The sequence below is a fragment of the Gossypium hirsutum genome, chromosome A05 (genome assembly GCF_007990345.1).
Source record: "Gossypium hirsutum isolate 1008001.06 chromosome A05, Gossypium_hirsutum_v2.1, whole genome shotgun sequence".
NCBI lineage: Eukaryota > Viridiplantae > Streptophyta > Magnoliopsida > Malvales > Malvaceae > Gossypium > Gossypium hirsutum.
Genome location: NC_053428.1, coordinates 93,095,144 through 93,239,322, shown reverse-complemented (window position 1 = coordinate 93,239,322; position 144,179 = coordinate 93,095,144).

Below are 144,179 nucleotides of genomic sequence, written 5' to 3'. Positions count from 1 at the left end.
GAAAATCATCTATTTTCATATCTGCTATTTTCTTTAGCAGTTGTATGGATTCTTCATCTCTTGTTTTCTGGACTACTTCAGTGTCATCAGCTACTATTCTTTTTCCATTGGTGGATAATTTGTATGTTTGTTGATGAAGTACATGTTGACCTGTTGACATTAAATCAATTCCGGCTTGGATTTGAAAGTATTTTGGATTATTGTAACACTTGTCAATGGTTTTTGTCAAGTGTTTTTTATCTTCTTTGACTGCTGATAAATAAGGACTATCAATTTTTCTTTGAATAATCCAAATTTGATATGGTTGATAAAATCGCTCTTTTTCAGCAATGCCAATAAGACTACTTATTTGGATATAAAAATAGTAATAAAAATCATCTTGATATACCAAAAGTGATAATATAGCTTTTATAATAGCAGGAAAATTTTTTAATAAGTGAAAAGAAAAGTTTTGTACTACAATTTCTCTAACAAAACCCTATTCAATACTGTTTATATCAAATGGTTCATGATCTAATCTGAATTTTATAGTAGGAATTTCTTCTCCTATTTCATTTAGAAAAACATATGCTTGTAAAAAATATTCAGAAAAGACTTTTTTATATTGAACCTGTTGGTTGCAGATAATCTTATTGATTTTTTCAAAAATTTCTGCTGGTAGTATTTTCTTAGCTTTATTATATAAACATATTCTAAACATTTTATTCATAATGGGACTATTTGTTCCTTTATGCATAAAATATTGGAATATATCAATAAGATTATTTATCTCATTGATATTTGTATACTCTATTTCGAGTTCTTCCCAATCTCTGTATAAAACAGCTTTTAATAATAAATCATGTGCTTCGTTTTCTTTAGTTGTTTTTCAACTAAAATTGCGAAACTTTGTAAGAGCTCGTCTAAAATTTCTCTTTGTTCTAAAATATGGGTTTTCCATATTTCATTAATGTATTTATAAATTTCACTTGGTAAACCTGGATTATAAAAATCTTTTATCTTTGGAATTTGTTGTTGTTTCAACAAATTTTCAGCTCCTTTTATAACTTCAGAATAACTAGCTTGATATGCTAAATGAGTTATTTTTGTACAATGACTATAACTTAATTTATTTTTTACTTGTTTAGCAGCTTTAGTCTGTAAACAATGTAAAGATATTCTTTCTTTTGCAAAATTAATTCTATTTCCTATAGAATCTATATTTTCTTTTGCTATGCCTGATTCTTTGCTATGTTTATCTAAATAAGACACATATTTTTTTATACATATCTCATCCCATGGTGGGGGTAATTTATGAAGTATTGGTTTTTCCAAATTCTATATTTCATTTTTAATTTTTGATATTCATGAAGAAATTTTTAGAAAATTCTTCTAAATATCTTATATCACATAATTAATTTTGACAAAGTATAACTGGCTATACTATCTTGATCTTTTTTATCAAAATAACCACAAAATTCTGTTTTTAGAATATTTGTTAATCCTTTTAAAAGATCTTTAGGAGTACTTATTTGATTAATAAGTTGTCCTTTTTGGACTTTTCCTACTTCTGATTCTTCCCATCGTCTTAAGAATTGTAAAACATCTCCTTGAAAAGTTCCTACAAAATAATTTGGAGTACCTATTTGATTAATAAGTTGTCCTTTTTGGACTTTTCCTACTTCTGATTCTTCCCATCGTCTTAAGAATTGTAAAACATCTCCTTGAAAAGTTCCTACAAAATAAATTAAAAATTTTTCTTTCGACCAAGTACCGTTGTTGTTTACAACGATTGTCATTGACTGTGCCCAATCGTCTATGGTTTTTTCATAATCTAATATTGAAATATTAGTCAAGTCTAAATATATTCCACCTTGAGCCACATTTCTTTTATTTAAATCATCTATCCTATATGGTATAGGTATAGTTTGACTTGGTTGTTGATTAGAAGATTCTCCTGTATATTCGGTTTTAACTTCATTAGTTGCTAAAAAATTAATAATAAAATAATTGAGTTATTTGAACCCAATAAATCTACCACAGAGATACAACCAAAATTACTACATCTAAAAGATTTGTCAATACCAAAAGATTGGATGATTGATAGAATAAGTGGTGCAAGTACTTCAAAACCTGTAAGTACTATAGAATATATGTCATCTGGAGATAGACTATATTTTAAAAATAATGCTATAACAAATACAAATGATAATTTAGTTTTACCTTCTAATTCTCAAATAGAAGAAGAAGAAGATAATATTAGTACAAATTCAACAACACCAATAGGTTTGAAAACAGTTCAAATACCTATTTTCCCCACTGAACCCAGTAGAAATTCTAGAAATACTAGAATTATTAACTTCTGATAAAATTTCTTTAGATTTGTTGTTCAAATCTAATTCTTTGATATCTCCCATATGATTTACTTTCTCTTCTATATTACTAACTTTATTATATATTTTATTATAATATATAGAGGTTATATCCATTAAACTATTAAATCCTTTACTAAGGGCCAAAACATTATTTTCTTGTTTAGAATCTATATGCATAATATGATTGCAGGTTTTATCTTTATATAAACAATCTGTTTCTTCCATGTTATTTATCTTTGGTACCTAAAATCGTCTGTTATATTATTTTGTCTTATAACACAAAGGCCTAACGTCTCTCAGGATTTATTTCCTTTTCATAACAAATTTCTAAATCTTGTTCTTCAAGACTTTTAATCATTTTTTAGCACTTTTTCCTTTATTAGGACAGTTTGGTGCTATATGGCCTTTTTCATCGCATATAAAACATTTACATATCTGTTTTTTAGATTTTTTAGAAGTTTTCTTCTAACAAATTTTTTCTTTTCTTATTATTATTACCAGATATTTTTATTTCCTGGTTTCCATCTAATAAATTTATATTTTCTATTTTTCTTTCTATGTTTTTTTATAATATTAGGACGTATTGTTTTACATCCAAATTCCCATTCATTTTCTAGAATTTTTGTACAATGACTATAACTTAATTTATTTTTACTTGTTTAGCAGCTTTAGTCTGTAAACAATGTAAAGTTATTCTTTCTTTGCAAAATTAATTCTATTTCCTATAGAATCTATATTTTCTTTTGCTATGCCTGATTCTTTGCTATGTTTATCTAAATAAGACACATATTTTTATATATATCTCATCTCATGGTGGGGGTAATTTATGAAAGTATTGGTTTTTCCAAAATTCTGTATTTTCATTTTTTAATTTTTGATATTCATGAAGAAATTTTTTAGAAAATTCTTCTAAATATCTTATATCACATAATTTAATTTTTGACAAAGTATAACTGGCTATACTATCTTGATCTTTTTTATCAAAATAACCACAAAATTCTGTTTTTAGAATATTTGTTAATCCTTTTAAAAGATCTTTAGGAGTACCTATTTGATTAATAAGTTGTCCTTTTTGGACTTTTCCTACTTCTGATTCTTCCCATCGTCTTAAGAATTGTAAAACATCTCCTTGAAAAGTTCCTACAAAATAAATTAAAAATTTTTCTTTTGACCAAGTACCGTTGTTGTTTACAACGATTGTCATTGACTGTGCCCAATCGTCTATGGTTTTTTCATAATCTGATATTGAAATATTAGTCAAGTCTAAATATATTCCACCTTGAGCCACATTTCTTTTATTTAAATCATCTATCTTATGTGGCATAGGTATAGTTTGACTTGGTTGTTGATTAGAAGATTCTCCTATATATTCGGTTTTAACTTCATTAGTTGCTATATTTTTGATTTGATTACCAAAAATTCTAGTTGTATTTTCAACTGTCTCAAAGTCTTTATTTAAAGCTCTCAGATAATCATCTTTTTGAATATCTGATTCTAGTTTTCTTTTACCATAGGGATCTATTTGATTAGTATCCATTGGTTCGGGGACTTCTATATTTTCATCCTCATCTGTTGAAGTATTTTCTTCATCAGATTTATAACTAGTTACTTTTAAATCTTCTTGATTATTAGAATTACTAGAACTACTACTTTCTGTAGTATCATAATTTAACATATAATGATAATTAAACTGAGTATATAGATCTTTATGTTTTTCATAAAGTTCTTCTATTAATTTTAAGTATTCTATTCTTTCATTTTTATCTGTACTTTTAGTAAATCTGACTTTCCAATGTTCTATTAATTCTTTATAAGATTGAAAATCATATTTTTGTTGTGGCCCTTAGTAAAGGATTTAATAGTTTAATGGATATAACCTCTATATATTATAATAAAATATATAATAAAGTTAGTAATATAGAAGAAAAAGTAAATCATATGGGAGATATCAAAGAATTAGATTTGAACAACAAATCTAAAGAAATTTTATCAGAAGTTAATAATAAATTAGAACAGGTTATTAATAATAATAATATAGAATCAAAATGGATTTAGGTCCTTTGTATTATGGGAATAGTAATATAATTTTAACTTTATCTGATGAAAAAGAAACTTCTTCAGAAGAGTCATCTTCTACTATTAATAGAAATAAAAAATCTGAAAAAGAGAGAAGAAAAAATATTACTCAACAAAAATATGATTTTCAATCTTATAAAGAATTAATAGAACATTGGAAAGTCAGATTTACTAAAAGTATAAATTAAAATGAAAGAATAGAATACTTAAAATTAATAGAAGACTTTATGAAAAACATAAAGATCTATTTACTCAGTTTAATTATCATTATATGTTAAATTATGATACTACAGAAAGTAGTAGTTCTAGTAATTCTAATAATCAAGAAGATTTAAAAGTAACTAGTTATAAATCTGATAAAGAAAATACTTCAGCAGATGAGGATGAAAATATAGAAGTCCCCGAACCAATGGATACTGATCAAATAGATCCCTATGGTAAAAGAAAACTAGAATCAGATATTCAAAAAGATGATTATCTGAGGCTTTAAAAAATTTTCCTGCTATTATAAAAGTTATATATCACTTTTGGTATATCAAGATGATTTTTATTACTATTTTTATATCCAAATAAGTAGTCTTATTGGCATTGCTGAAAAAGAGAGATTTTATCAACCATATCAAATTTGGATTATTCAAAGAAAGATTGATAGTCCTTATTTATCAGTAGTCAAAGAAGATAAAAAACACTTGACAAAAACCATTGACAAGTGTTACAATAATCCAAAATACTTTCAAGTCCTAGCGGAATTGATTTAATGTCAACAGGTCAACTTGTACTTCATCAACAAACATACAAATTATCCACCGATGGAAAAAGAATAGTAGTTGATGACACTGGAGTAGTCCAGAAAACAAGAGATGAAGAATCCATACAACTGCTAAAGGAAGTAGCAGATATGGAAATAGATGATTTTCCGTTAGAAATAATCGAGGAAATCAAGAACACGTGGGAGACTTGAAATTCACCAAGACTATCATCAGAATCTCTACATCTGGACGAAATAGAAACGTGGAACCTTGACAATATCCAAGAAGGATAAAGACAAGATAAAGACCACGTGGAGAGTCAAGAAGAATTTCAAGCAGATTTTCAAGATTGGCAGTAAATAAAAATTCAAGGCATCCATGTACGGACAAAAGATATGACAAGACAACTGACAATATACGTGGAGGCAACAATAAATTCATCCTTATCAGAAACACTATTCGGGATTGAAGAAAAATTAAATAGAGCTTTGAAAATTTTGCTATAAATAGCAATGTAAGAAGCCTAAACAAGGGCATCGAAAAATAGCTTAGAAATCTTTTCTTTTACTTTCAGTATTCTCTCTTTGTAAACACTCTCTCTTTGTAAAAACCTTCCTTTTACTTTTAATAAAATAACTATCTTCCGCACTTTTTATACTTTGTAATTGGTATCAGAGGCCCCTGGAGTAACGATTCTTGGAGGAATTCATATCATAATATCCATTGTAAGTTTTTACCTTTAATTTACAATCCAGTTAATTCTGTGGCTACTTGTCTTAAAACCCATATATCTGTTATTTTGTTTTACTTTTTCCTTTTTTAAGTCTAAGTGAGAGACGTTAGGCCTTTGTGTGATAAGACAAAATAATATAACAGACGGTTTTAGGTACCAAAGATAAATAACATGGAAGAAACAGATTGTTTATATAAAGATAAAACCTGCAATCATATTATGCATATAGACTCTAAATAAGAAAATAATATTTCGGCCCTTAGTAAAGGATTTAATAGTTTAATGGATATAACCTCTATATATTATAATAAAATATATAATAAAGTTAGCAATATAGAAGAAAAAGTAAATCATATAGGAGATATCAAAGAATTAGATTTGAACAATAAATCTAAATAAAATTTATCAGAAGTTAATAATAAATTAGAACAGGTTATTAATAATAATAATATAGAATCATAAATGGATTTAGGTCCTTTGTATTATGGGAATAGTAATATAATTTTAACTTTATTTGATGAAGAAGAAACTTCTTCAGAAGAGTCATCTTCTACTATTAATAGAAATAAAAAATTTGAAAAACAGAGAAGAAAAAATATTACTCAACAAAATTATGATTTTCAATCTTATAAAGAATTAATAGAACATTGGAAAGTTAGATTTACTAAAAGTACAGATAAAAATGAAAGAATAGAATACAGATCAAGATAGTATAGCCAGTTATACTTTGTCAAAAATTAAATTATGTGATATAAGATATTTAGAAGAATTTTCTAAAAAATTTCTTCATGAATATCAAAAAATAAAAAGTGAAAATATAGAATTTTGGAAAAACCAATACTTTCATAAATTACCCCCACCATGGGATGAGATATGTATAAAAAAATATGTGTCTTATTTAGATAAACATAGCAAAGAATCATGCATAGCAAAAGAAAATATAGATTCTATAGGAAATAGATTAATTTTACTAAAGAAAGTGATAGATTAATTTTAGAAACAGATGCATCACAAAATTATTGGGGATGTTTTCTTGAAATGCATGGAGACATATTATTAGGAAATAATTTTATATATCATCATTTACCATTTTCTATAGATAAAAATTTAGTAATATTATCAACAGAAAAAACTTCTGTAGAAATACTTTTAGTAGAAAATCATAAATTTGTATGTGATAAAGGTTTTAGACCAATAAGAAAAGAACAAATTAAACAACTAGAAACAAATCATTGGTTGTTTAAAATTCTAGAAAATAATTTTAGTGAAGAACCATTAAAATTATGGGAAAATAGTCCAAGATATTGTGAAATAAAATTAAAAAATCCTAATAAAATTATTAGAATTAAACCTATGATCTATATTAAACAAGATATAGATGAATTTGATATACAAATCAAAGAATTATTAGAAAAAGGATTAATAGAAAAAACTAATAGTCCACACTCAAGTCCAGCCTTTATGGTAAGAAACCATGCTGAGATAAAAAGAGGAAAAGCTAGAATGGTAATCAATTATAAAAGATTAAACCAAAATACTATTTTTGATGGATACTTTATTCCATGAAAAGATGTTTTGATTAATCAAGCTAAACAAGCAAAATACTTTAGTAAGTTTGATTGTAAATCAGGATTTTGGCAAATAATGCTAACTGATGAATCTAAACCATTAACAGCCTTTAGTGCACCTAATGCTCATTATCAATGGAGAGTAATGCCATTTGGGTTATGTAATGCACCTCAAATCTTCCAAAGATAGATGGATTCTATATTTAATAAATACAAAAAATTTTGTGTAGTTTATATAGATGATATTTTAATATTTTCAGAAACTCTAGAAAAAACATAGAAAACATTTAAATATTATCTCTCAAGAATTTATAAAACATGGAATTATTTTGAGTCCTAAGAAAATAGAATTAGAAAAAACAGAAATAGAATTTTTAGGATTAAATTTATCTACTGATGTTCTTAAACTACAAGATCATATTATAGTAAAAATAAAATAATTTCCTGAAGAAATTAAAGATAAAAAACAACTTCAACAATTTTTAGGAATAGTTAATTATGGAAGAAACTTCTTCCCTAGCTTATCTCAAAAAATAGGTGACTTATATGAAAAATTAAAAAAGGATAAAACTTTTAACTGGTCTAAAAAAGACTCAGAAATTATTAAAAATGTAAAATCAGAAATAAATTATACCCAAAGGTCTATTTATCAAAACAAGGTGATAGATTAATTTTAGAAACAGATGCATCACAAAATTATTGGGGATGTATTTTAAAGGCTAAAACTGCAAAAAATGAAGAACTAATATGTGGATATAGATCTGGAATGATGATATATGAAATTATTTCCTAATAATATGTCTCCATGCATTTCAGGAAAACACAATATTTTAGGAATTACAAATCTTACATTATTTATGTAAATCGGTATATTTCTAGCCTTAAATTGGATTATGGTTTCTTTACCATCTATTCCTATGGCTCTAATTGGATTTTTCATTAATTCCCATTTTTCTACAGGAATGGCATTTTCTCTACAGCTACTTGTGGTAGCTCCTGTATCTAATAGAGCATGCAAAGAATATGTTTTATATTCTCTAAATTGAAATGTAATTTCAATATATGTATAATATTTCCTAGGTTGGAAATTTGAAAATGTAATAATATCATTTTTTCCCATTTTCATTTGTTGAATAATAGTAGTAGCTTGTATTTCTTCCATTCTAGTATTTCTAGAATTTCTATTGGGTTCAGTGGGGAAAATAGGTATTTGAACTGTTTTCATACCTATTGGTGTTGTTGAATTTGTACTAATATTATCTTCTTCTTCTTCTATTGGAGAATTAGAAGGTAAAACTAAATTATCATTTGTATTTGTTATAGCATTATTTTTAAAATATAGTCTATCTCGAGATGACATATATTCTATAGTACTTACAGGTTTTGAAGTACTTGCACCACTTATTGTGACAGCCCTAATGTGACCCTAGTTGGGAAGTGGTTTCGGGACCACTAAACCGAGTCATAAAAATAATTAACCGTCATAGTTGATGCTCATTATATGTACATATGCATGTGTGAAAATTTCATGTTTGAATTTTGTTAATTGTAAGTGAATTTTATCAAATAGGACTTATGTGAGAAAATTTAGAAATGTGCTAGGCAAATGTGAAGTGGCCTATTAATGCATATTGTGAAAATGATGGGTTTGCATGTCAATTTACCCAAATTAAAGCATAGTGGCCGGCCATGCTATGAGTGGAAACATGTCACAAACATGTTATGTTAGTGATGTATGTTAGGAACAATAAAATAAGGAGTATGGGTAATAAAGAAATGGAAAAAGGAAAGAATGTGTGTGATTGTTTCTCCTCCTCCCCATTGCCCTGAATGTAAGAAAGAAAACAAAAAAAAAGTGTCCATCTTTTTCATTTCTCTTGGCTGAATGTTCTAAGGAAGAAAGAAAACAAGTTGTGTTCATTGGTTCTTCTTGGCCGAATTGAGAGGAGGAAGGAAGGAGTGAAACAATCGATCATCTTAGGTCGATATTAAGGTAAGGAAGTGGATACTAGTTCTTGAAATCCTAGTTGATTTTGAGTGAGATATCAAGTTATTGTTGGTAACCCATGTTGAAATTGTGATTTTGGAATAAGTAAGGTTTTCGGCTATAGAGATTAATAAGGGTGATGGTTGTGTTTCATGCTAAATCTAGATGAACAATGGTAGTTGCTTACATCTTGATGATTATGAGTTCCTTTCCTGGTTCTACCTTAGATCCATGAAGTATATTTTTATTTGGTGTTGTTGGAAGTATCGGGCATGGTATATCCATAAGTGTGATTTATGCTTATTGCATGGTAGGTAAGATTTATGTTTTGGATATATGTTTATATTTGGTTATAATCAAATTTGTGATTCGGCTCTTGCACACATATATATATATATATGATTGCACATGATGTATTGGTATGACCTATATATTATCTCAAGGTATATATTTACACATGATGGTGCTTCGGTTATGGAGTAAATGATGGATGCGTATTGAGTTATAATATGTAATGCATTAGTTAGTAAAATGTATGCCATTTATGTGTGGTATTAAGTATATAATCGGCCTCAACATAGACATGCATATTCGGCCATAGGAAGAAGATTGGTGTTGCATGTATTCGGTTAGAGGCAAGCATATTGATGCTTTTGTCTTGGCTTAGAAAATTCGGCCAAGGGGGAATATTAGCTAAAATGTTGAGTTTGATTCATGATTCCATATATATATGTGACTCTAATGCCTAAAGTATATATGGGCTAAGTACCTTGAGGTTTTCTTTTGATGTTCGAATGAATTGTATTAAATTGCTTGATGTGATTAAAAATGCATATGACCATTGTGTAGTTGAGCTAGAAGGTGGCCATATGACCAATCAAACTCCTTGTCATATTCGGCCATAAGCTAGCATAATGAGACTTTAATAAGTTAAATTTGTTTGAATTAGCTCAAGAGCTTAGAGGACCACAGTTGGATAAGGGAAAGGAAAAAGTTGTCGAATAGCCATCGAAATCGTTCGACGACATCCGAGGTAAGTTTTTGAGTAATAGAACTTAGATTATGATTTGATTAGATAATGTTTTAAGCAAATCAAAATCATGCTCTTTGTATGTGGCTATTGAGCCGAAATTGCAAGTGTGATAAGTGTCTTGTGATTGAGCTTTGGTAATGAAAATGAAATACGGATGTGTCATGATTTATTGATATATGTGCTTGGTTATTCGAATGATATCTGGGCTAAGTCCCGAAGGCTTTTGTGCTAAGTGACTATATCTGGACTAAGATCCGAAGGCATTTGTGCGAGTTACTAATTCCGGGCTAAGCCCGAAGGCATTGGTGCGAGTTACTAAATCCGGGTTAAGTCCCGAAGGCATTTGTGCGAGTTACTATAACCGGGCTATGTCCCAAAGGCATTTGAGCGAGTAGCTATATCCGGTTAAATTCCGAAGGTATGTGATTCGGGAATGAGCGATCTTGCTGTAAAAATTTCAGTTAATACGCTTGTAAAATCCCAACAATGAGGTATGTTTCGTATGTGCATTGGAATAGTTGATTCCCTTCGAATAATATTCGCTTAGTTGAGTAATGAGCTTCCGGTATTTGGCTAAGATAATCCCTTATGTATGAATATAGGGGTTGGAATGTGAAGTAGGAATGATTTGAGAATATGTATATATGGGATTATCCGTTTAGTTATATGAATGCTATACTTCAGTTGTGCTTAAATTCTTTGCTCAAGACTTACTAAGCATTTAATGCTTACTCCGTTTCTTTAATCCTCTGTTTTATAGATTTTGGTTCGTCAGCTATCGGACTCGGGAATTTTGAAGTCGAAGTCACCCACACTATCAAAGCCCCTTTCGGTATACTTTTGGTTGAACTTTGAAATGGCATGTATAGGACTACCCTTTTTGTTATTGGTCATGTACCCTTCGGTTTTGTGTAAATTTGGATAGCCATGCGAAAATGGCTTAAATAACTTTGATCATAGCATTATAATCGTTTTGTATGTTGTTCGTCGAGAGGTATGGAAATGTTGGTAACGGTTAGCCATGGGAATGGTCATTCAGGATCACTTTTGGTATATGTATGACAAACTCTAGTTGATCCATGGAGGATCATGAAATAGGTAAAGTTTACCTTAAAAATAGATGCTGGCAGCAGCAGTGATGTGGATGTGAAAAATCACTAAAAATATTAGGAATGGAATTAAATAGTGAATAAATTATGTAATCGAACCTTGATGAATCTATTTTTATAGGAAAGTAACGAAACGTTCATATGAACAGTATATTATGAGATGTTAAAGTTTTCGTGAGACAGGGCCAGAACGGTTTCTGGATCCCCTGATCTGAATTTGGAAATTCTCTATAAATTAACCAGAGACAATTAGAATTCATACCATATATGTATAGATTCCTTTTTGAGTCTAGTTTCATTAGTAACAAATGGCATAAGTATTGAAGCCCTGTACAAGGAGTTATCTAAGTCGCAATGCAAGAAGGTCAGTGTAGTCGAACCCTGCAACAGGGGATACTTTAACTAATAAACTGTACCAATTGGCCTGACCAAAAATTCTAGAAAAAAATCTGTAAATGGAAATATGAGTCTAGTTTCAGGGAAAAATTATGAAACTGATTTTCTAGTTTTGGAACTTAAGATATGATTTTTAAGGTGATAGTGGCGCAGTTAGCCAACTGCCTGGAAAAATTTAAAATGGACTGTGCAAATAAGTGATTTAAGTCTGCGAACCCCTTGTGTCTGACTCCGGCGACGGTCTCGGGTACGGGGTGTTACAATTTTATTGGTATCAGAGCTACGGTTTAGTCGATTCTAGGACTACCGTAATGCATTTGGGGCTAGCTATACATGCCATTTTATGTGATTATTTGATAGTGTGGTGATTTCTGACATTTGCAAATGTGTTTATTTATAGTAATGGATCCCGATCCCGAACGAGCGGTAGCTGATGATCCTGAGAGTGTAGCGCCTGCTCCCGCACAAGGGACAGCGCCGGCGGACTCTCAACCTAATGCTAGTAACCCGAATGATGAAGCTAGACAAGCTTTCTATAGCGTGATGAATGATTGGTTCAACCAATACATTCGAACTAATACGGCTATTCCACAACCTCCATTCCCGACAAATACCACCCCCGCACCTACAATACCTCCGGTAACTGACCAAATAAGGTCAAATAAGCCCCCAGTTGACAGAATCCGAAAACACGGGGCTACTGAATTTAAAGCTACTGACAACGATGATGCCGAGCAAGCAGAATTTTGGTTGGACAACACTATCCGGGTACTCGATGAGCTATCTTGCACACCCGATGAGTGCCTAAAGTGTACCATCTCCTTGCTACGTGATTCTGCCTACTATTGGTGGAACACGTTGACTTCTTTCGTGCCCAGAGAGCAAGTAACTTGGGAGTTCTTCCAAACCGAGTTTCGAAAGAAGTATATCAGTCAGAGATTCATTGACCAAAAACGAAAGGAATTTCTTGAACTCAAACAAGGTTCCATGTCGGTTACCGACTATGAACGAAAATTTGTGAGGCTTAGCCGATACGCACGAGAATGCATTTCTTCAGAGGTCGTGATGTGTAAACGTTTCGAGGATGGACTGAATGATGATATAAAGCTGTGTGTTGGCATTTTAGAAATCCGAGAATTTGTGGTACTCGTCGAGCGAGCTTGCAAAGCTGAGGAGCTCAGTATGGAGAAAAGAAAAGCTGATATGGGAGCAAAGGAGTTTCATAAGAGGTCTTCGGGGAGGCCCTTTCAACAGTCATCGAAGAAATTTAGAGATGATTTAGGCCGATCTAGAAACACTTCGGGCTTTTCTAGACGAGATCGCGATCGACCCCCTGTGAGTGCACGAGTCACTTCGGTCGCCAGTGTTGGAACTGATCGTCGAGACAGAGCGGAGTGCCAGTATTGTGGTAAATGGCATTCGGGGAGTTGTAGATTCCATGACCGCTCCTGTTACAAGTGCGGGTCAGTTGACCACTTTATTAAAGATTGCCCGAGGTTGTCTGAACAGAATGTAAATCAGAGTGGGAAACCGGGTGCTACCACTGCTCGAGGTAGACCATCTAGAAATACGGGCAATGCTAGTGGTGGTCAGAGAGGATCTAGAGATACAACGACCAGATCTGAGGCTCGTGCTCCTGCTAGGGCTTATGCTATACGCACACGCGAGGATGCTTCCTCGCCAGATGTTATTACCGGTACTTTTACTCTCTTTGATACTAATGTGATTGCTTTGATTGACCCTGGTTCTACTCATTCTTATATATGCGAAACCTTAGCATCCAGTAAGACTTTACCTATTGAGTCTACTGAGTTCGTAATTCGGGTGTCAAATCCCTTGGGTCGTTACGTGCTTGTCGACAAAGTGTGTAAGAAATGTCCCTAGTAATTCGAGGTTCCTGTTTTCCGGCGGACTTGATGCTTTTGCCGTTTGATGAATTTGATGTTATTCTTGGTTTGGATTAGTTGACCGTGCATGATGCGGTTGTGAATTGCAAAAGCAAGACTATTGATTTGAGGTGCGCAAATAACAAGATAATCCGAGTTGAGTCCACTGCCTTGAGTGGATTGCCAACAATAATATCCTCGATGTTAGCTCAAAAATATGTAAGAAAGGGGTGCGAAGCGTACCTTGCGTATGTACTTGATGACAAGGAGTTAGAAAAGAAACTCGAATCTGTGCCGGTGGTTTGTGAATACCTGGATGTTTTTCCCAAAGAATTACCGGGTTTACCACCTGTTCGGGAGGTAGATTTTGGTATTGAGCTTGTACCTGGGACTACGCCGATTTCGATAGCTCCGTATCGTATGGCACCAACCGAGTTAAAAGAGTTGAAAGATCAGTTGCAAGAATTGACGGATAGAGGTTTTGCTCGACCAAGTTTCTCTCCTTAGGGTGCACCAGTATTGTTTGTGAAAAAGAAGGACGGAACCATGAGGTTGTGCATCGACTATCGTCAGCTAAATAGAGTGACAATAAAGAATAAATATCCGTTACCACGTATTGACGATTTGTTTGATCAACTAAAGGGAGCCTCGGTGTTTTCAAAGATAGATTTGAGATCGGGTTATTACCAGTTGCGAATTCGAGATTCGGATATACCCAAAACTGCTTTCAGAACGAGATAGGGTCACTACGAGTTCTTAGTGATGTCGTTTGGGCTCACTAATGCCCCTGCGGTATTTATGGATTTGATGAATCGGATCTTCAGACAGTATTTGGACCGGTTCGTAGTCGTGTTCATTGATGACATCTTGGTCTATTCAAGAGATGAGACTGAACATGCTGAGCACCTGAGGTTAGAGTTGCAAATTTTACGGGATAAGCAGCTATATGCTAAGTTCAGTAAGTGTGAGTTTTGGTTAAGAGAGGTTAGCTTCTTGGGTCATGTGGTATCCGCATCGGGTATTCGAGTGGACCGGAGCAAAGTTTCAGCCATACTTAACTGGAAGCCTCCGAGAAATATTACTGAGGTTCGGAGCTTTTTGGGACTTGCCGGCTACTACCGACGGTTTGTAAAAGGCTTCTCGATGACAGCCACACCAATGACGAAGCTACTTCAAAAAGATGTTAAGTTCGAATGGACGGAAAAATGTCAGAAAAGTTTTGATCAACTGAAAACCTATTTGATTGAAGCTCCAATTCTAGTGCAGCCCGAATCAGGCAAAGAGTTTGTCATTTATAGTGATGCATCCCTACTTGGGTTGGGTTGCGTATTGATGCAAGAAGGTCGAGTTGTGGCCTATGCGTCGAGACAATTGAAGCCACACGAGAAAAATTACCCGACCCATGATCTCGAACTAGCTGCCATCGTATTCGCTTTGAAAATATGGCGACATTTTTTATTTGGTGAGAAGTGCCATGTATATTCGGATCACAAAAGTCTCAAATATTTGATGACTCAAAGAGACTTGAATCTGCGACAAAGGCGTTGACTTGAGTTGTTGAAAGATTACGAGCTTGTCATTGATTATCACCCGGGAAAAGCTAATGTGGTTACGGACACCTTAAGTCGCAAATCACTTTTTGCTTTACGAGCGATGAATGTACACTTGTCTGTTCTATCCGACAATGTGTTAGTGGCAGAATTAAAGGCCAAACCGTTGTTGATTCATCAAATTCAGGAAGCTCAGAAAGTTGATGATGAATTGGTTGCAAAACGGGCTGAATGTGTTCCGAATGTGGAATCAGAGTTTCAAATTGATGATGACGATTGTTTGAGGTTCAGAAATCGGTTGTGTGTTCCAAGAAATTCAGAACTCATTTCGATGATTCTGAACGAAGCTCATTGTAGCCGAATGTCGATTCACCGGGGGAGTACGAAAATGTACAATGATCTGAGACGTCAGTTTTGGTGGCATGGTATGAAACGAGACATTTCTGATTTTTTTTCGAAGTGTTTAATATGTCAGCAAGTGAAGGCGGAACATCAAGTGCCTACGGGTTTACTTCAGCCGATCATGATACCTAAATGGAAATGGGATCGAGTCACGATGGATTTTGTATCTGGGTTGCCAGTGTCGGCAAGTAAGAAGGATACGATTTGGGTTGTTGTCGATAGACTGACTAAGTCGGCTCATTTTATCCCCGTACGTACGGATTTTTCATTGGATAAACTAGCTGAATTGTATGTTTCTCAGATTGTGAGATTACACAGGGTACCGATTTCTATTGTGTCGGATAGAGATCCGAGATTCACCTCACGATTTTGGAAGAAACTGCAAGAAGCTTTAGGCACCAAGTTGCAGTTTAGCACCGCTTTTCACCCCCAAACCGATGGTCAATCCGAGCGGATAATTCAAATACTCAAGGATATGTTGAGATGCTGCATCCTTGAGTTTAGTGGTTCATGGGAACGGTATTTACCTTTGATTGAATTCGCTTACAACAATAGTTTTCAGTCAAGTATTAAGATGGCACCTTACGAGGCTTTGTACGGTCGAAAATGCCGTACGCCATTGTTTTGGACCGAGCTCGGTGAAAGGAAAATTTTCGGGGTGGATTTGATTAAAGATGCTGAACAGAAAGTAAGAATAATTCGTGAGAGTCTGAAGGCAGCATCAGATCGTCAGAAGTCGTACGTGGATTTAAAACGAAGAGATATTGAGTATCAGGTGGGAGACAAAGTGGTTCTTAAGGTTTCACCTTGGAAAAAGATACTCAGATTTGGCCGTAAGGGCAAACTGAGTCCGAGGTTCATCAGGCCATATGAGATATCCGAACGAGTCGGTCCAGTTGCGTATCGTTTGATTTTGCCCCCTGAACTTGAAAAGATTCACGACGTCTTTCATGTTTCGATGCTTCGACGTTATAGATCTGATCCATCGCACATAATTAATCCATCAGAGGTTGACATTCAACCCGATATGAGTTATGAAGAAGAACCGATTCGTATCCTGGCTCGTGAAGTGAAAGAGTTACGAAACAAAAGGATTCCGTTAGTAAAAGTGTTATGGCTCAAGCACGGAATCGAAGAAGCTACTTGGGAAACCGAGAACTCTATGAAAGAACGATACCCAAACCTATTTACCGGTAAGTTTTTCGGGGACGAAAATTTCTTAAGTGGGGGAGAGTTCTGACAGCCCTAATGTGACCCTAGTCGGGAAGTGGTTTTGGGACCACTAAACCGAGTCATAAAAATAATTAACCGTCATAGTTGATGCTCATTATATGTACATATGCATGAGTGAAAATTTCATGTTTGAATTTTGTTAATTGTAAGTGAATTTTATCAAATAGGACTTATGTGAGAAAATTTAGAAATGTGCTAGGCAAATGTGAAGTGGCCTATTAATGCATATTGTGAAAATGATGGGTTTGCATGTCAATTTACCCAAATTAAAGCATAGTGGCCGGCCATGCTATGAGTGGAAACATGTCACAAACATGTTATGTTAGTGATGTATGTTAGGAACAATAAAATAAGGAGTATGGGTAATAAAGAAATGGAAAAAGGAAAGAATGTGTGTGATTGTTTCTCCTCCTCCCCATTGCCCTGAATGTAAGAAAGAAAACAAAAAAAAAAGTGTCCATCTTTTTTCATTTATCTTGGCCGAATGTTCTAAGGAAGAAAGAAAACAAGTTGTGTTCTTTGGTTCTTCTTGGCCGAATTGAGAGGAGGAAGGAAGGAGTGAAGCAATCGGTCATCTTAGGTCGATATTAAGGTAAGGAAGTTGATACTAGTTCTTGAAATCCTAATTGATTTTGAGTGAGATATCAAGTTATTGTTGGTAACCCATGTTGAAATTGTGATTTTGGAATAAGTAAGGTTTTCGGCTATAGAGATTAATAAGGGTGATGGTTGTGTTTCATGCTAAATCTAGATGAACAATGGTAGTTGCTTACATCTTGATGATTATGAGTTCCTTTCTTGGTTCTACCTTAGATCCATGAAGTATATTTTTATTTGGTGTTGTTGGAAGTATCGGGCATGGTATATCCATAAGTGTGATTTATGCTTATTGCATGGTAGGTAAGATTTATGTTTTGGATATATGTTTATATTTGGTTATAATCAAATTTGTGATTCGGCTCTTGCACATATATATATATGATTGCACATGATGTATTGGTATGACCTATATATTATCTCAAGGTATATATTTACACATGATGGTGCTTCGGTTATGGAGTAAATGATGGATGCGTATTGAGTTATAATATGTAATGCATTAGTTAGTAAAATGTATGCCATTTATGTGTGGTATTAAGTATATAATCGGCCTCAACATAGACATGCATATTCGGCCATAGGAAGAAGATTGGTGTTGCATGTATTCGGTTAGAGGCAAGCATATTGATGCTTTTGTCTTGGCTTAGAAAATTCGGCCAAGGGGGAATATTAGCTAAAATGTTGAGTTTGATTCATGATTCCATATATATGTGACTCTAATGCCTAAAGTATATATGGGCTAAGTACCTTGAGGTTTTCTTTTGATGTTCGAATGAATTGTATTAAATTGCTTGATGTGATTAAAAATGCATATGACCATTGTGTAGTTGAGCTAGAAGGTGGCCATATGACCAATCAAACTCCTTGTCATATTCGGCCATAAGCTAGCATAATGAGACTTTAATAAGTTAAATTTGTTTGAATTAGCTCAAGAGCTTAGAGGACCACAGTTGGATAAGGGAAAGGAAAAAGTTGTCGAATAGCCATCAAAATCGTTCGACGACATCCGAGGTAAGTTTTTGAGTAATAGAACTTAGATTATGATTTGATTAGATCATGTTTTAAGCAAATCAAAATCATGCTCTTTGTATGTGGCTATTGAGCCGAAATTGCAAGTGTGATAAGTGTCTTGTGATTGAGCTTTGGTAATGAAAATGAAATACGGATGTGTCATGATTTATTGATATATGTGCTTGGTTATTCGAATGATATCCGGGCTAAGTCCCGAAGGCTTTTGTGCTAAGTGACTATATCCGGACTAAGATCCGAAGGCATTTGTGCGAGTTACTAATTCCGGGCTAAGCCCGAAGGCATTGGTACGAGTTACTAAATCCGGGTTAAGTCCCGAAGGCATTTGTGCGAGTTACTATAACCGGGCTATGTCCCGAAGGCATTTGAGCGAGTAGCTATATCCGGTTAAATTCCGAAGGTATGTGATTCGGGAATGAGCGATCTTGCTGTAAAACTTTCAGTTAATACGCTTGTAAAATCCCAACAATGAGGTATGTTTCATATGTGCATTGGAATAGTTGATTCCCTTCGAATAATATTCGCTTAGTCGAGTAATGAGCTTCCGGTATTTGGCTAAGATGATCCCTTATGTATGAATATAGGGGTTGGAATGTGAAGTAGGAATGATTTGAGAATATGTATATATGGGATTATCCGTTTAGTTATATGAATGCTATACTTCAGTTGTGCTTAAATTCTTTGCTCAAGACTTACTAAGCATTTAATGCTTACTCCGTTTCTTTAATCCTCTGTTTTATAGATTTTGGTTCGTCAGCTATCGGACTCGGGAATTTTGAAGTCGAAGTCACCCACACTATCAAAGCCCCTTTCGGTATACTTTTGGTTGAACTTTGAAATGGCATGTATAGGACTACCCTTTTTGTTATTGGTCATGTACCCTTCGGTTTTGTGTAAATTTGGATAGCCATGCGAAAATGGCTTAAATATACTTTGATCATAGCATTATAATCGTTTTGTATGTTGTTCGTCGAGAGGTATGGAAATGTTGGTAACGGTTAGCCATGGGAATGGTCATTCAGGATCACTTTTGGTATATGTATGACAAACTGTAGTTGATCCATGGAGGATCATGAAATAGGTAAAGTTTACCTTAAAAATAGATGCTGGCAGCAGCAGTGATGTGGATGTGAAAAATCACTAAAAATAGTAGGAATGGAATTAAATAGTGAATAAATTATGTAATCGAACCTTGATGAATCTATTTTAATAGGAAAGTAACGAAACGTTCATATGAACAGTATATTATGAGATGTTAAAGTTTTCGTGAGACAGGGCCAGAACGGTTTCTGGATCCCCTGATCTGACTTTGGAAATTCTCTATAAATTAACCAGAGACAATTAGAAGTCATACCATATATGTATAGATTCATTTTTGAGTCTAGTTTCATTAGTAACAAATGGCATAAGTATTGAAACCCTGTACAAGGAGTTATCTAAGTCGCAATGCAAGAAGGTCAGTGTAGTCGAACCCTGCAACAGGGGATACTTTAACTAATAAACTGTACTAATTGCCTAGACCAAAAATTCTAGAAAAAAATCTGTAAATGGAAATATGAGTCTAGTTTCAGGGAAAAATTACGAAACTGATTTTTGAGTTTTGGAACTCAAGATATGATTTTTAAGGTGACAGTGACGCAGTTAGCCAACTGCCTGGAAAAATTTAAAATGGACTGTGCAAATAAGTGATTTAAGTCTGCGAACCCCTCGTGTCTGACTCCGACGACGGTCTCGGGTACGGGGTGTTACACTTATTCTCTCAATCATCCAATCTTTTGGTATTGACAGATCTTTTAGATGTAGTAATTTTGGTTGTATCTCTGTGGTAAATTTATTGGGTTCAAATAACTCAATTATTTTATTATTAATTTCTTTAATTTCTACTTCTGCCGTGTTGGTATATTCATTAATAGAAGTCCAACTTATTGTTAGATCTTCTGCTAAATCATTAATTTCAAAATTTTTTGTCTGAATTCTTAAACATAAACACTCTTCTATTAGAGGATCTGTAATGGATATAAAATAGTTTGGTTTAACCTTAAATCCTATTACACCAGTTATTAAAATATCATCTATATAAACTACACAAAATTTTTTGTATTTATTAAATATAGAATCCGTCCATCTTTGGAAGATTTGAGGTGCATTACATAACCCAAATGGCATTACTCTCCATTGATAATGAGCATTAGGTGCACTAAAGGCTGTTAATGGTTTAGATTCATCAGTTAGCATTATTTGCCAAAATCCTGATTTACAATCAAACTTACTAAAGTATTTTGCTTGTTTAGCTTGATTAATCAAAACATCTTTTCGTGGAATAAAGTATCCATCAAAAATAGTATTTTGGTTTAATCTTTTATAATTGATTACCATTCTAGCTTTTCCTCTTTTTTATCTCAGCATGGTTTCTTACCATAAAGACTAGACTTGAGTGTGGACTATTAGTTTTTTCTATTAATCCTTTTTCTAATAATTCTTTGTTTTGTATATCAAATTCATCTATATCTTGTTTAGTATAGATCATAGGTTTAATTCTAATAATTTTATTAGGATTTTTTAATTTTATTTCACAATATCTTGGACTATTTTCCCATAATTTTAATGGTTCTTCACTAAAATTATTTTCTAGAATTTTAAACAACCAATGATTTGTTTCTAGTTGTTTAATTTGTTTTTTCTTACTGGTCTAAAACCTTTATCACATACAAATTTATGATTTTCTACTAAAGGTATTTCTACAGAAGTTTTTTCTGTTGATAATATTACTAAATTTTTAAAGGACAACTTATTAATCAAATAGGTACTCCTAAAGATCTTTTAAAAGGATTAACAAATATTCTAAAAACAAAATTTTGTGGTTATTTTGATAAAAAAGATCAAGATAGTATAGCTAGTTATACTTTGTCAAAAATTAAATTATGTGATATAAGATATTTAGAAGAATTTTCTAAAAAATTTCTTCATGAATATCAAAAATTAAAAAATGAAAATACAGAATTTTGGAAAAACCAATACTTTCAAAAATTACCCCCACCATGGGATGAGATATGTATAAAAAAATATGTGTCTTATTTAGATAAACATAGCAAAGAATCAGGCATAGCAAAAGAAAATATAGATTCTATAGGAAATAGAATTAATTTTGCAAAAGAAAGAATAACTTTACATTGTTTACAGACTAAAGCTGCTAAACAAGTAAAAAATAAATTAAGTTATAGTCATTGTACAAAAATTCTAGAAAATGAATGGGAATTTGGATGTAAAACAATACGTCCTAATATTTATAAAAAACATAGAAAGAAAAATAGAAAATATAAATTTATTAGATGGAAACCAGGAAATAAAAAAATATACTAGTAATAATAATAAGAAAAAGAAAAAATTTGTAAAAAAATAATTATGGGTTATAATTTATATGCTTAAAATGCTTAATAAGTCTATTTTTGAAATAAACAAACAGAACATTATCCAAATCTTGTACGAAGAGATGATTAATTTTTAGTGTAGAGGGATTGGAACTATCGGACAACGAAACAAGGGTGATTTTAAAGAGTGAAATATACGTATTGGATGGACCAAAAATTCTGAAAATTTTATGGTAAGAAGATAAGTAAGTTTAGTTTCTGGGAAAATTTACGGATCTTAATTTGGAGTTCCGTAGCTCTGGATATAAATAATTTAGTAACTATGACTCGAGAAAACAGCATGACCAGAAAATAAGTAGAAGTGAAATTATGATTATATTTCCATGGAATCATGTTGATAATTTGCTTATTATTTTCACATGGACTTACTAAGCTTTAAGCTTACTCCCACCTTTCCATTTCTTTAGTGTTGACAGGTTAGCTCGGGGTTGGAGATTGTCGAAGGCAACCTCACACTATCAAGCTACCTTCTTTGGAGTATTTATGAATCTTAATGTCTTCAAGTGAGTGGCATGTATAGGGACTTAGTTTTATTATAGATGCTGTTATGATTAGCCATATGTATTGGCTTATATTGATTCATTGTGTATAGCCATGAGATGTGGCTTGTAATGCTTGTGGCTTGTAAGCCTAATTATCCATGATAAGTTCTAATGCTTGTGATGCGATGATGTGTTTATGCTTGTGGGATATGTATGGTTGGTACTATGACATATATGCATGATGGGTGCTTCTTGACCAATCGAAATGGTCATAGCCACGTGGTAAATGTATAATATGGAAATAAGTTGATAATGTTTGAACATGAATACTTGATGTTGATTGAAGCTACTTGATAAATTGATGGTTATGGAAGTTTGGTAAAAATGGTCATCACATGATAAGGTCAATAAATATAGAATTGTTGTGTCTAGATTTGATATTATATGAGTACATGTAATAAGTGAATGATAGCATGTTAAAGTTAAGATTATACCTTAGTGAAGTATGTGAAATCATTAAAATGATGCAATGATGTATATCTTTGATGTGTGTAAAGATGTAAGGGATTAATGGTAACAAAAGGCTTGGAAAATAGCCTAAGTACTAGTCACACGGGTAGAGACACGGCCATGTGTCTCAACCGTGTGGAGGACATGGCCTAGCACACAGGCGTGTGGCCTGGCCGTGTGGCTAAATTTGTTTTACTGATGTCATAAATAGAGAGTTACACGGCTTGAGGACACGGGCATGTTGAAGACACATGGGCGTGTCCCTGTGTCCACACGGGCATGTGACCCTGTTTCAAGAAAATTTTTCTAATTTTCCCCAAAACTTTCTAAAGCTCTCGATTTAGTTCGAAACTGCCTTTAATGCATATTTATAGCCTCGGTAGCTCGTGTAAGGGACATTATGCATGTGATTGAATGCTTTTAATTTAAATGAAATTTTATGGTTTGATTTTGCATGTTTGTGAATGTTTAAGTCCAGTAACACCTTGTACCCTGTCCTGGCATTGGATACAGGTAAGGGGTGTTACATAATATGCCATGAATGACATTGAGCTTGTATGTATTTAAATTACAAACCATATGTGAAAATGATAGTATGGAAAGCTTGTATGCATGACATTGTTATTGTAAAATAAAAAGTATGCAACGCATACACCGATTATTGGAACGACAGAAATGTGCAAGTGTACACAATCGTATCAAGTAATAAAGTGACAAGTATGTTGAGTTATCGTGCCCACAAGGACCGTTCAAGAGAATATTTATGAAATGTAAAATTAAACAATTTGGTGAGGAAAAATATGTTGATTTGAAAGAGGTGATATAAAAACTAAAAGTTAACTAAGAAAATAAAATTCCAAATGCACAATTTTGAAAAATAGGTTTAATCAATATGACATAAATGTGTTAGATCAATTTTATTCTTTGACTCGGAATTATTAAAAACTACGTTCTTGTTGTTATGAATAAATTCATGGCAATCTTGTATTTTGTTAAAATACAAGCTTATTAAATTAATCAATGTTTCAAAACATATTCCTATGCTAGATTAATCAATCAATTTTGATAAGCAGGTATAAGGCAAAGTGGATTAAATATATTCTTATATTAAAATTACAACAATCTTATAAGTTATGCAAGGAGATTACATTGTTTAATATATATGCTAAATTTAACCCTCAACAACTTAGAAGATTAAACATACACCTATTAAATTCGGTGCCATTTAATTATAATTTCAATCCGATTAACAAGTAATTCATTTGTTACCTTAAAATTTATAATGCAAGTGTAACATAGTCATGATTTTATTTAATTGAACAAAGTACCAAGGCCTATAACAACAAAAACATGATTTTAACAAATTAAGCGGACAAAATGCAATTAATCTAACACAAACAAGATTTAAGTCATTTTAATTAAATTAGGAACATCAACGTAACAAGTATTCATATTTATGATAATGAAATAAACTAAAAAAGATAAAGAGAAGGGAAATAGAAAACAAATCCTGATGATTTTCTGAAGCTAAACTAGTGCACTCCTCTTATTCTCTGCTTGTTTTGCTGCTCCAAGGAGCATGCTAGCTCTTTCTCAAGAGGGAAAATAAACAAAGGGAAGAAAAACACAAAATGGGAAGATAGGAGAGTGAAAGAGAGAAGTGGAGTAGAGATGAATGAATGATTAAAGGTGTGTTGAATTAGGAAGTGAATGGCGCTATTTATTGACAAACCGTAATTTATACATATTTTTACCCCATGCTTAATGCATTTTATGGATGGTTTTTCCTTAGAATTGGTGAATTCAATGCTCCTAATGCCTTAATTTCATGTTTTATACTTAGGTGAGCATAGGAGAGCGAAAGGAACGAGAAACGAGCCAAAAATAGAGAAAATGGGCCAAAGTACGAAATCAACATAGCCTAGACCTCCTCACACGGGTAGACCATATGGCTGTGTCAATTTACCAGAATTGAAGCACGACTCACACGGGCGTGTCCCTGCCGAGCCCAAGTTGAGTCCAATTCGAAAAAGGCTAATTTTGATTGTTCCTAGGCATTCCAAAGCCTATAAATACACCCTAGAGGAAGAGGAAAGGGGACACAGAGAGAATGAGGCAGGGAATTGCTCAAGGGAGGCCGATTGATCCATCTCAAAAGCCGGATTCAATATCAAGACTGAAGATCTCCCCTCAATTTCCCCTCAGGAGTTTTGGGTTTTCTTTATGTTTTGTATTCGTTATTCTTCTGAGATGTTTTCCTTTGTAGTTATGAACTAAATCCCCTAAATACCTAAGGGGGATGAAACCTAAGACGAATCTTGTTATTATTTTCTGAATTGTATGATAAATATTTAACTTGTTCTTAATTATGTGTTCTTAATTCTTGTTTTGATATCCCATGATACTGATTCAAGATAAGCTCTTATTCAGAGTAGGAATAGACCCTGTCTAAGAGTACATTTGTCAGAATTAAGCGGAGTTGATTGCGCGCCTAGAGATAGGGTGACAAGATTTTGCCGGATTAGGGTGAAACCTAATAAGAGGATCCATAGATCGAGTTAATGCAACCCTAGGGTGTTAATTAGAGAAAAGTCTCAATTATTCAATCTAGGGATTAGACGTTATTAGTCTTGAATAGGGATAATAACATAACTTAGGGATCTCTACAGAACAAGTTAAATGAATAAATCGTCCGATTCGGAGCCAGAATAACAAGTAAAGTCTAGGTGGATTTTTCCTTAGGTATTGTCTTAATTCAATCGTTTTCCAAAAGTAATCCCCCAATTCTACTTTCTGCGAATTCTTAGTTTAGATAATTAGTTAGTTAAAACAAAACCCCCTATTTTTAGACTAGATAATAAAAAGACAGTCATTACTAGTACTTTTAATTCCTTTGGGTTCGGCAATCCGGTCTTGCTAAAACTATACTACTGTTCTTTAGGTACACTTGCCTACATCGTGATAATAGTTAGTTTCAAGAACGATTAATTATAAGTATTTAAAACCTGTCACACGAAAATTGCGATCAAGTTTTTGACGCCATTGCCGGGGAACTAAGATATTAGGAACACTCAATTTTTATTACTTTAGCCATTTATTTTTCTTGCAAATTAATTTAATTTAATTTTTTATTATTTATTAATTTACTTTTTATTTCTCTTGGCAAGTTTTTTATAGTTTATGACTAGAAGAAACCCGTCAGGACCACTACTCTTGGACGAAGAAATCGATCGCACAGTTCACAGAAACCAAAGAGAAATAAGGCGAAGCTTAAGATACACAGAGAACGAGCAAGAGGACGATACTCAACTACCTCCTGCAATTGTGGTTAATCAAAATCCTGCTCCACGCACTATGTATGATTATGCTAAACCTTTTTTAACAGGAACTGAATCGAGCATAGTTAGACCTGCTGTAGCTACAAATACTATTGAAATAAAACCTAACACTATTCAAATGACACAACAATTTGTTCAGTTTGATGGTTTGTAGGATGAAGATCCCAACGCTCACTTAGCAAACTTTTTGGAACTATGCGATACATTTAAAATTAATGGTGTTTCTGATGATGCCATTCGTCTTCAGTTATTCCCTTTTTCATTGAGGAACAAAGCTAAACAGTGGTTGATCTCGTTACCATGAGGGTCAATTACTACTTGGGAACATATAACCAAAAAAAATTTACTAAAATATTTTTCGCCGGCTAAAACGGCTAAATTATGTAATGATATCTCTTCGTTTGTGCAGATGGACTTAGAAACTCTTTACGATGCATGAGAGAGATACAAGGACTTACTGAGAAGGTGCCCTCTGTGACAGCCCAAAGTTGACCCTAGTCGGGAAGTGGTTTCGGGACCGCTAAACCGAGTCACCGAAATGTTTGAATGTGATACTTATTGTCTAGAATATGTAATTATGAATGTGTGAAAATTTCAAGCTTCAATTTGGTTGATTTCATGTGAATTTAGTCAATAGGACTTATGTGAGAAAATTCTAAAATGTGATAGGTCAATGTGTGAGGACCTATTAGTGCATGTGGACAAAGGGGGGACTTGCATGCCAAATTCCCCCCCTACTAGTAGTGGCCGGCCATGACAAGCATGGTAGACCAAGTTTGATGGCCAAGACATGTCATAGACATGTTTTGTTGGTGCATCATGGGTGGAAAAAAATAAAATAATAGGCATGGAAATTAAATAATGAAAAGGAGTATGATGAATACACAAAAAAAAAGTGTGTAGTTGATTCTTTTCCCCCCCCATTGCCGTGAGCTAAAGAAAAGAGAGGAGAAGATCTTTGTTCATCCTTTTCTCACCTTCATTTAGCCTAAATTAGAAAGAAAAACAAAGAAAAAATTTCTCATCCTTTGGTTCATCCTTGGCCAAAAATTTTAAGGAAGAAAGAAGAAGAAAGGTGAAGAGATTCGGCCATGCATGTAGCTAGGCTAAGGTATGTTTGATGATGTTCCATGAGATGCATGCATGTTTTAGTTGTTAGCTTGAGTTCTACCTAGCCCATGGTCTAAATCTTGCTATGTGATGGAAATGGCACTTGACCATGGATGCATCATTCTTGGTTGGTGTTTGATGTTGTGGTGATGAGGCATGAGGATGAGTTAAGATTCGGCCTAGGTGGAGGTTGTGTTAATGCCATTGCATGCAAAATATGAAGCTTGTTAATGATGCATGTGATGATGGCTTGATGATTCTTGAACCTCCTTTTTAGCATTTTTGTGTGAGCACATATGTGCATTGGTTGCTAAATGGAGAAGAATCGGCTAGCAAGATGTGTGCTAAGGCCGAATGTAACTTTGCATGTTAATGAGCAATGCATGTGTTAAATTGATGAAAAGGGGGAGGATGCTTTACTAGTGTGTATATGTGTGTATTAAGTGTTGAAATCGACCCCAAAAATAGACATGCATATTCGGCCAAGGGGAAAGAAATTAGCTAATATGTTGTGTTGATGCATGATTTTTGCATGTATGAGACTTTAATGTCTAATGTATAAATATGGGCTAAGTGCCTTGTGTTCATCTTTTTGATGCCTAAATGATGAAATCAATTTATTTGTTTAATTAAGCTCAAGAGCAAAGGGAAATAAATCCGATAAAGGGAAGGAAAAAGTGGTTGAATAGCTAGCGGAATCGTTCGACAACACCCGAGGTAAGTTCTTGAGTAAGAGAGCTTAAATTACGATGTGATTAAATCATGCTCTATGTGAGGCTATTGAGCCGAATGTGCAAGGACGATATGTGCCTTGTGTTTGAGTTTCGCAAATGAAAATGAAATATGAATGTGCCATGAATTATTGTTAGATGTGCATGATTAATTGAATGCTGTCCGGGCTAAGTCCCGAAGGCTTTGTCCTAAGTGAATATATCCGGACTAAGATCCGAAGGCCTTTGTGCGAGATACAAATTCCGGGTTAAGCCCCGAAGGCCTTTGTGCGAGATACTAAATCCGGGTTAAGTCCCGAAGGCATTCGTGCGAGTTATTAAATCCGGGTTATGTCCCAAAGGCATTGTGTGAGTTACTAAAACCGGGCTATGTCCCGAAGGCATTTGAACGAGGAGCTATATCCGGTTAAATCCCGAAGGTACGTGATTTGGTAATGAATGAGCTTGCTGTAAAATTCCAGCGAATACTCGAAAAACATCCCAATATGGGGATATGTTACGTATGTGTTGAATTTAATCGAGCCCTTACAAATAAATGTTCGCTCAGTTGATAAACGAGCTACCGGCCTTCGGCTAAGTTAGTCTATTGTGTATGTACATAAGGGTTGTTAATGTTGTGAAGCAAGTTTGATATCGGTAAATTGCGTATTGTGAAATATTCCGTTTAGCTAATTGTGTGTTATTCTTTGTTTATGCTGGAATTCCTTGCTCAAAACTTACTAAGCATAAATTGCTTACTCGTTACACTGCTCCTCTGTTTTATAGATTTTTGGTTCTCCAGCTATCGGACTCGGGATCTTGAAGTCGAAGTCGCCCACACTATCAAAGGCTCTTTTGGGTACTATTTTGGTTGAATTTTGATATGGCATGTATAGGACTACCCATTGTTGTTTTCAAGTACTTTATGAAATGTATAAGTGTACAGCCATGCGAAAATGGCTTGTAGAAGTGGAGTATGGCATTAGACCATTCGTGTTTATGAATGTATAGATGGTTTCATGATGTAACTATAGTTGGAATGGAAGTGTTGAGCAAATGATCAGCCATTGGAATGGCTAAATATGATCATATGTGGGCATATGTATGACAAGGCCCTAGTTGGTCCATGAAACCCCGAAAATAGGTAAGGTTTACTTTGAAAACAGAGGCTGAGAGCAGCAGTGGTGTGGATTGGAAAAATCACAAGAATTCGTAGGAGTGGAATTAAATAGTGAATAAATTATGTAATCGAACCTTGATGAATCCACTTTCATATGAAAGTAACGAAACAATCATATGAACAGTACAGTAAGAGATATTCGGGTTCTTGTGGAACAGGGCCAGAACAGTTTCTGGATTCCCTGTTCCGACTTTGGAAATTCACTATAAATTGACCAGAGATAATTAGGGGTCATACCATATATGTATGGATTCCTATCTGAGTCTAGTTTCCATAGAAACAAACGGCATCAGTATTGAAGCTCTGTGAAGAGAGATATCCAAGTCGTAATGGGAAAAGGTCAGTGTAGTCGACCCCTGTAACATGGGAGACTTTAACTAATAAACTGTACTAATTGGCCCGACCAAAAATTCTAGAAAAAAATACATAGGTGGGGACATGAGTCTAGTTCCAGGGAAAAATCACAAAACTGATTTTCGAGTTGTGAAACTCAAGATATGATTTTTGAAGCGACTAGTACTCAGACTGGGCAGTGTCTGGAAAAATTTTTCAAAGTTTGTTAACATCTCGTGTCCGACTCCGGTGTCGGTCTCGGGTTCGGGGTGTTACAAATAAATTGGTATCAGAGCCACGGTTTAGTCGATTCTAGGACTACCGTAATGTGTTGGGTCTAGCTATACATGCCATTTTATGTGATTACTTGATAGTGTGGTGATTTCTGACAATTGTAAATGTGTTTATAGTAATGGATCCCGATCGTGACCGAGAGGTAGCTGATGATCTTGAGAGTGTAGCGCCTGCTCCCGCACAAGGGACAGTGCCGGCAGACTCTCAACCTAATGCTAGTAATCCGAATGATGAAGCTAGACAAGCATTCTATAGCGTGATGAATGATTGGTTCAACCAATACATTCGAACTAATATGGCTGTTCCACAACCTCCATTCCCGACAAATACTACCCCGCACCTACAATACCACCGGTAACGGACCAAATAAGGTCAAATAAGCCCCCAGTTGACAGAATCTGAAAACATGGGGCTACTGAATTTAAGGCTATGGATAGCGATGATGCCGAGCAAGCTGAATTTTGGCTGGACAACACTATCCGGGTACTCGATGAGCTATCTTGTACACCCGATGAATGCCTAAAGTGTGCTATCTCCTTGCTACGTGATTCTGCCTACTATTGGTGGAGTACTCTGACTTCTGTTGTGCCCCGAGAGCAAGTAACTTGGGAGTTTTTCCAAACTGAGTTTCGGAAAAAGTATATCAGTCAGAGATTTGTTGATCAAAAATGGAAGGAATTTCTTGAGCTTAAGCAAGGCTCCATGTCGGTTACTGATTACGAGCGAAAATTTGTTAGACTTAGCAAATACGCTCGGGAATGTGTTTCGTCTGAAGCTATTATGTGTAAACGCTTCGAGGATGGGCTGAATGAAGATATAAAAATGTTCGTTGGCGTTCTTGAAATACGAGAGTTCGTGGTACTTGTTGAACGAGCTTGTAAAGCCGAAGAGCTTAGAAAAGAAAAGCAAAGAGTTGATGAGGGAACTGGAGAGTTTCGTAAAAGATCCTCGGGAAGGTCTCTTCAACAGACATCGAAGAGATTTCGAGATGATGCGGGCCAGTTTAGAGGCACTTCGGGCCTTTTTAGACGAGATCGTGATCGACCCCCTGTGGGTATACGAGGCACTTCGGTCGCCAGTGTTGGGAATGAACGTCGAGATAGAACGAAATGTCGATATTGCGGTAAATGGCATTCGGGGAGTTGTAGATTCCCTGACCGCTCCTGTTACAAGTGCGGATCAGTTGACCACTTCATTAAAGATTCCCCGAGGTTGTTTGAACAGAATGAAAATCAGAGTGGGAAACCGGGTGCTACCACTGCTCGAGGTAGACCATCTGGAAATACGGGCAATGCTAGTGGTGGTCAGAGAGGATCTAGAGATGATATAACCAGATCCGAAGCTCGTGCGCCTGCTAGAGCTTATGCTATACGTGCCCGCGAGGATGCTTCTTCGCCTGATGTTATTACCGGTACATTCACTCTCTTTGATACTAATGTAATTGCTTTGATTGACCCCGGTTCTACTCATTCTTACATATGTGAAACCTTAGCATCCAGTAAGACTTTACCTATTGAGTCTACTGAGTTCGTAATTCGGGTGTCAAATCCCTTGGATCATTACGTGCTTGTCGACAAAGTGTGTAAGAAATGTCCCCTGGAAATTCGAGGTTCCTGTTTTCCGGCGGACTTGATGCTTTTGCCGTTTGATGAATTTGATGTTATCCTTGGTTTGGATTGGTTGACCGCGCATGATGCGATTGTGAATTGCAAGAGCAAGACTATTGATTTGAGGTGCGCAAATAACGAAGTAGTCCGAATTGAGTCTGCGGACTTGGAGGGGATGCCAGCTGTAATATCAGCAATGTTGGCACAGAAATATGTAAGAAAAGGGTGCGAAGCATACCTTGCGTATGTACTTGATGACAAAGAATTAGAAAAGAAACCCGAATCTGTGCCGGTGGTTTGTGAATACCCGGATGTTTTTCCTGAAGAATTACCGGGTTTACCACCTGTTCGGGAGGTAGAGTTTGGTATTGAGCTTGTACCTGGGACTACGCCGATTTCGATAGCTCCGTATCGTATGGCACCAACCGAGTTAAAGGAGTTGAAAGCTCAGTTGCAAGAACTGACGGATAGAGGTTTCGCTCGACCAAGTTTCTCACCTTGGGGTGCACCAGTATTGTTCGTGAAAAAGAAGGACGGAACCATGAGGTTGTGCATTGACTATCGTCAGCTGAATAAAGTGACGATAAAGAACAAATATCCGTTGCCGCGCATCGATGATTTGTTCGACCAACTGAAGGGAGCCTCAGTGTTCTCAAAAATAGATTTGAGATCGGGCTATTATCAGTTGCGAATTCGAGATTCAGATATTCCTAAAACTGCCTTCAGAACGAGATATGGTCACTACGAATTCTTAGTGATGCCGTTTGGGCTCACTAATGCCCTTGCAGTATTTATGGATTTGATGAATCGGATCTTCAGACCGTATTTGGATCGGTTCGTAGTTGTGTTCATTGATGACATTTTGGTCTATTCAAGAGATGAGACCGAACATGCTGAGCATCTGAGGCTAGTGCTGCAAATTTTGCGGGATAAGCAGTTATATGCTAAGTTCAGTAAGTGTGAGTTCTGGTTAAGAGAGGTTAGCTTCTTGGGTCATGTGGTATCCGCGTCGGGTATTCGAGTTGACCCGAACAAAATTTCAGCCATACTTGACTGGAAACCTCCGAGAAATATTACTGAAGTTCGGAGCTTTTTGGGGCTCGCCGGTTATTACCGACGATTTGTGAAAGGTTTCTCGATGATAGCCACACCAATGACGAAGCTACTTCAAAAGGATGTTAAGTTCGAGTGGACGGAGAAATGTCAGAAAAGTTTCGACCAACTGAAAACTCATTTGACTAAAGCTCCAATTTTGGTGCAACCCGAATCAGGTAAAGAGTTTGTCATTTATAGTGACGCATCCCTACTTGGGTTGGGTTGCGTATTGATGCAAGAAGGTCGAGTCGTGGCCTATGCGTCGAGACAATTGAAGCCACACGAGAGGAATTATCCGACCCATGATCTCGAACTAGCTGCCATCGTGTTTGCTTTAAAAATATGGCGACATTATCTGTTTGGTGAGAAGTGCCATGTATTTTCGGATCACAAAAGTCTCAAATATTTGATGACTCAACGAGACTTGAATCTGCGACAAAGACGTTGGCTTGAGTTGTTGAAAGATTACGAGCTTGTCATTGATTACCACCCGGGAAAGGCTAACGTGGTTGCGGACGCCTTAAGCCGGAAGTCATTGTTTGCTTTACGAGCGATGAACGTGCATTTGTCTATTCTACCAGACAATGTGTTAGTAGCTGAATTAAAAGCTAAACCATTATTGACTCACCAAATTCGTGAAGCTCAGAAAGTCGATGATGAATTGGTTGCAAAACGGGCTAAGTGTTTTCCGAACGAGGAATCGGAGTTTCAAATTGATGATGATGATTGTGTGAGGTTCAGAAATCGTTTGTGTGTTCCAAGGAATTCGGAACTCATTTCGATGATTCTGAACGAAGCCCATTGTAGCCGAATGTCAATTCACCCGGGGAGTACGAAAATGTACAACGATTTGAAACGTCAATTTTGGTGGCATGGTATGAAACGGGACATCTCCAACTTTGTTTCGAGATGTTTAATATGTCAACAAGTGAAAGCGGAACATCAAGTGCCTTCAGGATTACTCCAGCCGATCATGATACCCGAGTGGAAATGGGATCGAGTCACAATGGACTTTGTGTCCGGACTGCCCTTGTCAGCAAGTAAGAAGGATGCTATATGGGTTGTTGTTGATAGACTGACTAAGTCGGCTCATTTCATCCCCGTACGTACGGATTTTTCATTGGATAAACTAGCTGAATTGTACGTTTATCAAATTGTGAGATTACACGGGGTACCTGTTTCTATCGTGTCGGATAGAGATCCGAGATTCACCTCACGATTTTGGAAGAAATTGCAAGAAGCTCTGGGTACCAAGCTGCATTTTAGCACTGCTTTTCACCCCCAAACCGATGGTCAATCCGAGCGGATAATTCAGATACTTGAGGATATGTTGAGATGTTGCATCCTCGAGTTCAGTAGTTCATGGGAACGGTATTTACCTTTGATTGAATTCGCTTACAACAATAGTTTTCAATCAAGTATTAAGATGGCACCTTACGAGGCTTTGTACGGTCATAAATGCCGTACACCATTGTTTTGGACCGAGCTCGGTGAAAGTAAAATTTTCGGAGTTGATTTGATTAAAGATGCTGAACAGAAAGTAAAGGTAATCCGTGAAAGTCTGAAGGTAGCCACGGATCGTCAGAAGTTGTACGCAGATTTGAAACGAAAAGACATCGAGTATCAGGTGGGAGACAAAGTGTTCCTTAAGGTTTCACCTTGGAAAAAGATACTCAGGTTCGGCCGTAAGGGCAAGTTGAGCCCAAGATTCATTGGGCCGTACGAAATCTCCGAACGAGTTGGTCCGGTTGCGTATAGATTGATTTTGCCCCCGGAGCTTGAAAAGATTCATGACGTCTTTCATGTTTCGATGCTTCGACGCTATCGATCTGATCCATCGCATATAATTATCCCATCAGAGGTTGAAATTCAAGTCGACATGAGCTATGAAGAAGAACCGATGCGTATCCTAGCTCGTGAAGTGAAGGAGTTGCGAAACAAAAGAGTTCCGCTAGTAAAGGTGTTATGGCTCAAACACGGGATCGAGGAAGCTACTTGGGAGACCGAGAGCTCGATGAAAGAACGATACCCAAACCTATTTACCGGTAAGATTTTCGGGGACGAAAATTTCTTAAGTGGGGGAGAGTTGTGACAGCCCAAAGTTGACCCTAGTCAGGAAGTGGTTTCGGGACCGCTAAACCGAGTCACTGAAATGTTTGAATGTGATACTTATTGTCTAGAATATGTAATTATGAATGTGTGAAAATTTCAAGCTTCAATTTGGTTGATTCCATGTGAATTTAGTCAATAGGACTTATGTGAGAAAATTCTAAAATGTGATAGATCAATGTGTGAGGACCTATTAGTGCATGTGGACAAAGGGGGGACTTGCATGCCAAATTCCCCCCTACTAGTAGTGGCCGGCCATGACAAGCATGGTAGACCAAGTTTGATGGCCAAGACATGTCATAGACTGTTTTGTTGGTGCATCATGGGTGGAAAAAAATAAAATAATAGGCATGGAAATTAAATAATGAAAAGGAGTATGATGAATACACAAAAAAAAAAGTGTGTAGTTGATTCTTTTCCCCCCCCATTGCCGTGAGCTAAAGAAAAGAGAGGAGAAGATCTTTGTTCATCCTTTTCTCACCTTCATTTAGCCTAAATTAGAAAGAAAAACAAAGAAAAAAATTTCTCATCCTTTGGTTCATCCTTGGCCAAAAATTTTAAGGAGGAAAGAAGAAGAAAGGTGAAGAGATTCGGCCAAGCATGTAGCTAGGCTAAGGTATGTTTGATGATGTTCCATGAGATGCATGCATGTTTTAGTTGTTTGCTTGAGTTCTACCTAGCCCATGGTCTAAATCTTGCTATGTGATGGAAATGGCACTTGACCATGGATGCATCATTCTTGGTTGGTGTTTGATGTTGTGGTGATGAGGCATGAGGATGAGTTAAGATTCGGCCTAGGTGGAGGTTGTGTTAATGCCATTGCATGCAAAATATGAAGCTTGTTAATGATGCATGTGATGATGGCTTGATGATTCTTGAACCTCCTTTTTAGCATTTTTGTGTGAGCACATATGTGCATTGGTTGCTAAATGGAGAAGAATCGGCTAGCAAGATGTGTGCTAAGGCCGAATGTAACTTTGCATGTTAATGAGCAATGCATGTGTTAAATTGATGAAAAGGGGGAGGATGCTTTACTAGTGTGTATATGTGTGTATTAAGTGTTGAAATCGACCCCAAAAATAGACATGCATATTCGGCCAAGGGGAAAGAAATTAGCTAATATGTTGTGTTGATGCATGATTTTTGCATGTATGAGACTTTAATGTCTAATGTATAAATACGGGCTAAGTGCCTTGTGTTCATCTTTTTGATGCCTAAATGATGAAATCAATTTATTTGTTTAATTAAGCTCAAGAGCAAAGGGGAAATAAATCCGATAAAGGGAAGGAAAAAGTGGTTGAATAGCTAGCGGAATCGTTCGACAACACCCGAGGTAAGTTCTTGAGTAAGAGAGCTTAAATTACGATGTGATTAAATCATGCTCTATGTGAGGCTATTGAGCCGAATGTGCAAGGACGATATGTGCCTTGTGTTTGAGTTTCGCAAATGAAAATGAAATATGAATGTGCCATGAATTATTGTTAGATGTGCATGATTAATTGAATGCTGTCCGGGCTAAGTCCCGAAGGCTTTGTGCTAAGTGAATATATCCGGACTAAGATCCGAAGGCCTTTGTGCGAGATACAAATTCCGGGTTAAGCCCCGAAGGCCTTTGTGCGAGATACTAAATCCGGGTTAAGTCCCGAAGGCATTCGTGCGAGTTATTAAATCCGGGTTATGTCCCGAAGGCATTGTGTGAGTTACTAAAACCGGGCTATGTCCCGAAGGCATTTGAACGAGGAGCTATATCCGGTGAAATCCCGAAGGTACGTGATTTGGTAATGAATGAGCTTGCTGTAAAATTCCAGCGAATACTCGAAAAACATCCCAATATGGGAATATGTTACGCATGTGTTGAATTTAATCGAGCCCTTACAAATAAATGTTCGCTCAGTTGATAAACGAGCTACCGGCCTTCGGCTAAGTTAGTCTATTGTGTATGTACATAAGGGTTGTTAATGTTGTGAAGCAAGTTTGATATCGGTAAATTGCGTATTGTGAAATATTCCGTTTAGCTAATTGTGTGTTATTCTTTGTTTATGCTGGAATTCCTTGCTCAAAACTTACTAAGCATAAATTGCTTACTCGTTACACTGCTCCTCTGTTTTATAGATTTTTGGTTCTCCAGCTATCGGACTCGGGATCTTGAAGTCGAAGTCGCCCACACTATCAAAGGCTCTTTTGGGTACTATTTTGGTTGAATTTTGATATGGCATGTATAGGACTACCCATTGTTGTTTTCGAGTACTTTATGAAATGTATAAGTGTACAGCCATGCGAAAATTGCTTGTAGAAGTGGAGTATGGCATTAGACCATTCGTGTTTATGAATGTATAGATGGTTTCATGATGTAACTATAGTTGGAATGGAAGTGTTGAGCAAATGATCAGCCATTGGAATGGCTAAGTATGATCATATGTGGGCATATGTATGACAAGGCCCTAGTTGGTCCATGAAACCCCGAAAATAGGTAAGGTTTACTTTGAAAACAGAGGCTGACAGCAGCAGTGGTGTGGATTGGAAAAATCACAAGAATTCGTAGGAGTGGAATTAAATAGTGAATAAATTATGTAATCGAACCTTGATGAATCTACTTTCATATGAAAGTAACGAAACAATCATATGAACAGTACAGTAAGAGATATTCGGGTTCTTGTGGAACAGGGCCAGAACAGTTTCTGGATTCCCTGTTCCGACTTTGGAAATTCACTATAAATTGACCAGAGATAATTAGGGGTCATACCATATATGTATGGATTCCTATCTGAGTCTAGTTTCCATAGAAACAAACGGCATCAGTATTGAAGCTCTGTGCAGAGAGATATCCAAGTCGTAATGGAAAAAGGTCAGTGTAGTCGACCCCTGTAACATGGGAGATTTTGACTAATAAACTGTACTAATTGGCCCGACCAAAAATTCTAGAAAAAAATACATAGGTGGGGACATGAGTCTAGTTTCAGGGAAAATCACAAAACTGATTTTCGAGTTGTGAAACTCAAGATATGATTTTGAAGCGACTAGTACTCAGACTGGGCAGTGTCTGGAAAAATTTTTCAAAGTTTGTTAACATCTCGTGTCCAACTCCGGTGTCGGTCTCGGGTTCGGGGTGTTACACCCTCACCATGGGTTACCGCTTCGGCTTCAGGTTCAAACATTCCATAATGGTCTGATTCCTTCGACTCGACAAATGGTTGACGTAGCTGCTGGCGGAACCATCAATAATAAAACACCTGAAGATGCTTATGAGTTTATAGAGGAGATGTCACTAAATAACTATCAGTGGCAAGTCATGAGGACAAAGCCAACAAAAACAGTCGGTGTTTATAACGTCGATTCGGTCACCATGCTCTCTAATCAGGTAGAACTCTTGAATAAAAAAATTGATGGTTTTCTTAGTTCTTCACAGGTTCACCCAGTAATGAAGTGGGAAGCAAGTGGAGGTGGATCAAGCAATTCAGAATACCAACCCTATGGCCACAACATTGATAATGAGCAGTTAAATTACATGAGTAATAATTCTCGATCTCAAAACAATCCATATAGTAACACTTACAATGCAGGTTGGAGAAACCACCCAAATTTCTCATGGGGAGGCCAAGGAAATCAGAGACCACCTCTAGGCTACCAACAACCACCATACCAACAGGAAAAGAAGCCGAACCTTAAAAAGATGCTCTCAAAGTTTATATCGGTGTCAGAAACTTGTTTCTAAAACACCGAGACAACTTAAAAATCAACAAGCGTCGATCTAAGGGCTTGAAACTCAGATAGGCCAGCTGTCCAAACTGATTTCGGAAAGACCACTAGGAAGTTTACTTAGTAACACCAAATCAAAAGAGCATGTAAAAGCAGTTACACTAAGGAGTGGGAAAGTGTTAGCAGAATCTGAAAAGAAGCTAACACAAGAAGCCGTGGTAAGCTAAATGGGGGAAGAAAAACCCAAAAATAGTGACAAACCAGTGCCGAAGGTATATAAACCACTAGTTCCAAACCCAGCAAAATTGGAAAAAGATCGCATTGATGCACAATTCGGTAAGTTTCTTGAACTTTTTAAGCAATTACATATCAACTTACCTTTTGTTGAAGCCATCTCACAGATGTCTACATACGCAAAATTTTTGAAGGAGCTTCTAACAAATAAAAGGAAGTTCGAGGACTTATCTATAGTAGAACTCAACGAGGAGTGCTCAGCCATACTTCAAAATAAGCTGCCAACCAAACAGAAAGATCCAGGAAGTTTTACTATCCCTTGCTTAATTGGTAGTCTGAATGTTGAGAAAGCACTAGCTGATTTAGGCGCTAGCATTAATTCGATGCCATATAAAATGTTCAAAAACTTGGTCTTGGGGAACCTAAACCTACTAGGATGAGTATTCAATTAGCCGATAGATCTGTTAAATATCCTAGGGGTATTATAGAGGACGTACTTGTGAAAGTAGATAAATTCATATTTCCAGTTGACTTTGTTGTGCTTGACATGGATGAAGATGTGGAAGTGCCCTTAATTTTAAGGTGCCTATTTTTAGCCACTACTAGGGCTGTAATCGATGTGGGTGACGGTAAATTGGTACTTAGAGTAGGTGACGAGGAGATTATCTTTAAAATTTATGGTGCTATGAGGTTTTCTAGGGAACAGGATGATTCATGTTATTTTATTGACTCTATTAATCATGCTACTCAAGACTGTTTTCAGGAAATTGCACAGAAGGAGACGACGGAATTGTATCTAGCTCAAGAAGAGGAGACAGATGATGAACCTAATGAGCATTCTTCAAGACAAGTAGAATATGAGGGCATTAAGATAAATGATGAACTTAAGCAAAAACCCTCTATTGAGGAGCCTCCCAAACTGGAACTTAAACAATTACCAAACCACTTGAAATACGCATTCCTTGGAAATAATTCTACATTACCAGTTATTATTGCTTCTAACTTCCAACCAAAGGAGAAAGAGGAATTAATCCAAGTATTAAAAGAACATAAAAAGGCCATAGCTTGGAAAATTTTTGACATTAAAGGAATCAGCCCTTCTTCTTTCACCCATAAAATTTTCATGGAAGATGAATACAAACTGTGTGTGCAAGCTCAAAGACGACTGAACCCCAACATGAAGAAAGTTGTTAAAGCTGAGGTAATTAAACTTCTAGATACTGGAATTACTTATCCTATTTCTGACAGTTCTTGGGTAAGTCCAGTGCAGGTTGTCCCTAAGAAAGGGGGGATGACGGTTGTGACCAACGAGAAGAATGAATTAATCCCAACAAGGACAGTCACAGGATGGAGAGTTTGCATTAACTACAGGAAACTGAATGATGACACAAGAAAAGATCACTTCCCCTTTCCATTCATTGACCAAATGTTGGAAAGATTATCCGGGCACATGTACTACTGCTTTCTAGACGGACTCTCTAGTTATTTCCAAATCCCAATAGCTCCTGAAGATCAAGAAAAGATGACATTCAGATGCCCATATGGTACATTCGCTTATCGTAGAATGCCTTTTGGATTATGTAATGCTCCTACCACTTTTCAGTGCTGTATGATGGCCATCTTTGACGAATTCGTGAAAGATATCATGGAAGTATTTATGGATGATTTCTCAGTATTCGGTAACTATTTCCATCTCTGCCTTAAAAATTTAAAACAAGTTTTAATAGGATGTGAAGAAACGAACCTTATCCTTAACTGGGAGAAATGTCACTTCATGGTTCAAGAAGGTATTGTATTAGGGCATAAAATTTCTAGTAAAGGGATTGAAGTGGACAAATCTAAAATAGAAACAATAGAAAAATTACCCTTCCTAGTTTGGTTAAGGCTATTAGAAGCTTTTTCGGACATGCTGGTTTTTATATAAGATTTATTAAGGATTTTTCTAAAATAGCTAAGCCTTTGACTAAATTGCTAGAAAAAGATATACCTTTTAATTTCAATCAGGAGTGTTTAGAAGCATTTAATACTTTAAAGGATAAATTAATTAATGCTCCAATCATAATTGCACCTGATTGGAACTTACCATTTGAATTAATGTGTGATGCGAGTGATTTTGCAGTAGGTGTAGTATTGGGACAGCGAAGAGACAAGCATTTTCAACCTACCTAGTATGCTAGCAAAACTTTGACAGCTGCACAAGAGAATTATACTACTGCGGAAAAAGAAAAAATTGCTAGCTGTGGTTTTTGCATTTGATAAATTTCGATCATATCTCATATTATCTAAAATTGTTGTTTACACTGACCATTCCGCCCTTCGCTACCTTTTAACTAAAACTGATGCAAAACCTCGACTCATTCGATGTATTCTCCTATTGCAGGAATTTGGCTTGGAAATTCAGGATAAGAAAAGAGCTAAAAATCTTGCAGCTGATCATCTATCCAGGCTTGATAACTCCAATACCAAAGAACTAGATGAAGTTGAAATAAATGATTCATTTCCTGAAGAATAATTTTTCGCTATATCTAACTCTGAGGTACTTTAGTTTGCAGACATCGCAAATTTTTTAGCCGCTAACATTATCCCAAAAGGGTTAACACACCAGCAAAAGAAGCGATTCTTTAATGATGTGAAAAGATACTTTTGGGACGACCCCTTTCTTTTTCGCAGATGTGCAAATCAAGTCATTAGAAGATGCATTACAAGATCAGAAACATCAAAAAATATTGGAACATTTCCACTCAGGGCCAACTGGAGGACACTATAGTGGAACTAAGACCGCACATAAAATACTTGAATCAGGTTTTTACTGGCCCTCATTATTCAAAGATGCTAATAGGTACATTACTTCATGTGAAAAATGCCAACGGATAGTTAACATATCTAAACGTAATGAAATGCCTCAAAACTAGATGCTTTCATGTGAAATATTTGACGTTTGGGGTATCGATTTCATGGGTCCATTCCCCAGTTCATTTGGGAATAACTACATCTTAATAGCAGTTGATTATATGTCCAAATGGGTGGAAGCCCAAGCTCTACCTACTAATGATGCTAGAGTGGTAGTACGTTTCCTTAAGAAACTCTTCTCGAGATTCGGAACGCCTAGAGCAATTATCAGTGATAGAAGCACTCATTTTTGTAATACCCAATTTGAAAAAGCTATTAAGAAATACGGTGTTCATCATAGAATAGCCACCCCATACCATCCTCAAACTAATGGACAAGTTGAAGTGGCAAACTGAGAAATCAAATAGATCCTTGAAAAACAGTAGAATCAAACAGAAAAGATTGGGCAATGAAAGTAGATGATGCCTTATGGGCTTACAGAACTGCTTTTAAGACCCCCATAGGGACATCACCTTACAGACTTGTTTATGGAAAAAGTTGTCATCTACCATTTGAACTAGAGCATAAAACTTTTTGGGCTATTAAATTTCTAAACCTTGATCCTGAACTTGCAGGAAAAAACAGGTTGATGTAGCTGAACCAACTTGATGAGTGGCGAGCCAATGCATACGACAACTCACGCCTATACAAGGAAGCAGCAAAGCGGCAACATGACACTCGTTTAAAGCAACAAAAACAATTTGAAGTTGGAGATCTTGTCCTCCTATACAACTCAAGACTCAAATTTTTTCCTGGGAAACTTAAATCACGATGGTCAGGACCTTTCATAATTCAATCTGTTCTGCCATATGGCACAATAGAGGTAAGTCACCCATCATACGGTACTTTTAAAGTAAATAGGCATCGTCTCAAACTTTATAACGATGAGAATTTTAAAGACGATGGAGAGGAGCTACGACTCCACAAACCGCCCTGAATAAGCCAACAAGGTAACAGTTGAGCTTAGACTATAAGCAAGCGCTTCTCAGGAGGCAACCCGAGTACTAATGGTTTTAAATTATTTAAATTTAAATTTTTAAACATCTAGGTCACTAACAGAGTCTTTGAAGCACAGGTTCCCAACTCCACACGGCCTATCACACAGCCCTGCTTAAGGCCGTGTGACCAACACGGATGGAAACACGACTGTGCGATATGGCCGTGCTTAAGGCCGTGTGACCAACACGGACAGAAACACGACCGTGCGATACGGCCGTGTGAAAATAGGGTAAAAGTTATCTTTCCCAACACGGAATGTAATAAGTGGCCACGAGTATGCTACCTGGCTATGGTCAAATCTGCCAAATGCGCACGCCCGTGTCTACCACCCGTGGACAACATTGTCAAAATAACACGGGCATTCGCAGAGCTACATGACTGTGGGAAAAGCGAATCACATCACACACAATCGTGTAACATGATCATATAGCCACACGGCCTAGACACACAGGTGAGCCCGAAGGCCGTGTGACGATATCTCACTTCGCTTCAAACACGGGCTGGACACGATCAACACAAGCGTGCTAACCGGCCGTGCCACTTGAAGAATTAGATTATCTATCTTATTTTATTTTTCTTTTATTAATTCTTGAAGATTCTTTTATTTTTAAACACGGCTTTCCTTTATGATTACTATCAAATTATTCCCCCAATCTTCCTTTTGTCTGTCAGAATCATGTTTGTCTTCCAGCTTTATTTCCAACAACTCACTCTCGCTATTCCAGGAATATCATCCATTTTTAACTCAGGAAGTTTCACTTTTCTCCCTATCTTATTTCTATATTCTTATATCTATCTTTGTACATCGAGGGCAATGTAAATCTTAAAGTGTGGGGGGTATTTATTTTACTATCAGAAAAATCCCTGAATGACTGCCTTGTTCTCTTGAAAAGCTCTCATATCATATTTAAGATAAATTTTGATTGATATATCTTGAATTAAAACATAGGAATTTATGCATTGATTGTTTAAACTTTAAGACATTAGAGAATCAAGCATGATAAGTTGATTTTTAAGAATTTAAAATTTTAGGTTGTTTTCCCCAAAGTTTAGGTATTACTTTGAGTTGGAATTCACAAGTTTTAAACATCAAAAAGCCATAATTTTTGTGAGATTTTTGAGCCTTTTGAGCATCTATTAATTCTTTCATGCTCACTTTTATTATTGCTTTGAGTGCGTCAGTAATTGAAACTGTTATTCTAGAACTTGCTTGATTATGCATGTCAAGACCACACTTTTTGATTTGATATGTCAAAATGAGAAAGGCATTTAGGATTAACCCACTCATGCCATGAAAAGCCTACCTCTACGATTAACCCATAGTAAACACCGTTGAGATAACAAGCCATTTCTTGTATTACCCTTAATATTAACCCTTAACCCATTATTGTTGAAATCCCCTAAATTAATTTGATCCCCATTTTTGTCGAGATTGGAATTGAGATAATTGCTTAGCTATGTTTTATTCTACTTTGTAATTTAACTTGTTCTTAAAAAAAATGTATACATCTTAGTAGTAGTAATCTTCTGAGCCAAAGAAGTTAAATTCCATATTCTGAGAAAAGCTCTGTTGTACGCAATTGATGACTAGCTATTTTTCTAGTTAGGCAATTTTTCAATTCAATCTCGATTCTAACCTTTTCTTTCAGCTTGTGACCGCACCCCCTAACCAAGCCGCGTTATAACCTTCTAAAGACCTTTTGATTGATGTTTCATCTCAATTTATAAGTGGTGGAGATTTGATTTTCATGCAAGCCTATGGTAATGACTTTTCATTATTGACTATTGAGTGCTTCATTTATTATCCTTAAACACCTCGAGTGATTTGAGTGAATCTTTAGTAAGGATGTGAAACTCTGTGATATTCTGAATCAAAGGTAATTACTTAGATGAGGAGAGACACCTACGTTTTCAGGATAAAATGCTCAACTTGGAATGTTTGAAAATTTGATGCTCTTTTAGTTGAATTCTCAATGTATGATTACTTGTGGACTATTTCAAGATATTATCGATAGAAATTATAAGTTGAGAAAGATTTATTTTGATTATGAGTTGAGGATTTTACTTGAGGACAAGAAAATGCTTAAGAGTGGGGGTATTTGATAAACTGTAATTTATACATATTTTTACCCCATGGTTAACATATTTGATGGATGATTTTTCCTTAAAATTGGTGAATTCGATGCTCCTAATGCCTTAATTTCAAGTTTTATACTTAGGTGAGCATAGGAGAGCGAAAGGAACGAGAAACGAGCCAAAAACGGATAAAATGGGCCAAAGTATGAAATCAACATGGCCTAGACCTCCTCACACGGGCAGACCACACGGCCGTGTCAATCTGGCAGAATCGAAGCACGACAAACACGGGCGTGTCCCTGCCAAGCCCAAGTTGAGTCCAATACGAAAAAGGCTAATTTTGAGGGTTCCTAGGCATTCCAAAGCCTATAAATACACCCTAAAGGAAGAGGAAAGGGGACACAGAGAGAAGGAGGCAAGGAATTGCTCAAGGGAGGCCGATTGATCCATCTCAGAAGTCGGATTCATCATCAAGACTAAAAATCTCCCCTCAATTTCCCCTCAGGAGTTTTGGGTTTTCTTTATGTTTTGTATTCGTTATTCTTCTGAGATGTTTTCCTTTTTAGTTATGAACTAAATCCCCTAAGTACCTAAGGGGGATGAAACCTAAGACGAATCTTGTTATTGTTTTCTGAATTGTATGATAAATATTTAACTTGTTCTTAATTATGTGTTCTTAATTCTTGTTTTGATATCCTAGGATACTGATTCGAGATAAGCTCTTATTCAGAGGAGGAATAGACCCTATCTAAGAGTACATTTGTCATAATGAAGTGGAGTTGATTGCGCGCCTAGAGATAGGGTGACAAGATTTTACCGGATTAGGGTGGAACCTAATAAGGGGATCCATAGATCGAGTTAATGCAACCCTAGGGTGTTAATTAGAGAAAGTCTCAATTATTCAATCTAGGGATTAGACGTTATTAATCTTGAATAGGGATAATAACATAACTTAGGGATCTCTACGAAACAAATTAAGTGAATAAATCGTCCGATTCGGAGCTAGAATAACAAGTAAAATCTAGGTGGATTTTTCCTTAGGTATTGTCTTAATTCAATCGTTTTCCAAAAGTAATCCCCCAATTCTACTTTCTGCGAATTCTTAGTTTAGATAATTAGTTAGTTAAAACAAAAACCCCTATCTTTAGGCTAGATAATAAAAAGACAGTCATTACTAGTACTTTTAGTTCCTTTGGGTTCGACAATCTGGTCTTGCTAAAACTATACTACTGTTCGATAGGTACACTTGCCTACATCGTGATAATAGTTAGTTTCAAGAACGATTAATTATGAGTATTTAAAACCTATCACACAAAAATTGCAATCATTTATATTTTAACTTGACAGCTCAAATTAGCTAAAAATAGCATGAAATATCCCTTCACATGGCTGACCACATTAGGTGGGTGGAGTGTGTAACATCTTGATTTTTGGCTTAGTCGGAATAGTGGTTTCAGAACCACAAATTTGGCGAGGAAAATTTTATTTTTATTATATTTTTATGGTCTACGATTTCACGGGATGAATTCGTGAAAATTTCGTTAAAAAATTTCGACGTTTGGGCACTTAATTTGGTCAAAAGGACTAAATTGTAAAAAGTGCAAAAGTTGAGTTTTACATGTTAGAAGTGTTTAATTGTTATGAGTTTTTAAATCAAAGGCCCTTAAATGGTAATTAGACCATTTTGAAGTTTTTGGACAAAAATTGGACATGGATGGAATTTTTTTGAAAGTTTAGTAGTAAGGGCATTTTGGTCATTTGTATATTAAATGAAATAAAATGGGAAAAATAACACAAAATGGTCATCTTCTCCATGTGAAGGCCGAAATTAGCATGGGGGAAGCCATGGCTAGGGTTTTCAAGCTTTCCAAGCTCAATAGTAAGTCCGTTCTAGCCCCGTTTTTCAAGTTCTTTACGTTTTTGGAATCCCGGTAACTTGATTAAGCTTATGCTAGCAATAATTCAACCTAGGGTTCGTATTTGGAAAAATAACCATAGGTGAAATTTTTGTATTTTGGTGTTTTATGACAGAATATGAGGTTTTAAATTATGTTAGACAACTTGTGCTACTCGGTTTTAAGTGAAAACGAGTAAAAGGGCTTAATCGGTAAAAATACCTAATAGTCATAAGTGCATGTTAGAGTGAGAATTTGATGTTGTCATAGAACGGAAAAATGATCAGCATGTCATAAAACATAAGAATAAGGGATGAAGTTTAATTCCCAAGCCTAGGGGAAAAAGTGTAATTATGAAAAAGTTTAGGGGCAAAATGGAAATTTTGCCAAAGTTCGTATTAAAGGCTGTTTTGATGAATGTATGTATTAAATAAATTAATTTGGTATTATAGATCAAGAGAAATGAGATTCAAGTCGTGATCAAGGGAAAAACAAAGTTTACAAGGAATAGGCCCGATTGCTAATATTTTGTATCGAGGTAAGTTCGTATGATAATAATAATGCAATGTTATGTTTGAATTATATTTCTTAATATTATTGCATATATTGTATGATTTAATATATTGGAAAAGTTGATGGAATGGTGTTTATGATGTGGAAATATGACATGAAAGAATGTTACATGAAGTGCAAGAAAATGATGATACATGACAAGTGATATATGAAATATGTGATTTATGTTATGTAAATTCTTAAAAGCTGATTTTCTATTTGAGTTGTGTCTTATTATACTATGAATGGACAATTGGTACTATGGATAGTGAGATCGACATTTCGAGTAAGTTCGTATATAAATAATCTATCAATTCTTTTTATGTTAATATATTTTGATATCATATGGAATATGGCTGCCTATCAAATGATTATTTGATGTAAATTATGAATTTAAAGTGATTACGGACAATTTAGTAAAATGTTGAAAAGTGAGGAATTTCCCAGTTGAACCTTCGGAATAGAAACGATACCAATGAGCTATTGTGAGGTCACGTGTGTAGTACTAAGTGCAGGCTACTACGTGTACCAGATAATTGGTCGCATGTGTAGTACTAAGTGCAGGCTACTATGCATACCTGATAACTTTGATCACGTGTGTAGTACTAAGTCCAGGCTACTACGTGTATCAGATGGTTAGGTCACGTGTGTAGTACTAAGTGCAGGCTACTACGTGTACCAGATAATTGGTCGCATGTGTAGTACTAAGTGCAGGCTACTATGCGTACCAGATAGCTTCGGCTACAAGTGTGGAAATGAGAAAATGTGTAGGCACTTGTGTATCTGTTATTATTCCGATGAGTTCAACGGGAAATAGATTAAGTGAAAATAAATGTGAAAGTGATTATGTGATGAACAAGTGCAAGTATATGTTTATTTGAATTTATGAGCAATATGCTCGATATTTGAGCGAACCTCGGTAAAATGGAAGGGATTAAGTGAAATTGTGCAAAAGTGAATTTTAGTAGTAAAACAGTGTTGGACAGCAACAGTGCATGAATTTGAAAATTTACCAATAATTGTGTAAGTTGAATTAAATTTCAAATAAAATATGTAATTAAATTTTATTGAGTCTATTTTCACATAAAAGAAACAGGGGAAGCAAAAGAGTTCCATATTATGTGATATTTGAATTCTTGTGAGACAGTGTCTGAATGAATTCGAGATCCCCTATTCTGACTTGGAAAAATTGTTAAAAATTATAGAAAAATAATTTTGGGGTATAATTTATATGCTTAGAATCTTGGATGAGTCTACTTTTAATAAAAACAAACGAGAACATCATATGAGCTTTTTACTATGAGATAAATAAATTTTAGTGAAGAAAGGTCGAAGCTGTTAAACAGCAAAACATGGGAGATTTTGAATAATAAACTGTACTTATTGGCTAGACTAAAAATTCTGAAAATTTTATTGTGGAAATATATATGAGTTTAGTTTTTGGGAAAATTTACGTATCTTAATTTGGAGTTTCGTAACTCTAAATATAAATGATTTAGTGACTATTACTCAAGAAAACAACTTAACCAGAACATGTGTAAATGTACAAATGAGTTAGTTTTATTGTGGGAAGCATGTTAGTAAATTGCTTATTATTATTTCATGTGAGCTTACTAAGCATAAAGCTTACCCCCCTCCTTTCCATTTCTTTTAGTGTTGTCAGGTTAGCTCAGGGTTGGAGACCGTCGGAGGCAGCATCACACTATCAAGCCAACACCTTGACAGTATAAACACATATGCTAGATTTATCAAGTGAGTGGCATGTATAAGGACCTAATTTTATAACATGTGCTATTATTATTTGGCCAAATATATTGGTCTTTAGTGAGCTAATTATTTTGACTTATAAATCTAGCTATTTATGTTATGTTTGATATTGGTGATGTGCATATGCTTGGTTGTCATGCATGGTTGGTAATAAGTTGTTTAAGTTGTTTAATTGATGAATTAAGTTTAGTAACACGTCGTGCTTGATTCCGGTGATGGTCTCGGGTACGGGGGCGTTACAGAGTGTTCGAATGAACTTACTATTTTTAGCTTGTGGTTAGAAATTAATTGCATGAAAGGGGATGGGTTTGAATGACATTTAAGTAGAGTTTAAGGGCTATTTTGTAAGTGCTAAAATCAACCAAATTTAGCTGATTTGGGTAGCAAGTAGGGACGGTTTGGGCTGCTCTGGTGGGCTTGTCCATCCTTCCTATTCATTTGCTCAGTTCAGGCATCATTTATCTGCTTCAAGTTGTCCACTATTCTTGATAAAAATTAATTTAGATAAACTGATTTGAGGAAGTCCTAGAGCATTAATATAAGTCCTCCATGGCTGTTTATTTTCTCATTTAAGACTAAACTGCAATCCCTAAGTTTGCCTTCATAAGTTGAGTTTAGCAATTTCTCTCCACTAATGTAGTCAGCATAAAAATCTAAATTAGTAGTTCTTTTAAATAGGTTGTAAGTTGACTTGGCTAGGGGTAGGCAAAAGATAGATAAATTTAATATAAAAATGCTAGATTCAGCTTGTAACCCCTCAAATCAGGCCTAGACATTATGACCCATTCTAAGCAATTACATGGGCCATAGATATGGCGAAAACATTAGTTGAAGTGAATTCGTTCATCTTTAAAAACATGTGTTATTATTTCTCTTAAAAAATGATAAGTTTAATTTCAAAAAATTTGGTAGAAATTCTTTGTCATTAGTTGGAAAACAACTTAGTGATCTTTAAATTCAAATTTGATTAAAACAAGTTTGCGAAAACAACGTTTATTTAATTGTTCAAAAATTTATTTATTAGCAAAAAGTCCAATTTAATCAATCCATAAGAATAATCCATGCATAATGATCAATGTTAAAAATCCCATGCCATAGTACCATAATTTAATATAAAAAGTCCCAAATAGCAATAAAGTCCATAAACATCCAAATCATAAATAAAATGTGCATCCGAGTTCTAACTGTGAGGATTATCTAAAACATACAAGTAAAGTGGGTGAGCTTTAAAGGGCCTAGTGTGAGATCAACACAAATATATATTCACATAAATATCAAAATATAAATCTCAGCATATTGATCATCATAACTTTCATAAATTTTAACACTATTACTTATGCATGAACTTATCAATACATATTTTAAAAATGATGCACATTTGAAAAAATTTTCTACCTATCTCTGCTACACACCAATTTCGAGTTCCACAGAAGTCGTCCATCTGAAACACCATTTCTGGACAAGCCACCACTGATTTGTAAACTGTCACTAATAACATTTTGTGGATGAGCCACCACATATGTAGATATATTGCCACTGAAACACCTTGTGGACAAGCCACCACTAATTTGCAGATAAACTGCCACATACTTCCACCTTTCACAAAACCCACCCCATGCGTGTGATATGAAACTTTCAGTTTTTAATACATATGAATCACTTTAACACTTAGGCATGTGAACATGCTCACATGCTCACATATCACTTAATAATCACTTTTAATCACTTTCACATTAGATCATAGATCTAAATATTAACATACACATATATAGATATCACATATTTAAATCATCAAACGTATCATATAAGCCATGCATCACATACCATAAGGATGAGATCTACACATACAACTTTGTCAAAGCTATAATCACATCATACATCATACGTTTCATAGACTTACTCGGTTAGAGTCACTTACTTGGGTTCCCCTTGATGAGTTTTTCAAATCCTATTTGAATACTTAGTGGACTCATGATTAATTCTAATTAATTTATTTAACATAATAAAAGCAGACACATCACACACAACTAACAGTGTTGAACCCACACCTTTTTCGTAGATCCAATGCCACAATCCTCTAGTAGTGATTTCAGTTGGATTTAAACCCAAAGATGTATCTAAACACACAAATAATTTCCATTGGTTAGGATCTACTATAAGTGTTATACCTAATAAAAATCAATCATTTAAGTCTCACCGATAAACTTACCCTTGATCTAACACTCGAATCCAACACCTTTGCCCCTAACGTTAGTGATTTCCCAGGTTGTTTTTGTTTGGTCTTTCAAAGAACATAGGGACAAGGGTGTTAACACATGAAGGACATATATATATACTTAGTACCTTTTGATTTAAGAGAAAAATAGAGAGAAGGAAATGATACCAAAACTACTCATGTACTTACTCTACTCGATTAACATGACGAGATCGGTGATTTGACTTAGGGAAGGAACGAAAAACCTTTTTGATCTACAAGAATCATTTGATTGGTTAGTCTAAAATAAAAAGTAAGGAATTCAAGTAGGAGAGTGAAGTAGGTTTTCTCACTAGAGGAGACGAAATAGATCTAAAAGAAAAGAAGAAGAAAACTCAACCACTGACGGAGACGGCGACAGTGGCGACTGTAACACCCTAACCCGTATTCATTGCCGGAATAGGGTTACGAGGCATTACCAAACATCACAACATAAAACATACATTTTCTCATACACATCAATCAAATATAATCTCAATGTCCCTTATAAGGCTCTACAAGACCTTAAAACATACTTAGAAGTGGTTCGGGACTAAACCGATAATATTTGAAAATTTTTAGAAACTTAGAAAATTTTCAAACATATAAGGGTCACACGCCCATGTGAACCAAAAACGCCCGTGTCACAAGCGGTGTGAAAATAGAGCATACAGACTGACTTGTACCACACAGCAGGAGATATGCCCGTGTGCCTTGGCTGTGGTCAGAACTGACTTGGGTCACATGGCTAACCACACGCCCATGTGTCTAGCCCGTGTAACCTTTGAAATGGCTACACACACCCATGTGCCAAGGCTGTGTGCTTCACACAGCCATCAGTCACGCTCGTGTGTCTAGCCCGTGCTCGAGATAGACTTTAAATTGTAAGACTACCCCAAGGGACAAACAACCGTGTAACATGACCGTATGTCGCACATGGCTAAGACACACGCTTGTGTCTTTGCCCGTGTGGACAAAAATAGGCCATTTGCAAAGCCAATTTGCCACCCTAATCTCAAATACACAAAGCAACCAAAAAATAGCATCATTTTAATAAGTCTTTAAACAGCCGAAATATGCCATTTCATCAAACCAAAACTATCACAATTTATCTAAATCCAAAAGCATTAACACATCAATTAATAACTAACCAAGATAACCAACACATAATCACATCAAATAAGCCAACATACAAGGCATCATATACATCACATATATATAGCACTTACCAACCGCAATTTACACTAACTTTCAAACCAGATCTCATGTCTAATATCATAGCTCAAAATACATCAAAATGACACTAGCTATACATGCCATATATGCAAGCTTTAAAAGTACCAACAAAAGATAGATAGTGTGACGATGTTTCCTGACGATACCCGAGTCTGAGCTAGCTTTGATTATCTATAAAACATAGAAAATAATACACAGTAAGCTTCATAGCTTAGTAAGTTTGTAGATAAGCAATTCAATTCATAAAATAATATAATTCAACCATTTTCACATTACTGTATCATCCTTACAAAAATACAAACCTTTTTCATGTGTCAAACATGATTAAATATCATTTCCTTAAACTTTCTCAGTGTAGTACTTGAATAGGTTCCGTACATACCCGCATTATCTCGTACTAACCTCTATTTCAACCATAGGATTCCTTTATCTGTTGAGCCATTAGTGATAGAGATCAAATATTCAAGAATCACATTTGATAAGCACCTATACCATGGCCAGTAGCCATATCAAGGTAACTTATCCCGGAGTACCTATACCATGGCTCGTAACCAAATCAAGGTAACTCCTCTCATAATACCTATATCATTGCCCATAGCCAAATCAAGGTATTATTCGCACACGAAGTGCCGATATCATGGCCCAAAGCCAATACATTAACTTAATGACATTACATTATCATCATCACTGTACTTAAAGTTTAATCGAGAAGTTTCACTTATCAATTTTGTAACATCCCAAAATAGGGCCTAAACAGAACAGTGGTTGCAGAACTACAAATTTGAGATAGAAAAGTTTATTCCGATTAATTTTTATAATTTACCGAGTGATTAGATGCATGTGTTAGAGTATTGATGAAAAATTTTATAAATAGCATGCTTAATTTGCCTACTAGAGCTTAATTGCAAAAGTTGATAAATATGAGTTTTAGATGCTAAAGTATTAAATTGAAGAGTATAATTGAAGTAGAGGTCCTTAAATGGTAATTAGACCATGAGGTTTTCATGGACAAAAATGGGCATACATAGATAAAAATAACTAAAGTTTTAATGAAGGGTATTTTAGTTATTTGGTAATTACAAGATTAAAAAAAGGGAAAAAGATGGAAAAATATGCCCACCTTCTTCATTAGGCCGAAATTTCAAGGGTTCTTTATAAATAGGGTTTTGTCAAGCTTTCAAGCTTCATAGTAAGTAATTCCAAGCCCCGTTTTTTAATGTTCTTTACATTTTTGAAGTCTCGGTAACTTAATTTAGCTTATTCTAGCAATAATTTAACCTAGGGTTCATATTTGGAAAAATACCCATAGGTGAAATGTGTTTATTTTGATGTTTTATAGTAGAATAGGAAGCTTGAAGTTATTTTAAACGACATAATCGGCAAAAATACCTAATGGTCATAAGTACATGTTAGAGTGGGAATTTGATGTTTCCATAGGTAAATAAATGATTTCATAAAACATAAGAATTAGAGATATAGTTTCATTTTCGAGCCTTGGGGTAAAAGTGTAAATATGTAAAAGTTTAAGGGAAAAATCATAATTTTGCCAAAGTTAGAGTTAAGGACTTTTTGATAAATGTGAATATTAAATAAGTTAAATTTACTATTATAGATTAAGAAGAACGAAATTCGAGGTTAGACCAAGGAAAGAAAAAGGTTGAGACTAAATCAAAATATTTGATCGTATTTTGTATCGAGGTAAGTTTGCAGTAAATAAATGCAATGTTTTATTATTTATAATTAATGATGTTATTTTTCAGCATCTTTATATTTATTTTGTATATTTATTCCTTGATGATTCAAGCAAGAATTGACGGAGAAATGATACTTAAAAGTCTCGATTGAACCTTAGGAATGTGTAGGATACAAATGTCACGACATTAGGGTTTAAGGATACCAAATAAGACCATGCCAATGCATGGAATTGGTAAGTTTTCAAGGCAAGGAAATCATGTAAGACCATGTCAAGACATGGCATTGATAAACTACGATAAGGCAAAGATCCCATGTAAGACCATGCCAAGGCATGGAAATGGTGAGTTCATAAGGCCAGGATACCACGTAAGGCCATGTCAAGACATGGCAATGGTAAGTTTAAAAAGAAAAGGTTCCCGTGTATCCTTAGTATTCCAAATGGTTCAACAGAAAATTCAAAGAGTGTACCAAAGGGAAGGTAAGATAAGTCCATGTTCGAAAGGTTCAGGTTATCTTGATAATTCATTTATAATGTTGTTATTTATTTACATGAAAACTTACTAAGCTTTATGCTTATTCCCATTCTTTTCTCTTTTTTTTATAGTATTGCAAAGCCAACTCAAAAAATCGTAAGGACGTCGGAGATCGCCTCACACTATCAACAAGTTATCTCGGTATTTTGTGACTAGAAATGCTTTAAGTTAGGGCATGTATAGGGACTTGGCTATTTTGTGTGTATGTCCTTATGATATGATTAAAAAATGGGATGTGAATACTTGGTAATGATTAGCTTATGATATAGCTAAACAAGAACATGTTTTGGTATTATGTATGCTTAAATGAGGTTTGATACAAAGAAATTATGGAGTAAGAGTTGGCCATTGAACAGTTAGGAAACATCAATACTGACGTGGATTTGAAAAATCACTAAAACTTTTAGAAATGAAACTAAATGGTGAATGAGATATAGAATTAAAGCTTATTGAGTGTAGTTTTATAGGAAAGAAGCAGAGCAGCAAAAGAAGTCTACATTCTGAGATATTTAAATTTCTGTGAGGCTGGTTCAGAGTGACTTTGTGATCCCTTGTTCCAAATTTGGAAAATCACTACAAATTGTAAAAAAAAGAATTATAAGTTAAATTTTATATTTTTAGTTTCCTTAGTGAGTTTAGTTTCATTAGAAAGAAACAGAAACATTATCCAATTTTTTAATAATGAGATAATCAATTTTTTGTGAAGGGAGGGCAAGTCCATTGAACTGTGAAATAGGGGAACATTTAATGAATAAACTGTATTAATTGGCCGAACCAAAAATTCTGGAAAAATTATAGTAAGAAGATATATGAGTCTAGTTTTAGGAAAAATTTAGGGATTTAAATTTCAAGTTTCATAACTCGAGTTATAATTAATTTAGTGACTGTTGCACAGATGGAAAGTTTTATTATGATTAGTGAAATAAATTGTTTTGATTTGTGCAAGTAACCGAAAAATTTTTAATGTTCCCGGTTTGGTCCTGAACCATTCCAATTGCACATTTTAAGGCCACAAGGGCCCATTTTAGGGATTTATTGGATGAATGCGAGTGAATTAATTTTTAAAGTAAAAAAAAATTATGCCCCGAACAAGTAAGATAAGTCTGGTAACGCCTCGTGCTCGACTCCGGCGACGGTCTCAGGTAAGGGGTGTTGCAGGTTTCATTGTCGAACACTTCCATGTAGTCGTATTCACAATTCAAACATTATCCGTACTCTCATAAACACATTTTATGCAATATCAAAGCAGATAACATTCATTTATAATGAAATTAACACCTACGAACTTACCTCGGTTGTAGAACAATGAAACTAGTGAATTAATCAAGTACTTTGTTCTTGCCTCGATCTAAGTCTGAGTTCCTCTTTTCTTGATCTATATAAATTCAAATTTAACTCTTTTATTCAACAAATCATTCAATTCAATCCATATACACATATTTAGGGCATTTTACAAATTACCCCTCACATTTTCACATTTTGACACTTTAATCCCTAATTCATAAAATCACAAAATACACATAATTTCATATTACATGCTAGGCTAAATTTTCCTCTAGCCCATATAAGCCCATATATTTCATTTATTTCACATTTTAGTCCCCAAAATCTCATTTTCACAATTTAGCCCAAATTACTCAAATTCATCAAAAATTCAAATACAAAACATATTAATCTAACACATGTCTTTCATTTTTCATCACTTAACATCACAAATCTCACAATTTCATCAATGGCTCAACTCAGAATCTTCATCAATTTCTTAAATTCAAGCGTGGGCTAGCTAGAGTAATAAGCAACAACCACAAAAACATAAAAATCATCAAAAATGGATCAAAAACCATACCTTAAACACAAATTTCCTTAGCCGAACCCTAGGAACTCTTTTTCTTTTCTTTTTCGTTCAATTTTCGGCAACAAAGATGAACATGTCACCAATTTCATGTTTTCTTTTATTTAATCTTTAATTTATGCATAATTTACTAGTTTACCCTTGGCTATTTAACTTATAATTCATTTAATGGTTGTCCATATTTGTCCATGCATATTTCTAAACGTTAAATTACATCATAAGGAATCCACATTATAAAAGGCATAACAATATAGCACTTTAACAAACAGCAAGTCATTTTTGCACTTTACGTGATTAAGTCCTTTTGTCAAATCGAACACACAAATGATAAAATTAACACACGAAACTTTCACACATATCACATATCCTACTGTAAACACAAAAAATAATATTAAAATTTTTTTCGACTTAGATTTGTGGTCCTGAAATCACTATTTTGATTAGGGTCTAAACTGGGCTGTTACAGCGACGGTAGCTATGGCTATGGTAGTCTGACAACTATAGGAGTGATGGTTTGATGTAGGGTGTAGGAAAATAAATAATAATAAAGGTTCAGCTTAAGAACTAATGAAAAAATGAAATGAAAAAAGGAGAGATATGGAGGAGAAAAGAGACCTACGGTGGCGTGTAGTGGTGGTCAGCATGGCGATGGGTGGCGACAGGGAAAAGAACGAGGAGGAGGAGGAGCTATGATGGCTAAGAGGTATGGTGTTTAGTGGTGATAGGGTTGGTCACGATGGAGGAAGGAAGCAAAAATGAAAAAGAATAAGGTGATGGCTAGAAAAAAGGTAAAAAATGGATGAGAAAAGAGAGGAAAAGAGAGAATATGGAGGAGAGGGAGGAGGGGACGACAAAAAGAGGTAGGGAGTGAGGGTTATGGGTGGTCAACCTAGTCTAGGTTTAATAAACCACTTCTATGGCAATGAGGAGAATACATGGCAAGATTGGGAGACATGGAGTTAAAAAGGGATCATGTTACCTTAACTTATGGTAAGTTTGACTCTTGAAAAGGGGAAGGAATCCTCCTAAAAAAGGTAGCTATGGGGTGGATGGCAAGCTCATTATGCAGATGTGATTTTTTTTAAAAAAATTAAATAAAAAGGATGTTTACAAGGGAACTTGAACTAGAACCTCTAGGATAGCTAAGGATCATTAAACGTCTAGACCACCTTACTTCCTTATTTTTATTTTTACTATACAAAAGTAAAAATATGGGATGTGACAAAGCTTGCATCGAACTTTCAGAATAAATACCTCAAGATTCACTAAATAATTGAGCACTTGAGTACATATGCTCTTTGTACATCTATTTTTTAGTACATATGCTCTCCCTTTTTTTTAACACTCGAACATATTACTGCATGTACTACAAATTTTTTTGAGCATTTGATACTTCTTCTCAACTCCCCCAAACTTATTTTCAAAGAATATTCTGGATATACTGAGCCTAGTGCTTGGGACAATTTAAAGATAATTATGAGAGAAGGGATAGCTTATTATTGCAAGGTTCAAATAAAATTAGGCCATTTAGTCTTAAAGTTGAGTTTCAAGGGATACATATTCATTAAGGTTGACTGGAAAGACTCAAATTGGACCAGACAAAAGTTTGCCTAAATCATTTTTAGGATTCCATGCTTCCTAGGATTTCACCTTAAGAAATTACTAAATCAATTCTAGAGACTTAAACTTTCGTGCCTGCTATAGCTTTTATAAAGAATTAAAAATTTCATGGATTGATTTACATACTTTATTAAGAGTAACATTTATGGCATAATTCAACTAACACAGTGAATATTAAGATAATAGAACTTTATTTATGTTAAGGTTTAGCATAATTAATAGAAATTTAGATTTTTGATCAAAATATAACTTAATAATAATTGGATAGGAAAAATGAATTCTAAAAACAATTTCAATTTTTGGTCCCCCTATTTAAGATGAATAGTGTCCCCATTGTTAAAAACAATATAGAAGGAACAAAAATATAGAAGTGAATAGATACTATACACTATGTAGGATCCTAGGAAAAGGAGGTGAGTTAAGTTTGACTACTTAAATACCAAGCTTTTTTTAGACTTGTTCATATTTATTGCCATACTTCTTATTTTTCAACTTGTTCAATTTTATTAATGATTTCAACCTCTTATTTTATTATGCAAGAAATAGAAATATCCTAAAAAAGCTTAAAACTAAAAACTTGAAATATCCTAAAAAGTAAAGTAAAGACAAAATCCCCCCTTTTTAATTTAATAACAAACCCCTTAGAAGCCGACCCATCTTTTGCTTCATCATCCTTGTTTTTACTTAAATCACATTGTTTCTTCCTCGACATTGGAGTCCATGGATCAAATATAAACTTTGGAAATTTAGGCATAAAAACAAATGAGTTGTGAAATATTTTCTTAAAAGCATCTGTAATTTAGTCATCCTGTATTTTTTAGTATCTCCAATAAGCTTATTGTTGCCACTACAAACGTTGTAGTAAGTCCATCAACTTTGACAGCTCATCTTGAAGATTTGGACTAGACGAATGAGTTCTAAACGTTGGGGGTAGTCATGTCAAGTTCAAAAGTTGGTTTCGTCTGTTCAGGAATTTTGATTGGTTGCACTGGTTATGGTTTTGTAGGAATATCCTTTTTTTCAATATAGTTGTTTGATTCAACTTGCTTTTGAAGAACAAAATTTCTTGCTCCTTGGGCAAGGTCCTAATCGGCGATTGTACCTAGATTTTGTCCTGTCTTCTTTATGTTTGCACAAATAGTAGCCTTCAAGCATAAAAATGTTATCGTAAAGGAAATAGGCTGGACTAGAATGTAACATCCCGAATTAGGGTCTAGTCGAAATAGTGGTTTTGAGACCACAAGTCCAAAACAGAAATAATTATTTTATGATTATTTGATGATCCATGATATGAAGAAATTCTATGCCTAAAGTGTCCAATTTGACTTTAGGGACTAAATTGATAAGTTGTAAAACTTGTGTTCTAGAAGCTTCAAGTATGAAATTGCATTAGATTATTAACTAGAGGTCCTTAACTAGCAATTTGACCATGTTCTAAAAATTTGGACAAAAATGTGCATGAATAGGAAAAAATTTGAAAGAAAGGCCTTAAGGGCATTTTGGTCATTTGGTTAATAAAAGAATAAAAAGGGAAAGATCAAGCAAAAATCTTGTCCATCTTCTCCCATCTTAGCCGAAATTTACAAGGGCTCCATAGCTAGGGTTTTCAACATTTTCAAGCTTGATTTTAAGTACTCCCAAGTCTCGCTTACCTCCTTTTCTTTCTCTTTCTTATAGTGTTGCCAAGCTAGCTCGGGGATTGGAAGATGTTAGAGACTCGATCACACTATCAATTTAATATTTGGGTATAACTAGTCTTATCATTTTGAATATGTCATGTATAGGGACTTGGTCTTTTTTATTATATGTCATATTGTTTAGCCAAATGAGTTGGCTCATGAAAGTATTATGATTATTTTGTATATGGCCATGAGAGGTGGCTCATATTCATTATTTAGGTTGTAACCCTAATTATCGGTGCATGCATGCAAATGTGCTTATGCTTTAATGTGGTTATAGTTACTTATGGTTATTGGGTGTGATATATGGCATATATGTTTGGTGAATGTAATATGATTAATGTGTAAAACGATAAATGTGATGAAAATGGGTAACTTGAAAGTAGATTAGTATAAATGATAGACAAGTATGAAATTGGTGTGGAGTGCCATATGAAAGCATGATAGTTTAAATAGGTGATATGTTGACATTACCAAGATATAATTTAACCATGGATATGAATGCTTGAGTAGCCAAATGTGCAATGTTGTATGCCATGAAGTGAGTGTAAGTATGTGAGTGTTTAAGGGTGGCAATTGGCTTGGAAAATAGCCTAGAAATTGTACATATGGTTAGACATACGAGCATGTGTCTTGGCCGTGTGTGACACACGGTCTGTCACATGGGCGTGTGATCCAGCAGTGTGTCCCCTATACCCTAATCATGCAAAACAGATTGCCCAGTAGTAAACACACGGGCAGAGCCACAGACGTGTGTCTCAGCTGTGTGAAAGACACGGCCTTAGGACATGGGCGTGTGCCCAGGCCATGTGAATTCTGCACTTATTTTTTAGAATTTAATTCACCACATGGTCCAAGCACATGGACGTGTGACTTGGCCGTGTGACCTTATTTGATTGATGAAGTCATAGTCAGAGAGTTACACAGGTTGAGGACACAGGCATGTCCCAAGCCACATGGGTGTGTGAGACCACACGGCCTATCCACATGGACGTGTGACTCTCCAAAGTATGAAAATTTTCTAAGTTATCTTAAAGTTCTCTAAAATTCTTGGTTTAGTCCCGAACCACCTTAGATATATGTTTGGGCCTTTGTAGGCCCATATAAGGGACAATTTGCATATGTATGAATGATATTGATTTGACCGAAACTTTTATGGCCCAGTTTTATATTTGTGGTTGTGTTAAGGTCCGGTAACAGGTCGAATCCTGTCTCGACTTTGGTTATGGTAAGGTGTTATATTTAATGGTATTAGAGCTACGGTTTAGTCGATTCTCAGGCTACGTAGCATGTGTTTGAGTCTAGCTATACATGCCATACATAAATTATGATAGTGTGACGACTCCTGACGATTTTGAATTGTGTTTCTCATATAGTAATGGATCCCGACAGAGCAATTGTAACACCCCGTACCCGAGACCGTTGCTGGAGTCAAACACGAGGTGCTAACCGACTTAATTCATTTACTTTCACAGTCCATTTTAAAAATTTCCAGGCAGTTGGCTAACTGCATCACTGTCACCTTAAAAATCATATCTTGAGTTCCAAAACTCGAAAATCAGTTTCGTAATTTTTCCCTAAAACTAGACTCATATGTCCATCTACATATTTTTTATAGAATTTTTGCTCAGGCCAATTAGTACAGTTTATTAGTTAAAGTATCCCCTGTTACAGGGTGTGACTACACTGACCTTCATGCATTACGATTTGGATATCTCCATGTACAGGGCTTCAATACTGATGCCGTTTGTTTCTATAGAAACTAGACTCAAAAAGGAATCTATACATATATGGCATGACTTCTAAATGTCTCTTTTTAATTTATAATGAATTTCCAAAGTCAGATCAGGGGATCCAGAAACCGTTCTGGCCCTGTCTCACGAAAACTTTAACATCTCATAATATATTGTTCATATGAACGTTTCGTTACTTTCCTATGAAAATAGATTCATCAAGGTTCAATTAAATAATTTATTCACTATTTAATTATATTCCTACTATTTTTAGTGATTTTTCACATCCTCATCACTGCTGCTGCCAGCATCTATTTTTAAGGTAAACTTTACCTATTTCATGATCCTCCATGGATCAACTAGAGTTTGTCATACATATTCCAAAAGTGATCATGAATAACCATTCCCATGGCTAACCGTTACCAACATTTCCATACCTCTCGACGGACAACATACAAAACGATTATAATGCTATGATCAAAGTATATTTAAGCCATTTTCGCATGGCTATCCAAATTTACACAAAACCGAAGGGTACATGACCAACAACAAAAGGGTAGTCCTATACATGCCATTTCAAAGTTCAACCAAAAGTATACCAAAAGGAGCTTTGATAGTGTGGGCGACTTCGACTTCAAAAATCCCGAGTCCGATAGCTGAAGAACCAAAATCTATAAAACAGAGAATTAAATAAACGGAGTAAGCATTAAATGCTCAGTAAGTTTTGAGCAAAGAATTTAAGCGCAACTGAAGTATAGCATTCATATAACTAAACGGATAATTCCATATATACATATTCTCAAATCATTCCTACTTCACATTCCAACCCCTATATTCATACATAAGGGATCATCTTAGCCAAATACCGGAAGCTCATTACTCGACTGAGCGAATATTATTCGAAGGGAATCAACTATTCCAATGCACATACGAAACATACCTCATTGTTGGGATTTTACAAGAGTATTAACTGAAAATTTTTTTACAGCAAGATCGCTCATTCCCGAATCACGTACCTTCAGAATTTAACCGGATATAGCACTCGTTCAAATGCCTTCGGGACATAGCCCGGTTATAGTAACTCGCACAAATCTTTTCGGGACTTAACCCAGATTTAGTAACTCGCGCCAATGCCTTCGGGCTTAGCCCGGAATTAGTAACTCGCACAAATGCCTTCGGGCTTAGCCCGAAATTAGTAACTCGTACAAATGCCTTCGGATCTTAGTCCGGATATAGTCACTTAGCACAAAGCTTTCGGGACTTAGCCCGGACATCATTCGAATAACCATGCAAATTTATCAATAAATCATGAAACATCCGTATTTCATTTTCATTACCAAAGCTCAAACACAAGACACTTATCACACTTGCAATTTCGGCTCAATAGCCACATACAAAGAGCATGATTTTGATTTCCTTAAAACATGATCTAATCAAATCATAATCTAAGTTCCATTACTCGAAAACTTACCTCGGATGTGGCCGAACGATTTCGGCGGCTATTCGATAACTTTTTCCTTTCCCTTATCCAATTGTGGTCCTCTAAGCTCTTGAGCTAATTCAAACAAATTTAACTTATTAAAGTCTCATTATGCTAGCTTATGGCCGAATATGACAAGGAGTTTAATAGGTCATATGGCCACCCTTTAGCTCAAATACACAATGGTCATGCGCATTTTTAATCACATTAAGCAATTTAACACAATTCATTTGAACATCAAAAGAGAAGCTCAAGGTACTTAGCCCATATATACATTAGACATTAGAGTCACATATGTACGAAATCACGAATCAAATTCAACATATTAGCTAATATTCCCCTTTGTCAAATTTTCTAAGTCAAGATAAAAGCATCAATATGCTTGCCTCTAACCGAACACATACAACACAAATCTATTTCATGTGGCCGAATATACATGTCTAGGTTGAGGCCGATTATATGCTTAATACTTCCTACAAATATGGTTGCTTGTATTGACTACATACCATTTGTTTCAAATTCAAAACTCGGCTAATACACATATACACACTAGTAAATCAAACATTAACATTTGCTCTTCACCTTACTACCATTTCTCATCCAAACAACGTGAATAACAACCATATTTCTCCTCTACTTTCTACCATGGCCGAATGCATCACAACACCATACCATTTCAATTTTGGTCATGGTTAAACAAAGAACTTAATGTCTCACTCAAAAATGCTGAAAAGAAGATTCAAAAGTCATCAATCCACCATCACATGCATCATTACAAAGCTTCATTTTTAGCATGTAAATGACATCAACACCAATCCACCTTAGCCGAATACCATATCCATGACATAGCAAAGATTTGAACCATGGGCTAGCTAGAACTCAAGCTAACAACTACAACATGTATGAATCTCATGGCACAACATCAAACATACCTTAGCCTAGTTACATGCATGGCCGAACCTCTTCAACCTTTCTTCTTCCTTTCTCCTTAAAATTTTCGGCCAAAGATGTTCAAGGATGAACACTTTTTTTTTGTTTCCTTTCCTTCAACTCACGGCAATGGGGGGGGAAACAATCACACACATTCTTTCTTTTTTTTTCTCATCCTACTAACACTAATACTTTATTGCCCATGCTCTTTATTTTATTATTCCTTACATAATGCATTAACCCAACATGTCTATGACATGTTTTTTAGCCATAACATTTTGTCCACCCATGCTCATGGCCGGCCACTACTAATTAGGGGGGAAAATTGACATGCAAGTCCTCCCTTTTGATTACATGCACTATTAGATCCTTGTAGATTAGCCTATCACATTTCAAAAGTGTCACACAAGTCCTATGTACTACATTCATATGCAATTAACTAAATCGAAGCTTAAAATTTTCGCACATTCATATTCACATATTTTAGACCATAAATATCACATTCAAATAATTTGGTGACTCGGTTTAGCGGTCTCGAAACCGCTTTCCGGCTAGGGTCACTATAGGGCTGTCACAGCAATGGCAGATGATGTTGAAAGTAATGCGCCTGCTCCCGCTGAAGGACCGGTGCTGTTTGATAGTAGACCCACAATTATTAGTAGAGGAGAAAGAGGCAGAGAAGCCTTTCTCCATATGAAGGATGCTTGGTACGCAGAGTTTGTTCGAATGAACCCGAATGCTCAACCTCCTCCACCCCCTCCAAATCTGCAACCCGTACCCCAATTGCCTCAAGGGATGGATTTTATGAGATTTCATAGAACCCCAGTTGATAAAATTCGAAAGCAATGAGCCAAGGAATTTAGGGCCAATGCTGATGATGACCTTGAGAAAGTGGAATTCTGGCTCAAGAATTCTATTCGAGTATTGATGAGCTATCATGCACACCCGAAGAGTGATTGAAGTGTGGTATTTTCTTGTTGAGAAACACGACATATCATTGGTGGAAGACACTAGTTTCAGTGGTTCTGGAGGAAAGGGTCACATGGGAATTCTTTTAGGAGGAGTTCCGAAAGAAATACATCAGTAAGCAATTCATCGACCAAAAGCGTAAGGAATTTCTTAATTTGAAACAAGGCCACATGTCAGTTACTGAGTACGAAAGAGAGTTTATTCAGCTTATTAAATATGCTCGAGAGTGTGTACCCTCTGAGTCTAAAATGTGTAGAAGGTTCGAAGACAGACTTAATGAGGAAATTAGAGTGTTGGTGGGTATCCTTGAGCTGAAAGAATTTGTTATGCTCGTTGATCGAGCTTGTAAAGTTGAGGAACTAACTAAGGGAAAGAGAAAAGCCGAGGCTAAGGCTAAAGATATGAGGAAGAGGCCGATGAGCAAGTCACTTCCATCCCAGTCTAAGAAATCTAGACTGGGCATTCGTACAGAAATCATAAGAAGCAAAATTCGGGTTTTAAATCTCAGGCTATGTAACAACCTAATTTTTGGGCCTTGTCAGAATAGTGGTTTCAAAACCACTAACCTGAGGTCAGAGAAATTATTTTTAATACTGTTTTATGTGTTATAGCATGTTTATATGAGTGCATGAAAATTTTGGTGAAATAATTTTAGTGATTGCATGCTCAATTGCAAAAGAGGACTAAATTGCATAAAGGGAAACAATTTTGTTTTTCTAGCAAATTGTGTTAAATAACTAGAGAATCATAATTAGGGGTCTTTAAAGGGAAAATATACCCATTTTAATAAGGGTGGCCGGCCTTAGAGACAAATAGGAGTAGAAAAGTCAAAATTAGGCGAAGTTAGTAACCAAACTTTGACTAGAAATAAAACAAAAAGAAATGGGTTGTCATCTTTTTCATCTCTTGTCCATACCACTGAAAATATCATCCATTTTAGGGGTTTTGGAGCTTCAAAATTTCAGCCACTCTTTACCCTTACAAGTAAGTGATTTTGATGGCCTTTCTTAATAATTTTTGTACTTTTGGGACCCTTGTAGCTTAATCTAACTAATGAATGGACAATTTTGCAAAATGATTGAAATTATAGGGTTTTTCCATGATTCTGTTCATGTTTTTTACTGAATTTTTACGGAAGAAAATGAATCATGGTTGTTAAACAAACAACTTTTGTGAAGTAGTTATCATGAAAACCCTAACTAAGGACCATTTTTGCATAAGTTATAAATTATGTGGTAAATGTGTTAAATGATGGAAATTTTGGACTACTTCTAGTATATAAAGAATTCAGCTAGGCTTGGTTAGTGAGAAAATTTGATAAAAATTGATTTACAAGCCTAGGGGTAAAATCGTAATTTTGTAAAAGTCTAGGGGCAAATGGTCATTTTGCCAAAATATGATTTATGAAATGCATTGATTAATATAACGATTAAATTAGTGAATTTTTATCATTTTAGATCAAGAAATATAAAATCTGGGTCTAGACTGGGGGAAGGCTAAACAAGTATACTAAATTCAACTAGTCGCCCACTTTTTTTATACCGAGGTAAGTTGTACGTAAGTAAGGAAACTTTATCATTATTATGTGTTGAATGATTAATTTTGTGTAATATGGTTGAAATTTTTTTATGAATAATGCATGATGAAATTCAATGTAGTAGAGTCCCGATTGAACCTAGGAATAGATTGGATATTTATGCTATGACATTTAGGTGATATGTGTGCTAGTGTAAGACCATGTCTGGGACATGGCGACGGCCACGATATGAGAGCCAATGTAAGACCATGTTTGGAACATGGTATCGGCGATGTTGTGAGAGCCAGTGTAAGACCATGTCTGGGACATGGCATCGGCATTGATATGTGTGCTAATGTAAGACCATGTCTGGGACATGACATCGGCCACAACATGAGAGCCAGTGAAAAACCATGTCTGGGATATGGCATCAACATTGAGACGAGAGCTAGTGTAAGACCATGTCTAGGACATGGCATTGGCCTCGACATGTAAGCCAGTGTAAGACCATGTTTGGAACATGGCATCAGCAATTCACCCTCTTGTGTAAAGTTTGTCAGATATCCTTTAGTATTCCAATTGGTTTCACGTGTTATTTTAAAAGCTTATGAAAATGATATGGAATGATATAATCATGTTGTGAGTGGTACAAGTTCTTATCCAAGACTCATGAGATATGAGTCTAGTTATGTTGCCTTGATGGTAAGAATGACGTGAGTAAGTTCTGGCTATAAAAATGATCTTGGTACGATATGGAAATCTTTGTTTTATACTTGTGATATATATATAAGTATGTAGTGATATTTACCCATGTTCACTCAAGAATGTTGTGTTGATTTATAATATGCATGGTTGATGTTAACTAAGTTTTGTGCTTACTCTCTCTCCTTTCCATTTTCTTATTCTGTCGCCAAGCTTGTATCGGGGATCCAGGGAAGTTAGAGGCATCGATCACACTATCGCCTGAAGCTCTTGGTATAGCTAGTTTAAATGTTTTGATTGTGGCGTGTATAGGGACTTGAAATTTTTGTTTAGTGTCTTATTAGTTTTGCCACAAGTGTTGGCTCTTATGATGGATATGATATTTATTTTGTATAGGCCATTAATGTTGGTTAATATTGATTATTATTAAATGCAATTGATGCAAATTTCTCATGGTTGTGATTGATTTGGTTATATGTGTTATACTTGGATTGGTTTTGGTTGATATTGTTTTAGGTTGGTGCAAGTAAGGGTGGCAAAAAGGCTTGGTAAATAGCCTTATTTTTGTCCACACGGGGAGACACACGGGCATGTGTCTAGGCCATTTGTGACACACTGTCTACCCCATGGGCGTGTAGTCCGGCCATGTGTCCCCTGCACCTAAATTTTACAAGTCAGTATGCATGGTAGTAAACACACAGGGAAAGATACGACTGTGTGAGAGTATTAAATAAGTGCCTGTTGTGTGTGAGTATCTGGATGTGTTCTCGGAAGAGCTGCCTAGATTACCTCTTATTAGGGAAGTTGAATTTGGTATTAAGTTAGTCCCTAGTAAAGCACCTATTTCAATTGCTCCATATAGAATTTCCCCGACTGAATTGAAAGAACTGAAGTCATAGTAGCAAGAATTTCCCCGAGTAAGATCTTGGCTATTGTTGAATGGAAATCGCTGAAGAATGCAACCAAGGTTAGAAGCTTTCTAGGCTTGGCCGGTTGTTACAGACTATTTGTTAAAGGATTCTTATGATTGCTACTCCGATGACAAAGTTGTTACAGAAAGATGTCAAGTTCGTATGGACAGAAAAGTGCCAGCAGAGTTTTGATAAATTAAAGGCATTATTGACTGAGGCTCCGATTTTAGTGCAACCTGAGTCAGGTAAAGAATTTGTGATTTATAGTGATGCTTCCTTAAATAGTTTGGAATGTGTACATATGCAAGAGGGTAAAGTCGTAGCTTACACTTCGAGACATTTGAAGGCTCACAAAAAGAACTATCCGACACATGACTTAGAGTTGGCCGCCATAGCGTTTGCCTTGATGATTAGGCGATATTATTTATTTGGTGAAAAATGCCATGTTTTTACTGATCACAAAAGTCTTATGTACTTAATGACTCAAAAGGATTTGAACTTACAGCAACGAAGATGGTTGGAACTGTTAAAAGACTACGAACTTGTGATTGATTACCATTTGGGTAAGGTAAATGTGGTCACTGACGCTTTGAGTAAGAAGTCATTGTTTGCCTTAAGGGCTATGAATACACGACTAACTTGGTCCAATGATGGTTCGATTTTAGCCGAGTTGAAGATCTAGACTGACTTTTCTCCAACAGATTTGTGATGCTCAGAAAGTTGATAAAGAGTTACAAGCTAAGAGAATTCAGTGTGAGTCCAGAAATGAACCGGATTTTATGAGTGACTCCATGGTTGTTTGAGATTCTGTGGTAAGATTTGTGTTCCGAAGGACACTGAGTTGATTCAAAATATTTTACATGAGGCACACAACGGTTGTTTGTCAGTTCACCCGACAGCACAAAAATGTAAAATGACTTGAAGAAAATGTATTGGTGGAATGGTATGAAAAGAGATATCTCAGAGTTTGTATCAAAATAGTTTGTCAGCAAGTGAAGGCTGAACACCAAGTACCTTCAGCCCATTATGGTTCCCGAGTGGAAATGGGACCGAATTTGTAACATTCTATAATAGGGCCTAGTCAGAATGGTGGTTTTGGGACCACAAATCCAACATCAAAATATTTACTTTATGATTATTATGAGGCCTAGAATATGAGTATATTCATGTGTTAAAGTTTCATGAAGAAATTTTTTGAGTAAGGTGTTCAATTGGAAATTAGACACTAAATTGAATAAATTGCAAAACTTGAATTCTAGAAGCAATTTGTATGAAATTGCTTTGGGTTATGAATTAGAAGGTCTTGGAGAGCAATTTTCCCAAATTCTAAGTTTTTGGACAAAAATGGGCTTGCATGGATGGAATTTTAAGGAAAGGGCTTAAGCGCATTTTGGTCATTTAGTATTTTAATGAAATAAAATGGGAAAAATAAACCAAAATCAGCCCATTCTCTTCCTTGTCTAGCCGAAACTTTAAGGGTTTCCATAGCTAGGGTTTTCAAGCTTTCCAAGCTCAATAGTAAGTGCTCTCAAGCCCCATTTTTCATGCTCTATGTATTTTTAAAATCCGGTAGCTTGTTCTCTCCATTTCTACCCATATTTCATGCTAGGGTTCATGTTTAAAAATTTACCCATGCATGAGTTGTTTGTATTTTGATGGATTATAGAGGAATATGAAAGATGAATGTGTATTAAACATCTTTTCCTAGTTGATTTTCATGAAAAACCCTTATAAGGACTATTTTGCAAAAGATGTAAATTTGTGGTACAAATGAGAAAATAATGGAAAATATGAGCTACCATAAGAAGGAAAAGTGTTCGGCTAGGCTTGGGTAAGATAGAAAGTGCATGTGTTTCATTATACGAGCCTAGGGACTAAATTGTAAAAATATGAAAAGTTAGGGGCAAAACGGTCATTTGGACTGGGGGTAGATATTAAACATGAAATATATAATGTAGTGTATTAATGAGTCAATTTTGTTGTTATAGACCCCGAGGAAAAAATTTCGAAGGTCGGTCGAGGTAAACGCAAGGTTTCGAAATAACCGAAACACAACACCAAAAAGAATACCAAGTAAGTTCGGATAACTTAAAGTGAACCCCTAATATGCATAATTGAACGATTTATGAATGCATGATGATTGCATTTATTATTAGCATGAAATATCATAGTAATGCATATTTGATGGTAACATGTGAAAAATGTCTCGTATGAGGTTGACAAAGGGAATTCGATGGATAAACCCTCATTGATATGTGTAAAGAGATCCTCCATGTGTTGCAGTAAGGATTTAGCCCGGATTGTAATCCGTGATCTCAAGTATGAAAAGGATCTATCCCAAATGGGTGTTCCTTGAATGATCAAGCCTCCCGGAGAATATATGTGCATTATGGATTTGGCCCAGACGGGTAATCCGATTAGGGTCTGAATTTAGCCAGGACTGGTAATTCAGATCCGAGCTCATTAAGGGTGTTTGTCGTTATAAGGAATTTAGCCTGGACTGGTAATCCTTCCATGAGGTGTGAGGTTCGCGGGAGTGCATATATGTGAAATGATCATTCGTAAGAATTGACAGATAATGGGTGTTCCATCAAGATTTCATAGAAACTCAATGAGATTAATATGATGTATGTCAAGAAGATGATGAATTATGAGCTCATCTACATAAACTACATGAAGCTTTTTTATGTAACTAACTTATTGATTGAGTGCATGTGATAGGGAATCGTTTCATAATTGATGATTTTATGATTTAAATATGGATGTATGCTAATTACTCGGTAAGTTTACTTTCCGGTTATTCCAACTTACTAAGCATGTAAATGCTTACCTCTCTCTTTTTCCCTGTCTCACAGAGCTCGAGGACTCGAAAGGATTGGAAGGCGATTGGAGAGTCAACACACTATCAACTAGACAAGCTTTGGTATAAAGACTTTGTTTGTTTTGTTCAATGGCATGTATAGTATTTTTGAGTATTTGTTATATGTGTCATTTGATTTGCCAAATGAAGGCATGTAAAAATATGTTTATCTCTTTGTATATGACCACGAAAATCGGCTTAATTGAAGTAGGCTATGACCTATGAATTTATGCATGGTTTTAATTTCAAGTGATGGGTCATTACCAATTGGCAATGAGTCACATGAATGAGCCAATCTCAGATGAATTAAAGTGACATGGGAACCCATAAACACTAAATAGGAAATAACCTATCATGTATGGAACCAATGATATGAGGTTTCTATACATCTAGTTTAATCAAGATTATTTACAAGTGTATAATTGTGTTTTACTTTGAATTTAGTAACCACTAAGCACAAGTAGTAGAAAGGGGTGACTAAAGGCTTGGAAAATAGCCTATTAGAGTTCGCATGGTTAGACACACAGGCGTGTGTCTAGGCCGTGTGTGACACACAGGTCCCTCCCATGGGCGTGTGCTATGGCTGTGTGTCCCTTGCACTTAAAATTTTAGCTCAAAGTTGTACTCAGGTAGGCCACACGGGCGTGCACCATGCCGTGTTAAAAAGGCAGTGTCGTCCACGGGTAGGCAGCACGGGTGTGTGCCATGGCCGTGTTGATAAGTTAGTGTTGCCCACCAACACGAGTGTGTGACACTTTATGATAAGGAAAAATTCCCTAAAGAGCACAAGGTTTCTCAAACGTACCTGAATTTGTTCCGCAACACCTCTAGGTATGTTATAGGCCTCGAAGGCCTATATAAGGGACGAGTTGTTCACGGATGAAAAGCTTAAAATTTGAGTAAAACTTGGTGACCCAATTTGGTACATTTCAAAATGTAAAGTCCTGGTAATGCCTCGAGCCCCTCCCGGCGTAGGGTACGAGTGAGGGGTGTTACATTTATTGGTATTAGAGCTACGATTTAGTCGATTCTAAGACTATCGTAGAGGATGTTAAAGTTCGCTATACATGCCATTATTTGAATGTTGATAGTGTGATGTCTCCTAGTTGTCTAAACTATTTTGAATATAGTGAATGTCTTCCAATCAAGCACAAGATGAGTTTGAGGGAGCCGAGATCCATGCTCCAACTTCCGTACAGCGAGTTGTATCTAGTAGTAGTAGAATGCTGATGTCAGAAGGCCGAGAAAAGGCTCGAGCTGCCTTTTTGATATGATGGATGAATGGTTTGGGGATTATTTGAGAAGTCGCCCTAATATACCAAGACCTACCCCGCCCCCTAACCAACCTGATGAGGATGTGCCACGAGGTATGGCACCGATGAGAGTCGGTAAAGCTCCTATAGATACGCTTAGAAAGTCTGGGGTAGAGGAATTCAGAGCTAAAGTTGATGATGACGCTGAAAGAGCCGAGTTTTGGCTCGAAAAATACTACACGGATGGTAGATGATTTGTCATGCACACCCGAAGAATGTTTGAAGTATGCTGTGTCCCTTTTGAAGGACACTGTATACAATTGGTGGAAGACCGTATCCTCAGTAGTCCTGAAGCAAAATGTTACTTTGGATTTCTTCTAATTAGAATTTAGAAAGAAATATATTAGCCAATGGTTTTTGGACTCGAAGCGAAATGAGTTCCTCGAACTCAAACAAGGGAATAAGACTATAGCAGAATACGAGAGAGAGTTCGTACGACTAAGTCAGTACGCAACTGAATGGGTCCCACTGAATCAAAAATGTGTAAACACTTCGAGAAAGGTCTGAATGAGGATATCAAGTTGTTGATTAGGATCTTGGAAATACAGGAGTTTGCCGCATTAGCCAATCAAGCCAAGAAGGCCGAGGAACTTAATAATGAAAGAAAACAAGCTAAGAGAGAGGCTCGAGTTGAGAGCAAGAAGTCTAGTGATAAAACACTCTCGTTCTCCACGAAGAAAGCGAGGAGCCTGCATGAACGCTCCACTTCGTCAATGGAATATTTAGGTAGATTGAGAAGCTCTAAATGACGAGGTCAAAAGTCTTCCTCCCCGATGGTGACTAGTGTGGGGAGTGTAGATGATCAAAAACTGAAGTGTAAGAGCTGTAACAAATTTCACTTCGGAGAGTACCGAATGAAGAACGACTCGTGTTTTATATGCGGTTCTCTTGATCACTTTCTCAGAGACTGCCCAGAACGAGCTAAAAAAGAAGTGGAAATAGCTTCGAAGTTGAGTACTCCCATTCTACGAGGTAGACCTCTGAGATACCCTGGGAGTGCTAGTGGCAGTTGAGTCGTGACCAATGACGCTGCAAAATCAGAGGTTGGAGCCCCGGCAAGAACGTATATGATACGTGCTCGAGAAGAAGTCGCTGTTGCTGATGTTATTACGGGTACTTTCTCTCTTTTTAATATAAGTGTTGTTGATTTAATTGACCCGGGGTCTATGTAACACCCCAAACCCGGCCCAGACGTTATGGCTGAATCTAACGTGCCACATTGGAGTTGAAAACCCACGTTCCGTCTTAGTGTTTTAAAAAACCATATATTTTGTTGAGTTAACAAAGTGTATGGAAGCTGGGCACTAGGTAGTTATCCGAGACAGAGGAGGTGAGCCATGAAGGCTGCTTAAGTACCAAGCTCTTTGATTGGATCCAATCCTAGACATGCCCACAACCATAGCCACACTTTGTTATATCGAGTTTAAAATTGTTTAAGTGGACGTCTTTGATAAATCGATTAATCGTGGCGTTGAGCTATTTTGAAAACAAGTATCGTTTTGAAAACACATCCTAAGTCTAGCCCATTTGAATAATTATCAACCAGGTTTAAAGTTATTAAAATTAAAATAATCCCGAAAAGAAATAAAAGGAAAGTTAAAATGGCCTTATTACAACCCAAAAATAAATAATAATTAAAGGAAATTTAATGAAAACCAACGCTTATTTAAAAGTCCAAAGGCGATCACCGTGGCTACTTTGAATCCCCTCCGGCCCAAGTCCTCACATCAAGGCTCACCTGCAAGGTTAAGGAAAGGGGGGTGAGTTTGGAAACTCAGTGTGCAACAAGCCCCTTTCAGAGCCCAAAACAATAATAGCCTGTTGGGCCTAAGCCCAAATCCAATCTCAACATGTACTGGGCCATAGCCCTTTTCATATTTCATATTTCACAACACTGGGCTGAAGCCTTTTCATATTTCATATTACTGGGCCGAAGCCTTTACTGTAAACGGTATGGCCCATAGGCCTATTTCAATATCACATATAATGTCAATGAAAGAATGCAAGCCCATTTGGGGAGACTACTCAACCCACCATCTGCTACTCTCCACCCGTACCAACCAACACACCATGTGGGGATTAACTCAACCCACTCCGCCATAACTCTCCACTGGCTGCATAGCTGCTTTATCATATAACTGAAGGCCTAGCCTCTTTTACTAACTGGGTCAAAAGCCCTTTTAATAACTGGGCATAAGCCCTTTAATAACTGGGGCATAAGCCCTTTAATAACTGGGGCATAAGCCCTTTTTCACTTCCTCCATTCATGTAAAAACCCAACCCAATGCATTTATGATTACATCATGTGCATATCATACATATCATGTGCATATCATACATGTCATGTGCATATCATACATACCATGCCTATCAAAATCCCATGTATTAAATTCATACATAAACCCTAGGGGTATAATGGTCATTTTTACCTAGGGGCAAAACGGTCATTTTCATGTTATAAGGGTAATCTTGTAATTTTACCAAAAATTAGGGTTTCCATGTTCATTAACGGTTACTAACAATTCATGTGTGCAAACAGTGAGTCTGGCCCATTTTTAGCGAAATTGAGTTATTGGGCCTAAAAACCTCTAATGGGCCCTACTTAGCCAATTTCGTCTTCTAAGCCCATTTAGCCTATATTCCATAACGGTTTTATCAGTCACGATGTGCAATTTAACAGGTTCTCCTTTTCTACCAATTTTACCCAAATGGGCCCGAAAGCCCAATGGGCCCCACTTCGGCCCCTCGAGGCCCAACTTACCGAGAACGCCAAAAATCACATTCTTATCGTTTCCATTGTTCCCAATCATCATCTCATCGATTCTAACTAACTAGTGAGCATTCGCTTGCTCACCAGTCCTCGAAATGCCAGAATTTCGGCATTTCGGCTTTTCGGCATTTATTGCTTTAAGCTATGAAAAAGGGTTCGTTACACACCTGTTTGGCGATATTCCTCGATGAGATCTCCTACACGATTTCTCCTATAATCCATCGTTAATAATCAGCTTCCCATAATTGAACCAAACCAAAAATCATCTAATACTAATACTTACACATTTGGCCACCATCCATAATGGCCTTAGGAATCTTACCTTTGTTGCGATTGATGACTAGGTCTAGCCACTCCGGAGATCCAAGCTACCCCAAGTCGACACTACACCTTGCTGCTCCTCCACTAAATAAACCACAAAAAATATTAAAAGAAGACCCTATAAAGCCTATACCCATATTCAGCCATCTCCCTAAATTATAGGGTTTCGGCTTTTGGCCAACAATTACTCTAAGAATCGTTTAGAGTTTGGGCACTTACCACAGTCTTTCTCCTCTTGAATCCGGATGCCTAAAAGGTAAAGGAATTGAACGCCAACAATTGAAAAGGAAAGAAAAAATTGCTGGTCACAAAGAATCGGCACCCCCCAGCTTCACTGATTTCGGCTTTTGCGGTATTTTGACAGAAGTAGAGATAAAGGAAAGAAATAATGGGTGAATGAAGGGAAATAATGGGCTGGTTTGAAAGAAAGAGAAGGAAGAAAAGATGGAAGAAGAGATGGTAGGTTCGGCTGCAAAAAGAAAAAGAGAGAAGAAGACTAACCTCAAGGGAGAAAAAGGCACACCAATACCTAAGTGCCGAAAATCCCTAACTAAAACCCCTCTGCCGAAAATCCCCTCTCCAATCTCCCTTATTCGGCCAACTCTATCTCCATATCAAATCCCTAAAATCTCTCTCCTTATCCCTCCCTAATCTATGCATTTGACTTGATCCAACTCTCCTCTTACAGAATCCACTTAGGTTCCAACACTTACCCTTCCTGCACATAAAAATAAATGCTCTTATTTGCCAACACAAGGGATCGATCCCAAGTCTTCCCTTATGCTCCACACGCCAACTTTTTAGGAACTTAGTGGCGTCACCCTTGCCACTTTACTATAGCTCTTTTTGTGATGCATGTTACCCACAACTTTATATAAGGGCACCTAGCCAGAACCCCTAACTCCTAAGTCCAAAATTTAAAAATTCTACTGGGTTTTGGCCAACTCATGGGCCTTCCATAAGCCCATTTACATACCCAAATTATGAATTCCATAATCACATACCAAATTTTAGAAATTTACTTAAAATATCAAGAATTGCGAAAAACCTAAAAATCAGGATGTTACAACTCTACCCTCCTTAAAGAAATTTCAGCCTCGAAATTTACCTGATCCAAACAATTGAGGGTACTGCTGACGCATTGCCTCTTCGGTCTCCCAAGTAGCTTCTTCCTTGCCATGGTTCCTCCAAAGTATCTTCACTAATGGGACTGACCTCCTTTTCAACACCTTGACATCGCGATCAAGTATTTGCATAGGTTCCTCTTCAAAGGTCAAATCCGCCCGTACTTTGATTTCCGCAACTGGCACGATATGAGTTGGGTCAGAACGACATCGCCTTAGCATGGACACATGGAAAACGTCGTGAATGCAATCCAGTTCTGGAGGTAACTCTAGCTGATAAGCCATCGGCCCTATCTGCTTAATGATTCGGTAAGGCCCAATAAACTGTGGGCTCAACTTAGCCTTCTTACCAAATCTCAATATCTTCTTCTAAGGCGAAACTTTCAAAAAGACCATGTCCCCTACCGCATATTCAATATCCTTAAGCTTCAGATCAGTATAAGACTTTTGTTGATCCGCCACCTCTTTTAACCGATTCCTGATCACCTTAATCTTGTCTTCAGTATCTGCTACCAACTCTGGTCCAAGTATTTGCCTTTCCCCCAATTCTGCCCAACAAGTAGGCGAACGGCACCTTCGCCCATATAGTGCCTCATATGGAGCCATCTGAATACTTGCTTGGTAACTGTTGTTATACGCGAACTCCGCCAATGGCAAATGGTCCTCCCAGCTGCCTCTAAACTCAATAGCACAACCCCTCAACATATCCTCTAAAATCTGGATAACCCTCTCTGACTGCCCATCCGACTGAGGGTGAAAAGCCGTACTGAAATCCAATCGCGTTCTCAATGCCTCATGCAACTTCTGCCAAAATCGAGATGTAAACCTTGGGTCTCGGTCTGAAATTATCGATGCTGGCACACCATGCAACCTTACTATTTCCGCCACATACAATTTGGCCAACTTCTGAAGTGAGTAATCGGTTCGGACAGGTATGAAATGAGCAGATTTTGTGAGTCTATCCACAATCACCCAAACCGAATCCTTCTTAGAAGGTGTCAACAGCAACCCACTTACAAAGTCCATAGTTACCCTTTCCCACTTCCAAAGTGGTACCTTTACCGGCTGTAACAATCCCAAAGGTAGTTGATGCTCAGCCTTCACTTGTTGACATGTCAAACATCTCCCTACAAATTCAGTCATTTCTCGCTTAAGCCCAAGCCACCAATATTGCTCTCGCAAGTCTCGATACAACTTACTCCCTCCTGGATGCATAGCACAAGGTCCATTATGTGCCTCTTTCAAAATCATCAATCTCAAGTCGGAGTCTTTCGGTATACAAATTCTTCCTCGAAAATAAAGAACTCCCTCATTATTTAACCCAAAGTCTGGATTCTCCCCCTTCTCAACTTGCTGAAACTGAGAAACCAATGCTCGTCCTCCAACTGTTGCTTCTTAATCTGTTCTACCCAAGTCGGTCTTACTTGCAACTCCGCCAATAAGCTTCCGTCGTCATACAAACTTAGACGAGCAAACATCGCCTTTAATTCCGCCACAGCCCTTCGACTTAGCGCATCAGCCACGACATTCGCCTTACCTGGATGGTACTCAATCGAACAGTCATAGTCCTTTAACAACTCTATCCACCTTCGCTGCCTAAGATTCAGCTCCTTTTGAGTCAGCAAGTACTTAAGACTCTTGTGATCCGTATAGATGATGCATTTCTCCCCATACAGGTAATGCCTCCATATCTTAAGTGAAAAGATTACTGTTGCCAATTCCAAGTCATGCGTAGGGTAGTTCACCTCGTGCGGCTTAAGCTGTCATGAAGCATAAGCGACCACTTTACCCTCTTGCATCAACACGCAGCCCAAACCTACATGTGACGCATCGCTGTACACAGTGAAATCCTTACCAGACTCTGGCTGAATCAACACTGGCGCTTCCGTCAAAACCTTCTTCAACTTCTCAAAAGCCTCTTGCTGCTTATTTGTCCAAACAAAAGGTGCTCCCTTCCTTATAAGTTTCGTTAACGGTGCTGCCAACACAGAAAATCCTTCCACGAATCTCCGATAATAACCTGCCAACCCCAGAAAACTTCGGATCTCTGTTACCGACCTCGGTGGCTTCCATTCCAAAAGTGCTTCAATCTTTCGAGGGTCCACCTTGATCTCCTCGGCAGACACAACATGCCCCAAGAAGGTAACTTCTTTCAGCCAAAACTCGCACTTACTAAACTTTGTATAAAGTTGCTTCTCCCTTAACACTTACAGCATTACACGAAGATACTCATCATGCTTCTCTTCCATTTCCGAATACACTAAGATATCGTCAATAAAAACAACTACGAACCAATCCAAGTATGGTTGGAACTCCCGATTCATCAAATCCATGAATGCTGCCGGTGCATTAGTCAGTCCAAAAGGCATTACTAGAAACTCGTAATGACCATATCAGTCCTAAATGCCGTCTTATAAATATCCACCTCTTTAACTCTTAATTGATGATATCCTGACCGAAGGTCGATCTTAGAAAATACCGAGGCTCTTTTTAATTAGTCGAACAGATCGTCGATTCTTGGTAACGGATACTTATTCTTGATCATCAGTTTATTCAACTGCTGATAGTCAACACACATTCGCATTGTCCCATCTTTCTTCTTTATGAACAGTACCGGTGCGCCCCACGGGGAAACACTTGGTCTTATAAACCCTCTATCCAACAGTTCCTGTATCTGAGCTTTCAATTCCACCAATTCCTTTGGTGCCATCCTATAAGGTGCAATAGACACAGGAGCTGTTCCAGGTAATAAGTCGATTCCAAACTCGACTTCTCTGCTTGGGGGTAATCTAGGAAGTTCATCTGGAAATACATCCTGAAATTCCTTAATAGTTCTAATCGACTCTACCGTTATCTCCTCAAGTCCAGTTTGACTTATAAGGGCCAAGTACGCCTCACAACCTTTCTGAATCAACTTCTCGGCTCTTAAAGACGAAACAACATTGGACAAATAATCCCTTCGTTCCCCTATGACCATTATCTCCTCATATTCAATAGTTCGTAGTACCATCCTCTTTGCAGCACAATACGTCGCCTTGTGCTTAGCTAACCAGTCCATTCCCAAGATAAGATCAAAATCCCCAAATGGCAGCTCCATCAAATCTCCTTCAAAGATTTTATCTTGTGTCACTAACGGTACTGCCCTAAAAAGTTTATCTACCTTAACTGAATGTCCCAATGGACTTATCACCAATACCCCACTCACAGTCTCCTCAGGAAGCACATCCAAAGCCTCAGATACATCACAAGCTACATACGAGTGAGTGGAACCCATATCAATCAAAGCAATGTAAGGCATGCTATGAATGAAGAACGTACCAGTTATAACATCAGGAGTGTCACCCTTCTCACGACGTCATGTAGCATAAACCAACATCGGTTGTCGAGCTTCAGCATGTCCAGCACCCCTGCCAGGTGCCCCACGTCCTCGTCCATTACCAGTGCCACCTCTACCTTGCCCACGACCCCTCTATGGTGGTGGTCCTCCTCGCCGTGGTTGGACATCCCTTTGCTCTGCAGCTAGCTCCTGAGCTGTCCTCCGAGGACACTCTCTGAACTTATGTTCCTTAGACCTACATCAAAAACATGCTCCAGTTCATTTCCAGCACTCCCCCATATGCACCTTACCACAGTCCCTGCAAGCCTGCGGTCTATAAGTATTTACTGGAACTGCTCGAACCGGTTCCTCCATCCTTGCTCTTTTAACATTTTGATTCGTGGCACTTGAGGTTCTAAAATCCCTCTTAAATCTGGTTCGATCCTTCTCACGATTCTGTCGCTCAGTCAGTTTCACCTCCTCAGCTATCTTAGCCTTCTCTACCAATGCAGCAAAACAACGCTCCCTCTGTGGAGCTATCAATATCCTAAGCTAATCGCGGAGGCCATCCTCAAATCAGACACTGCGCTCATATTCAGTTGCCACTATCCCACTAGCATATCGACTCAGCCTCAAAAATTCTGCCTCATACTCTGCTACAGTCTTATCACCCTGAGTCAGATTCAAGAATTCCTTCCGACGAGCATCCACATAGCTTGCTCCAACATACCTCCCTTTAAAAGAAGTTTTGAACAATTCCCAAGTTACCTGTTCAATTAGGGTACTCTCCCTTACGGTGATCCACCATCGGTATGCCTCGTCACGTAGTAGCGGCACAGCTCCTTTCAGCTTTTGCTCCACTGAGCAGTCTAGATCGTCCATGATCCATTCTGTTGCCTCTAGCCAATATTCTGCCACATTTGAGGCTACTTCAGATACACCCCTAAATACGTCTGCCCCGTTGGCCCGGAGTTGCTCCGATATAGACCCCCTATTCATTTTCCCAATACTAGCTCCAGCAACTCTTTCTAAAACCCTTAACATGGCTTGGGACAAAGCATCATCCCCCATAGCCCGATCATAAGACCCAGTCTCCGTTGCTTGTGGCACAGATGGCTCCTCAGTTGGCCTATGCCCTGAGGATGAAGATTCAGCTTGCACCCTTCCGCGACCACGTCCGCGGCCTCGTCTACGAACTCCTCTTTTACTCATATCGAATTATCTGATTTACAAATTTTATGAAATTAGTAAAATGTTCCATTGTTTATTAAGAAAATGTCTTATGGAAATGTAGCAGTTCAAGAATTGCTTTCGTATCGTCGTAGTCTAGCTACAGTCTCATTTCTACCGTTTCATAGTTTTACCCTATCTACAGTATCATAGTAGAGTCTCAGCACTATTCATAATATCATATCATTATCATATAGCATAAAGAAAATATACTTACAGACTTGGTGCCGGGGATTTAGTGCGCCACCTCTTTCTCCAATCCCAAACTTGAAAACCATGTTTTTTATCACCGAAAATAGAAATTTGAAAACTTTGATTTTAAAACACCCTTTTATTTTGAACTCTTGGTTTAAAATAGAAAAACTTGGACCATTTTAACATGTATACTCTGTAAAACATCTTTGAAAAGAATTTTCAAGAACCATTTCCAAAAATACCCTTCTTAGGCGTAAGTTTTTTTTGAAATTTTTTTTGAACCCGATCCACAACCGAGTTGTTGCAACCTAGCTCTGATACCACTAAATGTAACACCCCAAACCCAGCCCAGACGTTATGGCCGAATCTGACGTGCCATATTGGAGTTGAAAACCTACGTTCTGTCTTAGTGTTTTAAAAAACCATATATTTTGTTGAGTTAACAAAGTGTATGGAAGCTGGGCACCAGGTAGGTATCCGAGACAGAGGAGATGAGCCATAAAGCCTGCTTAAGTACCAAGCTCTTTGATTGGATCCAATCCTAGCCATGCCCACATTCTTACCGTTTCCATTGTTCCCAATCATCATCTCATCTATTCTAACGAACTAGTGAGCGTTCGCTTGCTCACCAGTCCTCGAAATGCCAGAATTTCGGCATTTTAGCTTTTCGGCATTTATCGCTTTAAGCTATGAAAAAGGGTTCGTTACACACCTGTTTGGCGATATTCCTTGACGAGATCTCCTACACAATTTATCCTATAATCCATCGTTAATAATCAGCTTCCCATAATTGAACCAAACCAAAAATCATCTAATACTAATACTTACACATTCGGCCACCATCCATAATGGCCTTAGGAATCTTACCTTTGTCGCGATTGATGACTAGGTCTAGCCACTTCGGAGATCCAAGCTACCCCAAGTCGACACTACGCCTTGTTGCTCCTCCACTAAATAAACCATAAAAAATATTAAAAGAAGACCCCATAAAGCCTATACCCATATTCGGCCATCTCCCTAAATTATAGGGTTTCGACTTTTGGCCAATAGTTACTCTAGGAATCGTTTAGAGTTTGGGAACTTACCACAGTCTTTCTCCTCTTGAATCTGGATGCCTAAAAGGTAAAGGAATTGATCGCCAACAATTGAAAAGGAAAGAAAATGTTACTGGTCACAAAGAATCGGTACCCTCCTAGCTTCACTGATTTCGGCTTTTGTGGTATTTCGGCAGAAGTACAGATAAAGGAAAGAAATAATGGGTGAATGAAGGGAAATCATGGGCTTGTTTGAAAGAAAGAGAAGGAATAAAATTTGCAAGAAGAGATGGTAGGTTCGGCTGCAAAAAGAAAAAGGGAGAAGAAGACTAACCTCAAGGGAGAAAACGGCACACCAATACCTAAGTGCCGAAAATCCCTAATTAAAACCCCTCTTCCGAAAATCCCCTCTCCAATCTCCCTTATTCGGCCAACTCTATCTCCATATCAAATCCCTAAAATCTCTCCCCTTATCCCTCCTTAATCTATGCATTTGACTTGATCCAACTCTCCTCTTATAGAATCCACTTAGGTTCCAACACTTACCCTTCCTGCACATAAAAATAAATGCTCTTATTTGCCAACACAGGGGATTGATCCCAGGTCTTCCCTTATGCTCCACACGCCACCTTTTTAGGAACTTAGTGGCGTCACCCTTGCCACTTTACTACAGCTCTTTTTGTGATGCATGTTACCCATAACTTTATATAAGGGCACCTAGCCAGAACCCCTAACTCCTAAGTCCAAAATTTAAAAATTCTACCGGGTTTTGGCCAACTCATGGGCCTTCCATAAGCCCATTTACATACACAAATTATGAATTCCATAATCACATACCAAATTTTAAAAATTTACTTAAAATATCAAGAATTGCGAAAAACCCGAAAATCAGTATGTTACAGTCTACGCATTCATATATCTGCATGAGATTGGCGTCTAGTATGAACTTACTTGTTGAACAGCAGAAGATATTATTAGAGTGTCGAACCCACTATGCAGATCAGTTCTAGTTGATAAAGTCTGTAAGAATTGTCCTTTGATGATTCAAGGTCGTTGTTTCCCGACTAACCTTATGTTGTTACCATTTGATGAATTTGATGTAATACTTGGTATGGATTGGTTAGCCCTTCATAATGTAATAGTGAATTGTGGTAGTAAGTATATTAAGTTAAAATGCCCGGATGTTAAGACTCTACATGTCGAATTAAGAGAATTGGGTTCGCCGCTGATTGTAATCACGGCAATGGTTGCCTAGAGATATATGAGGAAAGGATATGAAGCCTACCTTGCATTTGTACTGAACACTAAAGAAACAAAGTTGAAATTCGAGTCCATGCCGATAGTATGTGAGTACCTAGATGTGTTTCCAGAGGAATTACCCGGATTACCTCTTGAAAGGGAGATAGAGTTTGGTATTGAATTGGTGCCAGGGACAACTCCCATTTCTATTGCCCCGTATAGAATGGCACCTACCGAGCTGAAGGAGTTAAAAGCACAGTTGCAAGAGCTGACAAATAAAGGATTTGCTAGGCCAAGTTTTCCACCTTGGGGTGCCCCCGTGTTGTTCGTAAAAAAGAAAGATTTTTCGATGAGGTTATGTATCGATTATTGACAACTGAACAAGGTGACTATCAAGAATAAGTATCCTTTGCCAAGGATCGATGATTTGTTTGACCAGTTGAGAGGAGCCACCATACTCTCCAAGATAGACTTGAGGTCTGGCTATTATCAGTTGCGAGTTAAAGACTCGGATGTACCCAAGACAGCTTTTAGAATGAGGTATGGCCATAATGAATTTCTTGTCATGTCGTTTGGGCTGGCGAATGCACCGGCTGTGTTTATGGATCTAATGAATAGGATCTTTTGGCCATATTTGGATAAGTTTGTCGTTGTATTTATTGACGACATTTTGATCTACTCTAAAGATGAGACAAAGCATGCAAAGCACCTGAGAATTGTGTTGCAGACCTTACGGGAAAAACAACTGTATGCTAAGTTTAGCAAGAGTGAGTTTTGGCTCCAAGAAGTTGGGTTTTTGGGTCATATAGTTTCGGGTGAGGGCATCCGAGTTGATCCAAGTTATATTTCTGCAATTGTTGAATGGAAATTGCCTAAGAATGTAACCGAGGTTAGAAGCTTTTTAGGCTTAGCCAGTTACTATCGAAGGTTTGTAAAAGGATATTCCATGATAGCGACTCTGATGACAAAGCTGATACAAAAAGACGATAAGTTTGAATGGATAGAGATGCGTCAAAAAAGTTCTGAGAAGTTAAAGACATTGCTGACCGAAGCTCCTGTTTTAGTGCTACCTGAACCGGGAAAAGAGCTTGTGGTCTACAGTGATGCATCCTTAAATGGATTGGATTGTGTGTACTTATGCAAGATGGCAAGGTGATAGCCTATGCTTCACAGCAATTGAAGCTTCACGAGAAGAATTATCCAACCCACGACCTAGAGCTTGCGGCTATTATTTTTACCTTGAAAATTTGGAGGCATTATTTGTATAGCGAGACTTGACGTATATTCACAGACCACAAGAGTCTGAAATATTTGATAACTCAGAAAGAATTAAATTTGATACAGTGGAGATGGTTAGAATTAATTAAGGATTATGATCTGGTTATCGACTATCACCCGGGAAAAGCGAATGTGGTCGCCAATGCATTGAGCAGAAAATCCCTGTATGCTTTGAGAGCCATGGATACTCGTTTGACATTGCTTGATGATGGTTCAGCTCTGGCTGAGCTGGAGAATAGGCCAACATTTCTGCAGGAAATTCATGATGCTCAGCTTAATGATGATGACTTGCAAGCAAAAAGAGCTCAATGTGAGTCTGGTGTTGAGTCAGATTTCTGAATTAGTCCTGATGGATGTTTAATGTTTAGAGATAGGGTTTGTGTACCCAAAGACAATAAACTTATTCAGAAGATTTTGTATGAAGCACATAACAGTCGTTTGTCTGTTCACCAGGGAAGTACCAAGATGTACAACGATTTAAAGAAGATGTACTGGTGGAACTGCATGAAAAGAGATGTTTCTAAATTTGTATCGAAATGCTTGGTATGTCAGCAAGTTGAAGCTGAACATCAAGTGCCTTCAAGTTTGTTACATCAAGTCCCCGAATGGAAGTGGGACAAAGTTATCATGGACTTCGTGACGAGATTACCTTTAACTTCGAAAAAGAAAGATGTCATACGGGTTATAGTGGACAAATTGACAAAGTCGGCTCATTTCATCCCGGTAAGGACAAATTATTCTCTTGATAGATTGGTCGATTTGTACATTTTTGAGATAGTAAGATTGCATGGAGTACCACTGTCGATTATTTCGGAGAGGGACCCGAGGTTCACTTCGAGATTATAGAAGAAGTTACAGGAAGCCTTGGGTACAAAGTTGAGCTTTAGCACAACTTTTCACCCTCAGACTGATGGCCAGTCTGAGCGGACGATTCAGAATCCCGAGGACATGTTGCGTTGTTGCATCCTCGAATTTCAGGGTAACTAGGAAAAATACCTACCATTGGTAGAATTTGCCTACAACAATGGTTTCCAAACATGTTTGAAGATGGCGCCTTATGAGGCCTTATATGGCAGGAAGTGCCGAATTCCATTGTACTGGACAGAACTCAAGGAAAACCGGATTCATGGAGTTGATCTGATTAAAGAAACTAAAGAAAAAGTTAAAGTGATGCAGGATTGTTTAAAAGCGGCATCAGATAGGCAAAAGTCTTATGTTGATCTGAAAAGAAAGGAAATTGAGTTTCAAGTTGGAGATAGAGTATTCTTGAAAGTATATCCATGGAAAAAGGTATTGAGATTTGGTTAGAAAGGTAAATTGAGTCCACGATTTATCAGACCGTACAAGATCACCGAAAGAGTTGGACTGTTAGCCTATCGTTTAGTGTTGCCACCCGAACTGGAAAAGATTCATGACGTGTTCTATGTATCCATGTTAAGGAGATACCGATCAGACCCCTCTCATGTAATTTCACCGACTGAGATTGAAATTCGACCGGACATGACTTATGGAGAGGAACCGGTTAAGATATTGGCTCGTGAAGTTAAATAGTTGAGAAATAAAGATGTGGCTTTAGTAAAAGTTTTATGGCATCGACATGGTGTAAAAGAGGCTACATGGGAGCTGGAAGAAACCATGAGAGGTCATTATCCAAATCTGTTTTCTGGTAAGACTTTTGAGGACGAAAGTCCCTAAAGGGGGAGAAATGTAACATCCTGAAATAGGGCCTAGTCGGAATGGTGGTTTCGGGACCACAAATCTGACATCAAATATTTACTTTATGATTATTATGAGGCCTAGAATATGAGTATATACATGTGTTAAAGTTTAACGAAGAAATTCTTTGAGTAAGGTGTTCAATTGGAAATTAGGGACTAAATTGAATAAATTGTAAAACTTGAATTCTAGAAGCAATTTTCATGAAATTGCTTTGGGTTATGAATTATAAGGTCTTGGAAAACAATTTGCCCAAATTTTATGTTTTTGGACAAAAATGGGCTTGCATGGATGGAATTTTAAGTAAAGGGCTTTAGGGCATTTTGGTCATTTGGTATTTTAATGAAATAAAATAGGAAAAATGAACCAAAATCAGCCCATTATCTTCCTTGTCCAGCCGAAACTTCAAGGGTTTCCATAGCTAGGGTTTTCAAGCTTCCCAAGCTCAATAGTAAGTTCTTCCAATCCCTGTTTTTCATGCTCTTTGTATTTTTGAAATTCCGATAGCTTGCTCTCTCCATTTCTACCCATATTTCATGCTAGGGTTCATGTTTAAAAATTTAACCATGCATGAGTTGTTTTTATTTTGATGGATTATGGAGGAATATGAAAGATGAATGTGTATTAAACATCTTTTACTAGTTGATTTTCATGAAAAACCCTTATAAGGACTATTTTGTAAAAGATGTAAATGTATGGTAGAAATGAGCAAATAATGGAAAAATGTGAGCTACCATAAGAAGGAAAAGTGTTCGGCTAGGCTTGGGTAAGATAGAAAGTGCATGTGTTTCATTATACGAGCTTAGGGACTAAATTGTAAAAATGTGAAAGGTTAGGGGCAAAACGGTCATTTGGACCGGGGGTAGATATTAAACTAGAAATGTATAATGTAGTGTATTAATGAGTTAATTTTGTTGTTATAGACCCCGAGGAACGAATTCTGGAGGTCGATAGAGGTAAACGCAAGGTTTCAGAATAACCGAAACAAAACTTCGAAAAGAATACCAGGTAAGTTCGGATAACTTAAAGTAAACCCCTAATATGCATAATTGAATGATTTATGAATGCATGATGATTGCATTTATTATTAGCAAGAAACATCATAGTAATGCATATTTGATGGTAACATGTGAAAAATGTCTTGGATGAGGTTGACAAAGGGAATTCGATGGATAAACCCTCATTGATATGTGTAAAGAGATATTGCATGTGTTGCAGTAAGGATTTAGCCCAGACGGGTAATCCGTGATCTCAAGTATGAAAAGGATCTAGCTCGGATAGGTGTTCCTTGAATGATCAAGCCCCCTGAAAAATATATGTGCATTATGGATTTAGCCCGGACGGGTAATCCGATTAGGGTCTGAATTTAGCCTGGACTGGTAATTCAGATCCGAGCTCATTAAGGGTGTTTGTCGTTATAAGGGATTTAGTCTAGACTGGTAATCCTGCCATGAGATGTGAGGTTCACGGGAGTGCATATATGTGAAATGATCATTTGTAAGAATTAATGGATAATGGGTATTCCATCAAGATTTCCTAGAAACTCAACGGGATTAATATGATGTATGTCAATAAGATGATGAATGATGAGCTCATCTACATAAATTACATGATGCATTGTTATGTAACTAACTCATTGATTGAGTGCATGTGATAGGGAATCGTTTCATAATTGATGGTTTCATGATTTAAATATGAATGTATGCTAATTACTCGGTAAGTTTACTTTCCGGTTATTCCAGCTTACTAAGCATGTAAATGCTTACCCCTCTCTTTTTCCCTGTCTCATAGAGCTCGAGGACTTGAAAGGATTGGAAGGCGATTGGAGAGTCAATACACTATCAACTAGACAAGCTTTGGTATAAAGACTTCGTTTGTTTTGTTCAATGGCATGTATAGTATTTTTGAGTATTTTTTTATATGTGTCATTTGATTTTCCAAATGAAGGCATGTAAAAATATGTTTATCTCTTTGTATATGGCCACGAAAATTGGCTTAATTGAAGTAGGCTATGACCTACGAATTTATGCATGGTTTTAATTATAAGTGATGGGTCGTTACCAATTGGCAATGAGTCACATGAACAAGCCAATTTTGGATGAATTAAAGTGACATAGGAACCCATAAACACTAAATGGGAAATAATCTATCATGTATGAAACCAATGATATGAGGTTTCAATACATCTAGTTAAATTAAGATTATTTACAAGTGTATAATTGTGTTTTACTTTGAATTTAGTAACCACTAAGCACAAGAAGTAGAAAGGAGTGACTAAAGGCTTGGAAAATAGCCTATTAGAGTTCACATGGTTAGACACACGGGCGTGTGTCTAGGCCGTGTACGACACACGGTTCCCTCCCATGGGCGTGTGCTATGGCCATGTGTCCCCTGCACTTAAAATTTTAGCTCAAAGTTGTACACGGGTAGGCCACATAGACGTGCACCATGGCCGTGTTAAAAAGACAGTGTCGTCCACGGGCAGGCAGCATGGTTGTGTGCCATGGTCATGTTGGTAAGTCGGTGTTGCCCAAGGCTAAAGGGCATGGACGTGCCTCAAGTCACACGGGTGTGTGAGTCCACACGGCCCACCAACACGGGCGTGTGACACTTTATGATAATGAAAAATTCCGTAAGGAGCCCAAGGTTTATCAAACGTACCTGGATTTGTTCCGCACTGCCTCTAGCTATGTTATAGGCCTCGAAGGCCTATATAAGGGACGAGTTGTTCATGGATGAAAAAGCTTAAATTTTGAGTAAAACTTGGTGACCCAAATTGGTACGTTTCAAAATGTAAAGTCCTGGTAATGCCTCGAACCCCATCTTAGCATTGGGTACGGGTGAGGGGTGTTACAGAATTACTATGGATTTGTGACAGGTTTGCCTTTAACTCCGAGAAAGAGAGATGCCATATGGGTTATTGTCGATGGACTAGCTAAATCGGCCCATTTTATTCCAATGCATACCGATTACTCACTTGATAAGTTAGCTGATTTGTACATTCGTGAAATTGTTAGACTTCATGGAGTACCTAGATCGATTGTATCGGATAGAGATCCGATGTTCACTTCACGATTTTGGAAAAGGTTACAAGAAGCTTTCGGAACAAAGCTAAATTTTAGCACTGCTTTTCATCCACAGACTGATGGTCAATCCGAGTGAGTAATTCTAATCTTGGAAGACATGCTCCGATGTTGTGTATTGGAATTCCAAGGTAGTTGGGAAAGGTACTTACTATTGGTGGAGTTTGCCTACAACAATAGTTATCAGTCGAGTTTGAAAACGGCGCCTTATGAGGCATTATATGGGCGTAAGTACCAAATGCCATTGTATTGGACTGAGCTAAGAGAAAATCAGATTCACAAAGTCTATCTAGTCAAAGAAACAGAAGAGAAAATAAAGGTAATTTGTGATTGTCTGAAAGCCGCTTCGGATAGACAGAAATCTTATGCAGATTTGAAATGGAAAGAAATTGAGTATCAAGTTGGTGATAATGTATTTTTGAAAGTATCTCCATGGAAAAAGGTTTTGAGATTTGGCAAGAAGGGCAAGTTGAGTCCTCGTTTTATAGGGTTGAATGAGATCACTGAGAGAAAAGGGCCAGTTGCCTATCTGTTGGTTTTACCATCGGGGTTGGAGAAGATTCATGATGTATTTCACGTTTCTATGTTGCACTGATATAAAACAGATCCTTTACATGTGATTTCCCCGATAGAAGTTGAGATTCGACTGTATATGAGATATGGGGAGGAATCAGTTAAGATTCTGGCCCGAGAAGTTAAACAATTGCGAAACAAAAGCATTGCCTTGGTGAAAGTGTTATGGAAAAGACATGGGGTTGAAGAGGCTACATGGGAGCCCGAGGAGGCCATGAGGAAACAATACCCGAACCTTTTTGTAACAGTCCGATTTAGGCCCTAGTCGGAATAGTGGTTTCGGGACCACATATCCGAGTCAAAAAAATAGTTAAATATTATTTTCTGTGCTTATAATGTGAGAATTAGTATGTGTGAAAGTTGCTATAAAAATTTAATCGTATATGTACTCAATTTGATAAAAGGGCCTAACGCGTAAAATGTAAAAGCTGTGTGCTAGATGTTAAAAGTGCCTATTTGATTTGGCTTTATAAATGAGGGGTCCTTATGATGCAAATAGACCATTGGTCTAATGAATGGAAAGTATGGACATGAGTTAGTGGATTTTGAATGAAATTAAAAAGGTTATTTTAGTAATTGATAAATAAATGTTGATTTAATAAAACAAATACATAAAATTTGTTCACTATCATCATTCTTACCAAAATTTTGAAGAAAAGAATTAGGGTTCTTGAGCTTTAAACATTCGGCATTTACAAGCATCAATTAGGTATGATTTTTTACTCAGTTTTTGATGATTTCTACGTTTTTGTGATTGTTCTTAAGTGTTTTAGCTAGCCCATGCTTAAATTCATGAAATTCTTGAAGATTTGATGAAATGATATTGATGAATTCATGAGATTTGTGATGTTAAATGATGAATTACGAAAGCTTAGTGCTTGATATACATTTTTTGTAAAGTGATTTTGAGTAAAAATGCATATTAGGGATTAAATTGTAAAAAAATGTTATTTTGAGGTATTAAAGTGTGAAATAAATGAAATGTATGGACTTGTATGAAGGCTACGAAAATTCAGCTAAGCTTGTGTACAAGCAAATTTTGTGTATTTTATGATTTTGTGAATTAGGGACTAAAGTGTCGAAATGTGAAAATGTGAGGGATAGTTTGCAAAATGCCGTAATTCTGTGTATATGGATTGGTTTGAATGATTTAATGAATAAAAGGGTTAATTTTGAATACATATAGATAAAGAAAAGAGGAATTCAGACTTAGACCGAGGGAAGTCGAAGATTATTGAGTAAACTGTCCGAGTCAACAATTCTGAGTACGAGGTAAGTTCGTACTTAAAACTTGATATTGCGAGTATGGTTTGATGCTTGGATTATACATAGATTGTATATATATTTGGTTTGGATGAGTATGATGACAAATCAATGGTATTTGGCACTAAGTGTGCAATTTAAGCTAGCTTCGGCTATATGAGGCAGTAAGTGTGCGGATGTTTAAAGCATTGGTAATCTTTGGAAAGTCTTAAATTCGAACAAGAGGTGAGAATGAAAATGAATGAATTCGGAAAGGTTCGGATACGTATGATACCTATATGGTAGATGGTATTATTCTTATAAAGTTCATTGAATTGGTAAGAACATATGAATGGTGTAAAAGGCCTATTTTGCCCGGCCCATTAGAAACCCAAAACAAAAAAAGAAAAGCAAAAATAAGTAAAAGTCCAAATATTATTAACAACAGTCCATCAGTCCAAATATATAAAAAAAAACAGCCCAAAACATTGACATTAACCCAAGTAGCTCAAAACACCCCTGGCCCAAATGGCCCAAAACTTAAACAAGCTTCAGCCAACTAGAAACCCTAGCATCAAGGAGCGCCGCAGCCCTAGCCTCCAGCACGCCTCTGTACGGCCTCCGGCACACATCCGTACGCTAGCGCACAGCCCCCGTACACCGCCACGTACCTGCAAATAGACAAGAGAACAATAGCAGATAGAAACAAAAACAAAGGAATAGCAAAAAAAAAACAGCTTGTACTTTTATTTTTTATTATTGTTCGGCTATAAAGCCATTCCTTGTATTTTTAATTGTAACTCCAATGAGGAACGTATACTACACAAAAAAAAGAGCAATCAAATACAAAAAAGAATCAAGGTGATTTTTCGATTCAAAATCTTGGATTTTGTTTAGTTTCATTCGTCTGGGTTTTGTTGCTCTTATATTCAAAAGTAAAATAGAAAAAAAGAGGGGAGGAGGGTACCTGGGTGGCCTCCGATGTCGAGAGCCCATCGCCAGTGTCGAGGCTAAGCCGATTGGGGCTTCACTTTTTCCTTTCGCTTCTCGAGTCAAGAAGGTTAAGCCTTCGGTTCCTTTTCGAAAGGAAGGGGTTAAACACCCTATTTACAAGGCTCCAGCCACCCTCTATGGCCATGGCACGTTGGATCTCCGATGGAAGCGGCACTGGCAGAATAAGAGGAGAGCGAGAGAGAAAGAGAGAAAGCCCTAAAAATTTTTGAAAAGAAATAAAGAGAAAGTGTTTTTTTTTGCTCTGTTTTTTTCTATTTATGAGAGGTTGATACGGCGCCGTTTTGAGTGTGGGCATTGGTGACCAAAACGGCACCGTTTGGTATGTGACCGAGGACCCGACCCGGATACCCTTGGGATCCGCGTGTTTTTGTAGGGGGTAATTGCGCTCCTAGTCCTCCCCATTCACACAACCATCCAATTGCGCCTGATATATTTTACCTCATTTTTTAATTTAGCGCTGTAATTTGCGCACGTTTGCAATTTGGTTTGCAATGTAACGCAGCATTTCAGGATCTGGATTATTTCCAATTTGAGTCCCTACGCATTTGCGCGCATTGCATATTGGTCCTTTTTTTATTATTATGGTTTTATTTTCAAATTATCCCTTTTGTCTTAGCTTAATTCTAATTAAGTCTTTTAATTTTATAGCCTTTTTGTTCTTGATTACTTATTTGTACATTTTAAACTACCTTGGTAATTGTTTATTTATTATTGTAAATTTGTTTTTGTAATATCATCATCACATTTTGTATATTTTATATAAATGTTTTTATACATTATAATATATATATTATAATAAAGTTAGCTTTATTCTATGTATATTATTAATGTTATGTTATTTCATACATGTTTTTGAATCTATTCATATATTTTAATATACATTTTTGTTATTTTAATACGTTGTATGCATGTTTTACATATTATTTAAATTATTATCATACACATATATATTGACACATATGTTAGGTTTATATACATCATTAAATCTATATATTTTATACCTATAGTTTTCCTTGCACATACAAGTATCTCTTTAAATCTATTATATATAATTTATAATAAAATTAATTTAATCTTAAATACATTATTAAGTACATGCTTTTGTTACAAATAATTATTTCTTAATCTATTTAAGCATATGTTTTGTAAATCTATTGTGTGTGTTTGCTAGGCTTATATTTTATCATGCATTCTTGCTATTCTTCCATATTACATATATTATTCAGAATTTCATTTATTGTATGTATTTTGACAAATATTTTTAACACTTTATATATTATGTGATTTAAAAATACCCATTCTATAACACTTACTTAAATGGTCACATGTACATTTCTAGTTTTTTTTATCCATCAATTCATATATTATATATTACGTATTTATCATTATTTTAAACTTGTTTTGTACCATATTGCTCTTTTAATTTCCATTTTCTTTTGTACATCTTGTGTTGATTATGCCATACTAGGCTTTGTATTTTATTGTGGCATATTATTTGCATTCTTGTGTTATTATTGTGGCATATTATTTGCATTCTTGTATTATTATATTGATCATTCTCCATGCATTATTGAAATTGGGTTATACTTTTAGATTAATCATATCTAATTGTTTATTTTGTTAGTTGATTAAATAAGGCTATTTTATGTCATTCATCAAGTGTTGTGTGTGTATATCATCCTATAATCGTTGATTTCCTTTGGATTTATGAAATATTGCTTTATAACTTCCAACTCTTTAAAACTAAGTATTCCGTTTTATTTCAAGTTGAATTAATGTGTTTTAAGCTAGTTTTATAATTGTTCATTCGAAAATTCCTTAAAACGAATGCAATGTTCGATGTTTGGAAATTTGGGAAATCGTGCCCTATCGTGCTGGGTTTCAATTTCCAATTTGTTCAAAGTAATCGAATATTCCTTTAGAAATTCACTCATGTTTTCTAAATTCTAAAACAAGGCAATGCTCAATGTTTAGAAATTTGAGGAATCGTGCCCTACTGTGCTGTGTTTTGGTTTTTCATTGGACTAAATAATTGGGCATCCTTTTTTAATTTTCAACATATAAACTTTTGGAAACCAGAATTTATTGTGTTTTAGAGGGTATAAAGGATCGTGTCCTATCGTGCTGGATGTGATGCTGTATTCCTCTGAAACAAGAGAATTTTGACGACCAAATTGATCCATTCAAATGCTTCAAAAGGAACCATATTTCAAAAGTAGCTTTAAAACTTAGACGTAAGAACAATACTTGATCAAATTGGTACCAATTTTGGGCGTGGTGAGGGTGCTAATCCTTCCTCATATGTAATTGACTCCCAAACCCGTTCTCTCGAATTTCGTAGGCCAAAATTGATTTAAATAGAATAAAGGATTTTATTAAGGTGATTCAATCACACCAAAACAAAAGATTGGTGGCGACTCCATTTTTGTTTCTTAAAGTTGATCCCCGCCTTTTTTTTTAAAAAAAATGATTTTGACAAATGGTGTTGGCATAAAATTGATAGATGAATTGAGAATTTATAAGCACTTATGTGTTGATGTTTTATATTTTATATACTGTTGATGATTTTTGATGCGAGCTTACTAAGTTTTTGGAAGCTTACTTTGTGTGTGTTTGCATTGTTTTATAGGTATCGAAGCTACTGTGAACTCGGGGATCATGGAGGATTGTCACCACACTATCAAACCTCATTTTGGTACTTTGAAAATGTATATATTAAAGTATGGCATATATAGGCATGTAATTGTGGGATTATGTTTTGTGATATGTATATATTTAGCCACGTGATATGGCTTGCTATGGTTGTGGATATGTCATGGTTTTGGTATAAGATATGTGATGCAATATGACATATTTGGTATGTTTTTGTTGAACAAAAGAAATGGTGAATATTGTTAAGTTTTGGTAAGTTTTAGTATGAGATTGAATGATGTATGGAAAGAAATGCTTTGATATGCTTTTGACTTATGTTTTGATTTGGAATTTTGGCTGAATTGGCTGTGGAATTATGTTTGTTTCTTTACTTGTAGGTTAACCCAAATTGGGATGGCAAGTTGGCTATTCAAATGGCTTATTTTTGTCCACACAGGCAAGGACACGGGCATGTGTCTTAGCCGTGTGTGACGCACGGCTATGTTACAGGGCCGTGTGTCCCCTGGGGTACCTTACAATTGTAGGTCAGGCTCAAGCATGGCCAAGGCACACGGGCATGTGGCTAGTTATGTGGCCCAAGTCAGTATGTATGCCTTGTTTTGGCACGGTCTAGACATACAGGCGTGTCTAAAGCCGTGTAAGGCACACGGCCTGTTCACATGGGCATGTAACCTGCACTTGTTTGAGAAATGTTTAAATTTCAGAGAAAATTTGTATGTGTTTGGTTTAGTCCCGACCCATTTCTAATACATGTTTAAGGTCACGATGACCTATATAAGGGACTCTAAATTGATTATTAATCTTTATTACTTTGATGCTTATGAAATGAATGTTAATGTTTCGATTTTGTCTGGAAATGCCTTTAACCTTAGTTCGGCAACGGCTAAGGGTTAGGGGTGTTACATTTTATTGATATCAAAGCTATGGTTTAGTTGATTCTAGGACTACCATAGCATATGTGAGTCTAGCTATACATGCCATATTTATGAACTACGATAGTGTGATGAATCCTAACATTGAAATATGTTTTTATATAGCAAATGGATCCCAAAAGGGCTGTAGCGAACGATATCGAAAGCAATGCACCTGCTCCCACGCAAGGGACGGCGCCATCTGATTTTAGACTGGCTACGAGTAGCCATGAAGGTGAGGCTAGACAAGCCTTATATCAGATAATGAACGATTGGTTTAGCCAATATATGAGAACCAATCGGGCTGTTCAACAACTTCCACCCCCGATTAATTCTCCTCAAACTCCTATTATGCCACCAGTGAATCCGGTTCAGTTAAGTAGACCACCAGTCGATAAGATTAGAAAATATGGGGTTGAAGAGTTTCGAGCTACAACAGCGATGATGCTGAAAGAGCCGATTTTTGGCTAGAGAACACGATAAGAGTGTTTGACGAATTATCATTAAATCCTGAAGAATGCATAAAATGTGATGTTTCCCTTCTAAGAGATACATCGTTCCATTGGTGGAAGACTTTGACATCTGTGGTTTCGACTGAACGGTTTACTTTGGAATTCTTTCAAGCTGAATTTTGAAAGAAATACATTAGTCAGAGATTCATCGATCAGAAACGTAAAGAGTTTCTCGAGCTTAAATAAGGCTGTATGTCTGTAATAGAATATGAGCGGGAATTTATAAGGTTGAGCTAGTACGTGAATATGTATCTTCTGAAGCAAAAATGTGTAAAAGATTCGATGATCGGTTATACGAAGATATTCGTCTGTTAGTTAGGATTCTGGAAATCAAAGAATTTGTTGTACTTGTTGAATGAGCATGTAAAGTTAAAGATCTCGGGAAAGAGAAAAGAAAAGCTGATTTTAAAGCTAGAGAAGTACGAAAAAGATCATCGAACAAGTCATTTTAGTTTGCAACAAATAAATTCAGAGATGATAATAGCCGTTTAAAGGCTACTGTGGGACATTCGAATAAAGATCGTGCTAGATTGCAATTGAGCTTTAAAGCTCCATCTACGTCTGTTGCCAGTGTTGGTAATGTAAAGAATGAAAAACCTGAGTGTGATCAATGTGGAAGACGACATTTTGGAGAGTACTAGGGAAAGAGTAATAATCGAGCTTGTTACAGTTGTGGTTCAAGTAATCATTTTATAAAAGATTGCCCAGATTTAGCTGAAAAAGATAATGTTTAGCATCCGTTGTGGTAGACCTCTCAGAAATACGAGAAATATAAGTGGCAGTCAAAGAGGGACAAAAGATATAGTTGTTAGATCAGAGGCTCATGCACCTGCCAGAGCCTATGCTATTCGAGCTTGTGAAGAAGCTTCATTGCCAGATATGATTACGGGTACATTCACTCTTTATGATACTTCTGTGACTACTTTGATAGAGCTTGGATCAAGACATTCGTATATATTCATGAACTTAGTGAACAGTAAGACTTTGCCTGTAAAGTCTACTGAATTTGTAATTAGAGTTTTGAACCCCCTAGACAGATGTGTTTTGGTTGATAAAGTCTGGAAGAATTGTCCATTAATGTTTCGAGACACATGTTTTCCAGCTAATCTGATGATGTTACCTTTTAATGAATTTGATATACTTTTGGGTATGGATTGGTTAACTTTGCATGATGTTGTTGTGAACTGCAAACAGAAAACTATTGATTTGAGATGCAAGAATGATGCAATAGTCAGGATTGAATCTAGTGATTTGAATGGATTGCCTGCTGTGGTATCTTTGATGAAAGCTTTGAGTATTGTGAGAAAAGGTTGTGAAGCCTATCTTTCTTATGCGATTCATTCGAGAGTGGTAGAAAAGAAAGTTGGATCAATGCTTGCTATGTGTGAGTTCCTTGATGTATTTCCTGAAGAACTTCCGGGATTACCTCCGGTTAGAGAAGTAGAATTTGGCATTGAATTGGTACCTGGTACTACTCCGATTTCGATAGCTCCTTATAGAATGACTCTGACTGAACTAAAATAATTAAAGTCTCAATTGCAAGAGTTAACAGATAGATGATTTGCTAGATCAAGTTTCTCACCTTGAGGTGCTCCGGTTCTATTTGTGAAAAAGAAAGAGAATTCGATGAGAATGTGTATAGATTATCGTCACTTGAATAAAGTGACTATCAAGAATAAGTATCCTCTACCTCGAATTGATGATTTGTTTGATCAGTTGAAAGGAGGTGTTGTGTTTTTGAAAATAGATTTGAGATCAGGTTATTATCAGTTGAGAGTAAAAGACTCAGACATTTTGAAAACTACTTTTCGAATGAGGTATGACCACTATGAATTTTTAGTTATACCTTTCGGAATGACTAACGCACCTGCTATTTTTATGGTTTTGATGAATAGAATTTTCCGACCGTATCTAGATCAATTCGTTGTTGTATTCATTGATGACATATTGATTTATTCACGTGATGAATTCGAACATGCCAAGCATTTGAGATTAGTGCTACAGATTCTACGAGATAAGCAATTCTATGTGAAGTTCAGTAAATGTGAATTCTGGTTACGAGAAGTTGGTTTTCTGGGTCATATTGTATCAGCATCTGGTATTCGAGTTGATCTGAGCAAAATTTCAACTATTTTGGATTGGAAACCTCCAAGGAATGTCTCTAAAGTCTGCAATTTTTTGGGACTTGCTAGTTATTATAGAAGATTCGTAAAAGGTTATTCAATAATTGCGACACCGTTAAGAAAACTGCTTCAGAAAGATGTAAAATTTGTGTGGTCTGAAAAGTGTCAGAACAATTTTGATTAGTTGAAAACTTTGTTGACTGAAGCTCCAATATTGGTACAACCCGGATCGGGTGAAGAATTTGTGATATATAGTAGTGCTTCGTTGATTGGTCTGGGATGTGTTTTAATGCAAGAAGGCAAAGTCATTGCTTATGCTTCGAGACAGTTGAAGCCGCACAAAAAGAATTATCCGACACACAATCTTGAATTAGCCGAGATTGTGTTTGCTCTAAAGATATGGCACCATTACCTATTTGGTGAGAAATATCATCTGTATTCTGATCATAAGAGTTTGAAATATCTGATGACTTAGAAAGATCTGAATCTTCAAGAAAGAAGATGGTTAGAACTGCTTAAAGATTATGAACTTGTGATTGATTCTCATCCGAGAAAAGTAAATGTTGTTGCTGATGCCTCAGTCGAAAATCGTTGTTTGCTTTGCATGCAATGAATGCTCATTTGGTTTTTTCCGATGATGGTTCAGTTTTAGCTGAATTGAAACCAAGGCCTTTGTTCTTATAGCAGATTATCGAAGTTCAGAAGACTGATAATGATATTTTGGCTAAACGAGCTCAATGTGATGTAGAGTCTGATTCAGAATTCAGAATTGATAAAGATGATTGTTTGAGATTCTGAGATAGAATTTATGTTCCAAGAAATCTAGAGTTAATTCAGATGATTTTGAGTGAAGCTCACAATAGTCGGTTATCTGTGCATCCGGGTAGTACAAAAATGTATAATGATCTGTAACTGCATTATTGGTGGTCTAGAATGAAAACAGATATCTCTGACTTTGTTTCTAAATGTTTAATCTATCACCAAGTTAAAGCTGAACATCAAGTGTCATTTGGTTTGTTACAACCGATTATGGTTCCGGAGTGGAAATGGGATCAAGTGACAGTGGACTTTGTTTTAGGTTTTCCCCTGTCTCTGAGAAAGAAAGATGCAATCTGGGTTGTACTTGATCGATTGATGAAATCTTCTCATTTTATTCCAATTCGATCTGATTACTCACTTGATAAGTTAGCTGAGTTATACATTTTTGATATTGTGAGATTGCACGGTGTGCTATCATCTACTGTATTAGACAGAGATCCAAGATTCACATATCGATTCTGGAAGAAATTGCAAGATGCTCTGGGTACTAAATTGCACTTTAGTACTGCTTTTCATCCGCAAACGGACGGCCAATCTGAGTGGATTATTCAGATACTCTAAGATATGTTGAGATGTTGCATTCTTGAGTTTGAAGGTACGTGGTCGAATTCACTTATAATAATAGTTTTCAGTCGAGCATTAAAATGACACCCTACGAAGCTTTATATGGTCGCAAATGTCGTACACCTTTGTATTTGATGGAGCTCAGTGAAAATAAGATTTATAGGGCTGATTTGATAAAAGAAACTAAACAGAAAGTGAAAGTGATCTGAGATAGTCTAAAAATAGCTTCTGATCATCAGAAATCTTATGCAGATTTGAAAAGAAAAGATATTGAGTTCGAGATTGGTGATAAAGTGTTTTTAAAGGTATCTCTATGGAAAAAAGTGCTTTGGTTTGGTAGAAAATGAAAATTAAGTCTGAGATTCATTGGGCCGTATGAGATTACTGAGCGTATTGGGCCAGTAGCATATAGATTGTTGTTGCCACCAGAGTTAGAAAAGATTCATGATGTGTTTAATGTATCAATTCTTCGACGATATAGATCCGATCCTTCATATGTGATTCCTTCGTCTAAAATTAAAGTTCAGTCTAATATGACTTACGAAGAAAAGTTGATTCATATTTTAGCTCGTGAGGTTAAAGAACTACGAAATAAGAAAATTTCGTTAGTAAAAGTGATGTGGCATCGACACGGTATTGAAGAGGCCACGTGGGAGCCTGAAGATGCTATGAGATTACAATATCTGAATCTGTTTAATGGTAAGATTTCCAGGGACGAAAACCCTAAGGGGGAGAATAGTAACAGTCCAGTTTAGACCCTAGTCGGATTGTGGTTTCAGGACCACATATCCGAGTCAAAAAAATAATTAAATATTATTTTTGTGCTTATGATGTGAGAATTAGTATGTGTGAAAGTTGCGTATGAAAATTTAATCGTATGTGTACTCAATTTGATAAAAGGGCCTAATCGCGTAAAATGTAAAAGCTATATGCTAGATGTTAAAAGTGCCTATTTGATTTGGCTTTTAAACGAGGGGTCCTTATGATACAAATAGACCATTGGTCTAATGAATGGAAAAGTATGGACATGAGTTAGTGGATTTTGAATGGAATTAAAATGGTTATTTTAGTAATTGATAAATAAATGTTGATTTAATAAAAAAAACACATAAAATTTGTTCATTATCACCATTTTGCCGAAATTTTGAAGAAAAGAATTAGGGTTCTTGAGCTTTAGACATTCGGCATTTACAAGCCTCAATTAGGATTGATTTTTTACTCGTTTTTTGATGATTTCTACATTTTTGTGACTGCTGTTAAGTGTTTTAGCTAGCCCATGCTTAAATTCATGAAATTGTTGAAGATTTGATGAGATGCTATTGATGAATTCATGAGTTTTGTGATGTTAAATGATGAATTATGAAAGCTTAGTGCTTGATATACATGTTTTGTAAAGTGATTTTGAGTGAAAATGCATATTAAGGATTAAATTGTAAAAAAAATGTTATTTTGAGGGATTAAAGTGTGAAATAATTGAAATGTATGGACATGTATGAAGGCTATGAAAATTCAGCTAAGCTTGTGTACAAGCAAATTTTGTGTTTTTTTGTGATTTTGTGAATTAGGGACTAAAGTGTTGAAATGTGGAAATGTGAGGGATGGTTTGCAAAATGCCCTACTTCTATGTATATGGATTGGTTTGAATGATTTAGTGAATAAAAGGGTTAATTTTTAATACATATATATATCAAGAAAAGAGGAATTCAGACTTAGGTCGAGGGAAGTCGAAGATTATAGAATAAACTGCCCGAGTCGACAATTCTGAATAGAGGTAAGTTCGTATGTAAAACTTGGTATTGCAAGTATGTCTTGATGCTTTGATTATACATAGATTGTATATATATTTGGTTTGGATGAATATGATGATAAATCAATGGTATTTAGCACTAAGTGTGCGATTTAAGCTAGCTTCGGCTAAATGAGGCACTGAGTGTGCGAAATTATTATTATAGCTTTGGCTAATCTTTAAAGCACTAAGTGTGCAGATGTTTAAAGCATTGGTAATCTTTGGAAAGTCTTAAAATATCCGAACAAGAGGTGAGAATGAAAATGAATGAATTCGGGAAGGTTCAGGTACGTATGATACCTATGTGGTAGATGGTATTATTCTTATAAAGTTTATTGAATTGGTAAGAACATATGAATGGTGTTGGCATAAAATTGATAGATGAATTGAGAATTATAAGTACTTATGTGTTGATGTTTTATATTTTATATACTGTTGATGATTTTTGGTACGAGATTACTAAGCTTTTGGAAGCTTACTATGTGTGTGTTGGCATTGTTTTATAGATATCGAAGCTATTGTGAGCTCGGGTATCGTTGAGGATTGTCACCACACTATCAAACCTCATTTTGGTACTTTGAAAATGTATGTATTAAAGTATGGCATGTATAGGCTAGTAATTGTGGGATTATGTTTTGTGATATGTATATATTTAGCCATGTGATATGGATTGGTATGTTGTGGATATGTCATGGTTTTGATATAAGATATGTGATGCAAAATGATATATTTGGTATGTTTTTGTTGAATAAAAGAAATGGTGAATATTGCTAAGTTTTGGTAAGTTTTAGCATGAGATTGAATGTAACACCCCTTACCCAAGACCATCGCCTGAGTCGAGCACGAGGCGTTATCAAACTTATCTTACTTGTTTAGTGCATAAATTTTTTTAAAAATTAATTCACTCACATTCATCGAATAAATCCATAAAAAGGACCTTCGAGGCCCTAAAACATGCAATTGGAATGGTTCGGGAACAAACCAGGAACATTAAAAAATTTTCGATTACTTACACAAATCAAAACAATTTATTTCACTATTCATAATAAAACTGTCCATCTTTGTAACAGTCACTAAATTAATTATAACTCGAGTTACGAAACACGAAATTTAAATCCGTAAATTTTCCCTGAAAATAGAGTCATATATCTTCTTACCATAATGTTTCCAGAATTTTTGGTTTGGCCAATTAGTATAGTTTATTCATTAAAGGTTCCCCTGTTTCGAAGTTCAGTGTACCTGACCTCTCTTCACTAAAAATAGATTATCTCATTATACAAAATTCGGATAATGTTTATGTTTGTTTCTAATAAAAATAGACTCACTAAGAAATCTAGAAATATAAACTATGACTGATAATTATTTTTTAAAAATTTCTAGTGATTTTTCAAAGTTGGAATAGGAGATCACGAAGTCACTCTAAACGAGTCTTACAAAAATTTAAATATCTCAAAATATAAACTTCCTTTGCTTGCTCTGTTTCTTTCCTATGAAAATAGACTCAATAAGATTTAATTCTATATCTCATTCACCATTTCAATTTCTAAAATTTTTAGTTATTTTTCAAAACCACGTCACTGCTGCTGTTTCCTAACTATTCCATGGCCAACTCTTACTCCATAATTTCTTTGCATCAAACCTCATTTAGGCATACATAATACCAAAACTTGTTCTTATTTAGCTATATCATAAGCTAATCATTACCAAGTATTCAAATGCCATTCTTTAATCATATCATAAGGACATACACACAAAATAGTGAAGTCCCTATACATGCCATAACTTAAAGTATTTCTAGTCACAAAATACCGAAATAGCTCGTTGATAGTGTGAGGAAATCTCCGACGTCCTCACGATTTTCTGAGTTGGGTTTGCGATACTATAAAAAAGAGAGAAAAGAAAGGGAGTAAGCATAAAGCTTGGTAAGTTTGCATGTAAATAAATAACAACATTTTAAATGAATTATCAAGATAACCTGAACATTTCGAACATAGACTTATCTTACCTTCCTTTTGGTACACTCTTTAAATTTTCTGTTGAACCACATGGAATACTAAGGATACACGGGTACCTTTCCTTTTTAAACTTACCATTCCGATGTCTTGACATGGTCTTATGTGGTGTCCTTGCCTTATGAACTCACCATTGCCATGCCTTGGCATGGTCTTACATAGGATCTTTGCATTATCGTAGTTTATCAATGCCATGTCTTGACATGGTCTTACATGATTTCCTTGCCTTGTAAAACTCACCAATGCCATGCCTTGGCATGGTCTTACTTGGTATCCTTAAACCCTAATGTCATAACATTTGTATGCTACACATTTCTAAGGTTCAACCGGGACTTTTAAGTATCATTTCTCTGTCAATTCTTGCTTAAATCATGAAGGAATAAATTTACAAAATAAATATATAGATGCTGAAAAATAACATCATTAATTATAAATAATAAAACATTGTATTTATTTACCGCAAACTTACCTCGATACAAAATACGATCAAATATTTTGATTTAGTCCTCAACCTTTTTCTTTCCTCGGTCTAACCCCGAATTTCGTTCTTCTTGATCTATAATAGCAAATTTAACTTATTTAATATTCACATTTATCAAAACAGTCCTTAACTCTAACTTTGGCAAAATTATGATTTTGTGCCTAAACTTTTGCATATTTACACTTTTACCCCAATGCTCAGAAATGAAACTTGATCCCTAATTCTTATGTTTTATGTCATGCTGATAATTTATTTACCTACGGCAATATCAAAGTCCCACTCTAACATGTACTTATGACCATTAGGTATTTTTACCGATTATGTCGTTTTACTCGTTTTCGTTTAAAATCACTTAGCTCAAGTCGTTTACATAATTTCAAGCTTCATATTCTACCATAAAATATCAAAATAAACACATTTCATCTATGGGTATTTTTCCAAATATGAACCCTAGTTTAAATTATTGCTAGAATAAGCTAAATCAAGTTACTGGGACTTCAAAAACGTAAAGAACATTAAATACGAGGCTTAGAATCACTTACTATGAAGCTTGGAAGCTTGACAAAACCCTAGCTATGAAGAACTCTTGAAATTTCGGCCTAATGAAGAAGATGGGAACATTTTTCCATCTTTTTCCCCTTTTTAATCTTTTAATTACCAAATGACTAAAATACCCTTCATTAAAACTTTAGTTATTTTTATCTATGTATGTCCATTTTTGTCCATGAAAACCTAATGGTTTAATTACCATTTAAGGACCTCTACTTCAATTATACTCTCCAATTTAATTCTTCAGCATCTAAAACTCATATTTATCAACTTTTGCAATTAAGCCCTAGTAGGTAAATTAAGTATGCTAACTATAAAATTTTCCATCGATACTCTAACACATGCATCTAATCACTCGGTAAATTATAAAAATTAATCGGAATAAACATTTCTATCTCGAATTCATGGTTTCACAACCACTGTTCCGTTTAGGCCCTATTTTGGGATGTTACATTTCTCCCCCCTTTAGGGATTTTCATCCTCAAAAATCTTACTTGTGAAAAGATTTGGATACTGTTTTTGCATACCCTCTTCAGGCTCTCATGTAGCCTCATCTACCCCATGCCTATTCCATAACACTTTCACAAGTGCATTACTTTTGTTCCTTAGTTGCTTGACCTCTCGAGCTAAAATTGTTACTGGTTCTTCACCATAAGTTATATCTTGTTGAATCTCAACCTTTGTCTTTGAAATCACATGTGAAGGATCAGAACATTAACGACGTAACATGGACACATGGAACACATCATGAACCTTCTCTAACTCTGGCGGCAAAGCTAACCGATATGCTAATGGTCCAATTCTCTTAGTAACCTCAAACGGTCCAATAAAATGTGGACTTAGTTTGCTTTTCTTGCCAAATCTAAAGACTTTCTTCTACGGGGATACTTTCAAGAACACTTTGTCACTAACTTGATACTCAATCTCTTTTCTTTTCAAGTCTGCATAAGACTTCTATCTATCTCAAGCTGCTTTCAAGAAATCTCTGATAACTTTCACTTTCTCTTCAGTTTCTTTAACTAAATCAACCCCGTAAATCTGATTGTCTTCAACCTCTATCCAATACAAAGGTGTGCAACATTTACGTCCATACAAAGCTTCATAAGGTGCCATTTTCAAACTCGACTAGTAACTATTATTATAAGCAAACTCTACCAACGGAAAATATTTCTCCCAACTACCTTGAAATTCTAAGACGCAACATCTGAGCATAACCTCAAGTATCTAAATAACTCTCTCTGACTGACCATCGGTCTGAGGATGGAAAGTTGTACTAAAACTCAACTTTGTGCCCAAAGCTTCTTGTAACTTCTTCCAAAACTGCGAAGTGAATCTTGGGTCTCTATCTAAAATAATCGATAACGGTACTCCATGTAGTCTGACTATCTCTGAAATATACAACTCAGCCAACTTGTCAAGTGAATAATCCATACGAACTAGAATAAAATGAGCCGACTTCATTAGCTTATCAATCACAACCTATACTGCATCTTTCTTTCTCAGTGTCAACGACAATCCTGTCACAAAATCCATGGCAACTCGGTCTCATTTCCACTCAGGAACTAATACAAGTTGTAATAAACCTGAAGGTACCTGATGTTTGGCTTTTACCTGCTGTCAGATCAAGCATCTATAAACAAACTCTAAGATATCTCTCTTCATTCCTACCCACCAATACATTTTCTTCAAATCACTATACATCTTTGTACTAATTGGATGAATAGAAAAAGAATTGCTATGTGCTTCCTCTAAAATCTTTCGAATAAGCTCATCATTCTTTGGTACACATATCTGATTTTTGAACATTAAACAACTGTCAAAACTGATCTGAAAATCTGACTCTATACCCGACTCACACTGAGCTCTTTTAGCTTGCAATTCACTGTCATTTTTCTAAACTTCACAAATTTCTTCAAGAAACATTGGCTTAGCTCTTATTTCAGCTAAGATAGAACCATCATCTAATAAGGTTAAACTAGTGTTCAAAGCTCTTAATGCAAATAAAGTTTTTCTACTCAAAATATCAGCAACTACGTTTGCCTTACCCGGGTGATAATCGATCACTAGTTCATAATCTTTAATCAATCTAGCCCTCTTGTTTGCCTCAAGTTCAAATCTTTCTGAGTTATCAAGTATTTCAAACTTTTATGATTAGTAAATATTCGACACTTCTCACCATACAAGTGATGTCTCCAGATTTTCAACGCAAATACAATGGCAGCTAGTTCTAAATCATGTATCGGATAATTTTTCTCATGTGGCTTTAACTGTCTAAAGCCATAAGCAATTACCTTTCTTTCCTGCATAAGTACACAGCCTAGTCCATTCAAGGACGCATCACTGTAAATCACAAACTCTTTACCTGGTTTTGGTTGTACTGAGACAGGAGCTTCAGTCAATAATGCCTTTAACTTGTCAAAACTCTGCTGACACTTTTCAGTCCATTCAAACTTGACATCTTTTTGTAGAAATCTTGTCAATGGAGTAGCTATCATGGAAAATCCCTTTACAAATCATCTATAATAACCGGTAAGACCAAGAAAACTTCTAACCTCTGATACATTCCTGGTAGACTTCTAATCAACAATGGCTAAAATCTTGCTCGGATCAACTCTAATACCTTCACCTGAGACTATATGTCCAAGAAAACCAACTTCACATAATGGGAACTCACTTTTTATAAAATTGGCATAAAGCTGATTATCTCTCAAAGTCTGTAAATCTGTTTTCAAATGCTCTGAATTATCAGACTTATCATGAGAATAAATCAAGATATCATCAATGAACACAACTACAAATTTATCCAAGTAAGGTCTGAAAATTCGATTCATTAAGTCCACGACAATGGTAAGAGCATCAGTCAAGCCAAATGGCATCACAAGGAACTCATAATGGCCATACCTAGTGTAATATCCTGAATTAGGGCTTAATCGAAATAGTGGTTTCGTGACCAAAAATCCGAGATAGAAATAATTATTTTATAATTATTTTGATGATTATGATATGATTGCATGATTGTGTGAAAATTTCGTGATGAAATTCTATGCCTAAAGTGCTTAAATTGAAAGTAGGGACTAAATTGAATAAGTTGCAAAACTTGCATTCTAGAAGTTTTTAGTATGAAATTGTTTTGGAATATTAATGAGGAGGTATTAAATAGCAATTTGACCAATTTTAAGTTCATGGACAATATTAGGACATGGAAGGAATTTTTGGAAAGTTTAGTAGTAAGGGTATTTTGGTCATTTAGTTATTAAAATGAATTAAAAACAAAATTAAAAGCCAATTTTTGTCCATCTTCTTCATTAGGCCGAAATTTCAAGGGTTTTCCATAGTTAGGGTTTGTTTCAAGCTTCCAAGCTCCATAGTAAGTGATTCCAAGCCCCGTTTTTAATGTTCTTTACATTTTTAGAATCCTGGTAGCTCGATTAAGCTTATGTTAGCAATAATTCAACCTAGGGTTTATATTTGGAAAAATACCCATAGGTGAAATTTGTGTATTTTGATGTTTTATGATAGATTATGGGGTTTTAAATTATGTTAGACAACTTGTGCTACTCGGTTTTGAGTGAAAACAGTAAAAGGGCTTAATCGGTAAAAATACTTAATAGTCACAAGTATATGTTAGAGTAAGAATTTGATGTTTCCATAGAAGGAAAAATGATCAGCATGTTATAAAACATAAAAATAAGGAATAAAGTTTAATTCCCGAGCCTAGGGGCAAAAGTGTAATTATGCAAAAGTTTAGGGGAAAAGTGTAATTTTTCCAAAGTTCGTATTAAATGCTGTTTTGATGTATGTATGTATTAAATAAGATTAATTTGGCATTATAGATCAAGAGAAACGAGATTCAAGTCACGATCAAGGAAAAGAAAAGATTGTAGACTAAATTGCAAAATCTTTATATTTTGGTACCAAGGTAAGTTCATGTGTAAATAATGTAGCATAATTGTTATTTTTAAGTTATTGATGTTAATTATATGATATGCTGATTTTTATTATGAAATATATGCTTTGTGGTTATTTTCGAATAAAATGCAAATTATGTGTATTAATTGTTAAATATAAAGTACTACCGAGTATTGGTTTTGGTATTTTACGGAAGATGGCAAGGATATGTGTTCGAGGAAAATCCCATTTGAACCTTAGGAATAGATTAGGATACAAGTGACATGTCACTAGGATGGTTGAGCATCCGAACTCATTAAGTTGAGTCCGAGTTCACTTATGGATGCGAATGTCCGAACTCGTTGAGTTGAGTCCGAGTTCGTGAAATGTAACTAGGCATCCGAACTCGTTGAGTTGAGTCCGAGTTCACTTATGGATACGAACGCCCGAGCTCATTGAGTTGAGTCCGAGTTCACTTAGGGGCGGGTTACATGATTTCTTGATTACATATGAGGCACTTATGTGCAAATTATCCGTGAATCCGAGTTGTATTCCGATGTGTTCAACGGGTGAAATTTCTAGTGAAATGGAAGAACACTTAAGATGCAAGCGACGTTTTGGTAAGTGTTGTGAAATGGACACTTTGGACAGGTATATTCTTAACCCTCGGGTTGAAAATAGATACAACAACGATAAGGTGGTAAGATGATGAATGATGTTTAGAAATGTGATATATGTTTTGGTGATACCATGCTAAAGTTGTTTGGTATATTTGTATTGTTATGTTACTTGTTATTTACATATGAACTTACTAAGCATTTATGCTTACTCCCTCCTCTTTATTTACTGTAGTTTTGAACAAGCCAGCTCGGGAATCGGGACGGGTCGAAGGTTCGTTCACACTATCTAAAGGACTTTCATCTGGGTAAATAGCTTGTAAAACTTAAGTATGGCATGTATAGCAATATACCTATTTTGTGTAAATAATTTTATGATATGGCCATGTTTGGTTGAGAAAATGTTTGATATTGATAAGTCATGGTGATGGCTAATTTAGATCATGTTTGATATTATGGAAGTTTAATAGGTTATCTAGTTCAAAAAAATTCATGGAAAGATGAAACTTGCCTTAAAACAGAATATTGCTGCAGCAATGACATGAATTTGAAAAATCACTAAAAATAGTATAAATGGAGCTAAATGATGAGTAAGTTATTAAATTGAATATTAATGAGTCTATTTTCATGTGGATTGAACAAAACAGGCATATAAATTATATTTTATAAGATATTTGAATCCTTGTGGAACAGGGCCAGAGTGATTTTTGGATCCCCTGTTCTGACTTTAAAAATTCATAATAAATTGTCAAAAATTAATTATAAGTTTTTATTTATATGTAAAGATTCCTTATTGAGTCTAGTTTTAAGATAAACAAATTTAATAGTCATTGAAATTCTGTATAGAGAGATATCTGATTTGTAATACACAGAGGTCAGAGTAGTCAAACCCTGAAATAGGGGAGACTTTAACTAATAAACTGTACTAATTGGCACAACCAAAAATTCTAGAAAAAAATTAGTAAATATATATATGAGTATAGATTTAGTGAAAATTTACGGATCTTTATTTTGAGTTTAGTAACTGGAGATATGATTTTTCTTGTAACTATGACGCGGGTAGCTAAAAAGCTGTGAATGTAGAAACAAATGATTTGAAGTTCTTAATTTGATAAATTATGTTCGGTAACCCCTCAAGCTCGACTCCATAGACGGTTTCGGGCGTGGGGGCGTTACATTTGGTGGTATCAGAGCAGGTTTAGTCGGTTCTCGGACTACATGTTGTATGTACGGATTTTGCTATACATGCCATATGTATGAATTGTGATAGTGTGACGACTTCTGACCTTTTTAAATGATTTTTATATAGTAAATGGATCCCGATCCAGCTATGGCAGATGAAGTAGAGAGTAATGCGCCAGCTCCGCTGAAGGGTCAGCGCCGACTGAAAACCCACCTCCTACTGTTGGTCAGGGAGGAGGAGAAAGGGATCGGGAAGCCTTTCTCCAAATGATGAGTGCATGGTACACTGAGTTCGTTCGTAGGAACCCAAATGTACGACCTCCCCCACCTCCCCCAATTCCTCAACCTATGCCTCCAATTCCTCAAGGAGTGGATATGATAAAATTTCACAGAACCCCCGTTGACAGAATTCGTAAACAAGGGGCTGAAGAATTTAGAGCAAATATTGATGATGATGTAGAGAAAGCAGAGTTCTGGCTTGAAAATTCTATCCGGGTATTTGATGAATTATCTTGTACACCTGAAGATTGTTTAAAATGTGCTACATCTTTGTTGAGAGATTCAGCCTATAATTGGTGGAAGACTTTGATTTCGGTGGTACCGAAAGAGAGGGTAACCTGGGAATTCTTTCAAGAAGAGTTTCGGAAGAAATATATTAGTGAAAGATTTATTGATCAGACATGTAAAGAGTTTCTTGAGCTGAAGCAAGGTAATATAACAGTCTCAGAATATGAAAGAGAGTTTGTTCGATTGAGTAAGTATCCAGGGAATATGTTCCTACAGAAGCCAAGATGTGCCGACGATTTGAAGACGGGCTTAACGAAGACATTAAGGTATTTGTTGGGATCCTTGAACTAAAAGAAATGGTGGTACTTGTCGATCGAGCTTGCAAGGCTGAAGAATTACTGAAGGAAAAGAAAAAGGTAGAACCTGAAACACGAAATTGGAAGAAAAGACCAATGAGTAATGCACCCTCACAGCAAACCGGAAAGTCAAGAAATATGAATCCTCATTCCCAAGTTTCAGCTGGGCAATCATATGGAAATTTTAAGAAGCGAAATGTGGGTCCTAAATCTCAGACTACTTCTGTGGCTAGTGTAGGAAATACGAGATTTGTTAAACCCGAGTGCCAGCGGTGTGGTAGAAATCATTTTGGTCCGTGCAGAGCAAATGAATGTTTTCGATGTGGTTCTCCGGATCATTTTATTAGAGACTGTCCAGAGAGAGCTGAGAAAGAAAAAATTCAGAATGTAAAAGCTAGTGGTGCAGACTCGAGGGGAAGGTATCCGAGAAAAGCTGGAAGTGAAACAAGCAGTAAGAATGTAGCCAGAGGTGCAGCAGTTAGATCTGAAGGAAGAGCTCCTGCTAGAACTTATGCTATTAAAGCGCGTGAAGATGCTTCCTCACCCGATGTGATTACTGGTACATTATCTCTTTATGATACTAATGTTATTGCTTTGATTCATCCCGGTTCTACTCATTCATATGTATGCATGAAACTGGTGTCTAGTATGAATATACCTGTTGAGAACACAGAATTTATGATTAGAGTGTTGAATCCACTAGGCAAATGTGTGATAGTTGATAAAGTATGCAAGAAATGCCCTTTAATGATTCGGGGTCATTACTTTCTGGCCGACTTGATGTTGTTGCCGTTTGATGAATTTGATGTTATTTTGGGTATGGATTGATTGACATTGCATGATGCTATAGTAAATTGCAAAGAAAAGGTTATAGAATTAAAATGTGAAAGTGGTGAAATCTTGCGGGTTGAACCAGACAAATCAGAGGCAATATCTAGTATGATTTCTTCGATGTCGGCTCAGAGATATTTGAGAAAGGGTTATGAAGCTTATTTGACGTATGTAATTAATACAAAAGAAGTTGAAAAGAAAGTTGAACCAGTGCCGGTTGTGTGTGAATTTACGGATGTATTTCCAGAAGAATTACCGGGTTTGCCTCCAGTCAGGGCAGTAGAATTTGGTATAGATTTGATACCGGGAATAGCTCTGATCTCGATTGCTCCATATAGAATGGCACCAACAGAGTTGAAAGAATTAAAGTCACAGTTGCAAGAGTTGACTGATAAAGGCTTTGTGAGACCAAGTTTTTCACCTTGGGGTGCTCTCGTGTTATTTGTGAAAAAGAAGGATGGTTCTATGAGATTATGTGTTCATTATCAGCAGTTAAACAAGGTGACAATAAAAAACAAGTATCCATTGCCGAGAATTGATGATTTGTTTGATCAGCTAAAAGGAGCGACATGGTTTTCAAAGATTAACTTGAGATCTGGGTATTATCAGCTGCGAGTGAAAGAGTCAGATGTGCCTAAAACTACTTTTAGAACAAGGTACGGTCATTATGAATTTTTAGTTATGCCATTCGGGTTGACAAATGCTCCTACTGTGTTTATGGACTTAATGAATCGCATATTTCGGCCATACCTGGATAGATTTGTTATGGTGTTTATAGATGATATTTTAATTTATTCAAAAGATGAGACAGAGCATGCTGAGCATTTGAGGATAGTTTTGCAAACTTTGAGGGATAAGCAGTTGTATGCTAAGTTTAGTAAAAGTGAATTTTGGCTCCGGGAAGTTGGATTTTTGGGTCATATTGTTACAGGTGATGGTATACGGGTTGATCCTAGTAAAATTTCAGCCATTGTTGATTGGAAACCACCAAAAAATGTAACTGAAGTTAGGAGTTTCTTGGGGCTAGCTGGGTATTATCGGTGGTTTGTAAATGGATTTTCTATAATTGCTGCTCCTATGACTAGACTACTCTGAAAGGATGTTAAATTTGAATGGATGGAAGAATGTCAACAGAGTTTCGAAGAATTGAAAAAGTTATTAACTGAAGCACCAGTGTTGATACAACCCGAATCAGGTAAAGAATTTGTGGTGTATAGTGATGCTTCTCTAAATGGTTTGGGGTGTGTACTCATGCAAGAAAGAAAAGTGGTGGCTTATGCTTCGAGACAATTAAAACCTCATGAGAGGAATTATCCTACTCACGATTTGGAATTGGCTGCAGTGGTGTTTGCTTTGAAGATTTGGCGACATTATTTGTATGGTGAAAAGTGCCGAGTATATACCGATCACAAAAGTCTTAAATACTTGATGTCACAAAAAGACTTGAATTTGAGACATGCTCAGATGTTGCGTATTGGAATTTCAAGATAGTTGGGAAAGGTACTTACCATTGGTAGAATTTGCTTATAATAATAGTTATCAGACGAGTTTGAAGATGGCACCTTATGAAGCATTATATGGTCGTAAATTTCGGACGCCATTGTATTGGACTGAACTCAAGGAAAATCAGATTTATGGAGTTGATTTAATAAAAGAAACCGAAGAAAAGGTGAAAGTGATTCGAGATTGTTTGAAAGCTGCTTCAGATAGACAGAAATCTTATGCGGATTTGAAACGAAAAGAAATGGAGTTTCAAGTTGGTGTTAAGGTATTTTTGAAAGTGTCTCCATGGAAGAAAGTCCTTAGATTTGGACGAAAGGGCAAGTTAAGTCCGCGTTTTATTGGACCATATGAAATAATTGAAAAAGTTGGACCGGTAGCATATCGGCTAGCGCTACCACCTGAATTAGAGAAGATTCATGATGTGTTTCACGTATCTATGTTACGTAAGAATCGTTCGGATCCTTCACATATAATTTCACCGACAGAAGTTGAACTACGACCGGATATGACTTATGAAGAAGAACCGATTAAGATTTTAGCTCGAGAAGTCAAACAACTGAGAAATAAAAGTGTTGCACTTGTGAAAGTGTTGTGGCAAAAGCATGGGGTAGAAGAGACTACATGGGAACCTGAATAAACTATGAGAAACCAATATCCACACCTGTTTACCGGTAAGATTTTCGAGGACGAAAATCCTTAAAATGGGGGGAGAGTTGTAATATCCTGAATTAGGGCTTAATCGAAATAGTGGTTTCGTGACCACAACTATGAGATAAAAATAATTATTTTATAATTATTTTGATGATTATGATATGATTGCATGATTGTGTGAAAATTTCGTGATGAAATTCTATGCCTAAAGTGCTTAAATTGAAAGTAGGGACTAAATCGAATAAGTTGCAAAACTTGCATTCTAGAAGTTTTTAGTATGAAATTGTTTTGGAATATTAATGAGGAGGTATTAAATAGAAATTTGACCAATTTTAAGTTCATGGACAAAATTAGGACATGGAAGGAATTTTTGGAAAGTTTAGTAGTAAGGGTATTTTGGTCATTTAGTTATTAAAATGAATTAAAAACAAAATTAAAAGCCAATTTTTGTCCATCTTCTTCATTAGGCCGAAATTTCAAGGGTTCTCCATAGTTAGGGTTTGTTTCAAGCTTCCAAGCTCCATAGTAAGTGATTCCAAGCCCCGTTTTTAATGTTCTTTACGTTTTTGGAATCCCGGTAGCTCGATTAAGCTTATGTTAGCAATAATTCAACCTAGGGTTTATATTTGGAAAAATACCCATAGGTGAAATTTGTGTATTTTGATGTTTTATGATAGAATATAGGGTTTTAAATTATGTTAGACAACTTGTGCTACTCGGTTTTGAGTGAAAACGAGTAAAAGGGCTTAATCGGCAAAAATACTTAATAGTCACAAGTATATGTTAGAGTAAGAATTTGATGTTGCCATAGAAGGGAAAAATGATCAGCATGTTATAAGACATAAGAATAAGGAATAAAGTTTAATTCCCGAGCCTAGGGGCAAAAGTGTAATTATGCAAAAGTTTAGGGGCAAAAGTGTAATTTTTCCAAAGTTCGTATTAAATTCTGTTTTGATGAATGTATGTATTAAATAAGATTAATTTGGCATTATAGATCAAGAGAAACGAGATTCAAGTCGCGATCGAGGAAAAGAAAAGATTGTAGACTAAATTGCAAAATCTTTATATTTTGGTACCAAGGTAAGTTCATGTGTAAATAATGTAGCATAATTGTTATTTTTAAGTTATTGATGTTAATTATATGATATGCTGATTTTTATTATGAAATATATGCTTTGTGGTTATTTTTGAATAAAATGCAAATTATGTGTATTAATTGTTAAATATAAAGTACTACCGAGTATTGGTTTTGGTATTTTACGGAAGATGGCAAGGATATGTGTTCGAGGAAAATCCCGTTTGAACCTTAGGGATAGATTAGGATACAAGTGACATGTCACTAGGATGGTTGAGCATCCGAACTCGTTGAGTTGAGTCCGCGTTCACTTATGGATGCGAATGTCCGAACTCGTTGAGTTGAGTCCGAGTTCGTGAAATGTAACTAGGCATCCGAACTCGTTGAGTTGAGTCCGAGTTCACTTATGGATACGAACACCCGAGCTCATTGAGTTGAGTCCGAGTTCACTTAGGGGCGGGTTACATGATTTCTTGATTACATATGAGGCACTTATGTGCAAATTATCCGTGTATCCGAGTTGTATTCCGATGTGTTCAACGGGTGAAATTTCTAGTGAAATGGAAGAACACTTAAGATGCAAGCGACGTTTTGGTAAGTGTTGTGAAATGGACACTTTGGACAGGTATATTCTAAACCCTCGGGTTGAAAATAGATACAACAACGATAAGGTGGTAAGATGATGAATGATGTTTAGAAATGTGATATATGTTTTGGTGATACCATGCTAAAGTTGTTTGGTATATTTGTATTGTTATGTTACTTGTTATTTACATATGAACTTACTAAGCATTTATGCTTACTCCCTCCTCTTTATTTACTGTAGTTTTGAACAAGCCATCTCGGGAATCGGGACGGGTCGAAGCTTCGTTCACACTATCTAAAGGACTTTCATCTGGGTAAATGGCTTGTAAAACTTAAGTATGGCATGTATAGCAATATACCTATTTTGTGTAAATAATTTTATGATATGGCCATGTTTGGTTGAGAAAATGTTTGATATTGATAAGTCATGGTGATGGCTAATTTAGATCATGTTTGATATTATGGAAGTTTAATAGGTTATCTAGTTCATAAAAATTCATGGAAAGATGAAACTTGCCTTAAAACAGAATATTGCTGCAGCAATGACATGAATTTGAAAAATCACTAAAAATAGTATAAATGGAACTAAATGATGAGTAAGTTATGAAATTGAAGCTTACTGAGTCTATTTTCATGTGGATTGAATAAAACAGGCATATAAATTACATTTTATGAGATATTTGAAACCTTGTGAAACAGGGCCAGAGTGATTTCTGGATCCCCTGTTCTGAATTTAAAAATTCATAATAAATTGTAAAAAATTAATTATAAGTTTTTATTTATATGTACAGATTCCTTATTGAGTCTAGTTTTAAGATAAACAAACCTAATAGTCAGTGAAATTCTGTATAGAGAGATATCTTATTCGTAATACACAGAGGTCAGAGCAGTCGAACCCTGAAACAGGGGAGACTTTAACTATTAAACTGTACTAATTGGACCAACCAAAAATTCTAGAAAAAAATTAGAAAATAGATATATAAGTCTAGATTTAGGGAAAATGTACAGATCTTTATTTTTAGTTTAGTAACTCGAGATATGATTTTTCTTGTAACTGTGATGAGGGTAGCTGGAAAGCTGTGAATGTAGAAACAAATGATTTGAAGTTCTTAATTTGATAAATTATGTTCGGTAACCCCTCAAGCTCGACTCCGTCGACGGTTTCGGACGTGGAGGCGTTACACCTAGACTAGAAAGCAGTCTCCGGAACATCTAACTCTTTAACCCGCAACTAATAATATTCAGATTTCAAATCTATCTTGGAGAACACAGTAGCTCCCTTCAATTGATCGAACAAATCTTCAATTCTAGGTAGTGGATACTTGTTCTTAATAGTCATCTTGTTAAGCTTCTTATAATATATGCACAATCTCATCGAACCATTTTTCTTTTTCACAAAGAGCATTGGTGCACCCTATGGTGAACAGCTAGGTCTTACAAAGCCTTTCTCTGTTAGTTCCTAGAACTGAACTTTCAATTCTCTCAATTCCATTGGAGCCATTCTATAAGGAGCAATAGAAATGGGTGCTATACCCGAAACCAATTCAATACCAAACTCCTTTGATAGGAGGCAAACCTGGTAGTTCTTCCAGAAACACATTAGAAAACTCACATACCATAGGCATTGATTCAATTTTCAACTCTGGATCTTTAGTATTCAACAAAAAAGCAAGATAAGCTTCATATCCTTTTCTCAAGCATTTGTGAACAGACATAATAGAAGTCATGGCAATTGAACTATCTAACTCATCTGAATTAACTCGAAGAATTTCACCATTTTCGCATTCTAACTCAATGAATTTCTTTCGACAATTCACTATCACGTCATTCGCAGTCAACCAATCTATACCAAGAATCACATCAAACTCATCAAATGGCAATAGCATAAGATTAGCCAGAAAATAGTAACCTCTAATCATCAAAAGGCAATTTTTACATGCTTTGTCTACTAATACATACTGACCCAATGGATTCGATACTTTAATCACAAATCCTGTAGACTCTATGGACATGTTCATACTAGGCATCAATTTCATGCAAACATAGGAATGGGTCGAACCCGGATCAATGAAAGCAATAACATTAACATCATGAAAAGAAAATGTACCTGTAATTACATCGGAGGAGGATGCCTCTTTGCGAGCACGGATAGCATAGGTCATTACAGGTGATCTAACATCTGGTCTTGCTGCTGAATCTCTAGATGCACCTCTACCTGCCCCTATTCTCGAACTTCTCTGAGGTCTGCCTCTAACAGGGGCATTTCCTGATGTTACTCTCGGTATTACTTCTCTTTTAACCATCTTAGGACACTCCCGAATGAAATGATCTGATCCACCACATCGGAAACAACCAGTCTCAGTTGCTCAACATTGACCTAGATGATGTCAACCACATTGAGGACACTCTGGTCTATCAGACTGAATACTGCCAACACTTGCAATTGAAATGGTCTGAGCTTTCTGACCCATAAATCTACTACCTCTGTTTCGGTAGAATACCCTGCTGAAAAATTAGATCTCGTAGAGAACTCTCTAGGCCTCTTGGATGTAGACTACAATGACTTGCTCATCTGTCTTTTCTTCATGTATTGCATCTCAATTTCAGCTTTACCCTTTCCTTTCAGCAACTCATCTGCCTTACAATCTCTTTCAACTAAAATAACAAACTCTTTTATTTCTAAAACACCGACTGGTAGTCGAATATCATTATTGAGCCCATCTTCAAATCTCTTGCACATAATAGCTTCAGTAGACACACACTCTCGAGCATAATTACTGAGTCTGAAAAAATCACGTTCACATTCAGTAACTGTCATCTTACCCTGCTTTAGTTCAAGGAATTCTTTTCTTTTTTGGTCGATGAAACTTTGACTAATGTATTTCTTACTGAACTCCTCTTGAAAGAAATCCCAAGTAACCCTCTCTTTCGGTACTACTGACACAAGTGTCTTCCACCAATGGAAGGCTGAGTCTCGTAGAAGTGATACAACACACTTCATGCACTCTTTAGGTGTGTAGGATAACTTATCAAAGACCCTGATAGTATTCTCGAGCCAAAATTCAGTTTTCTCTGCATCGTCATCTTTAGTAGCCCGGAACTCTTTGGCCCATTGTTTTCTAATTTTATCAACTGGTGGCTTCTCTCTTTTGATTCTATCTGTAACTGGGGAAGCTACATGGGTAGCCTGAGGATCATGAGGGGGTGGAGGCCTAATGGCCGGATTCGTACTAATGAACTCGGCAAACCATTCATTCATAGCTTGGAAGAAGGCTTCTTGAGCCCATCCTCCCTGACTAACTGTAACGGGCCTTTCACTACTATCTGGTGGCGCTGTCCCTTCTGCAGGAGTGGGCGCGTTACTTTCTACATCATCTGCACCAACTCGTTCAGGATCCATAACTATAAAAGAAAAACATTTTAAAATCGTCAGGAGTCGTCACACTATAAAAATATAAGTATGGCATGTATAGCTAGAATATTACTCATATTGAATATTCTAAGAACCAACTAAACTCTTGCTCTAATAACAATAAATCTCTTGCTCTAATACCAATAAATGTAACATCTCTTACCCGAGACAGTCGTCGGAGTCGAGCACAAGGCGTTACCAGACATATCTTACTTCTTCGGGGCATAATTTTTTTTAAAAAATTTAATTCACTTGCATTGATCCAATAAATCCATAAAAAGGGCCTTTGAGGCCCTAAAACGTGCAATTGAAACAGTTCGGGACCAAACCGAGAACATTAAAAATTTTTCGATTACTTATACAAATCAAAACAATTTATTTCATTATTCATAATAAAATGTCCATCTGCATAACAGTCACTAAATTAATTATAAATCAAGTTAAGAAACTTGAAATTTAAATTTGTAAATTTTCCCTGAAACTAGACTCATATATCTTCTTACCATAAAGTTTCTTGAATTTTTGGTTTGTCCAATTAATACAGTTTATTCATTAAAAGTTCCCTTATCTCGCAGTTTAGCGGACCTAACCTCTCTTGACTAAAAATTTATTATCTCATTATACAAAATTTGGATAATGTTTCTGTTTGTTTCTAATAAAAATAGACTCACTAAGGAATCTAGAAATATAAACTATGAATTATAATTATTATTTTTTAATTTCTAGTAATTTTCCAAAGTTGGAACAGGGATCACGAAGTCACTCTGAACCAGACTTACAAAAATTTAAATATCTCGGAATATAGACTTCCTTTGCTTGCTCTGTTTCTTTGCTATGAATATAGACTCAATAAGATTTAATTATATATCTTATTCAAAATTTCATTCCATTTCTACAATTTTTAGTGATTTTTCAAAACCACATCACTATTGCTATTTCCTAACTATTCCATGGCCAACTCTTACTCCTTCATAATTTATTTGCATCAAACCTCATTTTGGCATACATAATAGCAAAACATGTTCTTATTTAGCTATATCATAAAATAATCATTACCAAGTATTCACATGTCATTCATTAATCATATCATAAGGACATACACACAAAATAGCCAAGTCCCTATACATACCATAACTTAAAATATTTCTACTCACAGAATACCAAAATAGCTCGTTGATAGTGTGAGGCGATCTCCAACGTCCTTATGATTTTCCAAGTTGGCTTTGCAATACTATAAAAAAGAGAGAAAAGAAAGAGAGTAAGCATAAAGCTTAGTAAGTTTGCATGTAAATAAATAACAACATTCTAAATGAATTATCAAGATAACCTGAACCTTTCAAATATGGACTTATCTTACCTTCCCTTTGGTACACTCTTTAAAACTTCCGTTGAACCACTTGGAATTCTAAGGATACATGGGTACCTTTCCTTTTTAAACTTACCATTGTCATGTCTTGACATGGTCTTACGTGGTATCCTTGCCTTATGAACTCACCATTGCCATGCCTTGGCATGGTCTTACATGGGAACTTTGCCTTATCGTAGTTTATCAATGCCATGTCTTGACATGGTCTTACATGATTTCCTTGCCTTGTAAAGCTTACCAATGCCATGCCTTGGCATGGTCTTACTTGCCATCCTTAAACCCTAATGTCATGACATTTGTACCCTACACATTCCTAAGGTTCAACCGGGACTTTTAAGTATCATTTCTCCTTGAATTCTTGCTTGAATCATCAAGGAATAAATTTACAAAATAAATATATAGATTCTGAAAAATAACATCATTAATTATAAATAATAAAACATTGCATTTATTTACCGCAAACTTACCTCAATACAAAATACGATCAAGTATTTTGATTTAATCCTCAACCTTTTTCTTTCCTCGGTCTAAACCCGAATTTCATTCTTCTTGATCTATAATAGAAAATTTAATTTATTTAATATTCACATTTATCAAAACAGTCCTTAACTCTAACTTTGGCAAAATTATGATTTTGCCCCTAAACTTTTGCATATTTACACTTTTTCCCCAAGGCTTGGAAATGAAACTTTATCCCTAATTCCTATGCTTTATGACATGCTAATCATTTATTTACCTACGAAAACATCAAATTCCCACTCTAACATGTACTTATGACCATTAGGTATTTTTACCGATTATGTCGTTTTACTCGTTTTCGCTTAAAATCGCTTAGCTCAAGTCGTTTAACATAATTTCGAGCTTTGTATTCTACCATAAAACATCAAAATAAACACATTTCATCTATGGGTATTTTTCCAAATATCAACCATAGGTTAAATTATTGCTAGAATAAGCTAAATCAAGTTATCGGGAATTCAAAAACGTAAATAACACTAAAAACAGGACTTGGAATCACTTACCATGAAGCTTGGAAGCTTGTCAAAACCCTAGCTATAAAGAACCCTTGAAATTTTGGCCTAATGAAGAAGATGGCCCATCTTTTTCCCCTTTTTAATCTTTTAATTACGAAATGACTAAAATACCCTTCATTAAAACTTTAGTTATTTTTATCTATGTATGTCCATTTTTGTCCATGAAAACCTAATGGTCTAATTCCATTTGAGGACCTCTACTTCAACTATACTCTTCAATTTAATCCTTTAGCTTCTAAAACTCATATTTATCAACTTTTGCAATTAAGACTTAGTAGGTAAATTAAGCATGCTATCTATAAAATTTTCCATCGATACTCTAACACATGCTTTTAATCAGTCGGTAAATTATAAAAATTAATCAGAATAAACTTTTTTATATCAAATTCATGGTTTTGCAACCGCTGTTCCATTTAGGCCCTATTTTGGGATGTTACATTGAATGATATATGGAAAGAAATGCTTTGATATGCTTTTGACTTATGTTTTGATTTGGAATTTTGGCTGAATTGGTTGTGCAATTATGATTGTTTATTTAATTGTAGGTTAACCCAAATTGGGGTGGCAAGTTGGCTATTCAAATGTCCTATTTTTGTCCACATAGGCAAGGACATGGGCATGTGTCTCAGCAGTGTGTGACACACGACTATGTTGCACAGCCGTGTGTCCCCTGGGGTACCCTACAATTGTAAGTCAGCCTCAAGAACGACCAAGGCACACATGCGTTTGGCTAGCCGTGTGGTCAAAGTCAGATTCGACCACGGCCAAAGCACACGGGCGTGTCTTGTGGCCAATTGAACAAGTCAGTATGTATGCCTTGTTTTGACATGGTCTAGACACACGAGCGTGTCTAAAGCCGTGTGAGGCACACGGCCTGTTCACATGGGTGTGTGACCTGTACTTGTTTGAGACATGTTTAATTTTTAAAGAAATTTTGTATGTGTTCGGTTTAGTCCCAACCCTTTTCTAATATATGTTTAAGGTCATGATGACCTATATAAGGGACTCTATATTGATGATTAATCTTTAATACTTTGATGCTTATGAAATGAATGTTAATGTTTCGATTTTTTCTAGTAATGCCAACCCTAGTTCAGCAATAGATATGGGTTAGGGGTGTTACACTTTTTACTGGTAAGATTTTCGAGGACGAAAATCCTTATGGAGGAGAGTTGTAACATCCCAAATTAGGGTCTAGTTAGAACAGTAGTTTTAAGACCACAAATCTAAAATATAAATAATTATTTTATGATTATTTAATGATCCATGATATGATTGCATGTTTGTATAAAATTTTCATGAAGAAATTTTATGCCTAAAGTATCCAATTTGACTTTAGGGACTAAATTGAATAAGTTGTAAAACTTGTGTTCTAGAAGCTTCAAGTATGAAATTGCATTAGATTATTAATTAGAGGTCCTTAAATAGCAATTTGACCAAGTTTTAAAATTTTGGACAAAAATGGGCATGAATAGGAAAAATTTTGAAAAAAAGGCCATAAGGGCATTTTGGTCATTTGGTTAATAAAAGAATAAAAAAGGAAACATCAAGCAAAAATCTTGTCCATCTTCTCCCACCTTAGCTGAAATTTACAAGGGCTCCATAGCTAGGGTTTTCAACATTTTCAAGCTTGATTGTAAGAACTCCCAAGTCTCGTTTTTAATGTTCTTTACATTTTCGAGATCCTTGAAGCATGATCTATTCATTTCTAGCCATATTTTGAAGTAGGGTTCATGTATGAAACTTGACCCATGTGTGACATGGTTGTATTTTGATGTTTAATGGGGGAATATGCATGTTTGATGTGTGATAAACATCTTTTGCTAAGTGATTTTTAGTTAAAACACTTAAAAAGGACTTGTTTGAAAAATTTGTAAAAATAAGTAGTAGAAATGTGAAATAAAGGAAAATGTGGACTGATATGAGTTAGAATATAAATCGGCCAGCTTGGGTAACCAAGAAATTGCATGCATTTCATTTTACGAGCCCAAGGACTAAAGTGTAAATAAGTGGAAAGTTAGGGGTAAAAAGGTAATTTTATTGAAGTATGTGTTATGGGTCGATCTGAGCAATGTGTGTATTGAACAAGTTAAATTTTGCATTATAGATTAAGAAAAATGTGATTCGGGTCTTGATCGAGGGAAAAATAAGGTTTACGAGGATTGGGCTTGTTTCTATCATTTTGTACCAAGGTAAGTTCATTTGCAAATTATGCAACATGTACCATACTTTAAATGCTTTAATATCGCATGTATGGTAAGTATATATATAATAAATGTGATGTTGTACCACATGTGAATGCTTAAATTTTATTATGTATTATACTTTGATTTTTCCATGAGTATTTGACTGGTGCTATGAGCATTGAAGTCGATGTTACAAGCAAGTTTGACAAAAATGTCGTATTGAAGAATCCCGTTTGAATCTTAGGAATAGTTTAGGATACAAGTGACATGTCACTAGGAACTATGTGATCGAACTCATTAAGTTGTGGTCTGAGTTCATGATATTTGTGGCATTTAAACTTATTGAGTTAAGGTCTGAGTTCATGATGTATGTGACACATGTTTTGACGTCTGGGTACTGGTCTCGCATATTCTACCTATGGCTGGGTAGTCCAGCATGTGTTGCGGATACCTGACAGCCTATGTGAGCAGACTCATGAGTAGCTCGAAAGTGAGTAACATTTGATATGTGATATGAGGTAGCATTGGCTACATATGAGGCACTTAGGTGTGAGGTTTTGATGAATCTGATAGTATTCTGAGTGTTCAACGGGTAGTTCTAAAGGAAGTTCAATGAGTAATCTTGATGAACATGCCGAAGACGAGAAAGGAAGTTATTATGTGCAAGTGGGCAGTGGTATGTACTTCAAACTCATGAGAATGTCATGAGATATGATAAACTCGTGGTGAGAATATGAAATATATATGAAGAATGAGTTTAAGAGATTTGATAAAATGCAAGATTATATTCATTATGGCTTGGAAAATAGCCCAAAAATTGTCCACATGGTTAGACACATGGGCATGTGTCTTGGCCGTGTGTGACACACGGTCTGTCCCATGGGCATGTCATCCGGCCGTGTGTCCCCTACACCCTAATCATGCAAAGCAGATTGCCGAGTAGTAAACACACGGGTAGAGACACGGCCGTGTGTCTCAGCAGTGTGAAGGACACAACCTTAGGACATGGGCATGTGCCCAGGCCGTGTGAAGCCTACACTTAATTTTTGGAATTTAACTTGCCACACAGCCCAAGCACATGGGCGTGTGACTTGGCCGTGTAACCTTGTTTGATTGATGATGTCATAGTCAGAGAGTTACACGGCTGAGGACACAAGCGTGTCCCAAGCCACACGGGCGTGTGAGACAATACGGCCTACCCACACAAGCATGTGACTCTCCAAAGTATGAAAATTTTCTAAGTTACCCTAAAGTTCTCTAAAGTTTTTAGTTCAGTACTGAACCACCTTCGATGTATGTTTGGGCCCTCGTACGCCCATATAAGGGACAATTTACATATGTATGAATGATATTGATTTGAAAAAAAATTTATGGCTCGGTTTTATATGTAGGCTTGTGTTTAAGTCCAGTAAGGCCTGGAACCCTATCCCGACTTTGGTTACGGGTAAGGGGTGTTACATAGAATGTCTTACGACACAGTTTTGCATTTCATTTAGAATGGTTTTCCCAACATTAATAGTCTTTGCTGTAATAATTGTGTATAGCAAGACCATTCATTCCATTTAAATCGTAGTCCCATGTGAGACATGCATAAGAATAAATTGGATAAAACCATACCTTCACTAATCGGGTCAAGTATTATCTGCAACACATATGAGTCCTATGCTTCGACATAGTCCATTTAGAACCTAGGGTTGTGAGTTTTTGTAGGATTTCTTGTAATTTCTTCACCTCAATATTTTTCATTAAGGAAGAATATTTGTCATCTTCGAAATCAGGTAAATCATAAAATTCATTAGTAGAAACCGAGTTTAAAGGTACCTTAATTCCTTGGACAGAAACTTCTATTAAAGCACCTGAGGTGAAATTTACATAAAATTCCTAAACTAACTCATCATCTAAAGTTGGCCTTTTTTTCACAAAACACATATCACTTTAGAGCCTCAACAACTTTTTTAATGCTTGCTTGATATCAGTGTAGTTACTTTTTCCCAAAGTAAAACCTTTCTCCGGAAGCATTTGTTGTAACATCCCAAAATAGGGCCTAGTCGGAACAGTGGTTTCAGGACCACAAATTTGATGTTGAAATATTTATTTTATAATTATTATGAGGTTTAGAATATGAAAATATGCATGTGTTAAAGTTTCATGAAGAAATTCTATGAGGAAGGTGTCCAATTGGAAAATATGGACCAAATTGAGTAAATCGTAAAACTTGGATTCTAGAAGCAATTTGTATGAAATTGCTTTAGATTATTAATTAGAAGTTCTTAAGGAGCAATTCGCCCAATGTCTAAGTTTTTGGACAAAAATGGGCATGTATGGATCAAAATTTTAAAAAAAGGGCTTAAGGGCATTTTGGTCATTTGGCTAATTAATGAAATAAAATGGGAAAATGAAGGCAAAAATTAGCCATTCTTCTCCCTCATTTAGCCGCATTTCTCAACCCCTCCATAGCTAGGGTATTCAACATTTTCAAGGTCAATAGTAAGTGCTCCCAAGCCCTGTTTTTAATGTTCTTCTTATTTTTGAAATCCCGATAGCTTACTCTCTCCATTTCTACCCATATTTCGAGTTAGGGTTTGATAAACCGTAATTTATACATATTTTTATCCCATGCTTAGCGCATTAATTGATGGTTTCTCCTTAGATTTGGTGAATTCGATGCTCCTAATCCTTTAATTTCATGTTTTATACTTAGGTGAGCATAGGAGAGTAAAAAGAGTGAGAAACGGGCCAAAAACAGAGAAAATGGACCCAGTGGGAAATCAACACGGCCTAGACTTCCTCACACGGGCGTGTCACACGACCGTGTCCCTTTAGCAGGATCGAAGCATGACTTACACAAGTAGACTACACGCCCGTGCTTGTTCAACAGCCTTGACAACGGGCTGGAGTTATTGCACACGGGCGTGTCCCTGTCGAGCCCAAGTATAACCTTATTCAAAAAGGCCAATTTTGAGGGCTCTTAGGCATTCTAAAGCCTATTTAAACACCTAAGGAGGCACTGGGGAGAGGGACGCGGAGTAGGAAGCAGGGAATTACTCAAGGAAAGTCGATTGGTCCATCTTAGAAGCCGGATTCATTATTAAGATTGAAGATCTCCCTTCAAGTTCCTTCAGAAGTTTTGGGTTTTCTTATGTTTTGTTATCTTTATGCTCTTGAGATGTTTTTGTAACACCCCAAACCTGGCCCAGACGTTATGGCCGGATCCGACATGCCATATCAAAGCGTTCAAAACATTTCAGGTTGTTGTTCTAGAAAAACTTACTTAGTGTTTTAAAAGATAATTTCAATGCAGGTTAAAGTGAATGGAAGTTGAACACCAGGTAGGAAACCGGAAAGGAGGAGGTAAGTCCATCGGATTGCTTAAGTACCAAACTCCATTTGGATCCAATCCTAGACATGCACACCGCCATTGCCACACCTTAATGTCATATATTTTTCCAGGAAACCAATTTGATTAAGTCTTTTTTTTTTAGGAAAAGTGATTAATTTTGGAAAATATTTTCATTGCAGAAGCTTTACTTGTTGTCGTGTATTTTTGAAATCAATTACTGTTTTTGAAAACGCGCCCTAAAAGGTATTCAATTTCAACAGTTAAATATAAGTAATACCTATCTTAATAAAACATATTTAAACCATAAAAATAATTAAGCGGCCTTATTACAATTAAAGAACCAAAACCTTAAACGTAAATAAAAAGGATGTCAAGTTCACCAGAAGAAAATCAACTTGCAGAACGTGTGGCCACTCCAAATCCCTCACAGCTCCAAGCCCACTATGGTTGGGGATTACCTGCGTGGATGAAAATAAAAGGGTGAGTTTGGGGAAACTCAGTGTGTAAATTAACCCAACCATAGCCTATACCGGTTCAAACCACAGAGAACAGAATAAGTTGGCCTTAGCCCAGAACAGAAGTCAGAATAAAGCCCATAGGCCCATAACAGAACAGAATAGAACAGATATCACAAGTTTATGCAGTACCCAACCCATATCCAATCGCATGCACACCCATACCAACCTTTCACCATGTGGGGAGACTACTCAACCCACCCAACCGCTAAACGCCACAGAAATATGCAGAATGGCTGCTAGAACAGATAATGTGACAGAGTCACCAGAACAGATAATCGTGGCAGAGCCACCAGAACAGATATATGTGGCAGAGCCACCAGATCAGATAATTGTGGCATTGCCACCAGGATGCTTCCTCCATAATATAACCCATGTCCCCATGCAACAGATATACAATCATGGCATACATCATACAGAATTAAATCATCATGATTTTCAGTTAAAAGTAACACTAGGGGTATAATGGTAATTTTACACCTAGGGGTATAACAGAAATTTCCATACATAGGGGTATTCAAGTAATTTAACTATTCTTAGGGTTTCCATGCATAGCATATCCATTTACGTAGGACCAGAAACACTTACCGCGTTTTCTTACCGAATTGGGCCCGTTGGCCCACTATCCCGATTTTGGCCCATTAAGCCCAAAAACATCGAAATGTACTGAATCGTGCACTCTACAGTCTTATCACTTTAACTACCATATACATCAGACTATTAATCTCACGAGCATTCGCACACTCGCATGTTCTCAAAATACCAGCTTTTCGGCATTTCAGCTTTTTGGCTTTTACCATCTAGTCTATAAGAGGGTGTCAGTTACACACCTGTTTGCGACGATATGCTGACGAGATCCACACATGTACTAGCTAGAATTGGATTACTAACACGTTAATCTAACTTATCAAAAACGAACTACGTAATCACCCCTTACCACATTCGGCCAAAAGCACCTTAGGCACTAGCGATCCTACCTTTGCCGAAGTTAGCGATTATGTCTAGATCCAGTCATTCCGCTTGTCCAAGCCTTCGATCAGTAGCCTTTAGATCCCACTATTATCAAAATAAAATAGTTATAACAACCCTTAGAGCTACATGTCCAAATCGACAGCCCCCCTAACCTTTAGGGGTTTCGGCTTTTCTAAAACCCGAAATAAGGATTAAGTTAAAAATCTTACCATCGGTTCCTTAAGTCAATGATCCCAATTAACTCCTACTCGATTCTGATGCAGATCTACCCCTCAAATGATAACAAAATTTGAGCCTTCAATGATCTTAAATTTTGGCTATGACCCTATGGCTATGCGTTTTCGGCTTTTTGTAACAGTAAAGAAAAGCTAAGGTTTTGTAGTGGCTTTTTCGATAGAAACTTAGGGTTCAGAGGACAAGAGAATCGGTCAAGAAGATGAGATAAAATAAGAGGGTTTTGCCTAGAAGAAAATGGCACAAAAGAAATCAGGCCTTCGGGATTTTGGCTTTTTGAGGCAATCGGCTATAGGCTTAAAACAATGGTAAGAAAGTTGTGTAGGGTAGAGTGGTGGAAGGATTTGGCTATGGAGAAAAGAAGAGGAGAAATTAGATGGAGAGAAAAAGAAAAGAAGAGAAGAGGAGGAAGGATGGTCAGAAAAATGGCACAACTTACCCCTAACGCCGAACTTATACTGGCACTTAACCTAGCCGAAATTGCCCCCCTAAAGCACCCCTTGGCCGGCCAATTCTTGCTCCTCAAAAGTCCACCATTCGGCCAACACTGTTCTCCCTAATCAGCTCCTAAATCCTCTCCCTTATCAGCTCCTAAATCCTCTCCCTTATTAGCTCCTAAATCCTCTACTGACAGACTTTCACTTCAGTTCCACTGCTTACCTTTTCTGTACATAAAAATTAATATCTCTAATTTGCTTACCTTGCGACTTGAACCTTAGCTCTCTTTGGTCATCCACACGCCACCTCTAAAGTCCCCTAAGTGGCGTCACATGCCAACTTACCACATGCCTCCTTGTGTTTTATTTTACCCAGTTAATACTCAAAAGCCCAGTTAACCAGAACCCCTTTTTTATTATGGAACTAGAATTAACTAAAATTACTGAGTTTTAACTTACGCTTGGGCCTTCTAGAGGGCCACTAACATAATTAAACCTACACCCACATAGACAGAACACAGAAATTTTAAATTTGCCAACATACACAGAATTCCCGAAAATTGGGGCATTATAGTTTTCTTCAATAATTATGAGCTAAACCCCCTAAATACCTAAGGGGAATGAAACCTAAGACGGATCTTGTTATTATTATCTGAATTGTATGATAAATATTTGACTTGTTCTTAATTATGTGTTCTTAATTCTTGTTTTAATATTCCAGGATATTGATTCGAGTTAATGCTCTTATTCTGAGAAGGAATAGACCCTGTCTAAGAGTAAATTTGTCATAATTAAGCAGATTTGATTGCACGCCTAAAGATAGGGTGATAAGATTTTACCGGACTAGGGTGAAACCTAATAATGGGATCCATAGATCGAGTTAATTCAACACTAGGTGTTAATTAGAAAGAGATTTCAATTAATAAACCTAGGGTTAGACGTTATTAGTCTCGAGAGAGATAATAATATAACTTAGGGATTTCTGCGGATCAAGTCAAATGAATAAATCATTTGATTCAGAGTCAAATAACAAGTGAAGTCTAGGTGGAATTTTTCTTGGGTATTGTCTTAATCAATCGAATTTTCTCAAAAGCTTTTCCCCAATTTCTATCTGTGCACTCTTAGTTTAGTTAATTAATTTAGGTAAATAGATCTCTTAATTTTTAGGTTAGATAATAAAAAGAAAGTAATTACTAGTACTCTTGGTTCCTTTGGGTTCGACAATTCGGTCTTGCTAAAGCTATACTACTGTTCGATAGGTACACTTGCCTTCATCGTGATAATAGTTAGTTTCAAGAATGATTAATTATAAATATTTAAAACCTGTTGCGAATATCACGTATCAGGGTTCATGTTTGTAAAGTGACCCATGTGTGACATGTTTATTCTTTGATGTTTTATGGAGGAATATGAAGCTTGGATGTGTGTTAAACATCTTTTTCTAGGTGATTTTCATGAAAAACCCCTAAAAGGTCTTTTTTGCAAAATGTGTAAAATATGTGGTAGAAATGTGAAATAATGGAAAAATGTGGGGTGCCAAAAGAGGCAAGAACATTTGGCTAGGCTTGGGTAATGTAGAAAATTCATGGATTTCATCAATAAGCCTAAGGACTAAATCCTAAATAATGTGAAAGGTTAGTGGCAAAACGGTCATTTTGTCTGGGGTGAAATTTAGACTCGAAAAGTATAATGTGAGGTATTAATAATTCATTTTTCTTGTTATAGACCCCGATGATCAAATTTTGGAGGTCAATCGAGGGAAACGAAAGGTTTCGGAATAATCAAATGTGGAACCAACATGAATACCAGGTAAGTTCGAATAACTTTAAGTAAACTATTAATATGACTAATTACATGTGTTATGAATCCATGATATTTGGTTATAATAATGATATGATAATAAATGTCCCGGTTGAAGTGAAAAGGGAAATTTGATGGATAAACCATGGCTTACATGACTTGAGATCCTGCATGTGTTGCAGAAAAAGGATTTAGCCCGGACGGGTAATCCGTTGATCTCAAATATAGAAAGGATCTAGCCCAGACGGGTGTTCCTTGAGTGATCGAGCCTCCTAAAAATATAGGTGCATAATGGATTTAGCCTGGATGGGTAATCTGACTAGGGTCTGAATTTAGCCTGGACTGGTAATTCAGATCTGAGCTCATTACGGGTGTTTGTCGCTACAAGGGATTTAGCCTGTATTAGTAATCCTAACATCACCCTATGAGTTGATATTACGGGGATTTAGCCTAAATTGGTAATCCCAACATCACCCTATGAGTTGATATTACGGGAGAATTAGCCTGGATTGGTAATCCCGCCGTAAGATGTGAGGTTCGCGGGAGTGCGTACTTGAGATGGTCGCTCTTATGACTTGACGATAAATGGATAATCCATCGAGACTTTCGAGAAACTCAATGGGATTAACATGAGATATATAAATGAAAATGTTGAATAATGAGCTCATCTAAGACAAATTTACATGGTGTGTTGTTATGAGACTAACTTGTTAATTGAGTGCATGTGATAAGGAAAACTAATTCATGCTTGCCTAATATGGATGTATGCTAACTAATCGATAAGTTTACCTTCCAATTATTCTATCTTACTAAGCATGTAAATGCTTACCCCTCTTTTTTCCTTGTCTTACAGAGCTTGAGGACTCGTAGAGGTTGGAAAACGGTTGGAGAATCAACACACTAATTCTTGTCTATCTTTGGTATATAGATACTTTTATTTTGTTCAATGGCATGTATAGGCCTTTTTTTTATTTTGTTATATGTGTCATTTGATTAGCCAACATGAAGGCTTATAAAAGTATACGTGTTCACTTGTATATGGCCATGGACATTGGCTCATTTTAATGTAGGTTATGACCTACAAATTTGTGCATGTTTATGTCCAAATGTTCTTGTGATAATTAAATATGGCATATCACAATTAACTATTTGTAATGTGACCAAATCATAAGGGATGGCTAGGTTATAATTGGCAATGAGTTAAGATAATGAGCCAGTCTTAATTGTGTTATAAGACATAGAAGTCCTTAATACAAAAGGGAATAACCTAGCATGTATAAAACCGATGAGATGAGGTTTACATGCAATAAGATATATCAAGGTCATCTAGGATGTATAATTAGGCCTAGTTATGTATTATGGTAATCTATAAGAGTATGGGAATGATAGAGGGTAACCAAAGGCTTGGAAAATAGCCTAACAAGGTCTACATGGGTAGGCACACGGGCGTGTGTCTAGGCCGTGTGTGACACACGGACTGCCCCATAGGCGTGTGATATGGTTGTGTGTCTCCTAGACCTAAAATTTTAAGTCAAAATGCATGGTAGTAAACACACGAGTAGAGACATGACCATGTGTCTCAATCGTGTGGAGGGCACGGCCTAGCACACGGGGTGTGTCTTGGCCGTGTGCCCCTAAATGCATGCTGACGTCATAAACAAAATGTCCAAGTTCTTGGACACGTGTGATCACGTGGGCGTGTCTAGGCCATGTAAGGGACACGGGCATGTGCTCGGCCGTGTGAAAACCCCTGCAAGTTTGAAATAGGAAATAAATTCAATTAATTCTACATAGGTAGGGGACACGGGCGTGTCCCAAAGTACACGGGCGTGTGCATTGTCTCCATACTGGCGTGTGAGACATTAACCTAGAATTTTTTTAAAATTTCCTTAGGTCTTCGATTTAGTCCCAGACCATTTTCAGTGTATGTTTTTGGCCTCGTAGGCCCATAATAGGGAAACTAAGATGTTGTTTGGTTGGGTTCAAACTGGAACAAAATTTTATATCCCGTATTTCCCAAAAATATTTGAGGATATGTCTAGTAATGCCTTATGCCTGTCCCAATTTTGGGAACAGGTAAGGGGTGTTACATTTAATGGTATCAGAGCTACAATTTAGTCGGTTTTAGGACTACCTAGAGTGTATCGAGTTTAGTAATACATTCCATTATATGAACGTTGATAGTGTGACATCTCCTAACTATTTAATCGTCTTTGAATATAGTAAATGTCTTCCAATTAAGCATAAGATGAGTCCGAATGAGCTGAGAGCCATGCTCCAACTTCCGTACAACGAGCTATTTCTAGTAATAGTAAAAGGCCTATGTATGAAGGCCAAGAAGAGGCCAGAGCTGCCTTCTTTGACATGATGGATGAGTGGTTTGGGGATTATTTGAAAAATTGCCCCAATATACCACGACCTCCCCTGCCCCCTAACTGACCTAATGGGGAAGTGCCACGAGGTATGGCACCTGTAAGAATTGGTAAATCCCCTGCAGACAAGCTTAGAAAGTATGGGGCTGAAGAATTTAGGGCTAAGGCTAATGATGATGCTGAACGAGCCGAATTCTGGCTCGAGAATGCTACACGATTATTGGACGAATTATCGTGCATACTTGAGGAGTGTTTAAAGTGTGTTGTATCTCTCCTAAAGGATACTGCATACCACTGGTGGAAGACCGTATCTTTATTGGTACCAAAGGAAAACATTACTTGGAAATTTTTCCAAGCGGAGTTTAAAATGAAATACATCAGTCAAAGGTTCTTGGATTCAAACCGAAAGGAGTTCCTGGAACTCAAACAAGGAAATAAGACTATATCAAAATATGAAAGGGAGTCTGTAAGACTAAGTTAGTATGCGACTAAATGGGTTCAAACAGAGTTAGAAATGTGTAAACACTTCGAGGAAGGTCTAAATGAGGAAATCAAGCTGTTAATTGGGATCCTTGAGATACGAGAGTTTGCTGCATTAGTTGATTGGGCCAAGAAGGCTGAGGAGCTCAATAATGAAAGGAAGCAAGCTAAGAGAGAAGCTTGAGTTTCGAGCAAGAGATCCAGCGGTAAGACACTCTCATTTTCTACAGAGAAATTATGGAGCCAACGTGAACACTCCACTTCATCGGTAGGATATTCAGGTAGAGCGAGAAGCTCCAAACGGCGTAACCAAAAGTCTTCTTCCCCGATGGTGACTAGCGTGGGGATCGTAGATGACCAAAAGCCGAAGTGTATAAGTCGCAATAAATTTTACTTTAGAGAGTGCCGAATGAAGAGTGGTGTGTGCTTTAGATATGGTTCTCTTGACCACTTCCTCAAAGATTGCCCATAGCGAACTGATAAAGAGATGGAACTAGTCCCGAAGTTGAGTACTCCTACACCACGAGGTAGACCTTTGAGATATCCTGGAAGTGCTAGTGGCAATTGAGTTACGGCCAAAGACACTACGAAATCAGAGGCTCGAGCCCCCGGCAAGAACGTATGCAATACGCGCTCGAGAGGAAGCCTTTGCTCCTGACGTCATCACGGGTACTTTTCTCTTTTTAATACTTGTGTTGTTGCATTAATTGATCTGGGATTGACGAATTCATACATTTGCATGAGATTGGTGTCTAGTATGAATATATCCATTAAACTTACATAATTTATAATCAGAGTGTCGAACCCATTAGGCAAGTCAGTCTTAGCCGATAAAGTCTGTAAGAATTGTCCTTTGATGATTCAGGGTCATTATTTTCCGACTAACCTTATGTTATTGCCATTTGATGAGTTTGATGTAATACTTGGCATGGATTGGTTAGCCCTGCATGGTGTAATTGTAAATTGTGGTAGTAAGTATATTGAACTAAAGTGCCTAGATGGTGAGATTCTACGGGTTGATTCAAGAGAGTTGGATACTCTGCTGGTTATAAATACATCAATAGCTATTCAAAGACGTATGAGAAAGGGGTACAAAGCCTACCTTGCTTTTCTATTGAACACTAAGGAAACGGAGTTGAAGATTGAGTCCGTAACAATAGTAAGTGAATATTCAGATGCGTTCCCAGAAGAATTACTCGGACTACCTCCTGATAGAGAGATAGAGTTTCGTATTGAACTAGTTCCAGGAACATCTCCTATTTCTATTGCTCTGTATAAGATGGCACCAACTGACCTGAAAGAGTTAAAAGCACAGTTGCAAAAGCTGATGGATAAAGGTTTTGCAAGGCCAAGTGTTTCACCTTGGGGTGCTCCCGTATTATTTGTAAAGAAGAAAGATGGTTCGATGAGGCTATGTATAGATTATCGACAACTGAACAAGGTAACTATTAGGAATAAGTATCCTTTGCCAAGGATCGATGATTTGTTTGACCAGTTGAAGGGAGCCACTGTATTCTCTAAGATAGACCTAAGATCCAGTTACTATCAATTGCGAGTTAAGGAGTCAGACATACCTAAAACAGCTTTCAGAACAAGGTATGGCCACTATGAATTTCTTGTCATGCCATTTGGGTTAACAAATGCACCGGCTGTATTTATGGACCTAATGAATAGGATATTTAAGCCATACTTGGACAAGTTCGTCGTTGTGTTCATTGACGACATTTTGATTTATTCTAGGGATGAGATAGAGCATGCAAAGCATCTGAGGACTATGTTGTAGACCTTACGGGAAAAGCAATTGTATGCAAAGTTTAGCAAGAGTGAATTTTGGCTCCAAGAAGTAGGGTTTTGGGTCATATAGTTTTGGGTGATGACATCCGAGTTGATCCAAGTAAGATCTCTGCCATCGTTGAATGGAAACCACCTAAAAATGTAACCGAGGTTAGAAGCTTTTTGGGCTTAGCCGATTACTACTGAAGATTTGTGAAAGGATTCTCCATGATAGCGACTCCAATAACGAGGTTGCTACAGAAAGACATTATGTTTGAATGGACAGAGAAGTGTCAGTAGAGTTTCGAAAAGTTGAAGACATTACTGACTGAAGCTCCAGTTTTAGTATTGCCTGAGCCGGGAAAAGAGTTTGTGGTCTACAGTGATGCATCCTTAAATGGACTAGGTTGTATACTTATGTAAGATGGCAAGGTGATAGCCTATGCTTCACCGGCAGTTGCGCTCATACGAGAAGAATTATCCGACGCATGACTTAGAACTTTCCGCCATTGTTTTTGCCTTAAAAATCTGGAGGCATTACTTATATGGTGAGATTTGTCATATATTCACAAACCACAAGATTTTGAAGTATTTGATGACTCAAAAAGAATTGAATCTGAGACAACGGAGATGGTTAGAATTAATTAAAGATTACGAGCTGATCATTGATTATCATCTGGGAAAGGCGAATGTGGTTGCCGACGCATTAAGTAGAAAATCTTTGCTTGCATTGAGGGCCATGAATTCTCGATTGGCATTGTTTGATGATGGCTCGGTTTTGGCAGAGCTAAGGGCTAGGCCGACATTTCTTTAGGAAATTTATGATGCTCAGACTAATAATAATGACCTGCAAGCCAAAAGAACCCAATGTGCGATGGGTATCGAATCAGATTTTCAGATCGGATTTGATGGATGTTTGATGTTCAGAGATAGAGTTTGTGTATTGAGGAACGATGAAATTATTCAGAAAATCTTGCAAGGGGCAGGTGATAGCCATTTGTCTATTCATCTTGGAAGTACCAAAATGTACAATGATTTAAAGAAAATGTACTAGTGGAACGGCATTAAAAGAGACATCTCCAAATTTGTATCAAAATGCTTGATATGCTAGCTAGTCAAGGTGGAACATCAAGTACCTTCAGGTTTACTACAGCTTGTGATGGTCCCCGAATGGAAGTGGGACAGAATTACTATGGACATCAAAAAAGAAAGATGCTATATGGGTTGTGTTGGATAAGTTGACAAAGTCGGCACATTTCTTCCCGGTGAGGATAGATTACTCTCTTGACAAGTTGGCCAACTTGTATATATCTGAGATTGTGAGATTACAAGGGGTACCTGTAATATCTTGATTTTGGGCCTAGTCGGAATAGCGGTTTCGTGACCACAAAATGTGAGAAAGAAATAATTATTTTATGATTATTTTGAGGTCTATGATATGATTGCATGATTGTGTGAAAATTTCGTGAAGAAATTTTATGCATAAAGTGCTTAAATTGAAATTAGGGACTAAATCGAATAATTTGTAAAACTTGCATTCTAGAAGTTTCTAGTATGAAATTGTTTTGAAATATTAATTAGGAGGTCTTAAATAGCAATTTTACCAATTTCTAAGTCTATGGACAAAAATTGGACATGGATGGAATTTTTGGAAAGTTTAGTAGTAAGGGCATTTTGGTCATTTAGGGGTAAAATGAATTAAAATACAAAATTAAAAGCCAAGTTTGCTCATCTTCAACCCCATGGCCGAATATAGCAAGGCGAAACCATGGCTAGGGTTTTTCAAGCTTCCAAGCTCGATTGTAAGTCCGTTCTAGCCTCGTTTTTAATTATTTTTACGTTTTTGGAGTTCCAGTAGCTCGATTAAGCTTATGCTAGCAATAATTTAACCTAGGGTTTATATTTGGAAAAATACCCATAGTTCAAATTTGTGTATTTTGGTGTTTTATGATAGAATATCAGGTTTTAAATTATGTTAGACAACTTGTGCTACTCGGTTTTAAATGAAAATGAGCAAAAGGGCTTAATCGGTAAAAATACCTAATAGTCATAAGTACATGTTAGAGTGAGAATTTGATGTTTCCATAGAAGGGAAAAATGATCAGCATGTCATAAAACATAAGAAAATAGGCTGAAGTTTAATTTACGAGCTTTGGGGAAAAAGTGTAAATATGCAAAAGTTTAGGGGCAAAATTGTAATTTTTCCAAAATATGATTTTGGGTCAATTTGAATAATGTGAGTCCTAATTAGACTATATTTTAAATGATAGAGCAAGGAAAACTGAGATTCGGGCTAAAATGGGGAAAATACCAAGTTGTGGACGAAATGGTAAAAGTAGCCATTTTCGCATACGACGTAAGTTCATATGTAAATGTTGGTAACATAGTTATTATTTTAAATGTTTTAATGTTATTTAAATGATATGATAATTATTATGAAATATTATACTTGTGATAATTGTTTGATAATATGTCAAATTATGTGATATACTTGGAAAATGTGAAATACTACCGAGTATCGGTATCGGCATTCCGTAGAAGATGGTTGAGACACATGATTGGGAAAAAGGTCCCGTTGAACCTTAGGAATGGATTAGGATATAAGTGACATGCCACTGGGATATTTGGGCATCCGAACTCGTTGAGTTGAGTCCGAGTTCACTTATGGATGCGAATGTCCGAACTCGTTGGGTTGAGTCCGAGTTCGTGAGATGTAACTAGGCATCCGAGCTCGTTGAGTTGAGTCCGAGTTCACTTATGGACGCGAACGCCCGAGCTCATTGAGTTGAGTCCGAGTTCACTTATGGGCGGGTTACATGGTAGCTTGGCTATATATGTGGCCCTTATGTGCAAACTTTCCATGTATCCGAATTATATTCCGATGTGTTCAACGGGTAAAGTTCTACTGAAATGGAGGAATACTCAAGATGAAAGGGACGTATTAGTAAGTGTTGTGAAATGGGTACTTTGAACAGGTATGTACTTAACCCTCGGGTTGAAAAATCGATATAACAACAATATGGTAAGATGATAAATGAAAATGTGATATGAATGTCTTGGGGATGATTATGCAAATGATGTTTTATGTTTGCTTATATGGTTATGTTACTTGCTATTTGCATGTGAACTTATTAAGCATTTATGCTTACTCCCCCATTTTCATTCGTTGTAGTTTTGACAAGCCAGCTCGGAAATCGGGAACGGTCGGAGGCTCGCGCAACTATCCGTATACCATCTTGGCATAATGGCTTGTATATTTTGAGTGTGACATGTATAGCATTATAATCATTTTGTATATATGGTCTTATGATATGGTTATTGATTGGTATGGAAATGCTTGGTAATGATTAGACATTGGAATGGCTAATCATGATCATATTTGGTGTTATGTATGTCAAATTGCTAGCTAATCCATGGAAACCATGAAATAGGTAAAATTTACCATAAAATAGATTCAGACAGCAGTAGTGACGTGAATTTGAAAAATCACTAAAAATATTAGAAATGGAATTAAATAATGAATAAGTGATGGAATCGAAGCTTGATGAGTCTATTTTCGTATGGAAGAAGCGAAACAGGTATATGAGCTATATTTTATGAGATGTTTAAATTTTTGTGAAACAGGGCCAGAGCGATTTCCGGATCCCCTGTTCTGACTTTGGAAATTCACCATAAATTTTACAAAGATAATTAGAAGTCATGCTTTATATGTACAGATTCCTTGCTGATTCTAGTTTTATTAGAGACAAACGACATAGTCATTGAAGCTCTGTACAAGAAGATATCTAATTCGAAACACATAGAGGTCAGAGTAGTTGAACCCTGAAACAGGGTAGAATTTAACTAATAAACTGTACTAATTGGCCTGACCAAAAAATTCTATAAAAAAATTAGTAAATAGATATATGAGTCTAGTTTTAGGAAAAATTTACGGAATTGGATTTTTCATTTCAGAACTCGAGATATGAATTTTTAAGCGACTGTGACGCAGATTGCTAGCTTGACTGGAAATTTTAAAATGAATTGTATGAGCTATTTAAGTAATGAATTAAGTCCGTTAACACCTCGTGTTTGACTCCGGCAACGGTCTCGGGTATGAGGCATTACATTTAGTGGTATCAGAGTAGGTTTAGTAGGTTCTCGGGCTAACCTAGCATGTGTAAAAGTTTAGCTATACATGCCACTGATCTGTGATAGTGTGATGTCTTCCGACGCGTATAAGTACCGTCTTATTTAGACAGAGTACTCTCCAACTGAGCTGCGCTGACCATGTTCAATGTTATGTGAAGGTATTTGAGTAAAATTATGATTATGATAAGTCTCGGTTCAGAAAAGTATGAATAAAGGTTTATGATACATATGTGATAAATATTCATATTTGCTTGATGCTCATATGATGTAGTGTATATGGCTTACTTGATAAGATGAACGGAATAAATAGAAAGTAGTAGAGGTATGAATAAAGGTCATAATATTATGATACGAGTGAAAATGTCCTTGTATTGATTTGGACGTCGAATGTTGATAAATGTTAATGATATATAATTTTTATGAGATAAAGGATTATAATGAAATGAACTTATCTATGTTAAATTGTTGGACTGAATTATATGATTGTAATGATATGTACATGATGATGCACGAAATGAAAGTTGTGATTGTGATGCAAATATCTATGTTTGTTTGGCCTTATATAATGTCATGAGCATGAATTAATTTAATTAAATGAATGGATGAGTAAAGCTGTCTAGAAAACATAGAATGTATGCATAAGTATATTGTCTAAATAGGACAATAGGAAAATTGGTGTAAGCCAACATGAATGAATGACATGATTTTGATGATGTTACTATGATGATGGAAGTTGTGTCATATGTGTATGTATAAGAAAGTCGAGTCAGAGGTCCTACAACCCCTCCCCCTTACCGAAGTGGTACTTATAATGGAATTTCATGAGATTTGTATTGAATAAGTTTCCGGTTGAGAACCCAAAGAGTTCAGTGATAGAATAATTATAAGTATGATCAGAGATTGAAAATGAGATGATAAGTAAAGTCAGAGCCAGTAAAGTATCGGATTGACGTAAAGATTATTAGAGTTATGCACTGTCCCAGTTAGAAAAGGAATTCTCTTTGGTAAATCGAATTACTCAGGTGCAAGGTCGAGAAAAGTGTAAATCGAAATTTATTCAAAACTGGCCTTCTTTAGTGAATAGTTTAATATGAAATTTGTGACGGCAGAACTTGTAACACCCCGAACCCGAAACCGACACCGGAGTCGAACACGAGGTGTTAACTGACTTTAACCCCTTATAAAATTTATTTTCCAGACACTGCCCAATCTGTGTACTAGTCGTTTTAAAAATCATATCTTGAGTTTCGTAACTCGAAAGTCAGTTTTGTAATTTTTTCCAGAAACTAGATTCATGTTCCCATCTATATATTTTTTTCTAGAATTTTTGGTCGGGCCAATTAGTACAGTTTATTAGTCAAAGTCTCCCATGTTGCAGGGGTCGACTACACTGACCTTTGCCCATTACGACTTGGATATCTCCCTGCACGGGGCTTCAATACTGATGCCGTTTGTTTCTATGAAAACTAGACTAATAGAGGAATCTATACATATATGGTACGACCCCTAATTATCTCTGGTTAATTTATAATGAATTTCCAAAGTCGGAGCAGGGAATCCAGAAACCGTTCTGGCCCTGTCCCACAAAAATCTGATTATCTCTTAATATACTGCCCATATGATCTTTTCGTTACTTCCTCATGAAAACAGACTCATCGAGCTTCGATTACATAATTTATTCATCAATTAATTCCACTCCTACTATTTTTAGTGATTTTTCAATCTCATGACACTGCTGCTGCCAGCATCTGTTACGAAAGTAACTAGGTCCATTTCATGCCTACCCTTGATCCAACTCAATCGAACATTCGTGCCATTTTCGCATGGCTTAAAGTTTACATGCCAAAGTTCAAACACAACGTAATAGCTTATACATGCCAAAATGTTCTTCTAAGCCAACTAAGAAGAAAGTACCAAAACTTGCTATCCGGTGTGATGACTTCGATGACGGCCCGATCACGCAAAAAGAGATGTGTCCAAGAAACCTAGAATAGGTGACAAGGAAACACCGAGTGAGTTTATAACTCAGTAAGTCATAAGCTATGCACTACCATCCATCAATAACATTATCACAAGAGAAAACAAAATGGAACGAGGCTAATTACTCCATCCATTCCGAACCATACCATAGTTCCTCCAACCTATCGATTCAATTTCATATCAATTCATGCATTCACATTCCATATACTCATCAATAGGACATTGAAGCATTTTCATAAATCAATTTATTTTCGTTACAATCAAACGACTAAACGGCCTTTCACCCATCCTACGATAAATTTTATGTACGTGACTTCAAGTATAGTTGTCACATAGGTTCAAACTTACCGAGCTCAACACCAAGTATAAGCATAGCACCTATTAGCCATGTACTCAAGACACTTACCCGATCCGCTGTCCGCGATCGACTCAATAGTGTCGCACACATAGTGTCCATAATGATTCATGAATGCATATTGAGTCCGCACACTCAGTGCTATATAATCAACTCGCACACTTAGTGCTACGTAATCAAATCGCACACTTAGTGCTACATAGTCAAACTCGCACACTTAGTGCCGCATGGTCAATTCGCACACTTAGTGCATCATATTCATTTCGCACACTTAGTGCAACATAGTCAAATCGCACACTTAGTGCTGTACAATTTAATCCCGCGCACTTAGCGCCAATCTCATGGTCATAAATGGTTATACCCGCACGTTTAGTGCCGAGATCAACAACTCAGTACATCTTACCTCTTTTCTTTTCATTCAACAATTTCATCATCACATACGTACATGCATATATATATATATGTATATTTATTCATTCCATTCAGCATCAATACATAAACATTATGACCATTTGAAATAATACCAACTACATGCTTAATGACTTACCTTGTGTTGGGTAAGACGGTTCCAACTCGACTACTCAGTGATCTTTTCTTTGCCTTTATCGGATCTAGTTCCCTTTTGCTCTTGAGCTTAAGTTCAACAAAATTTAAAATAGTCATTAATCGACTATTCAAGTATTACTTTCAGAATAATATATATATTGATTTGACCTTCACACACATAGATTATAGTAAGCTTTATAATAGTCAATAAATAACTCATTGGCAAATTTTCATTAATGTTTACAACAAAATCACATATTCACTACGAGCTGTTTTCCCGAGCAGTAGTCGCTAAATTGTTTATAACTGGAGCTACAAAACTCCAAATCACTAGCCGTTAATTTTCCCTGAATACAGACTCGTATATCTTCCATCCATAAAATTTTCAGAATTTTTGGCTTGGCCAATCAATACCAGATTTTTCTTAAAGTTTCCCCTGTTTCACTGTTTGACTATTCTGACCACTCTTCACTACGAATCAAATTTCTCATTTTACAGAATTCAAAATGTGTTGTATTTGATCTCATTTGAAACTAGACTCATTAAGGAGTCTAAGCATATAAATTTTATCTTATAATCATTTTTGTACAATTTATAATGATTTCCTAAAAACAGAACAGGGAATCTAGTAGTCATTTTGACTCAGCCCCACAATACTTCAAATATCTCAAGATCGGTAACTCTTTTGTTTTTATAGTTTCTTTTGTAAGAAAATAGACTCTTCAAGCTTTAATGGCATAATTCACTCAGCTTCTAATTCAACTCCTACAAATTATGGCGATTTTCCAAAATCACCTTACTGCTGCTGTCCCCAAACAGATTATTACCAAATCAAATACTAACATTAGCATTTCACCTTAATAGCTAGCTTACCAAGCCTTAATTTAACATATTAATCTTTAACATATCTTTCACTTTTCATCAACAACTATCAAAAAGCTCAAGCACTCATCAATGGCAAAACACAAAATCATCATCAATCCACAAAATTGAACCATGGGTTTTTAGAACTCAAGTCAACTACTAAAACATGCATGCATCTCAAGAACAACATCAAACATACCTTAGTCTAGCAAACCACCATAGCCGATTTTCTCAAGCTCTTCCCCTTCCTTTCTTTCCTCTATTCGGCCAAAGGTGTTCAAGAATGAACACATTTTTTTTTGTTTTCTTTCCTCAACTCACGGCAACAAGGGGGGGTATGGATGAGACCATTTTTTTTCATCACCCTTCCTT